Source organism: Rhinopithecus roxellana, chromosome 7, assembly GCF_007565055.1.
Source record: "Rhinopithecus roxellana isolate Shanxi Qingling chromosome 7, ASM756505v1, whole genome shotgun sequence".
Lineage (NCBI taxonomy): Eukaryota > Metazoa > Chordata > Mammalia > Primates > Cercopithecidae > Rhinopithecus > Rhinopithecus roxellana.
The window spans coordinates 123,861,332-124,005,510 of record NC_044555.1 but is presented as its reverse complement, the minus strand read 5'-3'; positions in this window follow the sequence as shown (position 1 = coordinate 124,005,510).

The window sequence follows — 144,179 nt, the reverse complement described above, 5'->3', positions numbered from 1 at the left end:
CCTTTATTCTTAAGCTACCATAAGGTTTGGTCCTTTTGTGATAACACCCTAACTTTACCCTAATTAATATACTCCATACAGTCTGTTCTCTACACAGCATTCAGAATAAACCATTTAAAAGCATGTCATATAATTTTGCTTCTTTACTTAAACCCCTCTAGTGGCTCCCTGTTTCTTATAATGTAAAAACCAAAGTCCATAGAATGGCATGTCCAAGCTCCTACACTTACATTACCTCTCTGACTCTTCCCCAGTCACTTTCCTGCTGGTCTGTTTTCTATCTTTGAACATGTCAAACACATTCTCACCAAAGGGACTATGCCTGTATTGTTCCTTCTGCCTGGGAAAATATTCCACAGATAGCTGCATGGCTCATTCCCTCCCTTCATTCAAGTCTTGCCTCAGTTACTGCCTTTGTAGAGAGGCTTTTCTGGACCATCCTATGTGAAATAGGACCCCCATCACTAGCCGTTTACCAGCCTTAGTTTTTCTCATAGCACTTATCACTAGTTGACATATGTGTTTGTTTGTTACCTGCCTCCTCCATTTGGAATATATACTCCATAAAAATACAGAATTTGGTTCACTGCTATTTCCCCAGTGCCTAAAAGAATGCCTAGCATGGCTGGGCACAGTGACTCATGCCTGTAATCCCAGCTACTCAGGAGGCTGAGGCAGAAGAATCACTGGAACCCAGGAGGCAGAGGTTGCAGTGAGCCGAGACTGTGCCACTGCCCTCCAGCCTGGGCGACAGAGCGGGACTCCATCTCAAAAAAAAAAAAAAAAAAAAAAAAAAAGAATGCCTAACGCATAGTAGGGGTTTGATAAATATTTGTTGAATAAATGACTTCATTTATTAATCTTCCATAATCCTTAAAGTCAGTGATTCTCAAACTTCATTGTGCCTAACAGTCACCTGAATGATGTTTCCTGGGACTATATCTATTCAGATTCTGATTCAACTAATCTTGGGTGGGTCCCAGGAATTTACTTTTTTAAAACATGCACCCATCCATCGTAATCTTGATGCAAATGGTAAGGTGACACCTCTTTGAGAAACACTGCACTAGGCTGTAAGCTTCACGAGGGTTTTCTCAATAATGTAGTTGCAATGCCTTGCATAGTGCTTCACCCATAGTAGATATTCATCAACAATTTTTTAAATGAATCAATGAACAAATAGTCATTGCAGTTTCTTAGTTTCCAGGCACTCTGTGAGATGATATCACCCTAGTGGAAGCACCTTAAACTTTACACTTATTTGTCCAACAATAGTCCCTGAGGCCTGGGAGTCTACTCAGTGCTGCTATAATGTGAACTAAGTCATCCTTTAAGACAGCACTTCTCAAATTTTAATAGGTACTGGAATCACCTGGGTATCTTGTTAAAATGCAAATTCTGATTCATCGGCCTGGGATATGCTTGGGATTCTGCATTTCTTACAAAATCCTAGGTGATGCCGTTGCTGCTAGCCCATCAACTGCACTTTGAACAGCAAGGATTTAAGCTAAAAAAGTATAGTGGGCTTAGCTAGCCAGATGATTACTGCTTTCCTGGGGCTACTTGCTCCTCTGCTGCAGAGAAATTTTTTTTTTTTTGCCTAAGGCTCAATGGAAGCTGCCTAATTTTCAAACTCTACCAACAACTATACATGTTTTAATTTAAAAGACCCTCAAACAATTAAGATAGAGCATCTAGGGTGACTGTAACATTCATGGATGTAAATTATGTTGTTGTTTTTCTGAGGGAGATGGAATAATGTTTGTGTCTTAGTTTAATTAAAAAATGAAATAAAGGAGGCTTCATAGGTGACAGACAGATGCCTGAAAGTGCTACAGAGACTTTGGATGAAATAATTTTTGTTTACTGAGCAAGAGTTAGGCACAGTACAACTCTTAATTTAGGCTACCTGTGTGGGATAACTTGATTGGGAGGATAATGCCTTCTTCACCTTTTCCAACCTTTCAGGAATCCTAAATTTCCCACTGTCTTCTGCTTATTTCGGCAAGACAAAAATAATTTTCACTGTCACTTAATTCTTTTGCCTTAATGCATTTAGATTCCAGAAGTTCGCTCAGACAATGTAAATGGCCCCACATTAGGAAAACATCAATTACTTTACAGTCATGAACACCTTAGGGCAGGGGCTTTTACCTCTAGGGCTTATTGTTCAGGCTTCAGGGAAACTTTGAACTCCCCCAAATTTCATAAAAATTGTTTGTATGTACGTGTGTGTTGTCTTTTTTTTTTTTTTTTTCCCAGGGAGGGAGTCCATAGCTTTTAGAAGATTCTCAGATGGGGTCTGTGATTCCTCATAGGTTAAAAATCTTCTTAGATACGCAGATAACAGAGATTAGGACAGGAGGTTTTGAATGGTGGGGTAGAGAAATATACAACACTTTATTTCAGTTTGTTTTGTTTTGCTTTACATTTCTTTCTGTCCATTAGATTATGTCCTCCTCGAGAGAAAGCCGTATTCATCTGTTAATCTCTGATGCCCAGAATGGTGTCTAGCACAGAAGAAACATTCAATACGTGGTTTCAAAATAAGCAATGAAACTAGGTTAGGAAGGGACCTGGGAAATAGGATGAAAAGGGAACTCAAGAAGGAGGGATCATTGAAACACTGGGCTCTGGATAGCTAAGTGAGGGTGAGATGAACATGGACAGAGAAGACAGGACTGGAAAGGTACCCAGAGAATACTTCAGTGGGTTGATAATTTTTATAGGCCTCAACTGCATATACACATATTATTTTTTGGGGATCATTCTCAATGGGAGGTAAAATCCAAGTCTAACATCTCAGCTTTTTCCTTCTTGTTTCCTAGTTAAGATGTGCTGTTCAATCAATAAAACTGAATAATTTAAATTCAATATCCCTCTGTCACTATCAATAATATTTTTGTGAGTGATGTAGTACTATGGTAATTCAATTTGTTAGTCACTGCCACACTTTCACATGACAGTCTGCTGAAGCTGTAAACTTAATTTACTCTAGGCACTTGACACAAGTAACATTGATGGGTTTTATCTTTAAAAATATTGATTTCCTCCCGAAAAGATCTCCTCTATATTTGTGCTTATTGAATAAACAAGCACCTGTCTGGTTAAGAAAAACTTTTTTTAAGCTAAGGAAGTTTCCTCCTTGGTTTTAAGCAGCTCTTTGCTGAACAACTTAAAACTCAGAACCTTAGGGCTAGGAGAGACCTGGAAATTTGTGTTGCCTTGTCTGTTTGACCATTTCTAGGGGCAGCTTTTTATCATCTAGGGTAGCAGAGTCCACTGCTAGATAGCTCTCATGGTTAGAAAGTTCTCCACAGTGAGAGATAGCCTACTCTTCTGCAACTTTGACTCATTATTGGTTTTCCTGAGTGACATATTGTAAATCTGTTCACCAACTGCTTGCCGGGATTTTCATATATTTAAACACTGTTTGCATCTATATCCAACATTTTTCTGGTCCAGGTTAAACATTCCTAGTACTTTCAACTTGTTTTTATTTTACAGGGTTTCTAGATCACCTCACAGTCATGATCATTCTCTGGCTGTACCACAGTAGTTGACCTGTCTTTTAAAATGTACAATCCAGGCCAAACACAGTACTCCTGATGAGTTCTAAATGGATTGAACTTCACATAGACTTTTTTTTTTTTAAATGATGCTATCAAACCACTGTTCAACTTCTAAAAGTAAAATTAATGAACTATATATTGTCATTATTTGTCTCTCTTTGTTATTTGACTCCCTTTATTACATTAAATTATACATTTGACTCATTTTTCCATAATGAATAGTTTGCATGTGAATAAAATGACCAACTTAAAAGAAACAAATAAAAGTATGTATTCACTAACAGTTATAAATAAGTACATTTATAATCTCTCATTATACATATTCCTCTCTTTCATAGAAAGCACTTATATTATAAGTGTAATCGATTATATCTTTAAGCATCTTGGCATTCTCAGGTTTATAGATTAATTGGGGAAAACTGTCCATTTTAATAAGCTTTGGTTTTTTGTCTCATTCTTTAGAATGTTTTTTATTATGGAAAACTTCAAACATTTACCAAAGTAGAAAACATGAACCCCCACGAACTCATCACCTAGGTTCAACAGATATCAGTTAATGACCAATCTTGTTTCATTTATATAACCTCACTCCCATACCCAGAATTACTTTGAAGCAAGTCCAAGGCATAGTTTCATCTTACATATTTCAGTATATATTTCTAAATGATATAAGCTCATTACAAAAATAATATTCACAATACCATTATCATGCCTAAAAAATTAACAGTTATCATCAAATAATATAGGCAGCATGTAAATTATCTTGACTTTCTCATAAATTTTCTTTTAAGTTTGTTTGAATAAAGATCCAAATAAGGTTCCTACATTGCAATATTGCAGTTAGAGAAGAGAGAGGAACCTAAAAATTAAATGAGACTTAAGAGGCATATAAACTCTCTCTCTCTCTATCTCTATCTCTCTATCTCTAACTCTCTCTATCTCTATCTATCTCTAACTCTCTCTATTTCTATTTATCTCTCTATCTATCTTTATTTCTATCTCTCTCTCTTAGTCTGGATTTTGCTGATTGCATCCTAGTAGAATCACTTAAAATATGCCTTTACTCTCTATTTGCTAGAAATTGATAATTGGAGTTAGGCACTTGAATTCAGCTTTCATCTTTTCACAAGAATCCTTGATAGGTGAGGTTATGTACTTCTATCAGAAAGCGTGTAATGTCTATTTGTCGCTCTTTTTGTGATGTCAGCAGCCACTGAAGTTCATTGCCTAGATCCACAGGGATTATGAGATGGTGAATCCTAGTACTATCAAAACTTCTTCAGTTATTAGTTGGAATACCTTTATAAAGACAAACGTGCCCTTATCAGCTGTTTGGTTTTAGTGGAGTACACATCATACAAGAATGGCAGGATGAATTCTTCATTCTTTCTCTTTATAGTTTTTAAAATAGCGAGTTGGTTCACTAGCATCTCCAACAGTGACCAGTGAGTTTTGTTTTACTGTCATCAGTAACTCATACCTTTAATGAACTTTATGTGTTTCAATCCATTGCAGTTATTATTTCTACTGATGATAAAATTGTTTCAACTTTGGTCACTTGGAGCCCCTTCATGTTGACTCTGTTTTGATAGCTTCCTTGCTACTGGGATTGTCAGTGTTTCTAGGTTTTTTCAGTGGACAGAACTAGGATTTTTTTTTTTTTTTTTTTTTTTTTTTTTTTTTTTGCAGGATCCTGCTCCCCTCGCCCAGGCTGAAATATAGTGACTGGATCACAGCTCACTGAAGCCTCAACTTCCCAGGTTCAGGTGATTCTCCCACCTCAGCCTCCTGAGTAGCTGGCACTACAGGTGTGTGCCACCACGCCCAGCTAATTTTTTGTACTTTTAGTAGAGACAGGGGGAAACTTTTTTGGTTTGTTTTGTTTTTTTGAGATGGAGTCTTGCTGTGTCACCCAGGCTGGAGTGCAGTGGCGCAATCTCGGTTCACTGCAACGTCTGCCTCCCGGGTTCAAGCAATTCTCCTGCCTTAGCTTCTGGAGTATATGGGATTACAAGTGCCCGCCATAATGCCTGGCTAATTTTTATATTTTTAGTAGAGGTGGGGTTTCACCATGTTGGCGAGGCTGATCTTGAACTCCTGACCTCAAGTGATATGCCCACCTTGGCCTCTCAAATTTCTGGGATTACAGGTGTGAGTCACCATGTCTGGCCAGAAATATTTTTAAAATGTAAAACACATCATGGGTTTTCAGGAGCGTCCTATCTCAAATTTAGGACTTCAGGGTTTTTACTTGATGCCATTGATCCAATGTCTGTATATCCCTTTTTCTATGCTAAAAATCAATTAGAAGCCTAATGAAAACAGTTTAAGATTTTAAAAATTAATCCTGTCCTTAAGATGTATCCCACTAGAAACGGAGAGTCAAATTGCTGTATTTAAAAATCACTAGAAACAGTTACTCTCTGGGTTGTTATGGCATCAATTCTGTAAGCAGGTTCATTTCTTTTAATTTAATTTTGCTTTATAGTGATCATTTTTAAAAATTTAATTTACTCCTCTACCTATATAAAATGTTACAAAGAACCAGACTCACAATTCTAAAAAGTAAGGTATATTTAGAGAAATCTAACTTCTATCCCTGTCCCCTCTGGTATGTCCCTCCCTTCCCTATAGATAACCATTTCAAAAGTAATTAAAAAATAAATATTTCTTATAGTCTAATATACACGTATGAAAGAGAACACATCATAGACATATAGTGCAATGAGTTATCACGAAGTGAAAACATCACAATATCACCACATACTTGCTTAAGAACTAAAACATCACTAGAACACCCAGAAGTTCCTCTCATGTATTCTTGATCACCATTCCTTTCTTCCTCCCCAAAGCAAATACTATCTTTACTTCTAAAATTATTGATTCGTTTGCCTTAATATTTGTCCTTCATATAAGTGGAATCATATGGTATATATTCTTTAGGGTCTAGTTTTTTTCATTCAATATTATGCTTGTGAGATTCATCCATAGTGTTTCATGGAGCAGTCATTTATTCATTTTTATCATTGTAATGTTCATAATTTATCCTTAATAATGTTGATTGGGTTGTTTGCAGGTTTTGCCTATTAAAATTTATACTTCTCTGAACATTCTTGTAAATTTATTTTGTTTCTGTTAGGTATACACATAGGAGTGGAATTGCTAAGTGATAAGAATATGTATATATTCAAATTTAGCACATACTGTCAGTTTTCCAAATAAATCATGCCAATTTAAAGTCCCACTAGTAGGTATGAGCATTCTCTTGCTTCGCATCTCATTTAGGAACAAAGTATATCACTCAAATTATTTAGGTATCACAATTAAGTTCCTAGTCATTATTTCTTGTGTTTTGTAATTACGTGGGCTGATAATTTGCAAATAATAATGATTTAAATTTCCTTTTAGGGAGGGTGTGGAGTAAGATGCAATAGAAAGCTCCACTGATCATCTTCCCACAAGGACACCAATTTAACAACTATCTACACACAAAAAGCAACTTCGTAAGAACCAAAAATGAGGTGAACACTCATAGTACCTGGTTTTTACTTCATATTGCTTCATATTGCACTGAAGAGCCACTGAAGAGGTAGAAAAAAACAGCCTTGAATTGCAAATGCTACTGCTCCCACATCCCTCTGGCTGTGATAGTGTGGTGCAGAGAGAGTTTCTGTGCCCTGGAAAGAGGGAGAGCTAGCAATTGTGAGGTATGGAGCTCAGTGTTGCCCCTGTTGTACAAGAAAGCAAAACTGGACCAAACACAGCTGACACTTGCCCACAGAGGATACATTAAACTAGCCCTAGCCAGAGGAGAATCACTGATCCCAGCAGTTGGAAACTGAGTTCTTGCAAGCCTTGCCACCATGGATTAAAGTGCTCTGGGGCCCCAAATAAACTTGGAAGGCAGTCTAGGCCACAAGGACTGCAACACCTAGGCAAGTCCTAGGGCTGCACTGGGCCCAGAGACAGTGGACTGTGGGGAGGCATACAACCAGCCAGTGTGGCTAAGGGGATTCTGGCATTGTCCATTTCCTCCCTTAACCCCAGGCTGCTCAGCTCATAGATCCAAAAGGGAGCCCCTCCTTCTGCTGGAGGAGAGGAGACAGAAAAGTGGGGAAGACTTTGTCTTACATCTTAGATACTGGCCCAGCCACAACAGGATAGGGTACTGGTCAGAGTTGTGAGACCCCTTTCTAGGCCTCAGCTTCCAGATATTTCTAGATACACCCTGGAATGGAAGGGAACCTGCTGCCTTGAAGGAAAGTATCCAGTCATGGCAGGATTCATCACCTGCTAACCGAAGAGCCTTTGGACCCTGAATAACCAGCAGTGATACCCAGGCACTATACCAAGGGCCTTGGGTAAGACACTGAGACTTGCTGACTTCAGGCGAGACTCTGCACATTCCCAGCTATGGTGGCTACAAGGCGAGACTCCTTCTGCTTGAGAAAAGCAGAGAAAAAAGTAAGGAAGACTTAGTTTTGCATTTTTGGTACAAGCTCAGTCAGAGGGGGATACAGTACCAGGCAGACTCTTGGGTTTGCCGATTCCGATACTTGGTTCTTGAACAGCATTTCTGGACCTGCCCTGGGCTAGAGGGGAGCCAACTCCCTTGAAAGGTGAGATCCAGGCCAGGCTGCATTCACCACAAGCTGACTAAAGAGTTTTTGGGCCTTAAAGGGAGTATCCATGGTAATCTGGTGGTATACCCTGTAGGCCTGAAGTGATGGTGGCCACAGGGTGAAGTGCTGCCTTTGGAAAGGGGAGGGAAGAGTGGGAAGGACTGCATCTTATGGTTTGATTACAAGCTCAGACACAGTTCAATAGAACACCAGGTGAACTTCTAAGGTTTTTGATTCTAGTCCTGAGCTCCCAGACAGCACCTCTGGACCCACCCAGGGCCTGAAGGAACTCACCTCCCTGAGGGGAAAGACATAGGCCTGGCTGTCTTTGCCACCTGCTGATTGTAAAGCCCAAGGGCTTTGAGCAAACATAGGTGGTAGCTAGCAAGTGGTTATTGCAGGAATTGGGCAAGACCCAAGTGGTGTGCTGGCTTCAAGTCCGACCCAGTAATGTTCTAGGGGTGGTGGCAACAGGAGTACTTGCTGCACCCCACCCCCAGCTCCAGGTGGCTCAGAGCAGAGAGAGAGATTCTATTTGTTTCAAAGAAAGTAAGGAAAGAGAACAAGAGTCTCTGCCTTGCAATCCAGAGAATTTTCCATATCTTGTCTAAGTCCATCAAGGCGGTACTTCTTTGAGTTTGCAAGAACCACAGTGCCACTGAACTTGGATTCCCCCCTAAAGCAGATATAGATTAGAACACAACACCCAAGTCCTTTCAAATATCTGGAAAGCCTTCTTAAGAAGCCCAGACTACAATGACTACAATAAATACCTAACTCCTCAATGTCTAACACTGAAGAACATTTACTAGCATCAACACCCTCCAGGAAAACACGACCTCACCAAATGAACTAAATAAGGCACCAAGGACCAATGTGGGAGAAACAGAGATATATCACCTTTCAGACAGAGAATTCACAATACCTGTTTTGAAGAAACTCAGTGAAATCCAAGATAACACAGAGAAACAATTAAGAATTCTATCAGATAAATTGAACAAAGATTAAAATTCTTAAAAAGAATCAAACAAAAATTAGAGAGTTGAAAAATGCAAGTGACATACTGAACAATGCATTGAGTCTTTTAATAGCAGAATTGATCAGGCAGAAGAAAGAATTAGGGAGCTTGAAGATAGGCTATTTGAAAGTGCACAGAAAAGACAAAAGAAAAAATAATAAAAACAATGAAGCATGCCACAGGATCTAGAGAATAGCCTTGAATGGCTAAATCTAAGAGTTATTGACCTTAAATATGAGATACAGAAAAAGATAAGGGTAGAAAGTTCATTTAAAAGGATACTAACAGAGAACTTCCCAAACTTAGAGAAAGATATCAATATCCAAGTATAAGAAAGCTGTAGAACACCAAACAGATTTAACCTAAATAAGACTACCTCAATACACTAAATAATCAAACTCCCTAAAACCAAAATCTTAAAAGCAACAAGAGAAAAGAAACAAATAGCATACAATGGAGTTCCAATATGTCTGGCAGCAGAATTTTCAGTGGAAATCTTACAGGCCAGGAGAGAGTGGCATGTCAAATTTAAAGTGCTGAAGGAAATAAACTTTTACCCTAGAATTGTATATCCAGCAAAATTATCATTCAGAAATGAAGGAGAAATAAAGACTTTCCCAGACAAACAAAAGATGACAAATTTCATTAATACCAGATCTGTCATACAAGAAATGCTAAAGAGAGTACATTAACCAGAAAGAAAAAGAGCATTAATGAGCAGGAAGAAATCATCTGAATGTACAAAACTGACCAGTAATAGAAAGTACAGAGAAAACACAGAATATTATAACATTGTAACTGTGGTGTATAAATTACTCTTAAATAGAAGACTAAATGATGAAGCAATCAAAGATAATAACTACAACAACTTGTCAAGACATAGACAGTATGGTAAGATGTAAGTAGTAACAACAAAAAGTTAAAAAAGCAGGGATTGAAGTTAAGGTGTAGTCTTTATTGGCTTTCTTTTTGCTTGTTTGCTTATGCAAGAAGTATTAAGTTGTTATAAGCTTAAAATAATGGATTATAAGATAATATTTGTAAGCCTCATGGTAGCCTCAAACCAAAAAAAATACAACAGCTACACAAAAAATAAAAAGGAAGAAACTAAACCACGTCATCAGAGAAAATCACCTTCATTAAAAGGAAGACAGGAAGGAAAGAAAGAAGGAAGATAAGACCACAAAACAACCTGAAAAGAAATAATAAAATGGCAGAGTAAGTTCTTACTTATCAAAGAAATCAAGGGTATCCAGTTAGGAAAAGAAGAAGTCAAATTGTCCCTGTTTGCAGATGACATGATTGTATATTTAGAAAACCCCATCGTCTCAGCCCAAAATCTCCTTAAGCTGATAAGCAACTTCAGCAAAGTCTCAGGATACAAAATTAATGTGCAAAAATCACAAGCATTCTTATACACCAGCAACAGACAAGCAGAGAGCCAAATCAGGAATGAACTTCCATTCACAATTGCTTCAAAGAGAATAAAATACCTAGGAATCCAGCTTACAAGGGATGTAAAGGACCTCTTCAAGGAGAACTACAAACCACTGCTCAGTGAAATCAAAGAGGACACAAACAAATGGAAGAACATACCATGCTCATGGATAGGAAGAATCAATATCGTGAAAATGGCCATACTCCCCAAGGTTATTTATAGATTCAATGCCATCCCCATCAAGCTACCAATGACTTTCTTCACGGAATTGGAAAAAACTGCTTTAAAGTTCATATGGAACCAAAAAAGAGCCCGCATTGCCAAGACAATCCTAAGTCAAAAGGACAAAGCTGGAGGCGTCACGCTACCTGACTTCAAACTATACTACAAGGCTACAGTAACCAAAACAGCATGGTACTGGTACCAAAACAGAGATATAGACCAATGGAACAGAACAGAGTCCTCAGAAATAATACCGCACATCTACAGCCATCTGATCTTTGACAAACCTGAGAGAAACAAGAAATGGGGAAAGGATTCCCTATTTAATAAATGGTGCTGGGAAAATTGGCTAGCCATAAGTAGAAAGCTGAAACTGGATCCTTTCCTTACCCCTTATACGAAGATTAATTCAAGATGGATTAGAGACTTAAATGTTAGACCTAATACCATAAAAACCCTAGAAGAAAATCTAGGTAGTACCATTCAGGACATAGGCATGGGCAAGGACTTCATGTCTAAAACACCAAAAGCAACGGCAGCAAAAGCCATAATTGACAAATGGGATCTAATTAAACTAAAGAGCTTTTGCACAGCAAAAGAAACTACCATCAGAGTGAACAGGCAACCTACAGAATGGGAGAAAATTTTTGCAACCTACTCATCTGACAAAGGGCTAATATCCAGAATCTACAAAGAACTCAAACAAATATACGAGAAAAAAAACAAACAACCCCATCAAAAAGTGGGGAAAGGATATGAACAGACATTTCTCAAAAGAAGATATTCATACAGCCAACAGACACATGAAAAAATGCTCATCATCACTGGCCATCAGAGAAATGCAAATCAAAACCACAATGAGATACCATCTCACACCAGTTAGAATGGCAACCATTAAGAAGTCAGGAAACAACAGGTGTTGGAGAGGATGTGGAGAAATAGGAACACTTTTACACTGTTGGTGGGATTGTAAACTAGTTCAACCATTATGGAAAACAGTATGGCAATTCCTCAAGGATCTAGAACTAGATGTACCATATGACCCAGCCATCCCACTACTGGGTATATACCCAAAGGATTATAAATTAGTCTACTACAAAGACACATGTACACGTATGTTTATTGCGGCACTATTCACAATAGCAAAGACTTGGAATCAACCCAAATGTCCATCTGTGACAGACTGGATTAAGAAAATGTGGCACATATACACCATGGAATACTATGCAGCCATAAAAAAGGATGAGTTTGCGTCCTTTGTAGGGACATGGATGCAGCTGGAAACCATCATTCTTAGCAAACTATCACAAGAAGAGAAAACCAAACACCGCATGTTCTCACTCATAGGTGGGAACTGAACAATGAGATCACTTGGACTCGGGAAGGGGAACATCACACACTGGGGTCTATCATGGGGAGGGGGGAGGGGGGAGGAGGGAGGGATTGCATTGGGGAGTTATACATGATATAAATGATGAATTGATGGGTGCTGACGAGTTGATGGGTGCAGCACACCAACATGGCATAAGTATACATATGTAACAAACCTGCACGTTATGCACATGTACCCTAGAACTTAAAGTATAATAAAAAAAAAAAAAAAAAAAAAAAAAAAAAAAAAAAAAAAAAAAGAATAACATAAATGTAAAACGGACTAAACTGTCCAACCAAAAGACATAGTGTGGCTGAATAGATTTTAAAAACCCATTGACTTGTTGCTTACTGGAAACACACTTCACCTATAAAGACACACAGACTGAAAATAAAGAGATGGGAAAAGATATTCCATGCTAATGGAAACAAGCAAACAAACAAAAGCAAGAGTAGTTATACCTACATCAGATAAAAATAGATTTCAAGACAAACTATAAGAAGAGACAAAAAGGTCACTTTATACTGATAAAAGGGTCAATTCAGCAAGAGAATAGAACAATTTTAAATTTATATTCACTCATCACTGGAGCACCTAGATATATAAAGCAAATATGATTAGAGCTATAGAGAGAACCAGGCCCCAATACAATAAAAGCTAGACACTTTAACACCCCATTTTCAGCATTGGACAGATCTTCCAGACAGAAAATTGACAAAAAATATCAGACTAAATCTGTACTATAAACCAAATCGATCCAATAGATATTTGCAGAACATTTCATCCAATGGCTACAGAATACACATTCTTTTCCTCAGCACACGGATCATTCTCAAGCACAGACCATATGTGGATCACAAAACAAATCTTAAAATATTCCAAAAAACTGAAAAAAATATCAAGCATCCTTTCTGACCACAATGGAATAAAATTAAAAATCAGTACCAAGAGAATTTTTGGAAACTATAAAAATACATGGAAATTAAGCAATATGCTCCTGAATGACCAGTGGGTCAATGAAGAAATTACTAAGGAAATTGAAACATTTCTTAAAACAAATGATAGTGGAAACGGAACATACCAAAACCCATTGCATTCAACAAAAGCAGTACTTAAAGGGAAGTTTATAGATATAAGTGTCGTCTTTTTCAGAAAAGATGAAAAACTCCAAGTAAGCAACCTAACAATGCATCTTAAAGAAATAGCAAAGCAAGAGCAAACTAAGCTCAAAATAGTAGGAGAAAAGAAATAATAAAGATAAGAGCAGAAATGAATGCAATTGAATGAAGAAAACAATACAAAAGATCAATGAAACAAAACGTTGTTTTTTAAAAGTTAAACAAAATAGACAAATTTTAGCCAGAGTAACTAAGAAAAAAAGAATATCCAAATAAAGAAAATCAGATTTAAAAAGAGACATTACAACTGATATCACAGAAATCAAAGGATCATTAGTGGCTAGCATGAACAACTATATGCCAATAAATTGGAAAATTTAGAAGAATTGGACAAATTCCTAGACACACACAACTTACCAAGATTGAATCAGGAAGAAATCCAAAACCTAAACAGACTAATAGCAAGTAACAAGATTGAAATAATAATAAAAATTCTCCCAGTAAAGAAAAGCCTGGGACTTGATGGCTTCACTGCTGAATTCTACCAAACATTTAAAGAAAAATTAATATCGATCCTACACAAACTGTTCCAACATATAAAGGAGGAGGGAATACTTACAAACTCATTCTATGAGGCCAATGTTACCCTGATACCAAAAACAGACAAAAACACTTTAAAAGAAAAGGAAACTACAGGTCAATATCTTTGGTGACTATTGATGCAACAATCCTCAACAAAATATTAGCAAACTGACTTTGACAAGATATTAAAGAGATCATTCATCATGACCAAGTGGGATTTATCCCTGGGATGCAAGAATGGTTCAACATGTGATACATCATATCAACAGAATGAAGGACAAAAATCATATGATCACTTCAATTGATGCTGAAAAAGCATTTGGTAAAATTCAATACCCCTTCATGACAAAAACTCTCAGCAACTGGATTTAGAAGGACCATACCTCAACATAATAAAAGCCATATCTGACAGACCCACAGATAGTATCATACTGAATGGGGAAAAACTGAAAGCCTTTCTTCTAAGATCTGGAACATGACAAGGATGCCCAGTGTCACTACTGTTATTAAACAAAGTACTGGAAGTCACAGCTAGAGCAATCAGACAAGAGAAAGATAAAAAGGACATCCAAATTGGAAAGGATGACATCAAATTATCCATGTTAGCAGACGATATGATTTTATATTGGGGAAAACCTAAAAATGCCACAAAAAGCTTATGAGAACTAATGAACAAATTCAGAAAACTTGCAGGATACAAAGTTAACGTAAGAATTTGAGTAGCATTTCTATATGCCAACAATTAACTAACTGAAACAGAAATTTAAAAAATCATCCCATTTACAATAACTACAAGTAAAATTAAATACCTAGGAAATAACTAAGGAAGTGAAAGATCTCTACAGTGAAAACTATAAAATATAGAGGAAAGAAATTGAAGAGAATACAAAAATGGAAAGATACTCCATGCTCATGAACTGGAAGAATCAATATTGTTAAATTATCCATACTACCCATAGCAATCTACAGATTCAATGCAATCCCTGTCAAAATACCAATGACATTCTTCACAGAAATAGAAAAAAAATACTAAAATTTATATGGAATTACAAGATCCAAAATAGTCAAAGTTATCCTAAGCAAAAACAACAAAACTAGAGGAATAACATTACCTGACTTCAAATTATATACTACAGAGCTATAGTTACCAAAACAGCATAGTACTGGCATAAACAGTCACATAGGCCAATGGAATAGAATAGAGATCTCAGAAACCAATTCAGACACCTATATTGAACCCATTTTCTACAAAGGTGTCAAGAACATACACTAGGGAAAAGACAGTCTCTTCAATAAAGGGTGCTGGGAAAACTGGATATCCATATGCAGAAAAATGAAACTAGATTCCTATATCTCACCATATACAAAAATCAAATCAAAATTGATTGAAAACTTAAATCTAAGACTTCAAACTACGAAACTACTACAAGAAAACATTGGGGAAAATCTCCAGGACATTGGTCTGGGCAAAAATTTCTTGAGTAATACCCCATAAGCACAGGCATCCAAAGCAAAAATGGACAAATGGGATCATATCAAGTTTAAAAGCTCCTGCAAAGAAAAGTAAACAATCCACAAAGTGAAGAGACAACCCACAAAATGGGAGAAAATATTTCCAAACTACCCGTCTGACAAGGGATTAATAACCAGAATACATAAGCAGCCCAAACAATTCTGTAGGGAAAAAAATCTAATAATCTGATTAAAAAGTGGGGAAAATATTTGAATAGACATTTCTCCAAAGAAGACATACAAATGGCAAACAGACATAGGAAAATGTGATCAATATTACTGATCATCAGATAAATGCAAATCAAAACTACAGTAAGATATCATCCAGTTTAAATGGCTTATATCCAAAAAGATATAAAAAATGCTGATGAGGATGTGGAGAAAAGAGAACCCTCGTACACTGTTGGTGGGAATGTAAATTAGTACAACCACTATGGGGAACAGTTTGGAGGTTCCTTAAAAACCTAAAAATAGAGCTACCATGTGATCCAGCAATCCCTCTGTTGGGTATATAGTCCCCAAAAAGGAAATCCATATATCAAAGAGATATCTGCACACCGTGTTTGTTGCAGCTCTGTTCATAATAGCTAAGATTTGGAAGCAACCTAGGTGTCTATCAACAGATGAATGAGTAAATAAAATGTGGTACATATACATAATGGAGTACTATTCAGCCATAAAAAGGAATGAGATCCAGTCATTTGCAACATGGATGGAACTGGAGATCATTGTGTCAAGTGAAATAGAAGCCAGGTACAGAAATACAGGCATCATATGTTCTTACTTATTTGTGGGATCTAAAAATTGAAATAATTGAACTTAAGGACATAAAGAGTAGAAAGATGATTACCAGAGGCTGGGAAGCATTGTAGTGGGGTGGGGAGTGGTGTGAGGGGGAGGTGGGGAATGTTAATGGGTACAAAATAATAGAATGAATGAATAAGGCCTAGTATTTACTAGTGCAACAGCATGGCAATCGTCAATAATAATTTAATTGTATATTTTAAAATAACTAAAAGAGTGTATTCGGATTGTTTGTAACACAAAGGACAAATGCTTGAAGGGATGAATACCCCATCTTCTATGATGTGATTATTATGCATTGCATGCCTGTATCAAAATATCTCATGTACTTCATAAATATATACACCTGCTTTCTACCCACCAAAATTAAAAATTAAAGAGTTAAAAAAGTAAAAAAAAAAAAAAAATGTAAACATGTCAACCTATTAGATATATACCCAAGAAAATTAAAAACATATGTCCACACAAAAGCTTATACATGAATGTTAACAACAGCAACATTCATAATGGCCAAGAAATGGAAACAACACAAATGTCCATCAACTGATTATTAAATAAATTGTGGTATATTCATACAATGCAATATTATTTGGCAATAAGAAGGAATGAAATATTGATATGAATCTAAAAACTTTATGTTAAGTGAAAGAAGCTAGTCGCAAAAAGAAACATATTGTATGATTCAATTTATACGGAATTTTCATAATAGGCAAATCCGTAAAAATAGAAAGCACATTAGTGGTTGTCCTGGGCTGGAGGGAGGAAAGAATGGGCATGACTGATGATGGACATGTAATTTTTTTTTCTGTGACTAAAATATTCTGAATTTAAATAGCAACGATGGTTGTGCAACTCTGGGAATATATTAAAAATTACTGAATTTTATACTTAAAAAGGGTGAATTTTATGGTGTGTGAAGTATTTTATGATATGGTACAGAACCTCATAAAACTGTGTTTTTAAACAAGCTGATTATTTAGACACTCATATAATATTCTCAATAGTTGCCAAAGAAGCATGTTTAAAAGTTTGTACCAATTTGTGGCCAAAAACTCTCAAAGCATTCTAGAAACAGAAGAGAACGTCCTTAACTTGAAGATTATGTATTAAAAACCAACAGTTAACATATTAATGTTAAAACACTAAAAAAATCCCATCAAAGGTAAGGATGCATATTAATGCCTTTAATGTTCAAATTGTTCTAGAAGTCCTAGCTAAGGCAACAGGAAAAGGAAAAAGATAAGGTTGACATGTTTAAATTTTTTTTTTTTTTTACTTTTTTAATTCTTTAATTTTAAAGTCATTGTTTTTCAAATATTCTTTCTGCTGTTTTCTATCTCCCAAAGTCCCCTATGAATGTATCATTCTTCATCTTTCCCTTTAAGTTTTTTGGTCATTTTGTTTACCCTAACTCTTCTTGCCATGTTAAGCAGTTGTGGTGTTAAACAGTTGCCTCTGATTGTTGATGACAAATGCTCAGGGGGAAACACTGTTCACACTGTGCAATCTTTAAGTCAGAACAAATAAAGACAAGCCCCGCAAGTAGAGGTTTCCAGGGTTCTGCCAGACAGGTCAGAGAGTGACCTTTCTCAGGGAATGGGGCTTTTGGCAGCCCCAAAGCCATTTTGTTCCTCTCCAGTTGCTGTTAGGCTGCTACCTTTCAGGGCTACCATGATTTCAAGGCTATTGGTTTTAAAGGCTACTGCAGAGTTAGGGAATGGAATATAGGAATAGGACATGTTAAAATGTCACAAAGCCCACTATCCTTACTGACATTCAGCCATTTTTTTTAGTAAGAGATCCTTCTGTTGCAAGCATTTACTTACTTTTCAGATTTCCAAAAAAGTTCATTTTGACACTTTTTTCTTTGCCAAGGTTTACATTGCTTTTAAGGAGGAGAGGATTTTCAGATTCCTACTCCAACATTCCTATAGCATTATCCAATGTATAAGTTTTACATGTTTCTAATATTATTCCTAGGGTCAATCTCATCCCATCATTTGTAGGACCTAGGGCAGAAGAAATATAAATGAAGGCCAACATACTACATATCTAAATATTTTTAATTTATGAGTCAAGCTAAAAGACTTAAATATAATTAGTTATCTCCTCCTACCTTAACAATTATACATTTTATGCTTTTCTGGAAGTCTAGGTTTGAATTTAGAATTCTAAGACTCCTCACAGCCGGGCGCAGTGGCTCATGCCTGTAATCTCAGCACTTTGGGAGGCCAAGGCGGGCAGGTCATGAGGTCAGGAGATCAAGACCATCCTGGCTAACACAGTGAAATCCCGTCTCTATAAAAATACAAAAAATTAGCCAGGCATGGTGGCAGGTGCCTGTAGTCCCAGCTACTTGGGAGACTGAGGCAGGAGAATGGCGTGAACCCAGGAGGCGAAGCTTGCAGTGAGCTGAGATCACGCCACTGCACTCCAGCCTGGGCAACAGAGCAAAACACCGTCTCAAAAAAAAAAAAAAAAAAAAAAAAAAAGAAAAAAAAAAAAAAGACTCCTCACATTTAAATGCCAGAAAATGGAGAGACTTGAGGAGAACTGGTTTCCAACTACAGAATGATCCCTTTATGTCCTACTTCTAGCACAGAACTACACATGAAGGGCCTCCTGCATGAGCATGTGGGGTCTTCAATTCACACATCCAAGCTATGTCTGTTTTCCTTGAAAATAGCTTTCTCTGGGAAACCCCTGAGCCTAGGGATATATACATCAGTGTACGGCTTACCCTCAGGAGGAAAGACTCAGGAAAAAATAACTGTGCAGGCCCTGAAAGCAGAATAGACCTAGGGAAAGAACCCACTGTCATTGGATCTGTTTGGACAGGGAATTCTGTGGTCCTGAGTATTCAGGCAATTTTGGAGGCCTCCAAGTGGGCATGCTTATTTGCCCCTATGGATTTTCTGCATTGTAAGAAGGCATATGGTTGGAGGAGGGTCAGAGCAGGACCTTTTAGTGCTCATGCCCAGGACAAGCATTCCCCTTGCCTGGGTTACAAGAGTCATATTGTCTGAGATAGAATCCATTTGTTAGATTTAATTTGCTTTTTTTTTTTTTTTTTTTTTTTGAGACAGGGTCTCACTCAGTTACCCAGACTGGAGTTCAGTGGCTCGTTCATGGGTCACTGCAGCCTCAACATCCCAGGCTCAAGCAATCCTCCCACCTCAGCCTTCTGAGTAGCTGGGACTACAAGCACACGCCATTATACCTGGCTAATTTTTGTACTTTTTGTAGAGACAGGGTTTTGCTCTGTTACCCAGGCTCATCTAAAATTCCTGGACTCAAGCAATCTGCCCATTTTGGCCTCCCAAATTGTTGGGATTAGAGGCATAAGCCAGCATGTCTGGCCTGACTTACTAGTATTTTATTGAGAATTTTTCCAATAGTATGTGGCAAAATCATGGAATATTCCTTTATACATAACTTCTTGATAATCAGTGTTTGCTTTTACTTTTGTTTGTGATTCTTGTTTTAACCATTTTGATGAAAATATTTTTATAATGAAGTATACAATTTTTCTTTCATAAGCCAAGTCCAGTAAACCTAGTGTGATATTTTTCTTTTTTATTGTAATTTTTAAAAACTCTGTGCCATCATTATGAAAACTCACTCTTGATAGTGATCTCACAGGCCATGAAGGCAAATAGCATAAGATGAATAAAATAATTTTTAGCAAAATATTTTCTAGTCTGAAAATTATCCTGGAGGGTAAGTTTACTTGAGAGGCTGAGGTGGGAGCCTTCCTTGAGTTCAGGAGTTCAAGGCAACATGGTGAGATCTCATATCAAAAGAAAAAGAAAAAGAAAATTACACAAACATTATTTTCATGTTAACATTCATTATTAAGATATTGATTTGGAATGTTAATGGCATTCAGTGCCATGAAATGCTACTGTGCATGGTCAGGTAAAGTGCTGTGTTGTGATGTGTATGTATTGTGAGTTATTGTGTGGTTTCTTGTTGACAAGAGGTAAAGAAAGCCTAGCCTTCTGTAGCTTTGTGGACATGTGTCTTTGCTTAAATCAAGATTAAGTTGGACTATGCCAGATATTGAAAGCAATTAAATAGTATGCATAATTCGGTTTCACTTTCATTTTTAAACATGATGAATCACAAATAAGAAGAGTATATGAGCAAGGAGAATATAATCATTTGATAATTCATTAAATATATTCAAGAAGAAATTATGAAGAAAATATTTTTGAATAAAAATGTATTTATGAATAACATGTTCTTGAATAAATTTTAAATACATTCATATATTTTTACTGTATTCTTGAATGTACTTTTGAATATTTTGTTAAATGTACTTTTGAATATATTCTTAACTATTCTCTTAAATATAGTGAATATACTTAAAATATGTTCTTAAATATATCCTTGAATAAATTCTTCACTATATTGCACATGAAGGATTCTGGTGAATGTAATCATATTAAAATAATATTCTCAGAAAAATCTTGGCTGGGTGTGGTGGCTCACGCCTGCAATCCTAGCACTTTGGGAGGCTGAGGCAGGTGGATCACGAGGTCAGGAGATCGAGACCATCCTGACCAACATGGTGAAACCCCGTCTCTACTAAAAATACAAAAATTAGCTAGGCGTGGTGGCGCGTGCCTGTAGTCCCAGCTACTCAGGAGGCTGAGGCAGGAGAATCGCTTGAACCCACGAGGCAGAGATTGCAGTGAGCTGAGATCGCATCACTGCACTCCAGCCTGGCAACAGAGTGAGACTCTGCCTCAAAAAAAAAAAAAAAAAATTATATATATATATATATTTGTGAGACTTCTTTATATGCAATAGCATATTACTATGAATGCACTTTCCCTATCCCTTCAGTCTCGTTCTCTTTTTCTGCCTCTAATTCTTCAGTTGTTGTAGTAGTAGGAAGCTGAGACAGAAATAAACTGAACGTTTCTCAAAATGCTATTATGAAGACAAAATGAAAAATTCACTAAAACTAAATAGGTTAAAAAAAAAACAAAGAATGTAAGTGAACTGCTCAGTTAGCAAGTTGATCATGAAGACGATCGGCAAATTTTGGTGATTTGACTTAGATTTGTATGGAAAAGAACTGTATGTGTGGTAGAGGGACATGACATGTCTTTGTGCTGACATTGTGGAGTTTATCTCCTCTTTCTTGGCCATCTCTGTCCCCCAAGTATAAATTTCTTGCTGTTGTAATGGGCAATCCCTAAACAATTTATCCACCCCTTCTTAGCTGTGGGCTGAGAAAAATCACTAAATCATGATTGTTAGAACTATGTCTAGAATAAAAATTGTATCTGAACGTCAGCTTAAGAAATTACTGTATGAGTAAGTTAAATCAGATTAGAGGATAGACATTGTAACATCCAGTTGTGCTTCTTGGAAACTTGTGTTTTATTTTATTTTATTTAGCTTTATTTTTGTTCATTTTCCCTTTTTCCCTGTTATTGCAGTTAGATGAAGTTTATGGAAAAGTGATCTCTGGTTGAATGAAACATTATCTTATTATATTTCTGTGGTCTTCATGTATAGAATAATTTGTTTGACAGTTATTTCACTCTAAAGAAATCCCAAAATTTGTTATACTACTGCTAGAATCATTTACACTATTTGATCTCCAGCTATACGTTTATCTTCAAAACATATCAATAAATTTTTAAATTTGGATTTACTATCCCAAGTAATTCTGGAGGCTTGATATGTGTGAAGTATAGAGTGGGCTTTGGAAATTTGTTTTAGAATAGGGTTATGCCTCTTTTTCCTGTGCTTTAGGAAGCATTCTGGAAGACGAGTAGGGATTGAAAGGCCAAACGTGTTTGAACATCTAGGTAACCTGGGTCTCCAGCTCAGGAGAAAGATATCAAGACCTGGATCCCAGTAATGGATACATGAGACAAAGATTAGGGGTATTACTAAGCCAGTGGACCTCGAATGTTAGGGTGCATCAGAATCCCCTGGAGGGCTTGTTGAAACACAGATTGCCAGGTTCTAGCCCCAGAATTTCTGGTTGACTAAGGAGTTGTTAGCGGTGGAAGTTTTCTGAGTTACCGGTGGTGAATCCATATGAGTCTGCAGCAACCTCAGTTCTTGCCTCCTAAGAAGAAACTATTCAACTAAAGAGACCCAGGGCAAGCTTTAGAGCCAGAGTGAAAGTTCATTAAAAAGCTTCAGAGCAGGAATGAAAAGAAAGTAAAGTACACTCAGAAGAGGGCCAAGCAGGCATCTTGGAGGACAAGTGCCCTGTTTGACCTTGGACTTAGGGTTTTATATGCAGGCATGCTTCCTATGTCTTGTGACCCTATTCCCTTCATTCTTCCCTTGGGGTGAGCTATCTGCATGTGCGATGGCCTGCTAGCACTTGGGAGGCGAGTATGCGCACCTACTCTAGTATGTTTACTAGAGTTTTAGGCATGATCACTGGAGGGATTCCTCCCTTTTCCAGTGGAATGCCCCCAGAAGGTCATATACCAGCTAAACTCTGCCAGTTTGCCTCTTAATGTGTATGCTTGAGCCTACTTGCCCAGCTTCTGACATTTTATTGAGAAGCTGCTGATCACCAGTTTCAGGTGTTTCTATCTATTGGGAAACTACCTTTCCCTGGTGCTGGATGCAACCAATTATTATTTTAGAGAGGCAGTGTGACGATTGCCTGAACATCGCCTGATGGTCTCCACATTCCCGTTGGGGTTGGGGGAGCCCTCTCTTGTCCCACTCATGCCTGGCTAGTTACCTACTGTAACAGAATGGGCTCTAAAATTTTTCATTTCTAACAAGTTCAAGTGATATAGATGCTGCTTGTTGGGAACCACACTTTGAAGGCCTTGTACTAGATTACTATGTCCATCATTGGCTCTAGCCAAAATTAAACAGTAAGAGAATTTTTCTTTGGAACCCTTCCTTTAGGAACTCACTTCAAGGACACTGAATCATATCTATATGTACACATACATATGTACAGACACACATGTATACTCCACTAATTTGGCTATTTGTACCTTAAAGTCAATGATTGAGCCTTGTTTTTGATTTTCAGACCCCTAGATAAACAAAGATTTGATAAATTATGCTGTTAATTTTTTTTCAAAGTGATTCATCCAAATAATTCTTAGAGTTTAGTGCTAGGACAGTTAGTTTTTCTGATTCTCCTTGTTATTAGATAATAAATATTGCATAATTCTTTCCATATTTCTTTTGCATTTGGCTGCCAGATGCTCAGAATTGTGCACAGCTACTTTACCTATTACTAGCATGTATTTTCTTCTGCAAATAGCTCTATCTTCTCTTTCTTTACTACAAAACGTCAGTTCCATTACTCTGATTTTCAACAGTTCATGTTCGTTCTATCTATATATCATTTTAATTATAATAGGTCTCAATATTTTACCAAATATAACAATAAATCAGTAGAAAAAATATTTCACTAGTATCTATAATGGGGAAAAGAGCAGTGATGAATATTTTGGCAAAGTGTCCTTCTGTATACCTGTATGCAGGTACCAATTCCACAACTCATATTCCACCTTCATTGGGGAAGAATAAATATCATCTTAGCACTGTCCATCTGCTAGAGTGGGTTTAATGTGTCTGCTTGTACAGTAAATGGTACTTATTATATATGACTTCTTCAGCCCTTTGCTTAGGGAGGAAAGAGAGCATGAAATAGCTTTCCTGATTGTGAATGCTTAAAAATTCTTAGATCATAACTGGACCTGATTATTCTAGATACATACTATCTTTTTTCTACATATGCAGCTTAGGTTTAAGAGTCCAGGCTGAGGGTGGCTAAGAAGAACAAATATTCAGAAAATATGATATCCTATTTTCCATGGAAGAGCTGTACATAATCAAGGACAATAAAAAAAACTGCATTACTCAAAGAGGGCTTTCCATAATACCCTGTAAAGCATTGGATGCTCTTTAAAATTGACTTATTGATGTCAAGAGAGGGAGCATAATGAACACTGCACAGACGTGATCAAGAAATGTGGTGTATGTAAAAAAAAAATCTAATTGTTACTTGCTGAACCCATCAAACAAGATACGTTGTCCCACTAGGCAGCCTTATGGAAAGAGCATTGCAACAAGCCACCCTATGCTGCTTATAACAGAAGCTGAAATGAGGCTCTCAGCATCTAGCACATGACATACAGTCTCTATATGTTCACTCAAATTTCCTATACCTTTATCATCATTATCTATGTCTGCACACTGAGAGTTGGTGCTCAGGTAATGACCATTCAAGGTTCTCAATAAACGAAGGTTCATGAAGTTAGTTAGACTTGGCAAAGTATCGTAGTTTATGTGATACTCTTCCAACTCAATTTTTTTTTTTTTTTTTTTTTTGAGACGGAGTCTTGCTCTGCCGCCCGGGCTGGAGTGCAGTGGCCGGAACTCAGCTCACTGCAAGCTCCACCTCCCAGGTTCACGCCATTCTCCTGCCTCAGCCTCCCGAGTAGCTGGGACTACAGGCGCCCGCCACCTCGCCTGGCTAATTTTTTGTATTTTTTAGTAGAGACGAGGTTTCACCGTGTTGGCCAGGATGGTCTCGATCTCCTGACCTCGTGATCCGCCCGTCTCGGCCTCCCAAAGTGCTGGGATTACAGGCTTGAGCCACCGCGCCCGGCCCCAACTCAATATTTATTAAGCACCTATTGTGTATAAAGTACCACGCTGGCACCTCAAGGTATACAACCTCTGATGAAAGGAATAGGTCTGGTGTAAACATAACTACAGCTGATATCAGAATATGACAAAGGCATTAAGAGGAGTAGAAAATGTTACCGGATTTCAGAGGACAACAAGATCAGAACTGATTGAGGTAATCAGAAAAGGCTTTAAGAGGGAAGAACAGACATGGCTTTAAATAAGCATAAAACGGGGTTTGATAGAGTAGAGAGGGGTGGTGGTAGTGGACTTATTAATAAAAAAGTAAAAGACTAAGGAGGACTTCAGGTCTTTCACTAAAAGGATGTTTTTGAAATTTTGATTTTATAGATTATGTACTTTCTTCCTCCCTTATTTTCTTATGAAATCCAGTTTGTTTAATACATATTATTTAATATAGTGTTTCAAAAATGTGGTATGTGTAGTGTCACCTCAAGTATGTAGATGATATTTATATGCAGTACACAGACTAATAGGCCAATATTTTATATTTTTAGGATTCATGTGTTTAGTTTGATACAAAGTTGAAAAGCATTGCAACCCATATATCAACCCATGATTTAATGGATATTATGTCTTGGGAAGTATAAAAAGTAACCAAGTGGCTTGATTTAAAGAAAAGATTGATTAAATAATAATACAGTCCTAGGGAACTCCTTTTCCTAATCACAAGCGTATGTTTAAATATATGAAAATGTTGGGGAAATCTATGAAGTCTATGATCACAAAAACTAATGCAAAATTAAGCTGTAAATAAAAGATATTATTTCTGCTCATAAAATGCTCATAAGATTTTGTTTTAAAGAATTGTATGGTATGGGAAATATAGTGATGAAGAAAAATACAATTTTTAGTCACATTGTGCCTAAACTCCCCTAGTGCCAGACTCATTATTTGGAAGGAACAATGCTACCTGATAATGAACTATTTTCTATTCAAGGCAGCAAGTCAAATATTCGTTCTCATTAATAATTGAATGTGACAAATTTATTACCTTGAAGGTGCTGCAAGTCAATTAGACAATGGGAAATTGTGTCTTCCTTTCAACCCACTTAGTTGGCTTCCAAGTGTGACATTTATCAAAACTTTGACTTTTAGCGTAAACTTTATTATATGAGTTGGGGTTTGAGTTGACACTGGACACGCTTAACCAACCCTCAGTGTGTGGGGCTCTAGAGCCTTCAGAGATGTCTAGCTAATCGTTGCTGATATTTTGCCATGGAATATCAGAGCCTGGTTATACAGTGCCATTGTTTCTAATGCTGGGCATGGAGAAACTATCCTTAAGATCTTTTTGAATTGTATACATTTTTTAGTATTTGCATATTTTTTATCTTTGATGAATCTCATGATCTTCAAAATGATGGGACTGGACTAGTGTGTGTTTGCCAAAGTGTGATCTGTGTGCCACTAGTAGCACATTGAATTCTTTTAGGTAACACACAGATGAACATATTTATTTCAATATTTATAGATTTATTTTAATGTATATTATAATAATATAGATAGCACAAATATCCATCATTTTATATATATTATGGCGTATAACTAGGCTAAAGTCGATATTTAAATAAAAGTTAAAAGTTAATTTAAATAAAATATTGAATAAATAGTAGTACTGCTGAAATGTAATATAGATTAAAAATCCCTAATCCAAAAATGTAAAATCTGAAATGCTCCAAAATCTGAAACTTTTTGAGTGCTGGCATGATGCCACAAGTGTAAAATTCCACATCTGATCTCATGTACACAAACTATGTTTCATGCATGAAATTTTAAAAAATATTGTATAAAATTACTTTCAGGCTTTGTATATAAGGCATATGGGAAACATAAATAAATTTTGTGTTTAGATTTGGGTTTTATTCCCAAGATATCTCATTGTGCATCCTTAAATATTCCAAAACCTGAAAAAAATAAAAAATCTGAAACCCAAGCATTTTGGATAAGGGATACTCAATCTGCACAGGGAAACTTACAGTACTGGTAATACTGTAAGTTCCCAAGCATTCTGGATAAGGGATACTCAATCTGCACATGGAAACTTACAGTACTGGTAACAGGGTTTGGCTGTGTCCTCACCCAAATCTCATCTTGAATTGTAGTTTGCATAATCCCCATGTGTTGTGGGAGAGAATAGGTGGAAATAATTGATTCATGGGGGCAGTTTCCCTCATCCTGCTCTTGTGATAGTGAGTTAGTTCTCACGAGATCTGATGATTGTATAAGGGGCTTCCCCCTTCGCTGCACACTCATTCTTTCTCCTTCCTGCCACCAAGTGAAGAAGGATGTGTTTGCTTTCCTTCCACCACAATTGTGAGTGGAATTCCTGAGGCCTCCCTAGCCATGTTGAACTGTGAGTCAATTAAACCTCTTTCCTTTATAAATTACCCAGTCTTTGTTATGTCTTTAGCAGTGTGAGAATGGACTAATACAACTGGCAATTCATGAATATGGAAAAAATTGTGGAGGTGGAGATGGATGCCTAACTTTGGGAAAACACTACAATCTGTGAGCAGGATTTGCTTTATAAATTAGGTAGAATTCATGTGTAATGTGAAGGGCATCAGAAGTCCTCTTCAATCTAAAGGGTGTTCCCTGATCAGCCTTCCTGAGACTGGCATTATCAGTATATCGCCGTAAGGCCCTTCTCAAAGAAATATGCATTTAAACTGGGTGAAAACATTATGGTATATATAATAATCTACCAATACATCATTAAGGGTTGGTTTAATCTGATTATCAAATCCATTGTTTCCCATGTACTGCAACAAAGAGTAGAATCCTGAGCAACAGTGACATTGGATCAGCAAGGTCTTAATGTTGGGGCAGGGATGGAAAAGTCTGGTCCATGGATTTCTACCTCTGTGTTCGGTTAGGGTGCCTCAAAAAGAGACTGCTTTCAGGACCCCATGCTATCGCTTTGGTTATTACACTCACTCAGATAGGTACTCCTTTAAGAAATTATACTATACTAATCCAACCAGAGGGGATGCATAAATTAGGGATAGATTATTCCCATGATAAAATGATGATCTGGTTTACCAAAGGATTCAGTGCTGGGCTATTTAAAGTGTAGAGCTTCCTTAATATACTTAAGTGTTTGTTGTAAGACCATAAATACTTGAGAAAATGACCAAAGAAGATACCAAACTTTAGAACAAAAATGTTGGGATTGGCCAGGCATGGTGTCTCACACCTGTAATACCAGCACTTTGGGAGGCAGAGGCAAGCAGACCACCTGAGGTCAGAAGTTCAAGACCAGCCTGGCCAACATGGTGAAACCCTGTCTCTACTAAAAATACAAAAATTAGCCAGGTGTGGTGGGGTGTGCCTGTAATCCCAGCTACTCAGGAGGCTGAGACAGAAGAATCGCTTGAACCCAGGAGGCAGAGGTTACAGTGAGCCGAGATCATGCCACTGTACTTTAGCGTGGGCAACAAAGAGCGAAACTCCATCTAAAAAAAAAGTTAGAATTAAATGTCCACAGAAGTTCCCTCCAAAATGAAGATAAAATGTCTTGAAGAGTTAAGTGAAGAAAGTAGAGTTTGTTTTTCAGTTCAGTTTACTTGCAACATATTAAAAAATTCATTTTGTTAAATGAACTCATGCTTTTGGTATTTTATTAATATTTTATTATATCACATTTTTTCCCTTAGTTTTCCCAGTGCTTCCTAGGCAACAAAATGACCTTTAAATGATTTCTTCCAGTCCTTTGCATATCAGGAAATGCTTTACTTCTGTGGTTCCATTTGTACCTTTGCAGAGTGTGTTTGGCCATGGAGATTAATAATACTTTCTATTGTAGTATATACTTGGTTCTATTCTGGATCTGCTGATCGTCTTGATCTTTTCAAAATATTCTTATATATTGATTCTTTAACACTAGAGTTCTTTCTCAAACCTGTGAAAGAAATGAGACTACCATGTCAATATAGGATATATTTAAGTAGTGAGAGTTCCATTAGGGTGGAACCCAATCACCAACAGCAACCCAGAAGGCCCCTTGGCCCTCTGTTGGTGCAATGGTTCACTTTACTGAATAGGTTTTTACTTGTCAGCAAGGCTCAAACCCCTTTTTCCCCTCAATTTGACAGCTGTTAGGCATATGAATGTGAGGTGGGTGTTGGAGTAGAGTATATATTATTTAGGTTGAGAATTGAGCGTGGGAGGTAATCAAGAGATATGAGCAGAAGGGAGATGTGCCTAATAAGGCAAAGAGGAATATTTGGATATCTGGAAACATTTATTGAAAGCCCTGGAGCCAGGAGAAACTATTTTCTCAATGACAATTTCTTTGAAATATGTAAAGATTATTAGCCACTTTTCTCTGTCTCTCCCAGATCTCCCTAGTTGGGTATATGGTTTTATCATGATTGCTATAGTCCTGAGTAAATTCTGTCAAAGTCAAGGTATTTATTAATGGTGTCTTCCTGCACCTCCTGAACACCCCTAAAAAGTTTTGTGAAGCTTGGAATTAGGTTAGTCATCATTCACAAAATTCTGGTTATACTGTCTAATACTACTGTCTAGTTCTCACTTTCCCTAGAATTAGAATTACAACCTGAATCCTGGCTCAAGAGATGTTTTCATTGAACATCAAGACCATTATCCTGTGATTGCTTTGTTGTCTGTCATAAAGGTATGCTCTCTGAACCCAGATTCTAAAGTTAGGCTCTATATTGGGTCAGAATCCTTGAGGATTGTGTCTGCTTGGTATCAGTTTATTCCTGCTTCAAAGGACCTGGTGTAGTTTCTATCTAGTGTTGTCCACCTGAGCTATAACAAAGATAAGCGCAGGCAGGGGCTGTAAAATCATCCTGTTTCAGAAAGAGAAACCGTATTTGGAATCAAGTTCATTTTATCTTTGCTTATTTAATTTTGTGTGTGTGTGTGTGTGTGTGTGTGTGTGTGTGTATCATCTATCTATCTATCTATCTAGCTATCTATCTATCTATCTATCTAGATATTTGGTCCACAGTTTGCTGTATTCAACTCAACTCCCAAAAATGTATATCTCAATCTGTTCTTAAAGCAGGAGACAGGGACAGAAAAAAGTGAGAAGACAGTGTGTATTACCAGAAAGCACATCCTGATTTCTACTTTGTCTTCAATATACTTTCTGCCAAACTAGAAGTAGAAGGGAACTTCCTCAACCTGATAAAGATCATCTTTGAAAAATCCACGACTAACATTTAATATTATGCTTAATGGTGAAAATAGGATGATTTACCCTTAAGATCAGGAATAAGACAAGGTAGTCCAATGTCAGAATTTCTATTCGACACTGTATTGGTGGCTCTAGCCAGTGTAATTAGGCAAGGCAAAGAAATAAATAGCATACAGATTGGAAGGAAGGAGTAAAACTATCTCGCCTTGCAGATGATGTAATTTTCTGTATAGAAAATTCTGAGGCATCCACAAAGTCTGTTGGAAATATTAAACAAATTCAGCAAGGTTGCAGGATACAAGGTTAATATAAAAAATTAATTATATTTCTAAGTACCAACAGTAAATAATACAAAAATGAAATTAAGAAAACAGTTCAATTTGCAATAGAATGAAAGAGAATACAACACTTACCAGTAAATCTAACAAAAGTGAAAAATTTGCACACTAAAAACTACAAACCATCATTAAAAGAAATTAAAGTAGACCTAAATAAATGGATAAACATCCTATGTTCATGGATCAGAAGACTTAATATTGTTAATATGGCAATACCATCCAAACTGATTGATAGATATGATGTGATCCCTAAAAAATCCCAGATGGCTTCTTTGCAGTAATTGACAAGCTGATCATTAACTTCATATAAAAATTCAAGAGACCCACAATAGCAAACATAACCTTGAAGAAGAACAAAGTTGAAGGACTCACATTTTCTGATATCAAAACTAAGCACAAGGCTATAGTAATCAAGACAGTGTGATATTGGCAAAGGGATAGACATATGCGTTAGTGGAATAGAATTGAGAGTCCAGAAATAAACCCACACATTTATGGTCAATTGATATTCAACAAGGATGCCAAGATAATTTAATAGGGAAAATAACATTATTTTTAAAATTCAAGAGACCCACAATAGCAAAAATAACCTTGAAAAAGAAGAAAGTTGAAGGACTCACATTTTCTGATATCAAAACTCAGCACAAGGCTATAGTAATCAAGACAGTGTGATATTGGCAAAGGGATAGACATATGGGTTAGTGGAATAGAATTGAGAGTCCAGAAATAAACCCACACATTTATGGTCAATTGATATTCAACAAGGATGCCAAGATAATTTAATAGGGAAAATAACATTATTTTTAAAAATGGTGCTGACACAACTGGATATCCTCATGCAAAAGAGTGAAGTTGTTTCCCTCCCAAACACCATATGCAAATATTAACTCAAAATGAATTAAATACCTAAACTTAACACTTAAAACTATAAGTATTTATGAGAAAACATAAAGGCAAATCTTCATGACCTTGGGTTAGGCAGTGGTTTTTTAGATATGACAACAAAAGCAAAGGCAACTGAGAGAGAGAGAGAAAGAGAAGGAGAGAGAGAAATTGTACTTCATTGAAATTAAAAAAAAAATTTTTGTGCTTCAAGAGCACCATCAAGAAAGTGAAAGAACAACCCATGGAATGGAAGAAGATATTTGCAAATCATATATTCAATAAGGGATTTGTATACTGAATACATAAGTACTCTTACTGTTCAACAATAAAAAAATGAATAATCCAGTTTAAAAATTGGCAATGAATTTGAATAAACATTTCCCCAAAGAAGATATATAAATGTCTAAGAAGCACATGAAAAGATGCTCAACATCATTAGCAAAGTAATGCAATGTAAGACCACAATGAGAAATTGCTTCATGTCCACTAGGTGGCTATAGTGGAAGAGGCAGATACTAACAAGTGTTGGCGAGGATTTGAAGACGTTAGAATTCTCAATCATTCCAGGGTAGGAATGTGAAATGGTGCAGCTGTTTTGGAAAACAGTTTGAAAGTTCCTCAAAAAGTTAAACATAGCGTTACCCTACGACCCAGAAATTCCACTCCTAGGTGTATGCCCAAGATAAATGCAAGTCCATGTCCACACAAAAACATGTACATGAATGTTTGTAGCAGCATTAGTCGTAATAGCCACAAAACTGGAAACAATTCAAATGTCCAACAATGAATGGATAGATAAAATGTGCTATGTGTATACAGTGGAATATTGTTTGGCCATAGAAAAACATGATGAATGTTAAAACATGGATGAACCTTGAAAACTTATGCAAAATGAAAGAAGCTAAACACAAAAGCCTACATATTGTATGATTACATGTTGTGCGGAGCGTAAATTTACAGAAAGAGAGGTTATTGTTTTCTAGGGTCCGGGAGGAGTAAAGAGGTGGGGAGTAACTGCTAATGAGTATGGAATTCTTTTGTAGGGGGTAATAAAAATGTTCTGGAATTAGACAGCAGTAATGCTTTTACAGTCTTGTGCAAAAACACTAATGTATACACTTAAAATGGTGAATTTGGCCAAGTGTGGTGGCTCACGCCTGTAATCCCAGCACTTTGGGAGGCTGAGGTGGGCAGATCACTTGAACCCAGGAGTTTGAGATCAGCGCGGCCAACATGGCAAAACCCCGTCTCTACTAAAAATACAAAAAATTAGCCAGGCATTGTGGTGGGATCCTGTAGTCCCAGATACTCAGGATGCTGAGGCAGGGGTATCACTTGAACCCTGGAGATGGAGGTTGCAGTGAGCCGAGATCATGCCACTGCACTCCAGCCTGGGAGACAGAGACTATGTCTCAAAAAAAATAAAAATTAAAAGGTGAATTTTATGGTAGTGAATTATATGTCAATAAAAGTGATTTAAAAGTATATCGCCTTATCTGTGAGATCTTAGGCAAGTCAGTCAAGCTTTCTTTATCTTGGTTTCTTCTTTTGTTAAATAAAGGAGAAAACAATTCCTGCCCTTTCTACCATGCAAGGGTAGGATGAAGATCAACTGTGATAAAATTTGTAAAGCATAAAAGGCTTTACAAATTCAAAGGCTTATTTATTGTATGTTTCTAATTTGTCTCCATTGCTTGTGAGTGAGTACGTGTCTGTCACCTGCCACTACTGAATCTGGAAGATCTGTGTGTAGTTAGGGTTGAGATTATGAGGCTTAAAAAGCCAACCATTTCATTTTCTTATTATGCTTTGTTCCCTCACCCCTCCACCCCCAAGTTTTTACACATACACATTTCCAGCTCAGTAATAAGGAAAGTCCTGTTTTCTTCCTTCCCAAAGGGGAAATGCAAGAAATTGCATTAAAATGCATGGCAAGCTTTTAAGAAACTTGATTTTAGGATGGAAAAAATAAATGCAGCCCACAGTTGAAAGCACAACAGGGGGGCCAGCAAAGTGGCTACGTGACTAATCTCCCTTTTTGTGTTAGAGCCTCACTTTTTCATACTATTCAAGTTGTTTTAGACCATATAATGGGCAATAAACCCTTCCAAATTGTTGTGTTGTTAATTCTGCCTTTCTGATTGAAGCCAGTAGGCTGGGATGTGGGTGGAACCTGGCACTCCTAACAGAAGCACAGTCAAATGTAGTTGAAAGATGTGTCTATAAACACATATAGACACATGCAAACTTGTGCACATGTGTCTTCCTTTATTTCATTTGATTGTGCCATTTGTGTATAACTCCTCACGGTATAAATCAGTTTAACATTAATTAAAATGTATGAAGCCTCATAAAATGGTATTAAAATGCCAGGCTTCAGTTGCCACCCCTTTAGAAAAGGTCTATAAAAACGATAAATCTTGCCCTGCTCAACTTTTTCACCCTGTCTTTTTTATATTCATTCATACATACACAGATCTCACAAACCCCTTTTCTGCTGCACTTTGCTTGAGTCTCTACAATAGCTCCCTGTTGCCCTCTGGGTCACTCTGAGTGCTTCAGACTGGTTTTTATAGCCTGCAATAAACTGATCCTACCTCGGCTTCCCAAGCCTGCCTCCTTTTGCTCCCCAGCAAAGATTCTCCACTTCGGGTCTGCATCCTCACTGCTTCCTGCCCACTCTATGCTTATTCTTCCCTTCCTACTCCTCATGGCTTATCTGTAGCTTTCCAATTTTTTTCTAAATTTTTCTTCCTTTGCCTTTATGAAGGCCCTTGGTAATACTTTAGCTCATAATAATCTCTTTTCACTGAACTCTCATAGCACCTAAAGTCTCTGACAAGTCTTCTTAACCACGGTGTTGCAATACTAGTTATGAAATGTGTTTTAATTTGGTACAGATAATTATATATATTATTTAAGTGACTATCACATGTATATATATACACACGTGTATATGTGTGTGTATATATATCGCATATATACACATGTGTATATATACACACGTGTATACACTCATATATACACACACACATAAAGTGCTGGAATACACACGTATGTGTGTATATATATGTGTGATAGCCACTTAAATTATATATATTCAAATTGATTAGTCCTATAATAGACAAGTCTTTCAGTCACCCATATTCAGATAGGTGTGATATCTTGGGTGGGGGAGAAAGGCTGAGATTATTAGAATCCTGGATACTATTGTATGATTATCTTAAGCATGTGAAGATTCATTCATACATTTATTCAATAAATATTTACTGAGCACCTACACTGTTTCAAGTATAGGAAACATTATTCATTATATGTGTTGTAGTGGGGAACAAGGTTGAGAACTGCCATCTTATACCACACAATTTAACTCCTGACTATATATTGTCGGATATTTCTCCCTAATTTTTCCTTGGGGTTAAGTTTTGTTTCACCAGCCCCAGCTGAGGATTTTTGAAGTCAGCGAAGACTACTTTAACCCTCTGTAGCAACTAGTACAACAATGGCACATTGTGGATGCTTAATAAGAATCAGTGATTGGGCCGGGCGCGGTGGCTCAAGCCTGTAATGCCAGCACTTTGGGAGGCCGAGACGGGCGGATCACGAGGTCAGGAGATCGAGACCATCCTGGCTAACACGGTGAAACCCCGTCTCTACTAAAAAAAATACAAAAAACTAGCCGAGCGAGGTGGCGGGCACCTGTAGTCCCAGCTACTCGGGAGACTGAGGCAGGAGAATGGCGTAAACCCGGGAGGCGGAGCTTGCAGTGAGCTGAGATCCGGCCACTGCGCTCCAGCCTGGGCGACAGAGCGAGACTCCGTCTCAAAAAAAAAAAAAAAAAGAATCAGTGATTGATGAAAATATTGTTCATGAGAAACAAAGATTTTGGGAAAATTGAAGCACACATGAGAAGTCAGAGAAGCTCATATTCATATCTGTCCACTTAACATTATATGCTATTAGGTTGTCATCATCTCAGGCTTTGTTTATTTCATTTTTTCATCCTCTACCTGAAATTACACTAATTAATGAATGGATTGTAAGTCTGGATGTTCTAGAGTGTTTGATTATTTATCTTTTTATGCATCTAAAATTTGATAGCTTAAGAATTTAAAAGATATATTTAGAAAATAGAATGAATGTAGGCAGGAAAGGGATTTTAAAATAAAGTGTATAGTTTGCTAGTAATTGGAATTGGATTACAAAATAGAATCAGAGAATTTCAGAGCTACAAGGGACTTTAACAAAAATCTAGTCCAAACCACTTATTTTACAGATGAGGAAATTGAGGTCCAGTCAGGGTAAGGACTTTCTCAAGGTCACACAATCTGAGAAAACAAATGAATGTTCTCAGTTATCTGGATGCACATGTACTGCTCCAGTACCCTGGTTTTATTTGTTAAGAATGGCAGAAGCATAGAAAGGTAAAATGAATGTATGTCTATTACCTGGGAAATAACCTGCAAAATGACAAAGCTGACACACTCATTGACATAGTAAATTATAAGTGGCTTAAAGAAATTTGTTAACAATTTTTCCAGCCAAATGGTGCAAAATGAGGAAAGACAATAAATAATCCTGAAATGATCAATGTCGTGATGGTCTCCTGAAAAGGACAAGGACTAACTAATCCCATGCTCCTCACTTAATTACACTTAATCATAATTGTTTCCTAAACTTCTGGCATGATTTCAGAATACACGAACAAGGAAGTGTTTAAAGTAAGAAAGTATGCCATTCTAGGCCAGGCATGGTGGCTCACACCTGTAATCCCAGCACTTTGGGAGGCCCAGGCGGGCTGATTACTTGGGTCCAGGAGTTTTAAGACCAGACTGGCCAACATGGCAAAACCCTATCTCTACTAAAAATAAAAAAATTAGCCGGGCATGGTGGTGGGGGGCTGTAATCCTAGCTACTTGGGAGGCTGAGGCAGGGAGGATTGCTTGAACCCAGGAGGTGGAGGTTGCAGTGATTGCAGTGAGTCAAGATTCTGCCACTGTGCTCCAGCCTGGGCGACCAGAGCAAGACTCTGTAAGTATGCCATTCTTATGGTTTTCAGCATCGTTCTATTTCAGCTCTTTTTTTTTTTTTTTTTTTTTTTTTTTTTTTTTTTTTTTACATCATCCCTTCAAACTTTAGCACAAAAGTATTCTTGTCGTCATTATCTGGTTGATAATTGTTTATCTTTTTACTTATAGCCTATCTTCCACATACATATTGTACTGTACAATTTCGCTACAACAATGTTTACTAAAGAGTAGCTTTTAGTGTTAAGTGAACTAGAATTGTACCTTATTTTAATTTTTTTTTTTTTTTTTTTTTTTTTTTTTTTTTGAGACAGAGTCTCTCTCTGTCACCCAGGCTGGAGTGCAGTGGCATGATCTCGGCTCACTGCAACCTCTGCCTCCCAGGTTCAAGCAATTCTCCTGCCTCAGTCTCCCGAGTAGCTGGGACTACAGGTGTGCATCACCACGGCTGGGTAATTTTTGTATTTTTAGTAGAGACAGGGTTTCACCATGTTGGCCATGCTGATCTCGAGCTCCTGACCTCATGAGCCACCCGCCTCGGCCTCCCAAAGTGCTGGAATTACAGGCATGAGCCACCGCACCCGGCCTTCCGTATTTTAATATTTTGTGATTATATACATGAATCATATTATTTAGTAGAAAATCTATTACCAACGGGCTCTCCCTTTGAGGTGCTTATGCTCATCAGAGAAACTTTCAGAGCTGGAATGGACCTTAGAGAACCCCCAGTGCACCATTTCCTTGAGCGTCAGGGTGTGCTCCTTGGAATACTATCTCTGGACTATGACCAGTGAAAAGGAGTTACTTGATCAATTAAGTTTTGGAGACACATAGCATAGTCTGTTTCCTTCAGAGAGGTTTCCAATCTAAGTGAGTACACTTTAGGGCTCTGAGAAGCATTGTAGTAAGAAACCTGCTTACTTCCATCCAATGTTAACCCTCATCTTTGCATAACACTAACATTCTAGCAAACAAGATTTTTGATGAATACACTTTGGGAGATAAACTGATTTAGGCAATCTCCCTTTTTACTGATTAGGAAACCAAGGATTTGTGAGGGAAAGTGGCTTACCTAGGGTTGCTAGCTCCTTTGTAGCAGAGCTGCGATTATATGTCAATTTTTGTTGCTGGGTGCAATACACTTTGGAGTGTATAATTAGTGAAGTGTATGATATTGAGGATAACAACAGGACAAAGTGTCAGTGCATTTCTATTCTACCCCCTTTACTTCCCTTTTTATTTGCCACAGATTGCTTTCTCATGACATTTTTCTCTAAAGCAGTTACAATGAAATCTATCATATAATGCCTTTTGGTTCTTCAACTTTTCTCATCAATGTTATAGGTAATAAACTCTGATATGCCTCATGGTTATGTAATTTCCCTAATTCTTCATGTGGCTAGATACTTCTCACCCTTCAGATCCCAGCCTAAATGCTACCTCTTCAGTGAGACCTCCTCTAACCACTATAAGTTATCCTTTCCCCTCCCATACCAGTATGCTCAATTGCAGCCTTATGTTCCTTTCTTTTATGGCATTGCACAGTTGTATCTCAGCTGTTTTACTCACCATGTGCCCTCAACACAATGCCTGACCCATAGTTGATGCTCAATAAAAGTATTTAGTGAATAAATGAATGAGTAAAACAAGGAAACAAAACTCCCTGTTGACAGTTTCCAATAGATAAAAATGCCTCCCTTTACCTTCCTAGAACCCCTGAATTCTTTATAACTTTTCATTGGTTGGAGGATTCACTGGGTAATTTGTGGGATTCTTGATCCATCAATGTGACAAAAATTGCCTGCATATTCTACCCCTGGACCCATTTCTCTGCAAGTCAAATAATACCATTTATCCCCTCCATTAAATGAAGGATATGATACAATATCCCCAAAGAGAGCGTTTTAGGATTTCCAGAAATTTAGTGGGGAGATTTAGTGGAAACATTTGCCACGAAGGTAACAGACAAAAGACAGGCCCCCAGCACAGAATTAAGAGATACTTTGATCGATACGGTAGATTAGGTTATTATTCAAAAACATCCTCTTCCTCCTCTCAACCCCGGAGGATAAGTACATCTTCCAGTCCCTTGACTTTGAATGCAACCATGTGACTTACCTTGGCCAATGGGATAATAACAGATGTGATGTAAGCAGAGACATGAAATACGCTTGTGTAGTTGAGCTTGGTCTCTTGTGTCTCTGCTATCTCCACAAGAAGAGCTGCATCTTCAGCCTGGGATCCAGAATAAATATATGTAAGCAGATTTCAGCTTGTCCTTTAACAAGGAGCTAAGCCCAGATGGACATGCAGCCTGAAGTAGAACTGCTGGCCAAGCCAAACTCAGCCTAGATCAGCCAACCTCTTGCCAATCTGCAGATTAATGAATGACAATGAAAGATGTTCTTTAAAACACTGAGTCTGAGGTGGTTTTGTTTAATTTTTTTTTTCTTTACTAGCAATAGCTGACTGATACAATTGACTTCTGTTCAATCACCCTAATTTTACCAGGGTGTTTCAGGTATTTTGGGGTACTTCATTATGATCTGTTTGAGAAAACACTTGCCAATGTCTTTCTAATCTATGGAGAGACCCACTTTTGCTGTATGTTTTGATAAGACAGCTTATCAATTTAGTTGATGCCCAGGATTAGAGAGGTGGGATGGAGCTAAACTGATCTTTTTTTTTTTTTTTTTGACAGAGTCTCACTCTGTTGCCCAGGTTGGAGTATAGTGGCACGATCTTGGCTCACAGCAACCTCCGCCTCCTGGGTTCAAGCAATTCTCATGCCTCAGCCTCCTGAGTAGCTGGGATTACAGGCGCGTGCCACTATGTCCAGCTAAGTTTTATATTTTTAGTAGAGACGGGGTTTCACCATGTTGGCCAGGCTGGTATTGAACTCTTGAGCTCAAGAGACCCTCCTGCCTTGGCCTCCCAAAGTGCTGGGATTACAGGCATGAGTCACCGTGCCCGGCCTAAATTGATCTTGATAAGAAAGGGGAAGAAAGTTGAATGAAGATGGGAACAAGAAAGGAAGAAACTGGCAAATTGGCAGCTAGTTGTTGAAGAGGAACTTTGGGAGATAAATGCCTTCTGAGGATTTTGATTAGTTGTTTGCTGTTTGATGTTAACTTTTTCCTCCTCCTCACTACACAATCGTTAGTACTATTTACATTGTCCACTGCTGCTTTATAGAGTGTTTATCTTTTAATGTCATGTAGTTTGGATTTGTGGTTGACATGGGCAGTTCCATAGGCTATCCAAAGGCCTAGGTTTTTAACACCTAGGTTATAACTGTCAAACTATGAAAGCATTGGGGTGTATCTATACAATCTAGGAAGGGGGACCACTCGAGCATAGAAAATGGTTCTTCACAAACTAACAACAACATCGTAAGTGCTAGGTGCTCACAGGTGTTCATTGTTTTCCTTCCACTGACCACTTTTCCTCTCTTTTCTCTCTTCTGCCCAGATTTGAGTTAGTATTTGAGAGACACCATGAAGACTCCTCCTGCTCTTAACTAAATCTTAACCACTGGTCTGTCCTTGTACCTGAAACTCCAATATTAGCGGTTTATTCATTTGGATTCAGGCATAATGTGCTCTAAAATACAATTAATTAGTATATAGTGGGCACTTGATAAACATTTGCTCACTGAGTAAACACTTTAGTAGGAATTTGCTTATAAGAGTAGTGCATTAGATGGGCATTTTTTAATGGGGATAGAACACAATAGAATTATTTTATTTTGCTTTATTTCGTTTTGGATTATGAAATTAGTTGGGCATGGTAGCTCCTGCCTATAGTCCCAGCACTTTGGGAGACTGAGGCAGGAAGATCGCTTGAGCTCAGAAGTTTGAGACCAGCCTGGGCAACATAGTGAGACCCTGTCTCTACAAAATTATTTTAAACATTAGCTGGGCATGGTGGTACACACCTGTAGTTCCAGCTGCTGGGGAGGCTAAGGCAAGAGGATCGCTTGAACCCAGGAGGTTAAGGCCGCAGTAAGCCATGATCTCACCACTGTACTCCAGCCTGAGTGACGGAATGAGACCCTGTCTCAAAAAACAAAACAAAACAAAAAAGGGATTATAAACTATTTCAACCAGGTGCGGTGGCTCGAACCTGTAATCCCAGCACTTTGGGAGGCCAAGGCGGGAGGATCACTTGAGCTCAGCAGTTTAAGACCAGCCTGGGTAACATAGTGAGACCCTCTCTCTACAAAAAATAAAAAAAATAGCTGGGCTGAGGTGGGAGGAGTGCTTAAGCCAGGGATGTCAAGGCTACAGTGAGCCGTGGTTGTGTCACTGCACTCTAGCCTGGGTGACAGAGTGAGACCTCGTCTCAAAATAAAAAGAAAAAAAGAAAGAAAGAAAATGAAACATTTCAAACAGAAAAGTATAAAGAGTAACTTAATGAGCACCCATGATCCATAACCCAAAGTTAATAAAGCTAATGTCTTGCATTTTTGTGAAAAAATAAACCGTTATAGAGTTGTAGCCCCCCTTGTACTCTACCCTTCACTGATTGCATTGTTCTCCTCTTTCTCCTTAGGGGTAACCTATATCTTGTAGTTGATGTGTATGCTTCCTATGCATGTTAGTGTATTTAAAACCACATATTAACATATACTATATAATATTACAACATAATATGTGTAAATATATATGCAGATAATATATAATGTTGTTGTTGTTTTTGAAGTTTATGTATCATTGTTGATTCCCACATATCTAGATCTTTCATTTTACTTGCTGTCTTGTCTTACACTATATGACTATTAAACAATGTACTTAGTTCTCTTTTCATGAATGCTTAGATTGTCTCCTATTACAATACTGTGCAACATCCTTGAATATGCTACTTATTCATGTGTGCAAAAGTTTTCTAATATAAATGACTACAAGTGGAACTACTGGGCCTTAGGGAAGGTACCTCTTCAAATACACTAAATACTGCCAAATTGCACTCCCATGTCATGTCCCTAAGTATATTTCCACAGCTAGTGTATGAAATTCCTCTTTTCTCTGTTTTCTTGACAGTGTTCTGCATTATCAGTCTTCGCATTTTGCCAGAGGTGGAAATGGTACCTTGCTGTTTTAATGTGTATTATCTTGATAAGTATTGATATTGACCATATTTTCATATTTGTATTGGGAATTGGTATTTCCTCTTTTGTGAAATGCCTGTTGAAGTCTTTTACCCATTTTCCTGTTATTTCTCTTATAGATTTGTAGAAATTCATATATATTCTGGATCTCTACTTTTTGTCAGTCATATACAATGTAAATCCAATCAGAAGTTTGTTTTTTAATGTGTTTATGATGTATTTTGTAGTACAGAAGTTTTAAGTTTTCATGTAGTGAAAACTATCGACTTTTAAAGTTATAGCTTATGTGTTTGAGTTTTAAGGAAGCCTAAGCGTACTGAATACCTGAGAGAAAAGAGGACTAAATGGGCAAATGATGGAGAATGGAGACAAACTTCCCCTTCATTCTCCTTTTTCTCTCTTTCTTCTCCCATTATCTCTCCCCTTTTCTCCATCCTGAAATTAATGCCTCTATCAAAAAAATGAGGCTGCTTTCTGCTGTGATTTGTTCAATTTTACATCAAGATGTCTTTGTCTCTGGTCTGCTGGGCTGCTTTCTTCAATATCTTCTCATCTATTTCATATCACTAATAAATGGCAGTGGAGACAAGTGGTTTGTAACTTTAGGGATAAAAATGAATAAATACACCTCAGAAGTGAAATAATTGTGCCCAATGAGTTACTTCATATAATAAATAAGTAACAAGCAACATAGCTCATTTGGCGAATCTCTATTGTTTTTTAGTGAAGGAAGACTTTTTAAACAAACATTTTCTAAACCTTTATTACTTTAAATCACTACTGCAGCAACACAGTGCCATCTCCATCAACCTCCTCACAATCTAATCAAAATAATTGTAACCTGGGCAGGGGATCAGTGGAGGACTACGAAAACAGAAGAGCAATGTTGCAGCAAGCTTTTTCAGACTCCCACTAATTCTTCCTCATTGCCTCCACCCTCCACCACACATTGCAGCCTGAATTATTTAGTTACTGAAATCAATCCATTTTTCTCTGTTCAGTGGTTGGACAATAAAAGTAAGATTTACTGCAGCAAGTGAATAATAAAAAACGAATTAGCTGAAAACAAACAAAAAGCTGCTTACGTGGCAATCTTCTGTGTTAATCAAAACCTCGAGGACAGGTTGAGTGGATCAATAGTTGACTACAAGATGAAAAGAAGCAAAGCTTCCATGAGGGTGGGAGAAGAGGGAGATCTGGGGGTAAAAAAAGAAAGGCCTGAGGGCTGGGTTCATCAAAAGTGGCCAATGGCAGTTTCATCAGTCCTTTGGTGGGCCCTGGATGTTTGAGAAATGACAGTGTTTTCTATGCACACATCAAAGTTCAGCTTGATTGTCTCATATGGGGAAGAAGGCCATCTGTCAGTATTCTCCAAATAATCTACATAATTGACTTTCAAACAAGCCTGAAAGAAACGAGCATTTATCACCCTAATTGTGGCAGGCGTTGTGCGTGTCACTGCCATTTTATCAAGATAATGGTAAAAGGTGCCCGGGTTTCTTCTCTCCTGTCTTCTTCCAGATTTCTTTCAATTTGTATATTTAGTTACATGCTCCTTTGAGACCAAATTCAGAAAAATGCAAGATAGGCTGACTGGACCTAGAGCAGGGGGAAATTTTGCTTGCCTTTTGACAAACCCTGGATTCAGCCACCAGCCACCTGCCACCCTCCACCCTGCTCCTAGGGACTCAGCACTGTCATAGTTAGTAGAAGAGAAACACCAAAAATTTCTGTACAAGGATGGACTCCTGAGAAGCTCAATTCTGTAAACCTGGATCTCTTAAGTAGAAAAAGCAGGGCTTGAACTTCTCTTCAGGTTTTGGTGATGGGACAAGGAAGAGACATCCTCAGAACTAGCTTCTCTTGAGCTTCCAGCCCAAGCAAAATGGGCTAACTGGACCCCAGCACAAAGTGGAATACGTTAAGCGATGATGTCCTCATTCCTGTAGATCCAGGGTGGGACTGAGGGGGGTGCTGAGATTATCATGAAGTCCTCTCTTCTTCTTCTTCTTCTTTTTTTTTTTTTTTTTAACACAATTACGGTCAAAACTAGAAGAGATCCTCTCTTCTACAAATGAATCTAGCAACTCATATCTGTAGGAAATTGCTGCTCTACAAAACATATGTTTAAAAACGCATGTTGACTCTAGGATCTTCCCACAAATTCAAGATCCGGGACAATTCTGCCTTGAACAGACTTTTGTAATTTTCAAGGCAAAGGCCACTTTTTTCCTTTACCTTTCCAGATTCTGTGAACTGCGCTTCTTCATCAGGCTAGCTTTAGACATCCCCATCTTTCCTGTGTGTACATTGGGACAATAAAGACCTAGCATTGCCCAATATGTGGCAGGTAGGAGCAGAGAGCAAATTGCTAAACTGGGGTTAAGTCGAAACTATTTTTTTTAGAGGATTGTAGCCACAGAAGAAACAGAAGTATGTTTAGGTTTCCCAAGAATGTTTGAAAATGTGTGTTTGTCTGTCAGTAGCCAGATTTCTCTATAGATAGGTAAGTTAATCAGTAATCCTTTAAAGGGGTGGTAGAAAGTGAGGCAAGGCTCTTGTTAACGAATAAGCCATTGAGAACAAAAATACGAATGAAAACAGTAGTCACATATCTGAGAATCATTCTCCTTCCTTGTAATCTTGAACCAGTTTTTGGTCGTAGGTATGGTGTACATATTTGAGCATATACACATAATAGCTCTCTATAAACATGACAATTTTCTAGTATTGAAAGAGGGAAATATATAAGCTTGAGTCATGGGTATAAGACATTCTTTTTTACTTGTCCAGTTAAACTCCACTATTGAACTGTCTTTTCTGCTCTGTTTTCTCTCTGGTGCACACAGCATGTGGCGTTCTGTATTCTGATTAAAGAGTGGGATACAACAGCAGCATCTGGGCTGAATGGGGCAGGGAAAGTCCAACTGGTGCAACCAGTTATGATAGGCAGTGGAATTCAGCGACCTAGTAAGGAATTGAAGGTAAAACAAAAGCTGGGATAGGGAGGCAGATACATTTGTTTCCCTTGGTGTGGCTGTCTCTATGCTGTAGTTCTCACCCAGTATGTTACGGTACAGTGGTATCCTTGAAGCCTTCCCAGTTCCATGATGAAATTTTAATCATTATGTAGATTGTATTTATGCCACAATTGAGAGATCCTACTTTGAGAGTGATGTGTGCTGCATGAAAGTAGAGCCACGTATAGCCTGCTTGAGGAAGACATAATAGGCATAACATGTCAGCCTGGCATCAAGGAAAAATTGTGTGTGTGTGTTTTGAAACATAGGAAAATTTTTCTTGTGGAAAAAACAGTTTGACTCAAATTACTTAGGGTTGAAGGGCAGTCAAAGGAATATGTAACTATATGTATTTTTATAAACACAGTGTGATACTGAAATACTGTAGTGGGGATTGTATTGTATTTATTGATCACTTGTTTAATGCTGTTGTGAGTCCTTTAATCTCTTCAAGTGTGCTGCCCTGAATGAATGCTAGTTTGTCAGCCCAGATGCAAAAGAGTAAATACTATATGATTCCTTACATATGATGTTCAAGAATGGGCAAAAACCAATCCATAGTGATAGAGGAATTCACAACAGTGATTGTATGTGTACCTGGAAAGGACTGAAAAGAGACAATAGGAACTTTCTGGAGTGGTAGGAGCAGACTACAACTTGTTCCGAGCGGTAGTTACAGGGGTGTGTACATTTGTCATAACTCACCTAACTGAAAACCTAAAATCTGTGCATGCTATAGTATGTTAATGATCTCTCAATAAAAACTGGCAAATGCATTAAAAAAGAAATTCCCAGGTCACAGAAATGCTAAGAGGCACTCTTACTCTGGTTAATCCAAAGTTTGGCTACTTCAGTTTGGTGCTATTTGTGATGGGTTTGTTAGGAGTTCCACGAACAACTTTCTTTACATACAAAATTCACTTCAAACAGAAGGACATCTCCTTTCATTTCACAGTTGGCAGCATAACTTTTTGTTGTTGCTTTAAGTGATATATTTCCCAAAGTCAGGGTGATTCTGTCTTAAATGTTACCCCATGTGGAACTCACTTCCTCTACAAACCTTTGCTTCTAGTGCTTCTCAGCTGAATGCAGTGCCCTCAGGTCTAGTGAGTGTCTGCTTCATTAATTGTTTCTCCCTCCAGAAGGTCCACCTGTTTCTAATTTGTTGCTGTAAATCATCCAGCACCCAATACAGCCTGGTCCACAGGGCAAGGAGATCAGCCAATGTTTGTTAAATGAAGTGATCATTATATGAATAAAAAGCTATATGTTTAAATAACTAATTAATTAGGTCACATGTTGGTCTCTGCTTTCTAGGAGCTCACAAAAAGGACGTGGACTAGGTGGCTACTTACATGGTGTAATTTGACGTAGCTTGTAAGAGGCTACATCTTATCCTATGTATTACTCTTATTACCCTATTGCCTGTCTCTCTAACCTGTCTTGAGCTTCTCTATCATAAGTAAACTAGGCAACAAAAGTGGGGACACTTACTCCAGAAGGTCCCAGAAGAAGTACATCTATGCTAGTTTCCCGTAGTCTCTTTCATTCCTCTTCCATTACTGTTCCAGTATGGGTTGACAGTATGAACTACAGGAAATGAAAGAAGTTCTGGACTTCACATATATCCATTCAGTGTCTTAGCATGAAGTGGTGTTAAGGTGCTGAGCTAGAGACAGCAGGCCAAGGGAATAATTGGTCCCTTTGGGGTGGTGGAGTAGAGAACGTGCTTCAATGACAGGGACCCCATTTTGAACATTTGCAAGAGGCAAATTTAGAACAAAGAGAATACCTCAAAAGGTGTGGTGTGGATTTCTCAACATAGTTTTTTGGAAAAGTTCAAAGCCATGGCTAAGAAACGACATTGAGTTAATGAGGAGCATTTTCATGCTTAAAGAGCCTCAAATATCTCTAACCTGGGAGATTGACAAGTTACAAGTTGAAGGAAACCAGGTTCTTCTACATACCCCTCCAGTACACAAAGCTCTGAATACAATAAGTACTTGTTTTTGAGCTGGGTTGGTGAATGTTGAAGTGTTTTCTAATGTTGTTGTTGTTGTTGTTGTTTTTTAAAGTATGGCTACAGATTGCTGGAGCAGCCACTCTGTGGAAACCTAGGACCTTGAAGAATAGTTTACTCTTTAAGGCTATTATGAACTTATCCTCCTCATGAGTATCCGGGCTTTCAGCTCCATAAAACCTGCAATAACTGCCATTTTAAGACTTACACCTGGTCATAACACAAAAGATTGATTGGGGCTTCCATCCTATAGGGAGGGAAGACAGCACTTTAAGATGTATGGCCTCCCAATAGATTTTTCATGAGAAAAGCCAAAAATACTTCTTCCAGATTCATGCAGGCATATGTGGTCAGTGCCCAAGTCTGTAAATAACATACGCATTATTTAAAGCTTATATTCTGACCCTTTGAGTCTGCAGTATCCTTATTACAGCCAATACTGTGTTAGAAGGATGAACTATGCTTTTAAAAAATTAGATTGAAATGTTTTAGGGAAAAAAGTACTGCTCCCTTCCCTATATTCTTCCATTTGCTTATCTCTTCGCCCCACTCTCCACCCAGTTCAGGAAAGTTTCTCTTAAATCAGCCTGATACTTTCAAGACTAGCATGGCTGTTGACAGTTTTATGCAACTAATAAAGAAGATTAAAAAATAAACAAACTCTGCAACTTTCTGTATTCTGAAGTCCAATGCAGAGGAAAAAAAAAATCCTCTTGTGTGGGAAATGTAAAATGCCGCCTCGTTGGAGGGTGCTGGAAATATGATAGGAAAAAAAATGACTTCCATATATCTAAATGACATTTGAAAGAACAAAAATCAAGGGCTGTTAATGTAGCTAGATGTTGGGATTCAGGTAATATGTCCTGTAATTCATTCTGACTGACAATTGTGAGGAGAAATCAGAGTACGGCTGACCAAAATACCATCCTTTGAAAAAAAAATAATCAGCAATGGGACTTCAAAACTGATTCCTCACATATCAACCTGATCTCCCCGAAGGGACTCCTTTCCAGCTAAATGCTGAATTGAATTCCGTACATCACATTTCTTGGTAGAGATTTAGTGCTTTAATTATATTTTTTATGTGTCACAGAACTGTAAATATAAATTATCCTTTTGTTTTCTCTATCTTTAAGGAAGAGCTTAGAAAAATAATAATAATTAAAGGTGTATGTGATTCTTCTTTAAGTCTTCTCATTACTCATGTGGAGGGTACAATGCAAACTGTATTTGTGGCTGCAGAACATTCTGGCCATACCTCCAGGACATCTTAGCAATGACTGGCAAGTCTAAAAGTCATTTGATCAGCTATTTGTTTTGCTTACAGAGATGATGATTGTTTTGATATTTTTCTGTTTCTTCCTGAAATGCTTTGAACTGAGCATTCATTTCTGTATCACACAGATAGATGTTGCTCAGCTGCAGCATGGGTTGAAGGAAAATCACTGTGAATATTTTTTTAATTTCTAAAATATTTCAGTTGGAACATTGTGGCTCAGACTCCAAAAATCTTTTTGACCCAAAAGTTGAAATCAATAATATAGGATAATATAGGCAGAGTTAATAATCTAACAGAACTATCTGGACATGTCTTTGCATATTAATGCCTCATGGAGTGGAGTGAGATATTTTTAAATCCATTGGCCATTTTAAAGAATCCTCCAATTATATCATGTCAACAGTTGTTTCTCCTACCTATATACAGAGCTACTGGTAATGATGAAGCTTGCTAGAAAGCTGTGCTACCAAAAGACCAACATCCCAGCTTGCATCTGGCTTTGTAGAACATGCCAACAATGCTTAATGTAATGGGTCACATCTGTCAAGTAGGAGTACAAATTGTACCTGTAATGCCCTGTAATTAGTAACCCTCAAATGGCTCCAGCTGCTATTTCCCTGAACATTTGCCTTGGTAACATCTCATAGGAAATATGACTTAGAATGAAGAGTATTTAGGTCCAAAGGACACTGTAGTGAAATAGGAACATTTTCTTCTAATCGAAAAAAATCCCTTTTTTTTCTGTCACTCTCACCAAGTTTACTAGAAGGTCTTTCATCCAGAGACCAGTATGGGATATGCTTCAGCTTGCTGAGGAGAGATTTGGCTGTTGACTTTGTTTCAGAGCAAAATTCTCCCACGAATCATGAGAAAAGTAAATATGTCTGTTTTCTGTGTGTTAGGGTGATTTGAGAATGAATGTGAGTCTGTAACTGGAGACTTCCTACTGAGAAGTTGACCTTTTGCTTGTAAAGGAGACTTGCTATTTGGTTGGCTCATGGGTAAATCTGCAAATGCTGGCATGCTGGGTTGTGTTTGCAGATCAGAATCCATTACTTGCTGAGACCTAAGATGCAATATGGAAAATGTAGGTTTAAAAAATTATTTCACTAGTTTGACTTTCAGTACACTCTTTTCTGAATTTATTCAAGTGAGTTTCCAGTGAAAATTCACCATCTCATAAATGACTATCTAATAAAAATGAACTAAAACCAGACCCTTAACTTATACCATTCAATAAAAATTTGCTAGGAGGATTAAAATTAAAATATGAAAATGAAACTATAAAATGATGAAAAGAAAATATAGGTATTTATTTTATTTATATGCTCTTATAGTAGCAACATATTTGTAAGCATAACTGCAAAGGTATAAATCAGGGAGGAAAAGATTGAGTTGATGCTGCAGAAAGAAACAAACGTATTAAACACTTATTGTATGTTAAAAATTCATGATAAATAGAAATGAAAGGAAAATAGCAAATGAGAAAATGTTTGCAGCAGATATTAAGTATAATTGGTCTACTTAAACAGTTCTTACAAGTTAATTTTAAAAAGATGGAAACTCGAATAGGAAAATGGACAAAGAACATAAATATGTAAATCACAAAGGAAGAAACAAAAATGGCCAATAAATAAATGAAGAAATATTTATTTTCATTAGCAATCAAACAAATACAAACTAAATCCATCCATCACATTGGCAAATTTACAAAAGATTGATAATAACCTATGTTAACAAAGGTTTGAGGAAACAGAACTTTCATATACTGGAGTCAGAATGCAAATAGGTAAATCTCTTTATGGAGTAATATGAAAATATGTATCTACACCTACCAAAATATGCAATTCTACTTGTAGGAAGTTACCTTCAGGAAATAATTAGAAATGTGTGGAAAGCAGTGGTCATAAAAATGTTCATTGTACCGCTGTTTTTAATGGTTTAGAAAAATTTATAAGAAAAAGACAGTAATAGATTGGTTAAATAAAGTATCTATACTTGTAGATTGAAAGATTATGGAGTCTTGTAAAATCATGTTGTAATAGAATATTTTTGACCTGAAAAAGCAACCACAATCTGCACTGTGTTTAAAAAAATGGAAACACCATGCACAGTGGTTCACACCTGTAATCCCAGCACTTTGGGAGGCCAAGGTAGGAGAACTGCTTGAGCTCAGGCATTCCAGGGCAGCTTGGGCAACAAAATGAGGCCCTGTCTCTACAAAGAATAAAAAATTAGCCAGTTGTGCTGGTGCATACCTGTCATCCCAGCTACTTGGGAGGCTGAGGTAGGAGGATCACTGGAGCCAGTGAGGTTGAGGCTGCAGTGAGCTGTCATCATGCTACTGCACTCCAGCCTGGGCAACAGAGCAAGACTCTTTCTAAAAAATAAGTAAATAAATAAAATTAAAAAATAAAAGCAATTTACAAAATGGTAAATAGAATAAGATACTGTATTTTATACACATACACACACACTAAGAGAGAGTGATTGAGACACAGACATGGACAATTATAGACAAAGATGTAGAGAAGACTAGAAGTAAATATTTCAAAATAGTGTCTTGGGGTGAGAGATAACAGGTATGTGACTTTTTTTTCTTTTCCCTTGAGATGTATTACTTTTGAGATTGTGAAATAGAAACAATAAGAATTACCTATTAAAAAGACACATCAGGCTGGGCACCGTGGCTCACGCCTATAATCCCAGCACTTTGGGAGGCTGAGGTGGGTGGATCACTTGAGGTCAAGAGTTCGAGACCAGCTCAACATGGTGAAACCCCCTCTCTACTAAAAATACAAAAATTAGCTGGGCATGGTGGCACGTGCCTGTAATCCCAGCTACTCAGGAGGCTGAGGTGGGAGGATCACTTGAACCCAGGAGGTGGAGGTTTCAGTGAGCCAAGATCGTGCCGTTGCATTCCAACCTGGGTGACAGAGTGGGACTCCATCTCAAAAAAAGAAGACACATCAGCCCAGTTAGGGATAAGTATTGGCACTGATGGCCTTGCCTTTGGAGCCTCACTGCCAACTTTTTCCGTCCTTCTTTCCTTTTCTTTCTTTATTTAGATAGAGCCTTGCTCTGTTGCCAGGTTGGAGTGCAGTTGCACAATCCTAGCTCACTGCAACCTCCGCCTTCTGGGTTCAAGCGATTCTCATGCCTCAGCCTCCCGAGTAGCTGGGATTACAGGCATGCGCCACCATGCCCAGCTATTATTTTTTGTATTTTTAGTAGAGACGGGGTTTCACCATGTTGGCCAGGATGGTCTCGGTCTCCTGACCTCATGATCCGCCCGCCTCGGCCTCCCAAAGTGCTGGGATTTACAGGCATGAGCCACCGCGCCCGGCCTCCTTTCTTTAAGTCATCATGTCCTACAGACTTCCAGAGTCCTTAGTGTTTTCATTCACTCATCCATTCATTCCTCCATTCAGCAAACATTTCTTGCTTTGTACCATGTGCCAGGCTGAGTACTTGACCCCGGCCAATGCTCCATTCTGTAAACATTTCCTAGTTGTTTCTTGTCTATACTTATTTATCAGTCTGGGGGTCTTTCCCTCAGACCCTGTTAGGTGAATGACTAGTACATTTTTCTAACAAGTTCTCTCTGTGTTAAGTAGATGATCTTAGTATGCTACTTGAAGTTTAAGGGGGACTTTAACTGTCTTAACTTAAAATAGTAAGTGTGTGAAAATTGTAGGCAACTTTATGTAGATATATGCCTGCCAGATAATATCACTCTTTCCTTCTCACACATATTCTAACTGGGCAGCATGCCTCCAACTGTGTTCCACCCTACAAGGCCTGGGCTCCCCATGTTAAGATTAGTTCTCTAATTTGGCAGCTTAAAACAACACAAATGTATTATCTTACAGTTCTGGAGGTTAGAGTTCCAGAATGAATTTCACTGGGCTAAAATCAAGGTGCGGGTAGGGCTGTTTTGTTTTTTTGTTGTTTGTTTGTTTTTGTTTTTTTTTTTTTTTTTTTTTTTTGAGGCTTTAGAAGATAATCCACTTATTTGCCTCTTTCAGCTTCTGAAGGATCCTTCATCGCTTGGCTTATGGCCCTCTTCATCCATCTTCAAAGCCAGGAACATTGCATTTACCTGAACATTCTTCCATAGTCTCATCTTCCTCTAGCCATAGCCGGGAAATGTTCTTCACTTTGAAGAAACCATATGGGTTGAATTGTGGCCCCTCAAAAGGTATGTCCACATCCTAATTCCCAGGCCTTATGAATGTTACATTGCTTGGAAAAAGGTTCTTTGCAGATGTAATTATACATATTGAGGTGAGAAGATTATCTCAGATTATCGGGGTGGACTCTATATCCAATAAAATGTGTGCTTATAAAAGAAAAGCCGATAGAGTTTTGAGATGGGAGAGGAAAAGACGCAGAGAAGAGGAGGCAATGTGATCATAGAGGCAGAGATTGGAGTAATGCAGCTACAAATCAAGGGACACCCGCAGCCACCAGAAGCTGGAAAAGGCAAGGACAGAGGTCCTCGGGAGCCTCCAGAGGAAGTGCAGCCCTGCTGACACCTTGATTACAGACTTGTAGCCACCACAAACATAGCCTCAGGCTGTCTTTAATATTTTGCTTCCATCCTTACTTAATTATCTTGGATCTGTATCCTGGATGTCAATGTGGAATAATAGAAAGCACACACACGTAGAGTCAGGCAGACCTCTGCTTAATCTCTTGCTCTTTATTTATTCCCTGTGTATTCCTGGGCAGTTAATTTAACCTCTATGAGCTTATTTTCTCATCTTTAAGATGTGGGTAATCATATGCACTCCACAGAGTCATTGTGAAGATTAAACTAGATAACATATATAACATGCCTGGTACATAGGAGGCATTTGATGAATGTTGCCTTCCTTTTCCTATCACCCTATAATCTGTGAACCAGTAGTACTCTATAGTCTTGAAGTAGATGGTCTGGTAGAGCAGATATTTTTGTATAGGGACTTTCTAATTTTCCTTCAAATCTCAATGTGTAGGTAGCTTTCTTTTGTTTTTTAAATTTCCCTTTATCTATATGAAGGCATGGATGACACATAAAAATTGTATATAACCACTGTGTAGATAACTTTCTAACCTGATTATACATAAGATTTCCCCTGATAACATTGCATTTTATTTTGAACTATGATTATACCTACACAACATTAAAGTTTCTGGTTGAAAAGGGGAAAGTCCTACCAAAATGGCTGTTTAGGAAAACACACTATAACAAATGAACAAATATTTGTACATACTATATGTTAAGTGTTGTAGACATTAGGGAATGAGATTAACATAGTACTTATGCTTATGGAGTGAGGAAGACTGACCAGTAACTAAACAACTCTAGCACAGTTGTCTCTTGGTATCTATGGGGTATTGACTCCAGGACCCTTGTGGATACCAAAATCCAAGGATGCTCAAGCTCCTGATACAAAATGATGCAGCATTTGCATATAACCTATGTATATCCTCCAGTATACTTTAAATCATTTTTAGATTACTTATACCAAATGCAATGTAAGTCATCACTAGATTACTTATAATATACCTAATGCAACTTAATTTGAAGGCTCATTTCCATCAGGCTTCAAATGTACTGTAATCATTTGTATTATTTTAAAAAGTCAATTTTCCTGTCTCCTGTTACAGCAAAAACTTGTTAAAAGAATTGTCTCTACTTGCTGTCACTATTGTCTCTTCTCTTATTGTTTCTTGAATCCACTCCAGTCACACGTACACCCCTACCACTTCACTGAAATGAAGCAAGGTAAAAACTATATAAATAGTCATTATACTCATTGTTTAAGGAATAATGACAAGAAAAAAAAAAAAGTCTGTACATGTGCAGTACAGATGCGACTATCATAGACCTAACTACATTTTCAATTTGTGGTTGGTTGAATCCATGGATACAGAGGGTATAGTGTGATTGGTGCCATGGTGTGCACAAACACAAGGGGTGCTTAACAGGAAATAAGGACTCCCTGGAGTAAGTAAAGTCTAAGTTGAGATTTAAATGGGGAATGGAAGTTAGCTATGTAGAGTCCCTCTTACCTTCCACAAATAAAGAAAGGGAGAAAAATATAAAGGAAAAATTGTTTTAACAAATTTAATTAGTGTAAACATTAAGTTTAAAATTCTGGGTATTTAAACAGAGCCGTTCTTGTTTTCGTTTCCATTGAAAAAAATGTTTGGATATAGTTGCACTACTGAGATGGGAATGAATGGCCCATTGATAAAATTCTTTCAAGTCACTTGGAGGAAAAAAATTCTTTCAAGTCACTTGGAGGAAAAGAGGGCTTTTATTACATTTTGCACAGATGTCCCCAGCCAGCAGGTAGGGCCATTAGTCAAGATGTAAATACTATATCACAAATGTTCCTGAATACAAACCCCTGATTGAGGAAAGAGGGTAGATTTGGACCAAGTTGTGTTCATGGTAGGATGTTGGGTAGGGAATGGTGTCAAATAGAAGATGTAGTTGCTGGTTTCTAGGAATAATAATAATCCCAAAAATATGTTGTGCATTAATTTATGTGCCAAATACTGTTCTAAGCACTTTTTTTGCATTAACTAATTTAATTCTTCCAATGATTCTGTGAGGTAGGTAATACTACTATTCTTACTTTACAGATAGTAAAGACAGACTTACAGACAGACTTTACTACAGTCAGCAAGTGATAGAGCTGGGATCCAAGTCAAGACAAGTTGACTTGAAAACCTGTGCTGTTAACTCCTACAGTCAGTACTTTCCCCCTTGGGGAAATAAGGGCTTTGTGGAAATGTAGACACAGAAATGACATATGAGAAGAGAAAACAGAAGCAAATATCAGCATGACTATATGGCCATATATCCATTAAGTGCCAAGAGATAGGTTGAGTGATTAGAGTTACTGAACCTGGGGTTGTGATGGGGTGGGGATTACTTCGTCAGGAAGGTCTACAGAAAAATAAATCTTAGGCCGGGTGCAGTGGCTCACGCCTGTAAGCCCAGCACTTTGGGAGGCCGAGGAGGGCAGATTACCTGAAGTTGGGAGTTCGAGACCAGCCTGACCAACATGGAGAAACCCCGCCTCTACTGAAAATACAAAATTAGCCAGGCATGGTGGTGTATGCCTGTAATCCCAGCTACTCTGGAGGCTGAGGCAGAAGAATCGCTTGAACCCAGGAGGTGAAGGTTGCGGTAAGCCGAGATTGCGCCATTGCACTCCAGCCTGGCCAACAAGAGCGAAACTCCATCTCAAAAAATAAATAAATAAAATAAATAAATCTTAATCCGTGTTTTGTTAAGAGAGGAATGTAATTATAATACTACTAGTTAACATTTTTTGAGCCCCTACTATGTGCCAATAAATGTTTTAGATAATATCTAACTCAATAGTCAAAACAACCTGAGGCAGGTACTATTATATTTCTATTTTTAGATGCGGAAACTAAGACACAGAGAAGATAATTTTCCCAAAGTGTCTGAGCTCAAAAGGGGTGGGGCCAGGTTTTGAACCAAGGCAGCCTGACTCTTTCTTAAATATATTGACTTGCTCCGGTAATTCTTCCCTCTCTCTTGTGTCAACAATTTTTCTGTCTTCATGGAATCATTCCTATCCGCCTTCAAATGTGCTGTAATCATTTATGTTATTTTAAAAAGTCAATTTTCCTGTCTCCCTTTACAGCAAAAACTCATTAAAAGAATTATCTCTACTTATTATCTTTCTTCCCATTGTTTCTTGAATCCACTCCAGTCAGACTCACACTCCTACCACTTCGCTGAAACTGCTCTTGTCAAGGTCACCAGTGACCTCACCATAGCTAAATGTCACAGTCAATTCTCAGCTCTCATCTTACTTGACCTTTTAGCATCATTTTCTATAACAGATCCTTCCTTTGTCTTCCAGGACATTATCCCTGCTTTTTTTGTTTTTTTGTTTTTCCTATTTCCCTAGCTGCTCCAGTTTCCTTCTGTGGGTTCTTCGTATTTCCAACTTCTTAATGTCAGAGTCCTAGACTGCTTCTCACTTCTATTCATAATCACTCCCTCAGTGATATCATTCTGTCTTGTGACGTTAAATACCACCTACGTGCTGTTGAATTCCCAAATTTATATCTGCAGTCCAGATCTCTCTTCCAAACTCCAGATTTGTATATCCAACTGACTACTTGTCATTCCATTTGGATGTCTAATAGGAATCTGAAATTTAATATGTCCAAAACCAAACTGCTGATATTTTCCCCACAATCTGATCTTTTCATTGTCTGGCTCATTTCAATTAATGGTCATGCAATATTATAGCTGCTTAGGTCAAAAACTTTGGCATCACCTTTGACTCTTCCCTTTTTCTCATTCCCTCACCTCAGTCTAAATTCAATCTTAATGATTTCATCTTCAAAATATATTTGGACTCTAACCACTTTTTACCAACTTTACTGCAATCATTGTGGCATGCTTGGATTATTGCAACAGCCTCTTAATGGGTCTCCCTGATTTCACCCTTAACCTTCTAACCCACAACAGCCTGAGTGATCTTGTTAAAGCCTAAGTCAGAGCATGCCACCTTTCTTATCATAATTCTGCAATGGCTCCTCATCTCATTTGAAGCAAAAGCTAACATCTGTACGATGGCCTATGGCCCTACCCCAGTGGTTTTTAATCATTACTATATATTAGAATCAGCTGGAGAACTTTTCAAAAAAATCTGGTCCTCACTCCCAAATAAAATGAAGCCATATCTCCAGGAGTGATAATATGTGGTATGGCCCAGATATCTGCAGTTTTTCATAGTTCCTCAGGTAATTCTGAGAATCAGAAAGGGTTGAGAGTTCCTGACTTCATTATGCCTTGATCTTCTACTACTCACTATCCCTGGCTTATTTCTATTCCAATCACATTGGCCTGCTTGCTGGAGGATGCCAGGCATGCTCTTTCCTCAGAGTCTTGGCACTAGCTGCTCCCTCTGCCTAGTATGTCCATCCCCAGTTCCCATGATGGCTCACTCCCTCACCTTCAAGTCTTTGCACAAAAGTGGCTTCTCTATGAAGCCTTTCCCGGTTGCCATTTCAAAGTGCATTAATCTTTTCTGCTTTATGTTCATCTATAGCCTTATCATCCTTATCATCTTAAATATTACGGTTTTACTTCTTTTAGTGCATATCTCCCCTAGCTAGAATGTAAACGAGCTCTCTGTGGGCAGGGATTGATCTGTTTTACTTACTGCCATATCTCCAGTGCCTGGTGCATAGTATCCATTCAGTAAATAAATGTTGAGCAAATGAATTATTTGACAAAATAACACATAATAAAGCAAGATTAGGGTAACAAGTCATCCAAGTAAAATGAAGAGCAGAGGAAAATCCAGGTAAGTAGTTAAGTCTATTTGCCTTTAGTTCAAGGGCAAAGAGGTGTCCACAAACTAAGTCTATATGCTCACTAATGAAATTTGAGATTGATTTTCAAGCTAGTTGAGAGGTCATCGCATTTTTTAAGTCCATTAACCTCTTTGTTAGTGAGGCTTATGGAAGTCTTTTCAGAATAATATTTTTAAATAAATAAAATGAAATCCATAGAATTAAAAGGAGACCAATTATTTTGAAATATAGTTAGAATAATTTTTAAAGGTTGTAACATAATAATATATGTGCCTCTATATTAGTATGTTAAAATCAGAGGTCAACAAACTTTTTCTCTAAAGGGTTAGATAATCAATGTTTTTAGCTTTGTGGGCAATATAGTCTCTTGGAACTACTCAACTCTGCCATTGTAGCATGAAAGCAGCCAAAGATAAAATATATACGTGAATTAGTATGACTGTCTTCCGATAAAACTTGAGCTACAAAAGCAGGCAGCGGGCAGTTTTCCAAATAATAAGGTCTACTGATTAGTCTAATAACTATGATGATTTTGAAGTGGCAGTGATCCTAAACGATATTTTGAGATACCTATTAATACAACACCTGTAATGTGATATAAAAAATTTTGTGATTTTTGTTGGTGACAGTCACAGGTGCTGCTAATATTCACTATAATTTATACACTCATAGTTGAAGGAAACACTAAGTTATAGTTAAAAGTCAGTAAAATAAAGATGTAATTTTTCCCATCCAAATTCACAGACCCCCTAAATTCTATTCATGGACCCCAGTGTAAGAACCCCTGAGCTAGGAGTCTTGATTAACAGTTCAAAATACACATATTAACAACAGAATAAGATTTAACTCAGAATGAATGAAAATCCCTTCTTAGTTGAGTAAGTTTAGAATAGACCCAGATCCTGGTCACATATAGCTTTGTGGTGGTTGTATCAGCTGATGGCAAGAATTGATCTCCACAATATCTCACAGCCCCTAGTAAAGGGTGTCAGGAGCAGCTACTAAATAGAAACAAGCCTAGAAGGAAGTGAAGAGGACTGAATTTGATTGTTTGAAGTGCAGAGAAGGAATGAGCAGGCAGGGATCTTCCATCAGTTTTAAAATTCTGAGGAAGTTGCACAAACTTATCGAATTGTCAAGATTTGCAGGCATTGATGAGCCTGGCTCTGTACATACATACAATGAAAAGGAGTATTATTAAGGGAAGCAGTGGAAGGCCCATGAACTTTTCTGGAAAATGGCAGATCCCTTCTCTATAATTCCAACATTACCCAGAAGCCTCCAACTTCTTAGAATTCCTAGTTTAAAACTGCAAATATGCCAGCAATAACTTTCAAACACCACAATTTCCGCTAATATTGCTTCATACCCAATTCGGCTTTATAGTGCAGTTCCAATGTAATTGTAGCTACTACATTGATTGGGTCAGAGAATCTATGTGGATTTCTAACCAGATCCAAGCAAGAACTTTTTCAGGACCCAGAAACTTATTGCCCTTTAGAGTGGTAGTTAAGCGAAAAAGAAAAAACCTAGTATTTTGAATTTATGGCAATAATAGAAAAATTGCTAGCTGCTTTTGATGAAGGAGTTTAAAGTGAATACAACACTGCATATATTGACTTCATATTTCAGTGCACATTCAGATTTATTGATTAGAGAAGGACGGACTCAAACCAAGATTGATTTGATAGAAATCACAGTCTGCTTATTTATCATGTGGAGAAAATTTACACATCTACCTAAGCATAGGGGTATTAGTTATTGACTCTGAATTAAGACTTGGCTGAGTGTCAAGTTTCCACTGGCAGTCCATAGACCCCTTTCGAGAAAATTCTTGTTTGCATTTGAGCAAGAAACCATGAAAGGAACATTTTGGTTGTTTAAACACCCAAAAGTACTTTGAAAAATCAAAATATAGTACAATGTTGTTAACTGGTATTTGTGGTGATACTAAGATTGTTGGCTGAATGAAGTTTTCTTTTATTCTATTTATAAAGAAAGCAAATGAAGAATAATGTTAACAAGAGGACAACATTTCAAGCACTTTAGTTATACTCATTTATAAGTAAATATTAGTATACCAATTAGAAATCATTCTCTAATAAGGCAGGATGTTAAATAGTCTCGGAACAGCCATTCAAAAGTAGTCTCTTAAGTAACTGTACTTAGAAGTACTTGGTTAAATTAGCAGTAACTTAGCTAATATTTGTGAAGTATTAGATTATGCCAGAATGTGCTATATATTTTTCACAGATAGTCTTTTAAAACCTTTAAAAAATCCCTAATAGGTAGGTATTGGTATTGTTCTCATTTTACGTTTGAGAAAACTGAGTTTCAGAGAGGCTAAGTGACTTGCCAGCAGTCTCACAGACAATACATAGAGATGGAATAAAACTGGTTCCACTGGGTTCTTCAATTTGCGAGTTCTTGAGTCAATTATTCCCCCCTCACAGTGAGGAGGGAGTAGGGAAATCGGAAAGAGAAAGAGTAGATTAATAATATTTAACTGAAAATCCTAAATTTCGCATCTTTCAGGAATTAATCACTCAGGGCACTGGTTCCTAACTACAAACCAAGTGGCATTAGATTTTGGAAGAAAAGGCTTAACCCAGTTTGCTACTGGTTATTTTCCTTCAGTACAACTGCATTGCAAGGGAAATAGCTGCTCACAAGTGTTAAGGGCCTTATTACTGTTCAAATGCCCTTTTAATACTCTTTATGCTGGCAAGGGTACATTACAGATGAAATACAGGAGAGGAATAATTCAAACTCCTTGGATGGTGGCATTTTGTAAACCTCAAAGCCATAGTACAAATCTCTCTCAAACCTCTGGAAATCCATCTTCATAGCATAGAGTAGGTGGGAAGGGGCTTGCAAATCCTCTTCAACCTGACAGCTCAAAAACCTAACTTGTTTTCTGATTCCTCAGCTGTGACAGTCGGTGGTGGTGTATTTTTCACTTCAGAAGCCAAGAACTTTTGCTAAAATATGAAGGCCAGAGCAGCTGGGCTTTAATGCTAGATTCTGCACAGGGAAGACAAAGGAAAAAACAGGATGAAGTATTATGTCAGGTCTGTTCTGGTGTTTTTGCATAAAATGCATTTGATAATAAACATTAGATTTTGAAAGTTCCTGTGCCTTTAGACACAATGTCTTGGCAAATTCTCAGCATCTTGCCTACCATCTGCATACACCCATTTGCTCCACTTAGTTAACCTATTCCTAACTCTTACTCCTCAAGGAAGTGTATCTCCACACAATTTGAGGTGGCAAATAACCTGTCTGCCCCCAAATATTACTCTAGCACCTGGCTACTGAGCCCAAAATTTCCACTATGGTTCATTTATTCTAATTTTATCTACTTACTACATCTGTTTATCCTTCCAGCTACCCACCAATCTATCAAAAAAATATTGTCTGCTCTATGCCAATCATTCTGTTGCATTCTGGAAATTCATTGATAATTAAAGCAGACGTGGCTTTTGCCTTTGAGTGTATGGCCTATTGGGTGAGACACAATAGACATGTAAAGGGACACAGAAGTGATTCACTTTAAATTGTGCTATGTGCTATGATGAATATGAATGCAATGGGTGTTATGAGAGAAGATAACAGGAAGGAATCTACATAGCATGCTCAGGTGTCAGTTCAGTTGAAACTTTTTTTTTTTTTTTTTTTTTTTTGAGACAGGGTCTTTTTCTGTTGCCCATACTGCAGTGCAGTGGTGTGATCATAACTCACTGGAGCTTTGACCTCCTGAGTTCAAGCAATCCTCCTGCCTCAGCCTCCCAAGTAACTGGGACTACATGCATGTGCCACCACACTTGGCTAATTTTTAAATGTTTGCAGAGATGGGGTCTCACTATTTTGCCTAGGCTATTCTTGAACTCCTGGCCTCAAGTGATCCTCCTGCCTTGGCCTCCCAAAGTTTTGGAATTATAGGCATGAGCCACCATGCCTGGCCTCAGTTGAAACTTACATTCTACTAGAGGGAACTCCATTTAAAGTACACATACAGCTGGGTGTGGTGTCTCATGCCTGTAACCGCAGCACTGTGAGAGGCCAAGGCAGGAGGGTCCCTTGAGCCCAGGAGTTTGTGATCAGCCTGGGCAACATACCTAGATCCCATCTCAAAAAAATTAAAAATAAAAATATAAATAAAATACACATATACCATGTAGCAGGGGTATGCACTAACTTACTAGAGTGGTCACATTCACAGAGGATAGGATTCTGAGGGCATGGGTCTCAGAATAGATCGGTGTTTTTGGTAGACTGTGGGTCAGAGAGAAGAGAAGTAGACCAACTGAATACTAAGTGTTGTTTAAAAGGTTATCTTTCCTCATTCCAACCTTAGCACCAAGAGGTAGGTAGGTGTCAACTCTATTCTAGGGATAGAGAAAGCAGTTTCTGAGAGGTTAAGCAATTTGACCAAGGTCACAAGGTTAGTTGGTGGCAAACCCTAGGAGTAGGAAAGCTAGAGTGTTATGTGTGGGGAGGAGTAGGGGGTTGGATAAAATCTAAGGCCTACCAAAAGGAAAACAGAGGCAAAAAAAAAAAAAAAAAAAAAAAAAGGATATAATGTCATTAAACAAATATGAATTAAAAGACCTGGTCCTGTCTTTAAATTGGTTACAATTCACCTGCAGAAAGATGAGGAACTCATGATAAAGGGCAGAATAGTATAAGCAATACTAATAGTCAAGTCAAAACTGTGCGTTATGACTGAGGAAGATAAACAAGAAACATGCAAGGGAGGAGTCAGGAAACTTTGAAAAGGCTACTGGGAGGAGGTTGTCAAAGCCATTGAAAATGGAGACTTCCTTTAAATACAGTGCTTGCTTCCTCCTGTTTGGATGAAGTAGTTTTAGATTTCAAGCAAGTTAGGTACAAAACAATGATTACTGAACTGTCTGGAAGGTCAACAGACACATTATGATCATTGAGTTATGAATCACTGAAGGCTGTATGGGTCCAGGCAACATCCCATCTGCGGGTGCTATTTCAGGTCGAAATACATAATATCAGTTGTTGTCCCCAGCTCCACTTCCCGTCACTAAAATGTGACAGTGATTAAACGCAAAATGCAAATATTACAGTATGTAAGTACAAATTTAAAACAATAATGGCCTCTTGTCAGACAATATGGAAAGGCAAAGTTGCATGGAATTTGTTATTATACTTGCAAATGCAGCAATATTTACAATGGGTTGACACAGAGCTACATAACCCAATACAAGGCGAGGGAAGAATTATGGAGAGCAGGAAAGCAAAATTGTGAACACGGAACACTGCCTTTAAGGAATCACAAAGGAAGGCATGAAGAGGGAGGAAAACAGTTTCAAGGTCGGTGTTCCTCAGACATTTTGGAATAGCCCCCATGCTCCTAATTTCTTTTATGAATCAAAGCAAAGGCCAAAGGATCAGTTTTTTGAAGTCTGCTTATGGCCTAACGTCCTCTGTGTCAACTCTAATTTCTTAACTGTCTTATACTTCTTAAATCTCTCATTTTTCTATGAACCATGAGATCTGCGAGGCCGGAAACCATGTCTGTCTTGTTCACCATTCTATTTCTAGCATCTAACAGTGCCTGGCATGTAATGCCTGCTCAATAAATATTTGGTATTTGAATGAATAATTGTTCTCCTGGCTGCCTTGAAAGCTCTCGTGGCTTTTCTCTCCTACTAAGAAATTGCCTCCAGGCTCTGTATCTCTCCTTACCCAATTATTTTCACTAAAACCTGCTTATTTTATATCCTATTCCCCCAGAGACTCTCTAAAGAGAGAAGATTTTAACAATAAGATTAATAGTTTCAGGCACTGCATTAATCTGGGTCCAACCAGAAAAATAGAAAACCACTGTAAGTGTTTAAAATAGAGGAAATTTAATGCCAGGAACCAGTTACACAGATGGTGGGGATACACATAAGGGCAGTCTTGCCTCCCAGATCAAGAGTATGTTGAAAGCAGTTCTCTTGATGCTTAATTCTGTTATGAGCTCATGCAATCTAAGGGTTGGAAAGAATCTTAAACTTCGTTAAGCTCCAACTCATCAGATGGCTGTTGTGCCACAGATGGCTATTGCCTACTCCAACATCTTTTCTTCTCTTTCTCCTCAGGCACAGAATGCCTATTTTTAGATGAACACATTTCTACCCAGAATCAAAGAGATTCTGTTTTTCTGACCTTCCTTGCAGCTAGCCAAGGCCATGAGACTAACTTTTAGGCAGTAATATGTAAGCAAAGGTGTCATGTGGGACTTCCAGGGAGGTTTCTGAAAAGGAGTGGACACATTTAAGAGGGGCTTCTTTTGGTTTTTCTTCCCTCCTTTTTGAGGCCTATAGTGAAGACATGTTGTGGGAACTCCATGGGCCCATGAAGTATCCTTGCGGGTAGAAGACATGGGATAAGATTATACAACAGGAAGACAGGACCCTAGGTCTGTGATGACACTAGAGAATTACCCTGTAGCTTTGGACTGCCCACTTCCAAACCACTTTCACATGAAAGAAAAATAAACTTCTATACTATTTAGCCACTGTTGTTGAGTTTTCTGATCTTTTGCTTTCTTTCTATTATATACAACTGAATCTAATCCTAACTAATCCAGTTATATCGTTTTTATTGCATCTGAGACAAACAGCCATTTAACCTTGGCTTGGATACTTCCTGTGGTGGGAAACTTACTAATTCTTTGGGTGGCCTTTGTATCTTTGAACAACCATTACTAATGAAAACTTTTCTTAACTGACTGCAAATTTATATTTGTTAAGATTTTACTTAAGGGTGTTTAAATGGTTTGGGGTCACAAAGAACCTTCAAACTATTTTTTCACGTCACATATTTGAAGATATGTCATGTTCCTCGGAGTCAGCTCATCTCCAGTTTAAATATCTCCAATTCTTTCAACTACTCCCTACAAGACATCGTTTCTTCATTTCAATAAGTTTGACCTAGCTTCATGTATTAGTTCACACAGCAAGCCCTATGGAAAAGAGCTCCAGGCTATGAGATTCAGCTATGTTGCCTGCAGCCCTATTTATTTAATTTATTCAATTGAATTAAGGAAAAGGTACTTTCTACTTGCTCTTGTGTAAATTAGCAGCCTGAAGTTTACATAATGGACCTCACTATTTTGGGTGGTCTAAAGTTGAGGTTAAAACAAACAGGATTATTTAATTCTATACTATATTATTATCAGTGTGTTCAGCAGGAGACTTAAAGTTTTAATTCATTATTAACCACATTGTACACAAACCAGCTTCTCCTTTTACACAGTAAGAGGCAACATTCCCAGAGTCATTAGCTATTGCTTAATCTTTTCAAACAAAGCTCCCTTCTTAAATGTTTCTGTGGATGTAGCCAATTCAGACTGTTGGGCTCTCATCTCCAGGGCCGTCTGCTTAGCACCTGTCGATCACTTCTAATGGCAACATATTCTTGGAGTCTACTGAGAAACGGCTTTCCATATGTGTTAGAAGAAATTTATAGTCTTTCAAAATGTGCGTCTAAGAGTTATGCTTCTCCCCCACCACCCTACTAGAAGAGTGGCAAATGCCATTGGCTCCTACCTGTCAGATTCAATAAACTAATTTTTTTGTCATCTCAGCTGACACTTCTATGGCATTTCACACAGTTGACCACCTCATTTTCAAAATTATCTATTCCTTTGGTTACCAACATGGCATCCCTACTGGTTCTTCTTCTGTATGTGGCCATTTCTCAATTTCCCATGCTGGGCCCTCTTCCTCTAATCACCACTTAATTGTTGCTGTTCTTCAGAGCCCTGACCATGGCCATCTGTGCTTCTCATTTTGCGCCTTTACCCCATACAATCCCATCTACTTCTGTATAATCAGCATAGGCTGATGACCTTCTAGTCTGTATCTCCAGCTCTGACCTCTCTCTTCTGAGCTCCAAATCAGCATTTTCAACTGACACAGGGGCGGAGCTCTTGATGATACACAGGCACCACAAACCATGAATCTTCAAAACTCATTATCTCCCCACCCACAACTCAGATACTCAAGCTAAAATCAGAGAATCAGGCACTTTCTTACCTTTCTGTAGTTATTTCTGTCAATAAACATGTCATTTAGAGATGTGAAAACTGAGGCTGAGTGCTCAAGTAGCTTGTCTATAAATCTCTCAGCTACTATAAGATGATTTTTTAAAATTTATTTTTAAATTTCCTTTTTATTTATTTTTTCCTTTTTTCTAAGCCCATACCTGACAAGGATACTACAAGACAAATTCTAACACATTTCAGTCTAACTCTGGAGCTGGAACTCTTAACTATTATGCTAAATTCCCCTTACTACGTAGTTCCATTATAGAATATTTTGTCTTCATCTTGAAAATCAGAGAGCAAGACCCTGAGGGAAGAGAACACTTAAGAGGAAAGGGTTGTTGAAACATTAGGTTAGGAGGGAGGTGAGGTACCTGAACAACTGGGAGAAGTAAAAGCTCAAAAAGTGCAGGGAACAAAAGGCAGTTGAAGGAAAAAGTGTGACGGGCCAGGGCAGGCAGGAAGGGCCAAATAGTCTCTCTTAGGGTCTTATTGAGAAACAAGTGACCTCACTAGGATTCAATCAAGATTGTAGGTAAGTGGTTTCCAGGTGGGAAAGGAAAAAACCTTTTGGTAATCCCAAACTTTGATTTCCACATAACTTGTACTGAAATCAAAAGGGCCTATTGACTGATACATGTGAATGGTAAACATGATGAATAGCTGCAAAACATAATAATTGGCATTACTTTGGAACAGAAGCAAAGGTACAATTATCATAGCCCATTCAGCCATGAAAATTATAAGCAAATTGACAGTAAAATAATTATTCTCAAAATATTTTTTCAACAGTTTTATTAAGCATCTTTCTATCGTAGTAATTTCTATTTCTTCTGCTCCAAATTCTGTCAGCCACTTTTTTTTTCTTTTCTGGCTTTACACTTAGCAACCCATTAGGAATGGAACTCATTTTCAGTACACAAAAGGCTTTGGGACAGCAAATTTCTTTAATTTTAACACTCTCTCAGTGTCCGCTGCTTGACCAAATAGATATATTCCAACAATGTTGGCTATAAGATAAATTCTATTTTGCTCTTGCTTACATTAGAACGCTGAGGATGTGTTCCCATGAGTTTCTCCCTCCTTGTACCCCACCGAGTGGAATGTTAAAAATACGGAGAAAGGTCAGTATCAAGAAGACATTTCTTAGATGGCATTGATGCCATGATTATTTGGGGGTAGGGGAAAGGTATTTTGTTTGGGTTCTTTCTTCTGTCATAGGTCCACTGTTCCTCTTACCCTTTTTCAGGAAAATAATTTATTCTAAACCTGTTATTCTAAACCTGTTTGTCTTCACTCTTCATATGGATCTAAATAGTATCTAGAAAGTATAGGTGTGATGCTGTATCTCACCACTAAGTGCTACGTTTTAATACAAGTTACTCCAGCATGAAAATTCCTTACATTATATTCTTAGCTACTTTAAAAAGTAAAGTAAATGAACTTCTTTATCAATATCTAAATTAGAACTCAGGTAACGTGAATTTGCTTAAAGCAAGGAGCAAGGTAAATTTATTTAAAACATGGGAACATTTCAGTTAAAACTCACATTTCTATCACCTCCTTCTAAATGACATTGTCAAAATGCTTTCACATGGCTTATGGTTTCATTTATAAAGTAGTTAGAAAAAAGCCCAATACTTAACCCTAAATAGCTACTGATTTGTTTTTGAGGTAACTGAGGCCATACAGCCTTTATAAATTGATTAAAAGGCAGGAATGATAATTTCTTTCATGTGTCTCAGTTTCTAAATGCCAAGTTTGTTATCCTTAGACTAGGCATATAACCTCTGGGTTGTTATATTTAAAATAATAACTTATCACTGTCCTGTTTTCTTATAGTATTATTTGAATTTATGGATTAATAATCAGAAAATTCCTTCTGGATGAATCTGGCTTTTGTTTCAAGGTGTCTAGCAGGCACACAGTGATATAACTAGCTTATGAATTCTGAATTTTTAATTCAGTATTCAGATTATATTCAGAATTCAGAAAGTAATTCCTTTCTCTGAATTACCTTGTCCTTTTCTCATGTTTTTATAAGAATTTAAGGCCTGCCAGATTGGATCATGCCAGTATTTCCTATAGTGTAAGATTCTACCTTCATCTGTGGCATTAAGAGAAATTTTGTGGCAAGATGGATATATTTGCTTTTCATGACAGCAACCTTAAAAGCTTAGGAACAATCCCTAATAATCTTTTTTGCCCATATTTAAAAATTATTCTTATTATTTTTAAATTGACAAATTAAAATTATATACATATATGGTATACAGCATAATTCAAATATGTATACATTGTGGGATGGCTAGATCAAGCTAATTAACACATGCATTACCTCATAGACTTATCATTTTTTTGTGATGAGAACACTTAGAATCTACTTTCTGAGTAATTTTCAAGTATACAATACATCGTTATTAACCACAGTCACCATGTTCTACAATAAATCTCTTGAAATTATTCTTCCTGTCTAAATAAAATTTTGTGTCCTTTGATTCCTGATAACCTTAACTACTCTCCACTCATTAAGGATCTGTCATACATAATTTTTTCTTAACATCATTGTAACCTTCTTATATTTTTCATTTGGATTACTATGTTTTTCTACATGCTGATAAACAACTGATTTGACTAAAATTTATCCACTGAATTGCCTGATTTATTGACAGAGTAAGCTGAATGTTTTGGCATTTTATAGATGTAGCCAAAGGCACATACCAAACCAGCAAATTGAATGGGAAAACGCTTATGATAGTTTGGCCTGGGGGTACTGTCAAGCTCCCCTGGCATTCCAGAAGATCCCTTTCCAGGGAAACCAAAGCGCATGGCCAAATTATCAGATCAGGTCAGCATCAAATTTCAATAGCCATGGAAAAAAATGTAGGAACGGGTGGCAGACCCGAATCAGGAGCTAAGCACCAGGTGGTATCAAACATATATGAGGATGTGACTTATCTAACGTTTTTATGACATTTGACCTTGATGGTCACTTGATTTCAAGATAAGAGTTGGGAAAACTCCTGTGGCTTGGGCCATATGCTTCCAGATGATTCAGTTACTGACAAAATCACTAATGGGGGAAGATATTTATAGAAGTGTAGAATCCCAAACTAACAAGGATTGGGCCTGCTCTAATAGTTACTGACCACATTTCACTTGCACTGTTAGATTCCTTTTTGAAAACTGTCTCTTAAAGGGATGGTTTCAGACTGTAGTCTGAAATATGAGTCTTTTCAGAAGAGGATTACTAGTGAGATGAAGGGACTCCAAGTCATGACATAAGGAACCCAGGATGTTTAATTAGGAGTAAAAAATACTTAGGGAGGGTTATCTTTTAGAGGAGGGATCAAATTTGTCCCGTGTGGCTACATATAACAAATCTAGGAACAGATTTCAGCTTGATATAAGGAAGAATTTTCTGTGACTTGGATCAGCGCTAACAAAAATGGGCAGCCTTAACAGCATTGCCTGTTATCATAGGTCTTTGGATACATTGAGGTAGGGTACACAATGGGCAGGAAGAGGGTAGAGGGGAGTTCTGAAGTGTATGAATGCTTGGGCCAAGTCAATCATTAGTAGACTACTGGATCTGTATGACCAGTTAGTGAAGATTCAAGAAAAAACGAAAACACTGATATAGATTTCCAACTTTTAATTTTTTTAACCAAGTAAAGCCTGATAAGGTTTTAGAGGGGCAATGGATAACATTTCCCTTGTCTTCCTGAGTCTGAAATTCATCAGAATTTGGGGCCAGAATGCCTGTGTTTGAATATAGACTGTCATTTACTAGCTGAGTGACCTCAGGAAAATTCTTTAAACCTTCTGTGCCTCAGTTTCTTCATTTGTAAAATGGGGATAATAATACCTACCTCAAGTATAAAGCATGTGAGTGGCATGTTGTTCATAATAAATGCCTTCAAAGTGTTAGCTATTAGCTCTTAATTGGCATACAGATACAGAAGTTAGCTGAAAGATCAAATGTCACCTTTAACACAGATACAACTGAAGTGGAGATTGTGGATTTAGATCTTCAGCCAAATGGGTGTACTAATACGTCACCCCTGATCAGTTTACCCATCCAGTCATTGACCCATGTGTACAACTATAGGTCTTCTCCATAGAAGTTGGTTTCTTTCCTGTTTGGCATAGAATGTGGGCATTTTGTGGATAAGATGATTCCAGAAAGTGAGAAACTCAGAAGGGACCAAGTCGAAGACACTCACTTTTTTCTTTGAAACTTACTAAATAAAATAATTCACTTTTCCTACCATGGTAAGGAGTAAGTGAAGAGTAGGGAAGGTAGGAGTATTTTTCTAGTGGAGCTCTCTTTCCATGTATATATGAGGCAAAAAATGAAGGTTCACCCTCTAAGGAGAACACTAGAGAAAGAAGAAAAAACAAACTATCATTTAAAACACCATCATTTCATACCCCAAAAGTAGAAAGGACATAGTCTCAGAGTGAAGCAAAGTCCTTTAATACATTTAGCTTTCTACCACATTGCCCTTATTGTTTTACAGACCTGAAAGATTTCATTAGGATTTTGCACAAGTTCCTGAAACTGGCCTTTGGGAGCCACTGAACTAGACGACTTTTCAGATCCTTCTAACCATGAGATGTTTTAATTCTATAATAGAATTTCATTTGTACCTGGACCACAGAAGAGAACCAAGGGACTGGACCTAGGTCAAGGGACAGGCAGATCCTGAAAATGTGTTTGTGAAAGGGTTGGCAGTCAGACCCAGAGCAGAGTACTTTTTCTCCTTGGAATTCTTAATCATATTTCCCAACTGTCAGTATGGAGAAAAATTTATCTAAAAAGACCAGAGGGTTGTCGTGAGGAGAACTCAATGTTGAACCTCTGTGCCCAGTCTTGAGCTTTGGGCTCTCTATTGCCAGCCTGTGCACCATAATAGTTGGAAGAAAAGACAGAAATGCCAGTTTTGGCATCTCTCTCAGTAATAACATTTCAAATGTCTTCGCTTTTTTTGTCTTAACATTTTATTACCAGCTTGTAGTTCTTCTCATCCCACGTGTGGTCCCACATTCCCCCTTGTGAACTGATGAAGCTACGTTGCAGCAAATTGAAATAGAAAACCACATATCCAGGGTGATTTATCATTAATGTGAAATTCTATCCTAACTTGAAAGTCAAGGAACAGGAATCCCAAGCTGTTCAAAATTCCTATTACAAGACAGACAATCGGATGCCCCAAACCACAACATCTTGTACTCTATTAATCGTACACTGACAGAGCCCTTTGGTTGCATTTGTATTTCCAAATAAATACAAACATATGTCACCATTTTTTATTGATTTTGGAATTTCCTAGGAAGGAAATGCTGTTAAATTATAATAAATGGTGTCAACTAAAACAAATAGTGCAAAACCCATTAAGAAGGCATTTGTTGCAGAACTTGGTTTGATTTGTTGGCGTCAGTTGAAATCATGTCAAAATCATGTCTCTGGAAACCAAATAAAAATTTGTTTGCAAATTTGTCTGCGGCAAGCATTTCTAGCACATAAAAATCCTTAAGAATCAATATGGTTTTATTCAGTATGCAAATGTATTGAAAAGCATTACGGCAAAAATTCCATTGCTGAATTACATGATAGTGTTAGTGAATTAATAAATAATAATAGATGATAAATAATATAGGGACTGAACTAGATAATACATTTATGAAGAAGTAGAGGGAGAAAAAGATTAAAGGGATAGTCTTGGGAGAAGATCAATTTTCAGATAAGCTAAAATAACATTTTATATTCAGAAAATTAATGGAGTTAAGTCCTGTAACTCACAAAGTCCAGTTGAAGTAAATTTCACTGCAGACTGTAAAAAGGAAAGGAGATGGAAATTGCCTAGTTCTGAAGTGATAACCATTGGAGTTCTAATATGAATCAGTCTGCATCTATGATTTGCATGACTGTGTTTGCCTTCCAGGTAATTGGGAATTTAATTGCTATCAGGATAAAATTTGAGTATTATTTGCAAATTATATCAATGCAATGTATCCCAATGTGCGTTCTTGAGAGTGATTGTAATTAGGCAAATGGGAGGGCTGCAGTTGGTGCTGGACTTCAGTATAGAACTTAAAAAGAGCTTATCTTCAGCATACTCCAGATTCTCTTCTGCTACTACCCTCTTGTTCCTCACCTTACAGTGGTGTTCGAACTGCATCTGACCTTTTTGTCCCTCTCTCTGTTTCCTCCTCACACTGAAACAGACCCCTACTAATCTCATTCCTGATATGTTTACAGGAGCTCGTTAATGTCTTTATCCCTTATCTCTCCCAGATACTTTCTTTCTCTTTTTGCAAAGTAAAAAAATACAAAACCCAAGCTGAATCTCAACCACCATCTACTATCACCATAGTTTTATAAAAAGAAGGGCGCTTTAATGCCTCCCAGCCCCCAGGACATCATCTCAGGAAGGACATCATCTCAGAAAAACAGACAGCTTTTAACTGAATACATTTAGCTTTTTGACAAACTCTCATTACATTGACCTTATTTTTCTAATTTTTTTTTTTAAGCCAAATTTTATCACAGCCCAGCACTATTTTGTAAACTGATGTCTGAAAACTGCTGTGATGTTGCAAAGGGAAGGGGTACTGATTTTTTGTGGTGGGGTAAAGTATAGTTATGGAACAAAGCAGGATGAAGCTAGGAGGTTCATCTTAGGATCAGACAGTAGCAACAGGCGCTGGGGTAAAGTAGAAAGAATACATGGAATATAGGCACGACAAGTAAGGCTATATGGGTGGGGAAGCATGTTGGAGAGGATTACAAGGACAAACATGGCTACTCAAGGGGAAATGACTATAGGTTCTTCCCATGGCTCTTACAACTTCCTTGACATGAATGGTTAGAATTGTAGGACTTTGTACGGTGTGGCTGGCCTTTTGCTGGCCATGTCACACTGTGCAGCCAGCTTCCTTGCTGCAGTGATTGGATATTGCAATTCCCCTTCCTCTGTAAGCACCACTGATATAAGCCCATTTTGGGTTGGCAAGACAGCATTTTTTATTGATTTGAATTTTGCAAAGTGTTCTATAAGCAAAGTCTTCTAGAATCAGGGAGAGTAAAGTTGCTGAATTATGCATATGTTATATGTACATGGTATATTTGTACGCGTGTGTGTATTCCAACTTCTAAAACAGATTATACCAGTTTCTTTTTTTTTCCGTTGCAAAAAAAAAAAAAAGACCAAAAGAGCTCAATCAAAGCTTCAATTAAGTGGTGTCAGGGTTCCAGCTTTGGGGGTCGTTAGAAGCATCCTGAGGAAAAATTCAACAGAACAATGCCCTGTTGTTACTTGTGAGTGAAATCTACAGACCATCAGAGGGAGTACTTTAGCTGCTGTGAAAGGGCTCAGAGGGAGCCAGATAATAAATGTACAACAATCCAATGTCAGAAATGATCACTATTGCAAAATGAGACTGAAAGCCTATATATATATATATATATATATATATATATATATATATATATATATAATTTTTTTTTTTTTTTTAGCAATTTATACAGATGAAGTCCCAACTCTGGCCATGGCCAATATTAGCTGGATAATTCTTTGAATCTGGCTAATGTGGAATCTTGCAAGGACAAAGAGGATTTGCTCATGAACTGGTAAGAGAGGTACTGGTCATGCATGCTTAAATGTGCTAATAGTTCTGGTCTTTAATGGTACCGACTTAATGAAGATGATGTTATGCATTTTTAATTGTTCGCCTATGATTCGACATTAGCCATGCCTTTCTAATATGAAGATTTGTTGGCCAGAACTGACATGAGCTGAAAATGGATCTTTAACTTGTCAGTTCCTCCCACATCTTCCTTGCCTTTGTTTTCCCTGGTACCTTTCAACCGAATTGATGAGCCCTATTTGCAGACCCAGATCACCCCCTAACCCTTTCTTAAATCAATGTTTAAAATGGCAGAAAATATATCAACAACCTCAGACTAATTTAACAGGGCTTGAAACACTGAGCCGGGAGTGAGCTTTGTGCGTTCATTACACCCCTGAATTGCAGTGCTCCTCGCTCCCTTTCTAGGTTACTTTTGCTCTGATCTCCTACTGTACAGTTTGTCTGGTAATTTGGCCTTGTTTCCCTCTAGGACTAAGTCCCCATGCGGAACCTTGCCTAACTCCTGCCAAACTTTTCTTCCTAGACTCTGCCCTAGCCCATTTCTTTGATACCTTATCAGCTGGCAAGATATGGACATATCATGATGATGATGCACACTGTGCTTCACTTCTGGGTTGAAACCTTTCTAGAAGTTCTTGTTACTGAGTTGGCTCTCCTCCCTCTGACTATTGTTTGAGGCTATAAACACTGCTCTAGGTATTCCCAACTGTCTTGGCTGAGATCCCGCTCTGCAAACTGTGGTCAGATTCCCTCAAAACCTATTCTAGTTAATGGGTCTTTGCTTGGTCCAACTTCCTCTCCCCTCATGCATTGTGGCTGAATCCATCTATGATTTGTCTTTGTAGTTGATGTGAGGGTTTCTGCAAAAAGCTCTATCTCCAAAGTCTCCATCTGTGATACCTGAAATTTCTTGATATTAGAGATTCAGTACTTTGACATAGGATATTGTCTATAGGTAATGTCTGTAAGAATGCATATATTCCAGGTGTCTCAGGGTATTCTAGGTTAAGCTGTGGTAATGAGTAAACCCAAATATGTAATAGCTCAATATAATAGTTTATTTCTTGCTCACATAGCAATCTTGTGTGGGTTCTCAAGTCAGCAGGGTGGTTCTCCTCCCCACAGTCATTTTGAGATTCAGGTTTTCCCCATTTTGTGGCCCCTCAATTCCCTAGGGCCTCATTGGCATCTATACACAGCTGGTGGAAGAAAAGAGCTAGACTTGAGTAAGACCCTTTTCTTAAAAGCTTTGACCTAAAGGTGGCGCCCTGTACGTATTCTCACATGCCATTGGTCAAAATTCAATCACATGCTCACATCTAATTGCAAGGGAGGCTGGGGAATGTAGTCTAGTCATTTTGCCAGGAAAAATATGGGAGAATAGATTTAGGAGGACAGCTAACAGTTGCTGCCATACCAAATAAGGATAACATGCTAACTCGTTTTCAGTCTTTAATGCCCTAACACAGTTTGGCTAATTAAATTGCTAATATCTTGGAAAACAGATGACGAAATAACAGGATATGAGCTAGGTCAGGGGAACAAAGTAGAGGAGTGTAGAGAATACATAGCCAAACATAGTTCATTGAATGGAAAGGTCAGATTTCCTTGAGGTGAAAAATTTGCAGAGATAGTGAGAGGTGACAACGTGCTAGCAGCCCTAGCTCGCTCTTGGCGCCTCCTCAGCCTCCTGTCTGCTCCGGCCGCACTTGAAGAGCCCTTCAGCCTGCCGCTGCGCTGTGGGGGCCCCTCTCTGGGGCTAGCCAAGGCTGGAACCGGCTCCCTCTGCTCACAGGGAGGTGTGGAGAGGGAGGCGCAGAAGGGAGCCGGGGCTGTGCACGGCACTTGCAGGCCAGCGCGGGTTCCCGGTGGGCACGGGCTCTACGGCTCCGCAGCCGGAGCCTGCTGGGCTTGATCAGGGAAGAGCTCCCTCTGGGCTGCCGGACTGCCCGGGCTAGGAGCTGCAAAGTCCCGCAGAGAGTGCCAGTGAGAAGTAAAGCCGGCTGAGCTTCTGGGACGGGTGGTTACTTGGAGAACTTTTCTATCTGGCTAAAGGATTGTAAATGCACCAATCAGTGCTCTGTGTCTAACTAATCTGATGGGGACTTGGAGAACTTTTGTGTCTAGCTAAGGGATTGTAAACACACCAATCAGCACTCTGTGTCTAGCTAAAGGATTGTAAACACACCAATCAGCATTCTGTGTCTAGCTAAAGGATTGTAAACACACCAATCAGCACTCTGTCAAAACAGACCAATCAGCTCTCTGTAAAATGGACCAATCAGCAGGATGTGGGTGGGGCCAGATAAGGGAATAAAAGCGGGCCACCTGAGCCAGCAGGGGCAACCTGCTCCAGTCCCTTTCCACTCTGTGGTGGCTTTGTTCTTTCCCTCTTCCCAATAAATCTTGCTGTTGCTCACTCTTCGGGACTGCACTGTTTTTATGAACTATAACACTGCGAAGGTCTGCAGCTTCACTCCTGAAGCCAGCAAGACAACGAACCCACCAGGAGGGACGAACAACTCTGGATGGGAAGAACGAACAACTCTGGATGTGCCACCTTTATGAACTATAACACTCACTGTGAAGGTCTGCAGCTTCACTCCTGAGGGCCAGTGAGACCACGAACCCACTGGAACGAATGAACAACTCCAGACGTGCCACCTTTAAAAGCTGTAACACTCACCGCGAAGCTGTGCAGCTTCACTCCTGAAGTCAGCGAGACCATGAACCCACCAGAAGGAAGAAACTCCAGACACATCTGAACATCTGAAGGAACAAACTCCGGACACACCATCTTTTTATTTTTTTTTATTTTTATTTTTTATTATACTTTAAGTTCTAGGGTACATGTGCATAACGTGCAGGTTTGTTACATATGTATATTTGTGCCATGTTGGTGTGCTGCACCCATCAACTCGTCAGCACCCATCAATTCATCATTTATATCATGTATAACTCCCCAATGCAATCCCTCCCCCCTCCCCCCTCCCCATGATAGGCCCCAGTGTGTGATGTTCCCCTTCCCGAGTCCAAGTGATCTCATTGTTCAGTTCCCACCTATGAGTGAGAACATGCGGTGTTTGGTTTTCTCTTCTTGTGATAGTTTGCTAAGAATGATGGTTTCCAGCTGCATCCATGTCCCTACAAAGGACGCAAACTCATTCTTTTTTATGGCTGCATAGTATTCCATGGTGTATATGTGCCACATTTTCTTAATCCAGTCTGTCACAGATGGACATTTGGGTTGATTCCAAGTCTTTGCTATTGTGAATAGTGCCGCAATAAACATACGTGTGCATGTGTCTTTGTAGTAGAATAATTTATAATCCTTTGGGTATATACCCAGTAGTGGGATGGCTGGGTCATATGGTACATCTAGTTCTAGATCCTTGAGGAATTGCCATACTGTTTTCCATAATGGTTGAACTAGTTTACAATCCCACCAACACTGTAAACGTGTTCCTATTTCTCCACATCCTCTCCAACACCTGTTGTTTCCTGATTTTTTAATGATTGCCGTTCTAACTGGTGTGAGATGGTATCTCATTGTGGTTTTGATTTGCATTTCTCTGATGGCGAGTGATGATGAGCATTTTTTCATGTGTCTGTTGGCTGTAAGAATGTCTTCTTTTGAGAAATGTCTGTTCATATCCTTTCCCCACTTTTTGATGGGGTTGTTTGTTTTTTTCTTGTATATTTGTTTGAGTTCTTTGTAGATTCTGGATATTAGCCCTTTGTCAGATGAGTAGATTGCAAAAATTTTCTCCCATTCTGTAGGTTGCCTGTTCACTCTGATGGTAGTTTCTTTTGCTGTGCAGAAGCTCTTTAGTTTAATGAGATCCCATTTGTCAATTTTGGCTTTTGCTGCCGTTGCTTTTGGTGTTTTAGACATGAAGTCCTTGCCCATGCCTATGTCCTGAATGGTACTACCTAGATTTTCTTCTAGGGTTTTTATGGTATTAGGTCTAACATTTAAGTCTCTAATCCATCTTGAATTAATCTTCGTATAAGGAGTAAGGAAAGGATCCAGTTTCAGCTTTCTACTTATGGCTAGCCAATTTTCCCAACACCATTTATTAAATAGGGAATCCTTTCCCCATTTCTTGTTTCTCTCAGGTTTGTCAAAGATCAGATGGCTGTAGATGTGTGGTATTATTTCTGAGGACTCTGTTCTGTTCCATTGGTCTATATCTCTGTTTTGGTACCAGTACCATGCTGTTTTCGTTACTGTAGCCTTGTAGTATAGTTTGAAGTCAGGTAGCGTGACGCCTCCAGCTTTGTCCTTTTGACTTAGGATTGTCTTGGCAATGCGGGCTCTGTTTTGGTTCCATATGAACTTTAAAGCAGTTTTTTCCAATTCTGTGAAGAAACTCATTGGTAGCTTGATGGGGATGGCATTGAATCTATAAATAACCTTGGGCAGTATGGCCATTTTCACGATATTGATTCTTCCTATCCATGAGCATGGTATGTTTTTCCATTTCTTTGTGTCCTCTTTGATTTCACTGAGCAGTGGTTTGTAGTTCTCCTTGAAGAGGTCCTTTACATCCCTTGGAAGTTGGATTCCTAGGTATTTTATTCTCTTTGAAGCAATTGTGAATGGAAGTTCATTCCTGATTTGGCTCTCTGCTTGTCTGTTACTGGTGTATAAGAATGCTTGTGATTTTTGCACATTAATTTTGTATCCTGAGACTTTGCTGAAGTTGCTTATCAGCTTAAGGAGATTTTGGGCTGAGACGATGGGGTTTTCTAAATATACAATCATGTCATCTGCAAAGAGGGACAATTTGACTTCTTCTTTTCCTAACTGAATAGGCTTTATTTCTTTCTCTTGCCTGATTGCCCTAGCCAGAACTTCCAACACTATGTTGAATAGGAGTGGTGAGAGAGGGCATCCCTGTCTTGTGCCAGTTCTCAAAGGGAATTTTTCCAGTTTTTGCCCATTCAGTATGATATTAGCTGTGGGTTTGTCATAAAGAGCTCTTATTATTTTGAGGTACGTTGATCAATACCGAATTTATTGAGCGTTTTTAGCATGAAAGGCTGTTGAATTTTGTCAAAAGCCTTTTCTGCATCTATTGAGATAATCATGTGGTTCTTGACTTTGGTTCTGTTTATATGCTGGATTATGTTTATTGATTTGCGAATGTTGAACCAGCCTTGCATCCCAGGGATGAAGCCCACTTGATCATGGTGGATAAGTTTTTTGATGTGCTGCTGAATCCGGTTTGCCAGTATTTTATTGAGGATTTTTGCATCGATGTTCATCAGGGATATTGGTCTAAAATTCTCTTTTTTTGTTGTGTCTCTGCCAGGCTTTGGTATCAGGATGATGTTGGCCTCATAAAATGAGTTAGGGAGGATTCCCTCTTTTTCTATTGATTGGAATAGTTTCAGAAGGAATGGTACTAGCTCCTCCTTGTACCTCTGGTAGAATTCAGCTGTGAATCCATCTGGTCCTGGACTTTTTTTGGTGGGTAGGCTATCAATTGTTGCCTCAATTTCAGAGCCTGCTATTGGTCTATTCAGGGATTCAACTTCTTCCTGGTTTAGTCTTGGGAGAGTGTAAGTGTCCAGGAAATTATCCATTTCTTCTAGATTTTCTAGTTGATTTGCATAGAGGTGTTTATAGTATTCTCTGATGGTAGTTTGTATTTCTGTGGGGTCCATGGTGATATCCCCTTTATCATTTTTTATTGCACCTATTTGATTCCTCTCTCTTTTGTTCTTTATTAGTCTTGCTAGCGGTCTGTCAATTTTGTTGATCTTTTCAAAAAACCAACTCCTGGATTCATTGATTTTTTGGAGGGTTTTTTGTGTCTCTATCTCCTTCAGTTCTGCTCTGATCTTAGTTATTTCTTGCCTTCTGCTAGCTTTTGAATGTGTTTGCTCTTGCCTCTCTAGTTCTTTTAATTGTGATGTTAGAGTGCCAATTTTAGATCTTTACTGCTTTCTCTTATGGGCATTTAGTGCTATAAATTTCCCTCTACACACTGCTTTAAATGTGTCCCAGAGATTCTGGTATGTTGTATCTTTGTTCTCATTGGTTTCAAAGAACATCTTTATTTCTGCCTTCATTTCATTATGTACCCAGTAGTCATTCAGGAGCAGGTTGTTCAGTTTCCATGTAGTTGAGCGGTTTTGATTGAGTTTCTTAGTCCTGAGTTCTAGTTTGATTGCACCGTGGTCTGAGAGACAGTTCGTTATAATTTCTGTTCTTTTACATTTGCTGAGGAGTGCTTTACTTCCAATTATGTGGTCAATTTTGGAATAAGTGCGATGTGGTGCTGAGAAGAATGTATATTCTGTTCATTTGGGGTGGAGAGTTCTATAGATGTCTATTAGGTCTGCTTGGTGCAGAGATGAGTTCAATTCCTGGATATCCTTGTTAACTTTCTGTCTCGTTGATCTGTCTAATGTTGACAGTGGAGTGTTGAAGTCTCCCATTATTATTGTATGGGAGTCTAAGTCTCTTTGTAAGTCTCTAAGGACTTGCTTTATGAATCTGGGTGCTCCTGTATTGGGTCTATATATATTTAGGATAGTTAGCTCTTCCTGTTGAATTGATCCCTTTACCATTATGTAATGGCCTTCTTTGTCTCTTTTGATCTTTGATGGTTTAAAGTCTGCTTTATCGGAGACTAGGATTGCAACCCCTGCTTTTTTTTGTTCTCCATTTGCTTGGTAGATCTTCCTCCATCCCTTTATTTTGAGCCTATGTATGTCTCTGCATGTGAGATGGGTCTCCTGAATACAGCAGACTGATGGGTCTTGACTCTTTATCCAGTTTGCCAGTCTGTGTCTTTTAATTGGAGCATTTAGTCCATTTACATTTAAGGTTAATATTGTTATGTGTGAACTTGATCCTGCCATTATGATATTAACTGGTTATTTTGCTTGGTAGTTGATGCAGTTTCTTCCTAGCCTCGATGGTCTTTACATTTTGGCATGTTTTTGCAATGGCTGGTACCAGTTGTTCCTTTCCATGTTTAGGGCTTCCTTCAGGGTCTCTTTTACGGCAGGCCTGGTGGTGACAAAATCTCTAAGCATTTGATTATCTGTAAAGGATTTTATTTCTCCTTCACTTATGAAACTTAGTTTGGCTGGATATGAAATTCTGGGTTGAAAATTCTTTTCTTTAAGAACGTTGAATATTGGCCCCCACTCTCTTCTGGCTTGTAGAGTTTCTGCTGAGAGATCTGCTGTTAGTCTGATGGGCTTCCCTTTGTGGGTAACCCGACCTTTCTCTCTGACTGCCCTTAAGATTTTTTCCTTCATTTCAACTTTGCTGAATCTGGCAATTATGTGTCTTGGAGTTGCTCTTCTGGAGGAGTATCTTTGTGGCGTTCTCTGTATTTCCTGAATTTGAATGTTGTCCTGCCCTACTAGGTTGGGGAAGTTCTCCTGGATGATATCCTGAAGAGTGTTTTCCAACTTGGTTCCATTTTCCCCCTCACTTTCAGGCACCCCAATGAGACGTAGATTTGGTCTTTTTACATAATCCCATACTTCTTGCAGGCTTTGTTCATTTCTTTTTCTTCTTTTTTCTTTTGGTTTCTCTTCTCGCTTCATTTCATTCATTTGATCCTCAATCGCTGATACTCTTTCTTCCAGTTGATCGAGTCGGTTACTGAAGCTTGTGCATTTGTCACGTATTTCTCGTGTCATGGTTTTCATCTCTGTCATTTCATTTATGACCTTCTCTGCATTAATTAGTCTAGCTGTCAATTCTTCCACTCTTTTTTCAAGATTTTTAGTTTCTTTGCGCTGGGTATGTAATTCCTCCTGTAGCTCTGAGAAGTTTGATGGACTGAAGCCTTCTTCTCTCATCTCGTCAAAGTCATTCTCTGACCAGCTTTGATCCGTTGCTGGCGATGGGCTGCGCTCCTTTGCAGGGGGAGATGCGCTCTTATTTTTTGAATTTCCAGCTTTTCTGCCCTGCTTTTTCCCCATCTTTGTGGTTTTATCTGTCTCTGGTCTTTGATGATGGTGACGTACTCATGGGGTTTTGGTATGGGTGTCCTTCCTGTTTGATAGTTTTCCTTCTGACAGTCAGGACCCTCAGCTATAGGTCTGTTGGAGATTGCTTGAGGTCCACTCCAGACCCTGTTTGCCTGGGTACCGGCAGCAGAGGTTGCAGAAGATAGAATATTGCTGAACAGCGAGTGTACCTGTCTGATTCTTCCTTTGGAAGCTTCCTCTCAGGGGTGTACTCCACCCTGTGAGGTGTGGGGTGTCAGACTGCCCCTAGTGGGGGATGTCTCCCAGTTAGGCTACTCAGGGGTCAGGGACCCACTTGAGCAGGCCGTCTGTCCATTCTCAGATCTCAACCTCCGTGTTGGGAGATCTACTGCTCTCTTCAAAGCTGTCAGACAGAGTCGTTCGCGTCTGCTCAGGCCTCTGTTGCTTTCCCTGTTGTTTTTTTAGCTGAGCTCTGCCCCCAGAGGTGGAGTCTATAGAGACAGGCAGGTTTCCTTGAGCTGCTGTGAGCTCCACCCAGTTCGAGTTTCCCAGCGGCTTTGTTTACCTACTTAAGCCTCAGCAATGGCGGGCGCCCCTCCCCCAGCCTCGCTGCTGCCTTGCGGTTAGATCGTCGCAGACTGCTGTGTTAACAATGAGGGAGGCTCCGTGGGCGTGGGACCCTCCCGGACCGTGAGGGATATATTCTTCTGGTGTGCCCGTTTGCTTAGAGCGTGGTATTGGGGTGGGAGTTACCCGATGTTCCAGGTGTTGTGTGTCTCAGTTCCCCTGGCTAGGAAAAGGGATACCCTTCCCCCTTGTGCTTCCCAGGTGAGGCGATGCCTCGCTCTGCTTCAGCTCTCGCTGGTCAGGCTGCAGCAACTGACCAGCACCGATTGTCTGGCACTCCCTAGTGAGATGACCCCAGTACCTCAGTTGAAGATGCAGAAATCACCTGTCTTCTGTGTCACTCGTGCTGGGAGTTGGAGACCGGAGCTGTTCCTATTCGGCCATCTTGCTCCGCCCCCCTCACACCATCTTTAAGAACTGTGTAACACTCACCACGAGCGTCTGTGGCTTTATTCTCAAAGTCAGCGAGACCAAGAACCCACCAATTCTGGACACAATAGGACTCTTAGAAAGTCAGGGGTCAGGCTGGGCATAGTGGCTCATGCCTGTAATCCCAGCATTTTTGGAGGCCGAGGCTGGTGGATCACCTGAGCCCAAGAGTTTGGGACCAACCTTGGTGACATGGTGAAACCGCATCTCTACTAAAAATACAAAAATCAGTCAGGCATGGTGGCACCTGCTTGTAGTCCCAGCTACTATAGGGGCTAAGGTGGGAGGATTGTTTGAGCCTGGGAGGTGGAGGCTGCAGTGAGCCATGATTGTACCACTGCACTCCAGCCTGGATGACAGAGCGAGACTCTGTTGGAAGAGAGAGAGAGAGAGAGGGAGAGAGAGAGAGAGAGAGAGAGAGAGAGAGACAGAGAGACAGAGAGAAAGAGAGAAAAAGAAAAAAGAAAAGAAAAGAAAAGAAAGAAAGAAGAAGGAAAGAAAGAAAGAGAGAGAAAGGAAGGAAGGAAGGAAGAAGGAAAGAGAAAGAAAGAAAGAAAGAAAGAAAGAAAGAAAGAAAGAAAGAAAGAAAGAAAGAAGAAAGAAAGAAAGAAAGAAAGAAAGAAAGAAAGAAAGAAAGAAAGAAAGAAAGAAAGAAAGAAAGATCGGTCAATATGAGGGTACTGAGAACAGGAGAGACAAGGGGATGGAAACAAAGTAAAGATGAAAAGGATGCCTCAGTTTGTTTCAGGTTAGCCCTGCTTCTACACCCAAAATGCTTCCCTGGTGAGGATCTTCAAAATGTGAATAACCCAGCGTTGTATTTAGCTCTGTGTCATCTGTCTTCGTGAAAGAGAGGGAGCCAAATACTCCCAGAGCCTAGGTTCTTAGTGTATTCTACCAGGTTCCTGATCTCACAAGATTTTTCAACTTAGTACAAAACCAGAAGAATTAAAATCCCATCAATTTCACCATTCTTTGGTCTTTGCTTAGGTCACAATGAAAGGATAGTTTTCTTACAGCTATTCGTTTGGTGTCAGGCTACCCACTGGGAGCCTTTTTATATATGAGGCAAAATCTCTTCATATAGGAATGGGTTCTGTTTCCTGTTAGACATGCCACTTTACACAAACAAGGACTGACCCCTAGTTCATTTATGTCCTCTTTTCCTCCACAGCCCTACAGACTGTGAGAGATTGACCTATACTGGTGACCGACCAACACATCCTTAGCTAGCTGGGTCAGAGCACGAGTTGGTTCAGAAGGGGACAGGGAGGTGAATGGGAAGCTGGAGGTTGCCAAGCAATGAACCTCAGATGTTATCTGCAGAGCTGTTAACGAGGCTGAATCTGATTTGTGTTTAGCCTGTAAGCACTTTGCAAAGGTAGATGGGAGGCAAAGGTCTGGAGATGCAGAGGCATAGAAACCATGGATTTTGCTTTTTAGCTTGTGTCCTGGATATGTTCACTGGGCAGCAAAAAAGAATCATTGAAGGTGGAGAGTCACGGGCAGTCAATCCATTCTGGATGAATAGATTTCTAAGGGTCTAAGGGCCTCATTAGTATAGACAGTTATCCATGTAATGTGATGTGAGGCATGCTCCAAAATATCATTTTCTGGCAGTGCCTGAAGTCCCACCATTAAAGATCACCCTTTGAAAACCTTTCAAAGCAATTATAATAAACTAAGTTTATTTAATAAGAAATTATGTAGCACTTACTATACACTAGACACTATTCTAAAGGCTTTATAGATATTAACACACTTATTCCTTGTAACAACCCTATGAGGAAGGTACTATGTTTAGTATCCTCATTTTACAGATGAGGGGAGAGAGAGAGAGAGAGACCCAAGAACACACAGCTAGTGAATGGCAGAGCCAATATTACAAACCCAGGCAGACTGGCTCCAGAGTCTGTACTTTTAACCATTATTCTACACTGCCTTTTTATATCATAGTATGTTACCTTGATTTGGGGGAAGTGTAACCCATTCTAGCAGAAATTTATTAACCTAACCATACTATTACTCCTTCCACCTAGTAAAGAGCAGCAAGACTCTGAATGGTTTGCAGGGAAGAGGCATAAGGGGTCCTGATGAGACTACTGGGGGAAGGAGGGTATCAGGATGAGGGTATTGCTAAAGCGCTAGATCCCCCAGCACTTAGTCTCCCTAAACATACATCACTCAAGGAAAAGTGCTTTTATCTCTATCTTCTACTTTGTATGAATTGGAGACAGGGTCTCACTCTGTTGCCCAGGCTGGAGTGCAGTAGCATGATCATAGACCACTGCAGCCTCAACCTCCCAGGCCCAACTGATCCTCCTACCTCAGCTGCTCAAGTAGCTGGGACCACAGGGACACGCCATCATGCTCAAATATTTTTTTTTTTTTTTTTTTTGTAGAGACAGGGTCTCCCTATGTTCCCCAGGCTGGTCTTGAACTCCTGGGTTCAAGTGATCCTCCTGCCTCGGTCTCCCAAAGTGCTGGGATTACAGGCATAAGCCACTATGCCTCGCGTCATTTCTTTTCTAAAAGACTGTATTTAGTATGCTCAGAGGTGGTATAGGCTGAACATGACACTAGGTAGACTCCCATCTACTCAGAGAAGAAAGAATGGTTTGGGCTGATTGGGAATCCATGGGCAACCATCTGAAAACCATTTTCTGTTCTGTAGTTGAAGTTAGTGCATCTTGCTGTCCCAGGACAGCTCCATGGAGGCTGCTCTGACAGGATTACTTCCTCTTGCCTGACTTTTCCATGGATAATTTGGTACTGGACACTGCTCTCTGATCACTCAGAGCTCCTGTTAGCTTTTTTCCATCTAACTTCTTCCTTACACCATTGAAAAAGGGCCACTGTTGTCTCTGCAGAATGTTTTCACCTGATGTCACATAGCCCATGGCTTTCAGTCTATAGCTGGCTCTTTTACACTCCCTATCTGTGCCTCTTCAAATCTTCAATTCTTGTGTTAGACCAAGCTTGTCCAACCTGTGGTTCAACACAAATTCGTAAACTTTCTTAAAACATTATGAGATTTTATTGTGATTTTTTTTTAGCTTATCAGCTATGGTTAGTGTTAGTGTATTTTATGTGTGGCCCAAGACAATGCTTATTTTTCCAATGTGGCCCAGGGAAGCCAGATGTTTGGACACCCTTGTATTAGACTATATGTCTCACTAGGTGTTCCAGAGGAATATCTGGTGGAAAAGGGGAGGGGCATGATGATTTTGGTGGGTATTACCTCACCAGTCTTTGTCCCTGGAGCAACTTTCATGGCTAGATACTATAAGTTGGTCAGTTAGCAGAAATCTAAGCACCTACAACGTGCAGAATGCTGGATAAACCACTGCATGCCCTAGGCAATCTGAGCTGACCTAACTTGGTCATTAAGTTCTCTTCTAGAAAAAGAACAAATAGCGTTATCTTGACTGACAGACTTTTCATTCCCTGTGCATAACTGAGGATCCAGCTTCTACACTTTGGCGCTGAGCTCGTTGTCTTCATAATTAATGCTAAAAAGAGCAGATTTGGAAAGAACACAGGAACAAGAGGCTTTGTCTCCAGAGGGAGCCTTAGAAGTGGACTTGGTGCTTCTCCCCCCACACCATTAATCCCCCATGGTCACGTGCAGGGAATATAAATGCCCTCCTCAGGCCCTCAGGTTCATTTTCACCATAAGACAATTGACCTATCGCCACGGTGAGGAGCAAAGCCTCAAACAAAGCAGCTGCCGAAAGGACTTTGTCAAGCTGGAAATGAATTATTAATATGGCTCTGAAAAGGAACAGCATTGGAAACCAGGCTCTTTATTATTTACATTAATGAGCTGGAAGACGATGCAGTGAGCAAAATCCCAAGTTTGGAGAATGCTACATTCTGAAGGGCAACAATGAGTGAAGAAACAATGAAATCCAACAAATGTAAATTCAGACTACTGTCTCTGAACAAAAAGCGCAAAGAGGGAGTGTTTTCAGAGCAGGAAAGGGCTAACACAGGGCGGCAAGTCATTACTGAAATTCCCTACCGTCAGTTTGTTTGAGAATGAAGCTCAGACTTAGGAAGGCAAGAAAAAAAAAAAAAAGCCTCAGATTGCCTGCTGGACAGACACAATGCTATACACCTATCAAAGGCGGCGGCATTATCTCTATAGAGATGTGTGCCCCAGTACAATATGCCATTCGTTTCTTATCTAGGTTGAACGGGAAAGTCAATTATTCTAATACAATATCATATTCTGCTCCTCAGAGAGATTCCGAGTCTTCACAGCTTGATTGGCAGAGGAGTGTGTGTGTGTGAAGGCTTTCTGTATACTTCCTCTAACGCTAATTGCTTTCTTTTTGCTACATACAGAGCCCTGTTTCCCACCAATACCCTGCCCCACTCCGCATCATCATAAATGATCTTTTGATTAACCTTCTCTTTTTTTCACTCCAGCCATATCGTCTAAATATTCTCCCTGTTAGCCCCATCCTGGCAATGCCAGAATTGATGTCTGCCTTCACAGGAAGCATAACAATCTCCTAAGATGAGAGATGCAACAACATTTTGCGCCATTAAATTAGATCCTTCCCCAGATGGGTATTTCTGTTTTATCTGAATTGTACTTTGTCCTATTATATCTCTTGGTTGCTGGAAATTTGGTCACTTACCTTCCTCTGCATTTCTGCCTTTTAGAGAGCTCCCAACTTCCACCTCTTTTTGTCTTCAAGCATTTGTGGCCTTTTGGTTACTGGTTGTTTATCAGGCCTTGGACCCACTAGTTGCCTTCATTTTTCCTGCCCTCCTTTGCTCTGACTCTAGCTTGCCTACTTGGCCTAGTCCCATTACCAGCTCTGATTTCTAGAACCTGCATAATCTCTATCATATTTCCTTAGTTATCTGGGCTGCCTTCTCTCCTAGGTACTACTTTGACCTGCTACAATCAATACTTTGGAATGATGCTATTATGGGGACTTTTCCTTGTACAACGCCGTACCATTTCTTGCTAGTAAGGCTTTGGGTCAATTTGGGGAGAGAGAGGAGGATGGCTGAGGGGTGTGTGTGTATGTAGCCATTTTGGAAATTACTTTGAATACTTTTTGTTAAACTATTGCAGCAAGACAGGACATTTTAAAATAATCTTAAACAGTGTCAATAATATTGGTTTACAGTAATAGACTTGGACTGCAGCTATCCTAATCCTGAATCTTGCATCAGAAAGGCCTTTGGCAATATTGAAAAGAGATGTGATTTGATTTAGCTGCTCCTATTAGTGAAGCATAATATAGTGCATATGCATATGTTTTTCTTGAAGTAGCAACAGTTATGGATGATCATAAATGATCTTTGGCATTTTAGACTTTAAACATTGCTTTCAAATATATTATCCTGTTTAATCCTTTTATTAGGTTGAACCATGTGAAGCTGCTGATATTTGAGCATTTTGACCTACAAAAATGAAATGGCAATTTCATACAGCTCACTCTAATAGTTTACAGATGAGCAAATTGAGGCTTAGCAAGATGAAGTGGGTTCTCCAAGGTCATTCATTTCCACACTAAGTAGTAGAGCTGGGGCTCCAATTCTCCTGTCTCACTCTCATTTCCTCCCTTGCTCTGTACCTTTGTTGCAAGTTCAAGATTCTCTAAAAAGCACTGGCCACAAATTCCAGAGTTCAAGTACAAGTTTTTACGTAGAGTGGCCCACTGGAATAAATGATTTTGAAATGCTGCTGGATGTTTTAAGAATAGCCTTAAAAACCTCAAACTGGCAAAGAAAAAAATAATAAATCATCACACAAATAGTAATATCCTAGCTGTGTGTTCTCTGGTTTGGAATATGACAGTATCTGCATATCTGTCTCGCTCTTATTTATCCCTTGATCCCTATCTTTTAAAACAATTTATTTGCTATGTCTTTTTTTCTCATCTTCTCTCCTTACTGCCTCCCACCATCCTGGCCCCTGTCATTTATTTGTTTTGAGCTTAAGCTCTTGAGCTTCCTTCTTTCTTTAGTGGTTTCTTTCTTGGCCAAGACCCGATTGTACCACTGACCGCAATTCAATTCAATTCATTTCACCAAATAACATTGTAGAACAGGAAAACTGGAGTGTGGAATTAGACATCCCAGTGGCAGCCACAGTCACTTGTTCTCTGAGAGCTTCCTGTTTTCTCACCTGTCTGCAAGGTTCAGGAAGAAGCTGACAGGTGCCCAGTCTTGCACTGCAGCTAATGCTGTCCCAAGGGAACACCCTTCAGACTTGAACAGCCTCCTCTCTTTGCTGGGCCATAATACTGTTGTGAAGTGGTGCTTTACTTAAGTCAAACTGGAGAGTACCGTGCATATTAACAAGCACCCTAATGAGCATTAATTTTTGATGTTCTTCATTAACAAGCATTATAAACTATGACAAATTTTGGTTTGACTTTGTGCCAAATGAGGGCGAGTTGTTTAAAGCTGGAAATCCAAAAGCTTCCCCTGGGACTTGGAAGGCTGCTCATTAATACTTCTGGAGCTCCCAAAGTCAGATGAGACAAATATATGGCTGGATCTGGTTTCTGCTGCCTCTTCTCCTGCCTGCCTTCATTACATCTTTCTTTTCTAAGCGGACTGTCTACCTAACTGCACCCCCCGCCGCCCACACACACACACACACACACACACACACACACACACACTCAAAATCACTTTTCACTTCAGACTGTTGGAAAAAATGCTCACATCTTGGGAGTTACTAGACCTAGTAATTGCCTGCAAATTTCAGATAATGAAACTTCCAGCTTCAAAACACAAATGCTTGGCAGGGATAAATAGATGGATGGAAAGATGTTTCCTTTAATTGAGAATTGGAAACTTCATTAGAATTTTTTTTAAAGAAGCCACATTCTGTTCTACTGCTTGTTGTTAAATAAGAAAAGTGCAAGCAATGATGTGTTTTAGGCACCCATCAAACCCAAAGGAAGAAGAGGCATGCTAGGAGGGGCATGAAAAGGTTTTTTTTTTGGCTCCAAACTTGCTTTCTGTTGGGCCTGGCAAAGTGCCCAAATTCCTGTTGTTAGATTACCTCTTTAGGGTGTTCTGTTTTAATAGAGCTAATGCTTTGTATTACCTGGGAGGGGTAATCCATTAGTTACCTGGTAACAGAATTTAATTATTTAATTACACTAATTGCCACCCTGCAGGCTTTGGAATTAAGGGCTTAAAATACAAAATGAACAGCCGGGCAAGGTGGCTCATGCCTGTAATCCCAGCACTTTGGGAAGCTGAGGTGGGCAGATCACTTGAGGTCAGGTGATTGAGACCATCCTGTCCAACATGGTGAAACCTTGTCTCTACTAAAAATACAAAAATTAGCTGCATGTGGTGGCATGTGCCTGTAATCTCAGCTACTTGGGAGGCTGAGGCACAAGAATCGCTTGAACCCAGGAGGCGGAGGTTGCAGTGAGCCGAGATTGCACCACTGCACTGCACTCCAGCCTGGTGACAGAGTGAGACTCCATCTCAAAAAATAAATAAATAAATATATATATATATACACACACACACACACATACACATATACACACATATATATACACACACACACACACATATATATGTATATAGAATGAGCATACCTCCTTGGAAGCATAATGCTAGGATTCCTTCCCCACGTGATGAGATGCCCTGGATAGCCTAGGGCAGTCAAAGGGCAGGAGGTTATGAGGTATCTAGGTGTGGATAGGAACTGAAGAGTAACTTTCTCCTGCTTTCTAAATTTCCATGAATCTGTCATAGATATTTCCATGCATTATTTACCAAAATGAGGATGAGGGCTAGACCTAGAATATAGAGATTGAGAATAAGGGCTTTAGCTTCAGATAGTACTGGGTTCAAGTCCCAGCTCAACCAATTTCTAGCTGTTTGATCATGGAGAAGTCACTTAACCTTTCTGAGCCTCAGCTTCCTTATCAGGGAAATGGAACTACCCTTAGCATCTAACTTACAGAATTGTGGTATGGATTAAAATGAGTTGATTTGTGCAAAGTGAACAGTACAACGTCTGACAGATAGTAAACATTCAAAATATAGTGGATGTTGTTCTTTTGTAAAATGGTCTTTATGGTCTGATGTGTGGAATATGCAAGGCCTCAGGATCATGTCTGTCTTGGTCTGTCTTCACCTCTGTGTTACTTGTTTTGTTCATTACCTTCAATGTGTGTTATCTGTCGTTGGGTATTTATCTTTCTCAGATGGTCTTCCTTCATCAGCCACTGTGTTCTCAGGTCTATCTCCCTTGGCTGCCTTCTCAATGTGTTCTTGTGGATGATTCACACTGCTTAGGGAAACCCTAATGAGTTCACAGCACATCTGCCTTCCTGATCAAAGAAGGGATTTCAGATCCAAAATGAAATGGCTTTTGGATTAGCCGTGACATTATTTCCCCTTCTATTGCTGCCCATAATAAAAGCTGTCTTCTCAATATGTTACCTTGTTACTTGCCAGTGATGTGGAAAGAATAAATAAGACAGTAACTTGGTATGGAGGAAGGTGGCAGGGAAGAGGGGAGTGGATTTTTTCAGGGATTCTCTCTATTGTTGTAAAACCTGGGAGTAAATTTTGGCAGTGCTGGTAGGCATGCGGCCACATTGAATGTGACAGGCAGATTCAGCCAATTGACACTTACTTACTTTGTATGTGTCCAACCCTCTGCTGGGTGCCCCAGAGCTATTAAGACTTATGAGATATATTCCTGACCTAAAATTGCTTAAAATTAAGCTTGGAAGTTGAGATTGTGATTCATAAAACTGTTAGGTAAAAATAAAGTGGGGAAAATTTTATGGGGGAAATAAGACCTGAGCTAGGCCTTGGAGGTTGAATTTGGATAGCAGAGGAGGGTGCAAGACATGTTAGTTATATGTATACTGGTGATGGTAGGAAATAAGTGGACACAGTGATAATAGAAAGCCCAGGAAAAGGAATAAATGTGATGTGTGCAGAAGGTTGGGAGGAGATCAGGTTGACAGGAGCAGAAAGTGCCTGGTGGTAAGCAGTAAGAAATATTACTAAAAGCATAAATATGGCCAGCTGCCAAAGGATTTTGACAGACAGGGTGAGGACTTTGACTTTATACAATAGGTGACAGGGAATCATTGTAGGCTGTGAAATAGGAACGTAATAGGATTGGAGCAGAGAGATACTTGGGGTAGGGATTGGGTGGGAGGCTGCTGTAATGGTGTAGGGCTTGCTACTCAAGCAAGGTCCAGCAACATTAACATCAGTATCCTCTGGGAGCTTATTAGGAATGCAGAATTTTTTCAGGCTCCATCCCAGATATACTGTCTGGGATGACCAGTACTAATCTGTGGCCTGTTAGGAACTTGGCCACACAGCAGAAAGTGAGCAGCAGGCAATTGAGCATCACCACCTGAGCTCTGCCTCCTGTCACATCAGCAGTGGCATTAGATTCTCATAGGAGCACGAACCCTATTGCGAGGGAACTGCACATGCGAGGGATCTAGGTTGCACACTCCTTATGAGAATCTAATGTCTGATGTTCTGTCATTGTATATATTACATGTAATAATATATACATGTATATATGTTATATATTACAATGTAATGATAATAGAGATAAAGTGCACAATAAAGGTAATGCACTTGAATCATCCTGAAACCAGCCCTCCTTCCCCCTAGTCCATGGAAAAATTGTCTTCCATGAAACGGGTCCCTGGTATCAAAAAGGTTGGGGACCACTGGTCTAAGTTTTCTGCAGCTGCATAACAAAACCACCTTAAAACTTGATAGTTTAAAACCACAGACATGTATATCTCATAGTTTCTGTGGTCAGGAATCAGGGGTAATTTAGCTGGGTGGTTCTGGCTCAGAGATGGTTCTCTCATGAGGTTGTACTCGAGAGTTTGGTTAGAGCTGTAGTCATCTGAAGGCTTGATTGGGGGCTGAAGGACCTACTTCCAAACTTGCTCATGTGGCCATTGGCAAGAGGCTTCAGTTTTCATTAGTTGTTGGCTGGAGGCTTTAGGTCGTTACTATGTTGGCCTCTCCATAGCCTGTCTGTGTGAATTCTCAACAAGGTAACTGTCTTCACTCAGAGTGAGTAATCAGAGAGAGAGAAAGAGACAGAGGGAAACCAAGACAAAAGCAACATTGTCTTCTATAATCTAATCTCCCAAATAGTCTACTATCACTTTCTAACCTTATGTTCTCCATCACCCAGGCCAACCCTGATACAATGTGCAAGAGGACTACACAGGAAGAGATAACAGGACATGAGGTCATTGGAGGCTATTTTGTAGGCTGGCTACCATACCTACTGATTCAGAATCTGTATTTAACAAGCTCTTCAGCTGATACATATGCACATTATGCCCATTAAAGTTTGAGAAGTGCTGGTATAAGCCAATATACCTGTTAATAGCAAATAGTCAAGAAGAGACATGTGAAAGGGTACAATGATGGATTTGGTGGGTGTAGGGGATGAAGTAGACAGAAAAGTCAAAGTTAACTGTCAAGTTTCTAGCTTGGGAGATAAAAATAGAGAGATTGAAATGAGAGGGGGGTGACATGCTCACTTTGATGTGCTGAGTTTGAGGCGACGGGATATCTAGATTTGAAACTTTGAGAATGTGGTGTTGGCATCAGTGAAAGGTGGATTAGGGAGTGAGCAGCAGAAAGAAGGCTGTGAAGGCTGTGAAGTCATGAAACAGCGTAGAAAGTTAGACAGGTAAAGGAACTGGGGTAAAGAAAGGAACGGGATAGTAAACTTAATAAGAAGCAATAGCAGAAGGCATGGAAAGTGGAAATGATGGGCCAAAAAAGAGAATGGATAGAGAGGGGATGAGTCCAGGTAAGTTGAGGGTGCTAGGGAATAGAACTCACTTACATTTTAAATATCATGTAAGTTAAAAAAAAAAAAATTGGTATTATGTAAGCATTTGTTAGAATATTCAATAGGTATAAATTTCCTTTCATTTTTGCCCTTGAGCTAGATGCAACTTTTTATATGTAACCTCCCAGGCACACTCTCTGCTGTTTATTTATTTAACAAATGCTTAAATAGTCCTTACTATGTGTCTGAGGTACTATTCTAAGACTTTGAGAATATTAACTCATTTAATCCTCAAAACAGCTCAAAGAGGTAGGTACTGTTATTAATTCCACTTTATAGATGAGGAGACCGAGGCACAAAGAAGTCCAGTTATTACACGGTAGAGCCAAGATTCAAATCCAGGCTAGTTGCTTCAGAATCCATGCTCTTAACCATTATGCTCTGCTGCCTTTCGCATGCAGATATACATTATTTTGTCCCAGCTTTTAGACAAATGGTAGCATACTATATACTATAAACATGGTTATATTCCTTGCTTTTCCACTTAAGTATAAAATTTGGAAAAGATTTTCTACCAGTAACATACAGATGTCCATTTGGATCTACCATAATTTATAAAAATGTGTCCTACTGATAAACACTTGAGGTTTTTTTTCTAGTAAATACTCCAATTAATACCTTTATATATTTGTCATTTATTATTCATGAACACATCTATAGAATAAATTCCTAAAAGTGGAATTGCTAGGTCCAAAGGTAAGTGCCTTTCAAATTTTGGTAGGTATGGCAAACATGCTGTCCATACAGGTTGTGCCAATGTACACTCCCCTCAACAACTCGTAAGAGTGACTGTTACCCCACAGCCCTACCAGCGTAAGTTGTTAGAAAACTTGCTTTTAATAATCACCAGTCTGACAGGTGAAAAATCATCTCAATGAGGTTTTTAATTTACATTTCTCTTATTATGGATGAAGTTGAGCAACTGTACTATTTTTAATTTAGTATTTCATTTCCTACAAATAATCTGTTTATTATCCTTGACCATTTGCAATTTGCCTGTTGATCTTTTAAAATTGATTTACAGGAGATCTTTTTGATTTGGTTTTTCTAAAGACCACCAGAGCACAAGAATGTTTAGTATGCGGTGGTTTAAGAGGGTCTGGTAGTAAAGTGGCTGGATTTAGAGAGGAGCAAACTTCTAAAGTAACAGTGGGGTCTTCTATGAATAAGAGATGGAAAAGTTGGAGCCGGGATGGAGTTAAGTGGCTAATACTTTTATGAGAGATGAGATCCTGAAGACGGTGTGTGGAGGGGACTGTTAGATTACTGTGTCTAATGAGCTTTTTTGCTTCCTGGGTCAGGCAGGCTGCTGCTGCTAACGCACGCAGACAGGGTTGCCAGCCTTGTACAGTTGGGTCTAGTTGTTTGGATATATAGGCCACAGGGCGGTCGGTGCTGCCAACAGGCTGGGCTAAAAGACCAACTGCCACTTTCTGCCTTTCATCTGTAAATAGTTGGAAGGGACGCTGGAAATCAGGCAGTGAGAGAGTGGGTTGTGAGAGAAGGCAAGCTTTTAAGCGGGTGAAATGAGTCGAGATTAACTTGGGGTTGGACAAAGGCCCATGTGGGGTTTCTTTAACTGCAGCATATAAAGGTTTGGCTAGGATTCCAAAATTGGGGATCCAATGTCTGAAGAAACCTATTAGACCTAGGAAAGATTGAATTTCTTTTGCATCTTGAGGGGGAAGAAGGTTACGTATTAGGGCCATGCGGTCGGTAGTTACTGACCGGGTTGTTGGGGTGATTTCAATTCCTAAGTATATGACGGTTTGGGAAGAAATTTGGGCCTTGTGTTTAGATACTCTATAACCTAATGAGCCTAAATGGTTGAGGAGAGTTGCAGTGTCTAGAAGAGAGTCTTATTTGGTAGGGCTACAGATTAGGAGATCATCTACATACTGCAGAACTTTGCTATTAGTGAGAGGGCAGGAGGCAAGGTCTTTTGCTAAGGCCTGACCAAAGAAATGGGGGCTGTCCCGGAACCCTTGTGGGAGGACTGTCCACGTCAGTTGAGTGGAGGTATGTGTGTCTGGGTCCTCCCATGTGAAAGCAAAAAGGAACTGGCAGTCTGTGTGTAGGGGTATGGTAAAGAAAGCATCCTTAAGGTCTAGCACAGTAAAATAAGTAGAATTGGTGGGGATATGGGACAGAAGGGTGTAAGGGTTGGGAACTACAGGGTGCGTGGGATGGATAGCTTCATTGACTAGCCAAAGATCCTGTACTAACCTATATGTTCCATCTGCCTTTTTAACTGGAAGTATTGGAGTGTTACAGGGGGAATGTGTGCGGACAAGAATATGTTGGCTAAGTAGTCGCGTGATAATTGGCTTTAAACCTTGTAGATGTGTCGGAGAGAGAGAGAATTGGGGGCGGTTTGGGAAACGAGTGGGATCTTTGAGCTTGACAAGAACTGGTGGGTGGTGGGCAGCTATGACTGGGGTGGAAGTGTCCCACACTTGAGGGTGTACAGAAATAGGGAAGATGGGGGGTGGGGGCGACATAGGAGGAGCCTGTGCACTTGCACAAAGCATGAGCAACAGGTCGTGAGGGGGTTGAAGGGGAGTGGATGTGTTGGTGGGAATGTATATGGAGGCCTTTAAGGTGCTCAGGATGTCTCAGCCTAGTAAGGGGGTAGGGCATGGGGGTATAATGAGGAACGAGTGCGCAAAGTAGTTGTTGGCCAGGCAGCAATTAAGGAGTGGAGTTTTTCGTGGAGTGGATGGCTTTCCGTCTACTCCTACTACAGAGATATTGGATGGAAGGCTAGGTCCAGAGAAGGACGGCAAAACAGAATAGGTAGACCTGCTATCTATTAAAAAATTAATTGTCTTACCTGCTGCCAGGAGAGTTACCCGCGGCTCAGCAAGGGTGATGGGAATCCCCGAGTCTCGGCACCTTCAATTGTCATCATCCAGATGTAGGAGCTGGAAGGAGCTCCCAGGATCCTGGGAAAGGGAGTCACATGGAGGCGCGGCACCTGTTCTCAGGGTGGGGCAATCAGACTTCCAGTGTCCTCCCTGCTGGCAAGCAGGGCAGGGGGTTGCTGGTGGATGAGGGTTAGGACATTCACTGGCCCAATGTCCCGATGCCTTGCACTTATAGCAAGGCTGCGTTGGGGCTCGGGGACCTTGTGGACACCTGTTGGCATAGTGTCCTGCCTTGCCGCACTTATAGCAGGCTCCTTTTGTAGCCTTGGAGTCTGCGGGGTGTGTGCTCTCCGGCCTGGGGTTACGACTGGGCTGTAAAGCCGCTGCTAGGAGCTGTGCTTTCTGTTTAAGGCGAGCTTGTCGCTGTGCTTCAGCCGTCTCCTCTCTGGAGTTATAGACCTTAAAGGCTAATTTAACCAGGTCTTGTATTGGTGCCTGAGGACCATCCTCTACCTTTTGAAGTTTTTTACGAATGTCAGGAGCTGATTGAGAAATGAAATAAGACGCCAAAATGGTGGCCCCTGTGGGGAAGGCCAGATCTAACCGGGTATACTGGGTTAGAACCTCAGTCAGCCTATTTAAGAATGTGGCTGGATTTTCTTCTGGATTTTGAACCATTTCTTTTAATTTGTTAAAATTTACAGTTTTGTTTGAGGCTGCTTGCATACCAGCCAACAAACACTGGACCATTATGTCTCGCCTACGGCGCCCAGGCTGGCTTGCTTGGTAGTTCCAGTCTGGGTCTGCTGAGGGGACTGCTTGCTCCCCTAGTGGGATGGCGGCGTCAGTTAAATGTAGTTGGTTGGCGTGCTGCCTGGCGGCCGCTAGGATGCGCTCTTGCTCCTCAGGGTTTAGGGTGGAGGTTAGGATAACCTGGAGGTCATGCCAAGTTAAGTCATAGGCCTGACAAAGGTATCTAAATTCCTTTATGTATATGGTAGGATTAGCTGAGAAATCACCTAAACACTTCTCAATTTTGGAAAGATCGGCCAGTGAAAAAGGGACATGTACTCTGACTACCCCCTCCACCCCAGCTACCTCTCGCAAAGGTGCTAACACTGTAGGAGGGTGTGGGGCAGGAGTGGAGGCATCAGCAGGGCACTTAGAGCGGGTGTGGGCAGAGACAGGAGACTCAAGACAGCCAGTTGGGGGCCCCGAAGGAGGCATGGGACAGAGTGGATTACTAGTAGATAAGGAAGAGGAAGGAGGAGTCTGGACGGAGGGAGGAGGAGAAGTGTAGGGTGGAAGTGAGGGAAACCCTAGGTCCTCCAGCTGAACAGAAAGGAATGAAGACTCCTCTTTTTCGGGTTCCTGTGAGCCGGCATCCTTGGCTAGCATAACTTGGGCCAAAGAGCACCAGCTACACAGGTCGGGACGAGAGCGTAAGACCCAAAAGCCTTGTATGTAAGTAATTTCGGACCACTTGCCTAGCCGCTGGCAGAAATTGCTGAGGTCGGTCAGAACATTGCGGTCTAGGGTGCCCTCTGGTGGCCACTGAGACTGATTGTCTAGTTTGTATCGGGGCCACGCCACAGTGGAAAGGAAAATTAACCGCTTCCTCCTAAGGTCTTGTTCGAGCTATAAGGTTTTTAAATTGGCTAGGAGGCACCCTAAGGGGGTGCTCTTTGGAAATTTGGACTGGGGGTTTCCCATTTGCTTCCTCTTTACCTACACAATGGACACAATGGAAATGGAAGTGGATCTCTGCCTGACTTCAAAGCATCCTTTGGAACCAGCAGAGACAGACTGGAGGCTCTTGGAGCCAAGGTGGAGATTACCTTCAGGCGGACGTCTCTGTCCTGAACGGGTCTCCCGAGCCACTTGGTGGCTCAAAAGTGGGCCTCGGACCTGTGCAGGATTTTTGGCCGAGGGAGGTAAAGAGGAGACAAGGGCACTTACCCCAGAGAGGCTGTGAGAGTGAGGGAAGCGGGTCTCAGGTCCTGGTCCGTCCGCGTTGTGGAAGGAGGAGGAGGAGGCTCCCCGGACCCTGGGGGCCCTGAGGAGGGGTCTCCTCCCGGGTTTGGCACCACCTGATTTGTTTTTTCTAAAGACCACCAGAGCGGGCACAAAAGAACCAGCGAGCAGGCAAGGGTAGGAGCAAAACTGCAAATTTATTTTTGGTCACCTAGCTTCACGGGAAGAAGGTGGGTAGGGAGAGGTCTGTCGGCCTCCAGCAAAGGAGGCCAAGAGAGTCCCCCGGTGAGCTCTCGGACGGAGTTTCTGCAGTCCCGACAGGAGTGGGGGGCTGGGAAGTCCGTGTGTGGTGTCCGTCCGGAGCAGCTTTTCTAGGAGTGGGAGGGCAATAGGCAGGGCACGGGCGTGTCAGGGGGCGTTCCGCAGGTGCGACCAGGTAAATCTTAGTCTCTTCGGATTGACGTCACCTGGCGCATGCCCGGTTGGTCTGCACCTTCCCGGGCGCCGGCTGCATTTTCGCGCGCGCGGGAAAAGTTGGTGATGAAGAACCTGGAAGTGCACCATCTTGCCTCCGTTCATCCAAACACTTTTTATATTAAGAAAGTTAATTCATTTTCTGTAATATAAATTGCCAATGTTTCTGCCTGTGAATTTTTTTAACATCATAGAATTTTTGCCCTGAAAAAAATATTTATTTTCTTTTTTGGCTTATGGATTTTGTGTCATACTTAGAAAGCACTTCTCTCCACTCTAAGATTATTTTAAAATGACCTTTCTTCTACTCTTTTTCATAGTTTTATTTTTTATGCTAAAACACTGACCCATCTGGAATTTGTTTTGGGTCAGATGTGAGTTGTGGATTCAACTTTACTCTTCTTCTAGATTTCTGCCCAATTGTCTCAATACTATTTAATCAACTACATCTTCCCCATAAATGTAAATACCACCTTTAGCATATACTAAGCTCCTGTGTGTGTTTGGGTTTAGTTCTGGACTTTCTAGGCTGTTCCATTGAGGAATCACTCATATTTTGAAAGGACTCTTTAGCTTATAAAATGATTCCTAAAGGAATCCTATATATATCAGAATTGTTGTTTGTATTTTTAAGTATTTGTTTATACATCATTTAGTACTTTGGCAAGGAAGATTGGGGGAAGGGGGAGGAGGCAGTGAAGCTTAAGACTAATTTGTTAGGAACAAACATATATTGACAGTCCGTCTAAAATTTTCATGTGAATCACCGAGAAAATAGGAGTTAACTTACAGGAAAAGCAAGGAATACCCTGTTTATCTAAAATGTGAGATGCCTCTACAAAGCCACTCACAAAGTGCTATTTCAGAATATGCACAGTGGGTGAGAACATTGACTTTGGAGTTGGTCTGCCAGGGTTCAAATCCTAGCTATAAATAATGTCAATAGTAATACCTTGAAGAAATGCTGTGGATATTCTCCAAGGGTCCCAATGTACTTCCTTGCCTATACATTCTGCCACAGCTCTTTTGGAACATAGCTTAATAGATTTACTTGGTCTGAGTCTATTGGACTTTGACTATTTGACCTGGTAGATTTGAGCCCACACTACCACTGTTACTTGCTTGCTTAATTTGGTGCAGGAGTAGCCAAACTACTGACAGCAGGTCGAATCCACCCTATGGCCTGTTTTTGTACTCATGATTTTTTTTTTTTTTTTTTGCTTTGAAATAGGGTCTCCCTCTGTGGCACAGGCTGGAGTGCAATGGCATGATTTTGGTTCACTATACCATCCACCTCCTGGGCTCAAGTGATCCTCCCACCTCAGCCTTCTGAGTAGCTGGGACTGTAGGTGTGTGCCACCATGCCTGGCTAATTTTTTAATTTTTTGTAGAGACAGGGTCTCCCTATGTTGCTCAGGCTGGTCTTGAACTCCTGGGCTCAAGCAATCCTTCCACCTCAGACTCCCAAGGTGCTGGGATTGCAGGAATGAGCCACTGTGCCCAGCCTGTACTCACAATTTTAAAGGATTGTAAAAAAAAATCAAAACAAAAATAAACAAACAAAAGAAGAATATATGACAGAGGCAGTATGTGACCTGCAAAGCCTAAAATCTTTACTATTTGGCTTTTTGTGCAAAATGTTTGCCAGCCCCTCTTCTGAGTCTGGATTTGTTGTTTATCTTGTAAAAATAATACTCAGCTTGCTAATAACAAAGTAAGCTGTCTGTTGCACTCCAAGAACAGTTACAAGGCATTTGTATGGCATAAAAGTAGGGTCATGTTGGTTTATTCCCCACCGTGTAGCTGGTCCTACCCTCGTTTTCATGTATCAGCTGATGGAGATTTAAAGACTCACAAGAGAATTTCCTTTGCATGACTTTGAGACAGGATTTGTGGTTAAAAATCTGAGGGAGCTTTCCAAACAGACTTTTCAGGCTGCAACATATCCCTGTTGCAGGCTTGTTTAGAGTAAGTCAAAATAACTAGACATCAATTTATTTTTAAACCATCTATTTTCTTCTTGTTGGTTTTATTGTGCACTCATAATGAATCATTTCCCTCTGCCCCTCTCCTCCTCTCTTCTGTGCATGCACACGCATGCACATACTCTCTGTAGCTAAATCTCTGGGGGCTACAATTTTTCTTGGGTAGATGAAATCATTGAATTATAGACTATTAAAGCTTTTGTGATACTATATAATTTTAAAATAATATTTAGGGACTTCAGAGATAATTTTACACAAGTGCATTGTATACAAAATTACACAATTAAACCCAGGCTCACACTGTATACACCAATTAACTGGAGGCATGAGAGGTTTAATGACATGCCTAAGGTCACACAACCAGGAAAGGACAGAGCTGGACTAGAGGATAGCTCTCCTGACTTTCAGTGCACAACTTTACCTATTAGATTATGCTGTTTCATTATTAAAAAACTAAAGCATTTTCCCTGCTGTGTATGTCTCCTCTGTTTTCTAAGGCACTAAAAGCAGGTGGGGTTGGAAAATAAATGCAAAGTCAGAGACTGTCCTTTTAGCTTGTTCTCTCTTCCTCTGAGTTCCAATTGGGCCTGTCAATGTTACCAGTTTCTCTCCCCATACTTCAGGGTAAGGAGAAAAATAGTCTACTAATTTTTATTCTTTGCTAATTATACCAGTATTTCTGGGACTGCTTATCTTATAGTTTGTTTTGCTAGCCAAAGCTATTGTTGGTTCTTTGGAGATGGACTCTGTTCTGTTTTTCTTCCCAAATATTTCATTAATTCCAATCTTATCTGAACTCTAATGAGTTGGATTACCTTTATTAAACTAGAGACCCTCCCCACCACGTGATTCTGCTAATCTCAGCCTAGGTGTACTTTAGCAAGTAGGAGCTGCAATTTCCAGTTTTCATATGTGGGTTTTCACTCCCAGATCTTCTTTGAGCTCAAACTCAATCTGCCTCTCTCGTTCTTCTCCCCTAGAAATATGTTTTAAATACTTTTGAGCAAGCTCTTAAGAAAGGCTTCTTTGTCTGTAAATGGGAAGATAAACAGTATAGAGTGTAAACACTTCACTTTAAAAGATACTTGGTTCATTCTTTCACATCTCTAGAGACTTAAAAGAATTTTTTTTTCCCCAAGGTAGAGCATACTCTAGTGGTATTTTACAAGTGGAAACTGTCTGCAGAATGACAGAATGTAATTGAAGTGGACAAAAATTCTCCCTTTTTCGAATTCATAAGAATATCCTTGACTGAATTCAGAGAACCCTCCACATTTTGAGCAGCCCTCTTAGGGCTTTCAGTGTCTCAGTTCAAACCCCAAGCTTTTCAGGGAGCATTTAACATTAGCTATACCTTCACAGTCAAATAATTTTCCATATTTCTTAAACTGTGGTATAACATTGATGACTTGGAATAACCGATTGAGATGGTGAGCAGAGACCAGTCTGAATTAATGAAGCATTTTAGTGTTATATTGCCTCGGATATAGGTCTCTAGAGGAATCACTTAAAAATATTAATAAGGGCCGGGCACGGTGGCTCAAGCCTGTAATCCCAGCACTTTGGGAGGCCGAGACGGGTGGATCACGAGGTCAGGAGATCGAGACCATCCTGGCTAACACAGTGAAACCCCGTCTCTACTAAAAAATACAAAAAACTAGCCGCGTGAGGTGGCGGGCGCCTGTAGTCCCAGCTACTCGGGAGGCTGAGGCAGGAGAATGGCGTAAACCCGGGAGGCGGAGCTTGCAGTGAGCTGAGATCCGGCCACTGCACTCCAGCCTGGGCGACAGAGCCAGACTCCATCTCAAAAAAAAAAAAATATTAATAAGAATTATTCCTGTGTTTGACATAAGTGGTTACTTGAATATTTCCTTGAATAGGTGAAGCATCTCCCTTATTATCTTGTTTATAACACCCACTGGTTAAGTCATCACCAATTCCATGTGTGTAGAGTTCAAATTAGTGGGTCTCTCATGTGAACCAGGCTCATTCCGTGGATTACAATTATGCTACAGTCATTTACATGTACACCCACACACCCAGATCCCATGCAAAGGGATGCATCTTGTATCTATAAAGGCACAAAAGAGAGATGGCTTTATGCATTTTAGAAGAAAAAAATGGATGCCACAATACGTAGAGGGAGGCAGGATTTTTTTCTTAAAAAAAGCAAATATCTACCTCTGGGCACTGGGCACCTCTACCTGGCCTCATGCTACTTTTCTGACTTTTTCATTCAACATTCATTGATCCAGTACCCACTCTACCCAGGCACTGCCTTTTGTCCTATGCCTCACAAGGCCCTTTTCTTTACCAACCCTTTAGTTAAAGTGAGAGGCGTGAAGGTTGGTTGAAGCCTTCTTTGTAGCTCCTGCTGCTGATGATCATTGGCTTCACTTCGCTTCACTTCCCCGGTTCATTACTTTGACACTTGGTGAGTTGAGATCCACCTTCTCCCACCCTACTCACTGCTTTGAAAAGCAGCAGTGTCTTTAACCAAGTAGTAGGAATTCACTGAGTAAAGTGACATATAGGCACCAGATGCTAAATGGGAGCCCACTGTGGTGACTCAGTCAGTACTGTATTTTGAGAGAGAATGGAGGGCCCTGAAAGAGGATATCTTTGAGATTGTATGCAGAGGATGGTGAGGTGTCCCAGGCTGGGAACCTCCGTTGTGATACTGACATTTTTAAGTTCCAGAGCTTTGGCTTATTGCAGATACAATTTAATAAAGCCAGTGATTCTTATCCTTTTGAACTTTCCACAGTTCAGCAATTTGATGACAGGAAAATCTTTGAAGCAGGTATCCTGCTGCTATTGCCTTTTGGTGGCTCATTCTCCCATTCATTCACACCCTTAAACAACTGACTTAGGCTCATACATGCCCATCAGTTGGAACTCGGCCTAGGCCTATTTTCTGTTTCAGATCTTCTTAATATCCCCACCACCCATCCTCAGTTAACTATAGATCTTCTTACTATCTCTATCACCCATCCTCAGTTAACTATGTCATGAGACCTCTTCTTTTGAGGTTCCCATTCTACTCAATGAATGAAGGGTAATTGAGGCATGAGACACATGAATCCATGTGAATCTCTTGTTTCTCTCAAGCAAGAATTCTCAATTAATTTCAATGCACATGATTTCAGAAGGGCCTAAATATTGAATCTTTGACTCTGAACTCTCCCATCGAATGGTGAAACTTTCAGGCATTTGATAAGCCAGTAGAAGAAATTTAGATGGTGGTGGTGGTAGTATTGCTCCTTGGTATTTTCTTTTGTTTTGTTTTTTTTTTCTTGGAAAGAACCACCTTTTCAGCCATGTGTAAAAATTCTGGTGAGCATTTTTCATACTCTTGGATGCCATGGCCCAAGTTGTTGCGATTCCTCTGATACTGTATAGAAACACAGAGGTTCAAATAGGCGCAACCACTCTAGACTGGAGGGTGGAGGGCTATGCTCTAGCAAAGGCAATGGAAAATGTCCCAATTCTTCAAAAGGAAGGCCTGATTCTGTATGGGTACTGCTGCCAATATTCATTTTGTTGTTGTTGTTGCTACTGGAAGATGTATATATGCTATTCCAAGCAGAAAAGAGATTAGCACCCTTCCCACGGCCACCTTAAGTCACCAAGGCTCTTAATTCTATCTCCTCAATAAATTTTCTATCTTTCAATTACTTTCCACAGTCTTAGTTAAGATATTTATTAATGGCAGCAGATAACTCATTATTTTTCCTACTTCTCAGCACAGTCTTTAGTTTCTCCCTCCTACAATCCTTTCTGTGAACCACATAGTAGACACTGCAAAATGTTTATTCAACCAAATGAAATGCCACAAATACAGTTTTTTTATAGGTCCATTATTGGGTTCATCTTGCTGAAACCCATTTGGGAGCTCTTTGTTGCCTGATGAAATAGTTACAAGTTCCATAAACTGCTCTCCCTAGTCTTTTCAGCTTTGCTTCCCAATGTGCTCCAAGACAGACCTGAGGTTCCTACCACACTTAGTCCTTGTTCTTTCACACTGATCAATGTTATCTTTGTGTCCACCCATACCTTATTTGAAGTTCTTCTACTTACTTGCTTTAGGTTGAACCTTAGTCATTCTTTAAGATCTATCTTAAATAAATGCTTTGCCTGCTTTATATAAAATAGCCACCTCCTTTCAGCCTTCCCTATTCCCCATCTTCCCTGTATTATTTTACCCAATGGCACTTATCACCATCTGAGAGGCATTTTACTAGTTTGTTTATTGTGTCCCCTCACCCCATTAGAATTTATGTTTCATGACCAGCCTGGGTTATATGGCGATACCCTGTCTTTAGAAATAACATTTTAAAAATTAGCCAAGTGTGGTGGTGTACACCTGTAGTCCTAGCTACTTGGGAGGCTGAGGCAGGAGGATCACTTGAGCCTGGGAGGTCGAGGCTGCAGTGAGCTATGATTGTGCCACTACACTACAGCCTGGGCAACAGAGTGAGACCCTGTGTCAACAACAACAGCAGCAAAAGAATTAATGTTCTATGATGGCAGGGACCTTTGTAGTTTTGTTTACTGTTATATCCCCACTACCTAATAGGTTCTTCATAAATATTTTTGAATGAATGAAAAAAATGAATATATGACATCATATTGTGTATCTCAGCTGGAAGTTCTATCTCTCTATGATGTTTTGGCACTTTATTTATATTGTGCTTCTCATGTTGTGCCTTGTACTATGAGTTTCTAGTTATTTTTATATACCTACATACATTTGTAATGTGATCAGGATGAAAAAGCCATTAATTCTGAAACTCAAAAAGTCTGAGTTAGACAGTGAGATGCTATCACATACCCATCACTGTGACTAAAATGTAAAAGATCAACAAAAACAGGTGTTGATGAGAATGTGGAGGAATTGGAACTATTGAACTTTGCTGATGGGAGTGTTAAAATGGTACGACCACTTTTGGAAACATGTATAGCAATTTCTTATAAAACTAAGCATACATATCGTATGACCTAGCAATTCCATTCTCAGGTATGTACTCAAGAGACATGAAAGTATACATCCACACAAAGACTTGTACAGAAATTTTCATAGCAGCAGTGCTCATAATAACCAGAAAGTAGAAATATTATCCATCAATAGGAGAATAAGTAAACAAACTGGGGTATCTCCATATAATGGAGCACAATTCAATAATGGAATAGAATACAATACTGATTTGTAAAACCACACTGGTAAATGCTTACACAAAAGAGTACATACCTTGTGATGCCATTTTTATACACTCTAGAGCAGAATAAACTAAACTATGATGGAGGAATTCCAGAACAGTGGTTGCCTCTGGATATGGTGGTGGCATTAACTGAAAAGGACATGAGAGAACTTTTTAGGGGAATTATGTTCTAAATCTTTATAGGGGTTTGGGTAGCTGAGGTATATGCATTTATCAAAGTCCAGCAAATGTACATGTAAGATTTGTGCATTTCATCGTAAGTTTTACATCAAAAGAAAATACCCTGCAAACAAATATTAAATCCTAGTTGATGATATGCATGCTATAATCATATAGCATATAGTTAAAGTGTATTGATGTCTGCAATTACTTTGAAATGCATCAAAATTAAGATAAATTGATCAATGAGTAGAGAGACAAGTAGATGGTGAATAAGTGATAAAACAAACAAGAGTAAAATATTAATGGCAGAATTTAGGTGGTAGTTATATGATTTTCAACCCCTTTAAACTTTCCTGTATTTTAAACATTTTCAAAATACAATTTTGGAAAAAAACAAAAAATAAAAAACAAAAAACAGATTTGGCTTTGAATGTTGGCTCCAGCGCTTAGAGTAAGTGACTAGGAAAATCACATAAACTGTCAAACCTTCAGTTTATCTCTCCATAAAATGGTCATAGAATAGTAGCTACCTCACTGGGTATTCCTCACTCCTTAGCCTTTCTCCAACTAATATTTGGGAGCGAAAGGGTTAATTTTGGAATCTAAACTATGTTTCTGATTGGGTTGGCTAGTGGCAGTGTTTTATATTTAACTATTCATCCAGGACCGTGAGCACAATGAATTAGAACTGCATATCCCAAACTTCCTTGGTCATAACAATTACTCTACCCCAGACCTACTTTTGTCATTGTCAACAAACTCACAGTCTATCAGAGAAGGTAGATAGGTAAAGGGAAAATGACAATAAAACATAAAAAGTTCCAATAAAAGAAGAAATCATGGTCTCTATGGAAGTATATAGTATAGTCACAGAATCCACCTTGGGGATGGTGGTCAGTGAAGACATCCTAGAGGTAGTGACATCTGAGTTGAGCCTTAAACAACTAATAAAGTAATCCTGACAAGCATGGACAGTCATGAGTAGAGGGTAGTATGTTTTAGGTCTCAGAGACACAGGGAGGCTAGGTGAGAGAGTATGGCTCACTTATTACTGAAATCAGAACTCAAAGTGCTCATCTTTCTTCCCTAGTGCATTTGATGAGTATGGCCTTTGGATGAAGCACCATCTTTACCTTCTAGGAACCTCCAATCCAAAGGAGCGACTCTCCGTTGTAAATTCAGATGATGATTTTATTTTTTATTCAAAAGGGCTTTGCTTTGTTGCATATGCAACTGAATAAGCCAGGGTTAGGTTACTGATGAACAAACTTTAGGTGCTTATATTACCCCGGCAGACTGATTTGTTACTATCCACATCTGTCTCTTGGCTCATAGGTAATATTTTTGCAAAGGCATTTTATCTGTTAAAATTTTTGGAGTGAATTATATGCATTTATTCCAGGAAATTTTTGCAGATTTTTATGGTGGAATTGCTGACCCACTGAGTTGTCGTCAAACCATGTTTGGGAATGCTAGAGATAGGCCCTTTACATTCCTTCATTCAGTCACCTAAGGTTTACAGAGCTCTTGCTATGTGTCTATACTGTGTGAGTTGCCAAGGTTACAGAATTAAGTAAGATACAATACTTATGTTAAGCCAATATAAGTTCTCAAAGAGCTCACAGTTTGGTGGGAGAAAACAAATAGGCAAGCAGACAAAGACAATAGAGAGTAATAAGATATGTCAGAGTGGGAAGCACAGATGGCAGGAGGACTCCAGGAGATCATTAAACAGTACTTGATACCCTGAGGAGTTCCTGGGCTGCCCCTCACACATCAAGGTGACACTTGGAAACATGCTCTGTTAAATTTTCACTGAGACAACCACACACTCTCTTGCTGACCCCAGTGACCAATGGCATAGATCTGTGAGGTGAGTGGCTAGAGTTCAGGGGTTAGTTGATGGCGGTGGAAGAAAGCAGAGCTAATGGACCCACATGGGCTTCAAATTGGCAAGCATGGCCTCATTAGCACTGTGATCCTCCCTTCTGTGTGCTCTGGTTACCAACTTGGCTTCCCAAAGGGACCTTTAGAATCCAGGTATCTTTGGTCAACGTTTTGATCTCTGGGATCTTATAAGCATGTCCAAGAGTATTCTTCGCCCTTGATTTTCAGAAGAGGAAATCAAGGCACTAAAAAAATCAGATTGAAATGAAATTGCTGACAATTTCATGAGGAGTTTTCCAGCTTCTTTGATGACTTTACATCTTCATATGGTCTGTGCACCCCTACGGTGGGTAACAGATTTGCTTTTCCTACCAATACTTGACCTGCTAAGCTGTGGAGGGCTGTTCATCACAAATTGTAAGGTTAGCTCTGAAAATGAGTCTTTCAAACACAGATAGGGGAAAAGCCCCCCCTTCATCCCTTTCTCTGTTTCATCTTCATGCCTCCTCCAAGTTCAAAACACTCAGTTCCTCCAAAATTTCAAATTTTCTCCCCTGCACTCCTCAGTCCTTAACAAGCTGTTGATGTTCCAGGAAATGTCTTTTCCTATGAAAGACATATCACGGCAGCTAAACAGCTGGAGTCCTCTGACAGCCAATCAGCCAGGCCTTAGGGTATCAGTGTGATGCGCAACTCAGCTAGAAAGTGTCTATTCTCTAGCTGAGCAAATGTCATCTCCACCAGGAAGCTGCAAAAGGATGGTGAGAGACTGCACTGAAGTGTCTGTGAGGCTGAGTTCCAAGGGAAAAAAAGTCTATAAATACAAATATGCTGCAATATGGGAGTGCCTGATTCAAGGGTAAATATATGAATGTATCTCTCTATAGACTGTTCAGGAGCACTATTTACACACTCTATACATTATGTGGAATGATTATAAATGGTGTTGCTTAATAGACTTCTTACCTTAATAAATACATAGATTTTCCTTAGGTAGACTCTTGGAAGAAATTCATACCATTGTGTAACTGAACTAAATAAAACATACTGGCTTTTATACTTGAAGAAAATGGCAGCCCACCACCAGCAGAATAAGACCATTAATTGGAATTGGTTTGCTGTAATCCTTGCATGCACTCATTAAGGTTATCAGCATCCTTCTGAGCAGAGGTTCCCAGGTCAGTTAAAAAAAAAGAGAAGAAAGTGTTTGTGTGTGTTTAAATAGATAAATGTAGATAAATACCTGGAAAACTAATATTAGATTGCCAGCGTTTTATTTTGACACATAAGAACACATACACACACACACACACACACACACAACAACCAACAACTAATTATCACTGTAATACCATAAAAGTGAATTTAAAAACAAGCAGGAAGGCCAGAGTGTTAATATAAAAACAACTCTTTCAGTTGAAGACATTGCATTATAAGATTAACTTAGTCTCTGTAAAAAAAGATAAATATAAATTAAGAGAAATAGACAAACAGAAAACATTACAAAAATATAATTAAATTTCATCCCCAGCGGGAGTAAACTCCATCACAGACTGACACTGATTCATGAGCTGGCATATGGAAGCCATACTGATTGAGAATTTGGGCTGAACCCAGCTACAGGAAATGGGGTAGGAACCATGTGGCATAAGAACATGCCACGAGGAAAACCACAAGGTTATAAAGAGGACAGCATATAGCTGGTAATATTCCTATCACAGGGTCAAGAGAACAGTGGAAATCCAATATGATAGTTAACATAATAAAATAATTTAGATTGGTGGTAAATGGCAGAACATAAGGTCAAGAAGATTCAATTAATAGCAAGAGAAGAGTCAGATCCATACAGAAAGCTTAACTATCTAATGCTGTATAATAAATGGTCAGCTGGATTAGTGTCAAATTATTTTAGCAGAAATTTGGGAGAAGTATATAATTTTGGAAGACTGAACATTACTGACTCTGTCTTCCAAGATAGGAGAGCGGTAGCTTCGTTTTGTGAAACACTAACAGTTTTTCTGATCAAATAGATTTTCACATGGTTCCTAGCTTCCACACTCTTCCTAGCTTCCCTTGCCATGCAGACTTTGGGTACTTGTACATATTTCCTTCTGGCTGATTTCTTAAGCTCTTTACAATTCTAACCTTTCTTCTTCTTTGCATTTTTTTCACCATCTCTCGCTGTTCTTTGTCATGGCAACGTGTACACAGAGTTCTGAACTGAAAATTCAGTAAACATATATTCCACACCCACTATTTGCAACGCACTATGTTAGGCCCTGCAGATGATCCAAAGAGGAGTATGTCTTAATTTCTGCCCCTAGGGAACTTATGAGTAGAAGGTGAGGATAAAATAATCACCCTAATATATACTAAAAGCTAGACCATAACAGTTTCCCAACAGAGAAATATGAGGGATAAGAGATCGTATCTAGCTAGATGACTAGGAAAGTTTCAGAAAGAAGAGAGTATTTGAGATGGACCTTGAAGGCATGTAGGATTTTGATAGGTACAGATGGGGTTGAGAGAAGAGCAGGAGCAGAGACTTGGAATGATTCTTGGCCACTGGCCATGCCTAGGGAGCAGAGCCAACTGTAAGTGCTATGATGAAGATATAAAAACAAAAAAACAAAATGATAGTGATTACAAGGCTCTTGATTTAAAAATCAACAAATTATAATAATCTGTTTAACATAAGTATTTTTAATTGTGTTAAGGGGAGTGAGTTAATGAATAAATTAATTTGAAAAACCACATAGAGTTAATTGAGTTCACATCTGTTAGCTGTGCAATCTTGCACAGGTTACTTAGCATATATGTGCCACAGTTCCCTTACCTGTGAAAAACAGGATAATGGTTTTAAAACAGTGCCTGGCATATAGTGAGCAAAAAATAAATTGTTGCTATTATTACTTGAAAATCAGAGTCTGGCAATGAGTTGAGTTTCAGTTTCTCTCTAGAGGTCTCTCTGCACTTAGAGAGGTCCTATGTGCTAATTTTCAGCCTGACCATTGTAATCTGTTCCTTGGAGCTCAGCATAAAGCCATGATCTGAAAGTCCTGTACCAGGCAGAGCTTAGAGATGAAAGATTACCAGGAAGAAGGAACAATATGTGCATTCCAAATCACATGTGTAGCTGGAAAAGAGGTTAGAAGCTTACCCGAAACACTGAAAGTCACTTTGCTTGAAGTAGACAATTTTCCAGATTAGTCACAAGATGCTCAGTGCTTCTGCCACTTTTGCAAGCACAGGTGCGAGGCAGTTAGGCGTGGATGTGCGATTTCCTTGTTTTTCAGCTAATACAAAGAAAGCCTGATTGCTTGAGCTGGTGCATAACAATAGGCAGCAGCTGTGGGTTCACTCAATTGCTGGGAGGGAACATTTTTTCCTCTGGGGTTATATTTAAATCAGGGAGCTTGCTTGATGGGAGAGGGGCTGAAAGAAATTGCTGCTGCAGGTAGGTGGTCCTGCTTAAGAAGCCCAGGCATATCAAACTCACCTAAAACATCAACTACATTATTGGGGTGGTTATATTTAGAGTACAAAGGGGTTCCTTAAATCTGAAAGTGCTTCCCTAGTTCTTTTATGCTTTGTTAACATATCATAGAGCATTGATTGAGAGGACTAAACACTAAAGTGTTTGCAACTAGCGATCATTGAAGATCCATTAGGAAAATACATCAGTCTCTGGAGTCGGTGAAAAAATAGAATTCACTTTATTCATAATTCTTCTTTTTTGCCTCCTGTATTGAGTTTCTACAATGCTCCAGACATTGTAATAGGCACTGGAGAGATAAGGATGCTCCTCTTTTGATTTGAGAGGAAGTGGTGGGTCAAAGAATAGAGATATGTATAAGGTAGGGAATAGGCACCAAAGTGTTTTCTTCACCTCTATGGTCTCATGTCTCTCTCAGTGTCTGCTTGGCAAATAGTAAAAGGTCATAAAAGGTTTTTGAATTTACAACAGTAAGAGGGAACTTTTACATAACTCTACTGAGTCCACAGAGTGTATAAGATCCAGCCACTCAGGTAAGTCATAACAGCCATAGAGTTTTTTCTGTATCACTGCGTAAAGTCTCTGCTCTCTCTTTGATGAATGAGATGATTGTTTTGATGTTGCCCCCTTCCCTCTCATCCTCTTTCTAGCGTGTGCACACACACTTCTTTTCTGGTTATTTCTCTACCCTGCGGGGGTTGTGCTTAGCTGAGGTTTAAGAAACGTCTCTTATGCTGTCAGAGTCTGGATGCACTGAACAGGTGAGGCAGCTCTAGGGCCCTTATATCCCTCTTTTACTTAGGCCCAGAAGTAATCACTATCTTTCTAACGAAAGGCACAACATCAGGAAACAAGCTACATACAGTTGCCCCTAGTCTGTTCAGAAGTTGCTGAAGATGGGATATATGAGGCAGGAGTGAGGTCTAGGAGAAGAAATGTCAAAAGAGAAGCTGCAAATGCCATAAGCGGGGGCAATACTATTTAGATATCCATCTTCTTGGCCAGTTGAGCCAAAACATTTATTATTTATCTTGGTAATATCCAATGTCCTCCTTTTAGCTATTTGAAACTGTATATTATTAACTACAGCAATTCCACAGTGCAGTAGTACACTAAAACTTATTCTCCTTATCTAGCTGTAATTTTATCTTTTAACAAATCTCTCTTCTCCACCCTTCCCAGACTCTAGTATCCTCTGTTTTACTTCTTCTGTGAGACCAACCTTTTTTCAGCTTCCACTTATGAGTGAGAGCACATGGTGATTAACTTTCTGTTCCTGGCTTATTTCACTTAACATAATGTCCTCCATTTCCATCGGTGGTGCTGTGAATGACAGGATTTCATTCTTTCTATGGCTGAATGGTATTCAATTGTGTATATATACCACATTTTCTCTATCTATTTATCTATTGTTCAACACCTAGGTTGATTCTGTATCTTGGCTATTGTGGACAGTGCTGCAATAAACATTTTTGTAGCTATGGTAAATTGGCTTGCCTTCTTGATTTCTTTTTCAGCCAGTTTGTTATTTGTGTATATAAATGCTACTGATTTTTGTATGTTGATGTATTCTGCAGCTTTTCTGAATTCATTTATCAGTTCTAAGAGATTTTTGTTAGAGTCTTTTGGTTTTTCTCTGTGTAAGATCATGTCATCCACAAACAGGGACAATTTGACTTCTTTCTTTCCAATTTGGATGCCTTAGATGCCCTTTATTTCTCTTGCCTAATTTATCTGGCTAGGACTTCTAGTACTATGTGGAATAGGAGTGAAGCAAGTGGGCATCCTTGTCTTTTTTCAGTTCTTAGAGGAAAAGCTTTTAGCTATTCTCCATTCAGTAGGATGTTAGCTGTGGGTTTGTCATATATGGCCTTTATTGTGTTGAAGTGCTTTTCCTTTGATACCTAATTTATTGTGAGTTTTTATCATGAAGGGATGCTGAACTTTATCAAATGCTTTTTCTGCTTCTTTTGAGATGATCATATGGTTTTTGTTCTTTATTCTGTTGATGCAATGTATCATGTTTTTTGCTTTGCATATGCTGAAACATCCTTGCATTTCTGGGATAAATCCCACTTTATCATGCTGTATTATCTTTCTGATGTATTGTTGGATTCATTATGCTGGTATGTTGTTGAGGATTTTTGCATCTATGATCAGGAATACTGGCCTGTAGTTATTTTTTATGTTTTGTCCTTGTCTGGTTTTGGTATCGGCATTAAGCTGGCTTTGCAAAATGACTTAGGAAGAGTTTTCTCCACTTTAGTTTTTTGGAATAATTTGAGAAGATTTGGTATTAATTTTTCTTTAAAGATTTGGTAGAATTCAGCAGTGAAGACATCCAGTCCTGAACTTTTCTTTGTTGGGAGATTTTTTACTGATGATTCAATCTTGTTACTTGTTATAGGTCTGTTCACATGTCCTACATCTTCTTTGTTCCATTTTGTTAGGTTGTATGTGTCCAGAAATTTGTCCATTTCCTCTAGGTTTTCAAATCTAGTGATGTATCGTTGATTATAAGAGTTTCTAATGATCCTTTGTATTTCTGTGGGATCCATTGTGACATCGCCACGTTTCTGATTTTGTTTGGGCCTTCTGTGACTTTTACTTAGTCTAATGGTTTGTTAATTTTATATTTGAAGAAAAACAACTTTTTGTTTCATTGATCTTTTAAAACTTTTTTTAGTTTCAATTCCATTTATTTCTGCTCTGTGATTTATTATTTCTTTCTTTCTACTAATTTGGGGTTGGTTTGGTTTGTCCTTCCTTTTCTAATTACTTGAGATATATCATTAAGTTATTGATTTGAAATCTTTCTAGTTTTCTTTTTTTATGTAAGGATCTGTCAAGTATTCATTTTTTTATTAGTTCCTTAAAACTCATTCATCCTGTAAGTTTGCCTCTCCATACTGCTCTTGCTGTGCCCTATAGATTTTGGTATGTTTTGTTTCTATTTTCAATTGTTTCAAGGAATTTTTAAATTTCATTTTTAATTCCTTCCTTCACCCATTGGTCATTCTGGAGCATGTTGTTTAATATCCATGCATTTGTATAGTTTAAAATGTTCCTCTTGTTATTGATTTCTAGGTTCATTCCATTATGACCAGGTAAGATACTTGATAGGATTTCCACTTTTATTTTAATTTTTTTTTTTTGAGACTTGTTTTGTGTCTTAACACATGATCAATCCTGGAGAATATTCCATGTGTAATCCATGCTAGTGACATTTTGAGTGTCTCAGGGCCTAGACAGAGAAGAGTTTGTGATTGTGGGGCTGTGGCTTTGCTGGGGGTAGACTTGAGAGGCATTTCTCAGGTTGAGGGAAAGTGTGTGCCATGGCGAGTCAACCAACCTGGGGCTGGGGTCGGGTCTATGAAGGCTGTTACGCTCTGGCTGGGAGCACGCTCACACAGTTGCTCGGCTGGCCTGGGGGTGTGCCTGCCAGGAAACAGGGGCTATTTCTCAGGCCTGGGATGTGGTTGTATGACTTCTTGCCTGGCCTGGGTATGTGTCTGCTGGGGTGGCTCATGGGGCTGTTTCTCAGGCCTGGGATGCAGGTGCACAGCTGCTCAGCTGACCAGGAGTGTGTCTGCCAGGGACAGCCCACAGGGCTATTTCTCAGACCCAGGACACAGTCCCATGGCTTCTCAGCCAACTGGCATGGGTAAATGACTGCTAGGGGTCGCCATTGGGCTGCTTCTTAGGCCCAGGATGGGAGTACAAGGCTGTTCAGCTGGCCTGGAGGCTTGTCCACCAGGGTGGCCTGCAGGGCTGTTTCTCAGTCTCAAGGCATGGGCACACTGCTGATTGGATGGGGGTATATCTGCCAGTGGTAGCCCTGAAGCTTTTCTCAGGCCCTGATTAGGGGCTGCAGGGCTATTGGGCAGACCAGGGGCTTGTCTGTAAGGGGTGGGGCTGTTTCTCAGGCCTTGAGAGTGGGTGTGTAGCTGCTCTACCTGCTGGGAGTGTGTCAGCTGTTCAGAGGCTTGAGGGCCTTTCCTGCTTGAGGGAGGGAGTGCAGCAGTTTGGCTGGCTCAAGGGGGGGTTTGCACTGGGTGGAAATGCCAGACTGTTCCTCTGGCTGGAAGTGTCTGTGGTAAGAGTTGGTTTCCCTGTTGTGCAGGAGCAAGGTCATAGCTGATCCTGGGTCCAAGCTCTGCACAGCTGGGGTTGTAGTGTTTAGCTACCAGTGTGGGCTTAGTGGAATGAAGATGGAGCCCTAGTGTTGGGGAGGTATAGTAGACTTCATCAGTGGGTCTGGTCTCAAGTTCACAGGGGGTGGGATATGAAAAATATGTGGAATTTTCCTGTAGTAAGGACGTAGGTGTTTGTGGGGCAATGGAGGCTGGTGGGGTTGGGCTTGCCTTTGCCTCATGATGGGAAGTCCCTTCTGACTCCAGGCAGATCTGATCTAGGTGGGGAAGAAGAGGCTATGGAGGCTGGGTGCTTCCATGCTGCTCTTCTGGATTTCTAGTCAACATAGGTACATCTGCACTCCAGCACTCTTCTTTTGACACTCCAGTTAAATATTATTTGTTTTTTCATTGCCTTGGTCCTTTCTTGTGGGGGGTGGGGGACAAGCACCTAGTGTCTCTACTGGATCATCTTGCTGATGTCTCTTTCCAGCACACAAACTTATTCACATGGGGAATAACCACAGAGTGATAACCCCAACACCCCAATGGGGTACAGAAGGTTATATATCATCTTGAGGTTAAAGAAAGAATGGGGACTTGGATTGTGGCAAAATCGGTTATGGGAGTGGGAGAAGAGGCGTCCTGGCTAGCAAGGTGGTCTTGTTATGTAGATGAAACCTCACAGGTAGCAGCCCTCAGAAAGAATAGATGGTAAATATTTCTTTCGGACCTTTAAGGGTGTCAGACTTTCAGTTAATCATTCCTAGATCTGGACAAGGGAAGGCTTCAAAGAAAACCTGGCTTCATCAATGCAGATTCTCTACAGGTACAAATCTTCCACACAAAAGACAGCTTTGCAGGGCTACTTCTGTTTCCAGGTCCTCTGAACAACCATGTCAAAATATGGCAAAGAAATATTTTGATTTTTTCCAACATAGAGTGATAATTTAACTATTTAGTATTACAAACACAGCACAACCTTATTTGTCACTCCTTTGCTCAGAAAACTTCTATGATTCTCTGTTGTCCTAGAGAATCAAGTTCCAAAGTCTTATCTTGGCATTTACAACTCTATAAGATTGAACCTTAAATTAAAATACTCTAAGAATACTTCTAACATTCTTATTTCATTCATTTTTCAAACTATAGAGTCAGGTTCAATTAAGGAAAGGAGAGGGCCTCTTCTGGAGAGCAGTGAACTGTGTATAAACACAAGTAGAGTCAGTCCTGTTTTGTAGAAAAACCTACAGAATTCTAAAATAAGTCCTCTTCACTTTGGGGTAGGCAGGGATAGATTGTGGAGGCATGCAGGGGAGTACTGGTAATCCACAAATGGATTACCATTTGTGGTAATGAATTCTGATTACAATTAAGAAAGTGACACCCAAAGAGAATAAATCCCACAGCCCAGTTGTAGAAACCTTGAACTAGAATTCTGTTGTCCTGTCTTTCAGTCTGGTAGATTTTTAGGCCAGCTTTGATTTGCTGTACCTGCTGCCTTCCCACCTAGAGTGGGATAGGTGTGGGGCTAAATAACAAAATTTATTTTCAGCCATTAACAAATTAGTACTAATTAATTTTTCAGAGCCACTTGCAATCCCACATGATATCTGAAGGAAAGGGGTCACGCAGATTACTTGAATAGATAAGTGTAGGTGAGAGACATGAGATAACTGCCGTAAGGGCATCACCAGATGGTACACAGCAATGGGAGGCAGCATGAGGTCACTGGGTGTCTGGAGAGCAGAGAGCCAGGAAGAGAATGAAAGCATGCCACAAGCAAGAGTCTCTTATTTCTCAGCCTTATATGTGTACTTCATTTGCCTTTGAGAGAAAGTGGGGGTGGCGATGGGAAATGCACTGATGGCTGAGTTTCAGGGTTGACTTGAAATCTGCTGAAAAGAAGTCACCTAATCTTGACCTTCATTCATTGACTGATACTGAATTCTGCATTCAAACAAATTACTCTTTGCAGTTAAAAGCTCCACAGATGAGTCCTTTTGTAAGCTGTGCTTAGTATACTAATGAATCATACTTGTCAATAGATTTACCATTGAAGGGCTTATGAGGTACGGTTTATCAAAAATGGCTTAGATCTTCAACCTGTTTCTAGGATTGTCAGTTAGCAAATGCATTTGGATGCTTAGAGCCCCTATCCTGGCACCTCACTAGAACTTGACCTAGGCTCTAATCTTTAGCTATGGTTGTCTTGTGCTCTTACACCTCAGGAGCCATGCTATTCCTAAATTCCATGGATCTTTATCAGAATAATGTATATATATACAAACATATGTATATAAACACACATATATAAACACACACACATATATGTATATACATACACACACACACACACACACACACACACACACACACACACACTGAGATGAAGAAGTCTTGAAGCTCTCTCTGACCTTCCCTCTTCCCTGACTGTCTCTCCCAAAGAAGCTGAAATTCCTTTATCTGCCTAAGATCCAGACCCACCAAGGAGAACAATTTTTTTTTCTTCCATTTCCTGTTATCTCTTTATCTATTGCAGAAAAGAAGACCAACATGTAAATACACCTGCACAGACACTTTTACAAGTATAATGTCTATCTCCAAAGATCGTTTAAATTCCAAAGAGAAGTATTTACAAGTTCCCATATCCATTCATTCTCCTTGGTAATCCCCTCAACAAAATTCCTCTTCTCCCCCATCCCATAACCTGTTTTACCAGGATTCAAATCCCCATTCTTTCCATAACCTTGAGGTGTACTGCAACCACCTTTGTAAAGATTATTGACAGTGAGGGAAATCTAGCATGGCTGACTGTGTCTTGCTTTTAGCCTCACAGGCCAACTATGCTCACTCATTCCTGGGTGTAGGTCAAGCTAACCATGGGAGGAGCTTATAGTTTAACTTCAAAGCAAGGATGATAATAGTCCATTCTTAAAATTGCCTTCTTGTTCAGGGGCTTAAATTGCCTTTGACTAATGAAAGGCCATAAGATTAGGATTATAGGAGGGGCCTGAATTATGCTAAAATGTTAAAATGTAGGTATCGTTTTTATAATGCCTTACTGCTCAAGGGTCATGTTGCCAGATGTCACAAGATTTGTGATGTCCCCAGTTGCTCCTATAGATAACATAACTATTGTAGAGCTAAGATTGGTCTTTTGAGATGTGTTTCAAATTTTTGCATTCTGGTAACTGACTGACTCCACTGGGAGTTGTGACTCATGACTCAGCTTGTCCTGTGCTCAGCCCCCTCAACCCAGAGGCTGACTCAGTGCTTTCATTTCTGTAAAAGAATGTGAAGACCATTTTCTACACCCCTATGATTGCATCTGCAACCAGTCAGCAGTACCCATTCCCTAGTCTCCTCTCTACCAAAGTATCCTTGAAGAACCCTAACCTCTGAGTCTTCGAAGAGACTGATTTGAGTAATAACTACATCTTCCACATGGCTAGCCTGTATTAATTAACTCTTTCTTTACTGCAGTACCATAATCTCAGTGAATTGGTTTTGTCTCTGCACTGAGCAGGAAGAACCTGTTGGGTATTTATAGTATATAAGCTTCTGTCCCTTACTGGGAAGTTGGGTCTTCATTCTGAAAGTTCTTGTGTGCACACATTAAATAAATTTGTGTGCCTTTTCTCCTATTAATAATAAAAAAAAACTGTATGTGTGTATATATATATTTGTATATATACACACAGAAACATATATTTTCCCCAGAGAATAGAATTCTTATGCCAGCTAACCAAGAGAACATTTTCTGATCCCCATGTACTTAGGAAAACAGTACAAACAGGTAAAGCAGCTTTTGCATATTGGGAATAACACTTAACACTAGCTGTTCAGCCTTGGTTAAGTAATTCCCTCTGAATCTGGTTTCCTCTCCATGCAATTGGAGATAATTTCCCTACCTCACAGGATTGGGATATTGATTGAATGAGTAGGTATATGAAAGTACACTGTAACCTGTAAATTATAGATATTAACATGTCAGATATTAATGTCAGGAGTCAGTAGAGTGCTGTGGTATAGAATGTGGGCTCTGAAATCAAACTGCTTGGCCTCATATTGTAGCTTTGCCATTTACTAGCTCTGTGACCATGGGCATGTTAAACTCTGTGAGACTCAGTTTACTTACCTGTACAATGGGATAATAATAGAACCCATTTCCATAGAGTAGTTGTGAAGAGTAAATAATTAATGAAGATAAAATGCTTAGCACTGTGCCTGGAACATAGTAAGCTGTCACTATGAACAAGGGAGTAAAACAGTAAAAATTCATTATATTCTGCAGGCATGATCACCTTTGACATATGCAGTCATATTTGATTATAAACAACTTTGTGAGGTTGGCAGAACAAAGTATTATCATCAACATTTTACAGAATAAAGTATTGTCATCAACGTTTTACAGAAAGGTTGATGATTCCCTCAAGAAACCTCAGCAAATAGGTGGTAGGCCTTTGATTAGAACTCTGAATTCATTTCTTAAGGCCTAAAATGAATTCTGAGACTGTTTGTACAACAGCAGCCCAGCAGGGGAGAGCTTTCTGGCTAGGGATCTCCTGACAGGCAGCTGCCTTCTTCCTCTCCTATGTTTAGGCCCTGACTTATTACATGTCATATTATTACTATGGTCTGAATGTTTGTGTTCCCCCTTAGAATTCATAAGTTGAAACACTAACTTCCAATGTAGTGGTATTAGAAAGTGGGGGCTTTGGGAGGTGTTTAGGTCATGAAGGCAGAGCCCTCATGAGTAAGTTTCATGCCTAAACAAAAGAGACCCCAGAGAGCTGCCTTGCGTCTTCTACTATGTGAGGATATAATAAGAGGCACCATCTATGAGCCAGAAAGTGGGCCCTCACCAGATACAAAATCTGCCTTGATCTTGTACTCCTCAGCCTCCGGAATTGTGAGAAATAAATTTCTGTTATTTATAAGCCACTCAGTCTGTGGTATTTTGTTATAGCAGCTTGAATGGACCAAGACAATTACCAAGTTATCAAATAGGCCATGGGCAGGAGCAAAAAAAATCTTCTTCATTTTCTGTGTTTGGTAGCACACCTGAATTGAATGTCCTCATTCTACTTCTATTACTAATAAATACATTTCATCATGAATTAGATTGCTACTTCTTTCTAATATAAGTATGTTACTGTCCATTGTGCACTGGAAACCTTTCCCACGTCTGTTTCTTTTATGAGGCTGTCTTTTTTTTAAAACCTCTTTGTTAATCACAGCAGCTATCTCTGTCATTTGGGGACCCACTCTGTATTAATGAATATGGATTGGAGTCTTCCTAATTGTTCTCTGAACACCTCCCAATTTTCAGAAGGGTAATTGATTTCAATCAACTTCATTAGTACACTCTCTACACTCTCGAAAGCCTGTAATTTTCAAGTTCAATATTTGTGTGCTCACACCCTCAGGAGTGCTTCATTTGTATCCCATTATAATCCTGGAATTCTAACCAGTCACCAGCTTTATCATGAAGCTTATTTATTTTCTAGTATGGCTGAGTCATGCTTTAGGGCATACCCCATATGCAAATATATACATTTTTGTAAAAGCAAAATTACACACGTATTTTTAAATTTAAAAAGTTAACAACTCTAACTTTGGCTCTAATGAAGACTGTATTGAAGTGGTTCCCATGCCTCTAGGGGTATAATAGAGTCTGAAGTAAAGAAACTAAGGTCAGATGTTAGGTGTTTACTGTAGACAATTAGTCAAAGAGAAAACTTTAGCTTGGAAGTGAGAGGAGCTCGTTGGGAAGACAATATTTCATAAAAAAGTCACTTTTAGTTTAACTTCTAGAAAAATAAATGAAGGGAAATATATTTAGATACATTGTCACATAATAATTAGCTTTTTATTGTTATGAAACTTTTCCCATATTCATGTATATTTTTTCTTTTGTTGCCTAAGTCTACGTTCAAAGATCTATAGTGGTTTACTGTATTTCTGTGGAACTAGAGTAACTAATTATAGTCTACAATAGATACCCAGTGTTGGTTCTGCCTCTGAAAGCTCAAAACTCCTTATTAGATTTTATTGGAGAAGTACCTAAATTGAAAATATGAACACTTTTATCACTGTATTTCTACCAGAATTACCCTCATTGAGGTTCTTCTTGCCATTCTTCAGCTGGACTATTGCAAAAGCTTAAATGGACTTTCTACATCTCTTCTCTCCCTGCTTCAACACATTACACACACTATTGCCAGAATGTTTTCCCCCAAACATTGTGTCATTCCCTTGTTAGATCTTCAGTAGCTCCTTGTCACCAGTGGCCTGGAGTGCAACATCACCCATAATCTAATTTTTCAACTTACCTTTTTAATTCTATTTGCTGTTACAACTTCATATACCATATGTTTCAGTCAAATGACTGTGATTCCTCAAATGCTCCATAAGCATTGGCACCTACCTGTGTCTGCATATGCTGCTCCCTTAATGAGCAACACCTTTCTCACCATCTCTTTGTATGGACATTTTATATATCTGCATTTGTTAGGGTAGCCATAGGCCCTTATAAAAAAGAGACCGTAGAGTAGAGTGGCTAAAAATTCAGAACTTCATTTCTTTTTCTCTCATGTAACAGCTCTGTTGTGTTTCAGAATGCAATGACTCTGCTTCGTGTGGTCATTCAGGATTGTAGGCTCCTTATATGTTGTCAGGTCAAAAAGTTATTGCTCTACCATCCCATAGAGTGTCATCCTAATCTGAATGATGAAGGGTGGCCCACTTCATTCACATTCCAGCTAGAGGAAAAGGAAAGGGTGAATAAGACATGTACACTCTCTTAGGGTCTGGGTCTGGAAGTAGGCACATTCACACATAACTGTGAGGGGAGGCTAGGAAATGTAGTCTAGCTATATGTATGGAAGAAGCAGAGAAAAAATTTTGGTGGTCAACCAAGTTTATGATATGTTGAAATCTAGCTCACATGCCATCTTCCTTCTTTAGGCTATTCTGAGCCCCTCAGCTGGAAGCAATTTCTCCTTCCTCTGATCTGCTCTAGTTGAGGGCTTCTGAAACTAATGTGTACAAGAATCACCTGTGAATCTTGTTAAACTACAGAGGCTGAATTAGTCAGTCAGGGTTGGGAGTTGAGATTCTCCATTTCTAATGAGCTCTGAAGTGATACTTATGCACTAGTCTGAAGAATGCACTTTGAGTGTTCTAGCCCATTGTCTGTTTCTCTCTTGTGGAATGTAACTGTTTCTACTTCATATTAGCTATTCGTGTGCATAACTTAGCCTCCTTACTAGACAGTTAATTCCCATAGCAGAACCTGGATCTCGTTGGCATCTGTCACTCTCACCCTGCCTCCCTACAGCACTAAGAATAGAACATGCACACTTAGATGTAGTTAATAAATATTTGAATAATTGATGAGTGGCTTCAACTAATTTAGAATGTTGAACATAAACTTTTGAAGGGCAACACTACTTATATTAGCTTCTGGACTATGCTTAGTGCAATTACTTATTTGAAAATTGTCTGTTGAAAACTCCACTCTTACATAGCCCAACCAAACTAAGGGAATACCGGCCAGAGAGCTGAGCTAAGTGGAATTCAGCAAATGGAAACCACATTTTATTGAGGACTTTCCCCCTCTGTGTGCTGTAACTATTTCAAAGGAAATGCTAATCCCTATGTTTGGAATTCATTTCCAGAGAGCTTCTCTGCTTAACAAGCGTGACTTTGTGCCCACAGAGCTTCATAAGCCAATTTTATCAGTTTTGTTGAAGAGGTGGCTTTTTTTTTTTCCCACCTGGAAACACTCAATGATCTTCTATCTGGAAAGTCTCAAGTTGAGTACCAATTAAAGCTGGATAAGAATGAATCCTCTCAAGTTGGCACCATTTTAGCCTGTTCTTTTCTCAGTCCTAACATATTTAGTCACATGTTGGCCTTGGAGATTAGGGTGGAAGAAGGAAGAGAAGATAAAGTGGGTTAGGGTTTAAAACAGAGGCTAACTTTGTAATCTATTCTAAGTCTTATGAAGCAAAGTAAGAAGACCTGAGGTCTCCTGCCTCACACCTGCCTGCATGATGGAACTCCTAACTAGAACTATTTTGTACTTCGACTTTGTCATAAATGAGACAGAGCTGAGGTTTCCCTTTTGGACTCTGTATGTAAAAGGTATCACAAGCAAATTAATCACGTTATTAAGATTTTACAGATTCTTAGCCTAGTTGAAGAAATGAGTTTTAGTTTCTATTAGCCCCACTGGTAGAATCAATTAATGTACCAATCACAAACCACATAACTTCACAGTGGGATCCTTTACTTTTTACCTGTAGGCGCTTTACTTGGCAGTATCTTTTTAGCCCTTAGTTCCATTACTAGGCTTTGGAATTGAGAAATGGATATTCAGACATGCCATTAATGTATACTGACCCCTCTCTTTCCTTACTGTTGACTAGATAGAAGGGTTTATGGTATTATCTGCACAATGTGTCCGGATAAGTTGTTATTGCACATGGCTGCATTTGATTTTGTAGGTATTCCACATTTTTCGGCTTCCTATTCCCTCAATGAGACCTTTAGCATGGCAATTCAAGAATGAAAATATTCTCAACAGAGCTAGGACTCGGGTGAGGCAACCCAGGCCCCTAGGGAGCAAAATTTAAGGAGGCACCAACTTGCATATGCATGCCCTGGAAGTGAGCACCTCCTTGAATGTTGCACCCTAGGCACCTAGCTTGCCATATTCTAGTCCGGGTCCTGAGTTCCAAATCAGAGAGCTCAAAGTACTAGTTGCTGAGATCATTTGGACGATTGAGTCAGCCCCAGTCCTTTACCCTAACTTGTAGGCATGTGTATGCGTGACTGTAGAGATCCTACAAATGTATATATGAGACAATAAAAATGGAATGCTGCAATCATGATTTTATTAATCATATGAAGGTAAGACTGACATTCAATGTTTATTTGCCCTCTGTGCTGCAGTAAAACAGTCTTGACATAGATTTTTTAATGAGCATGCATTAATTATTGGCTTTGAGAATCTCCTTGAATTTAACTCTTGCTGTTGCTCCATGGTCTCAAAGTCCCCTGATTTTTCAGACCACCAATGGCACATCTAAATGTAGACAAATGCAACACTCTTATCCAAGTGCCTAACTATACCCACTTGCAAGGCATATGTGAATGCCTCCTAATTAGTTGTGAAGTGCATTTTGGCATATGTCGGAAGTTAAAGCCACTTCCTTAGAGGAACTCAAACTCCGAATTTATCTTTATTAAGGCCTTGTCCAAATGATAAATATACACTGCCTCCTTGCTATCTACTGCTTGGAAATAAATCACTTTAGGATTGATTTGCTAACGGCTTTCTTCACTCTAAGGGTCCTCCTGCCCGAGAGGTCATACTGTCCTTCTTCACAAACAAACATTGATAACCAAACAGAAGACACCACACTGACCATACAGTGAATGAAGAAGGAAGTCTGGAGTGAGGGGAAGCATGATCCTTTGCACAGCCTAGAAAAAATGAACCTTATCAAAGTGCAATATTATATTCTGGACAAAGCCCCCAAACCACTTTTTAAGAATATGAGTGAACAAATGGGATATATTCATCTTTTTTTTCAGCAAAGTGCCATGGACGTTGGTACTTTAGTCAGGAATTACAAACCCCTCCAGGAGTCTGCCAAGTAATAGAAGTCAGTGAAACTGGCTGGGTATGAGACAATCAGGAGTGGTAGGGACTCCAGGGAAACAGAGAATGCACTTATCATCCACTGCAGCTGCTTTTTGTGACATGGGAATATGGGCCAAATCTTGTTAGATCTTCTGATTCTTCAAGAGAAGCAGGTAACTTGATTTTTTTAATAACATGATGGCTCCCATTTTTTAACTGTTGGAAAGTTAGCTTAAGAACATTTTAAGATCACTGCGTGGGATAAATAAAATATCCCTAAAGGACAGAGTTGCCTCACTAAGTCTTGAAACCCGACTTCTTTCCAGTTGTGATTCCTTGCTCAGGACCATAACTCTGGATTCACATGGTGACTTTTAATGGCTCAGCCAATCATGCTAAAGTTGTATATTCTTAAGATGCCAAGATATTAAATTGTATTTTAGACAGTTAAGTTTACAGTTATCTTTGTCTCACTGCACATGGGTGGCACCACCTGCCTGCAGTCTTAGCTCACTCTCTACATTATCGGCATAACACAACAGTAGACACTTGATTTCCATTAGCCAGATGTAACTGATTGTCCTACCTTCACCTTTAGAGTGGGGCCACAGGGGCCCCATGGAACCACCTGCTTCTTGAGGAAGAAGTACGTACATGGAAATAGTGCTGTCTTAACCAGCTTGGCTTTCTTACATTTTTAATATCTTGTTTGTCTCAACTGCTTATTCCATGGTCACTGTCACTTCTGTTTGCCTGTTTCTGAATCTGTCAGTTGTTGACTAATAGAGGTAGAACTTGAATCCAGGTGTCCATTTCTTGAGGGAATTTGTTCTGCAAATTTATTCTCTGCAGGTTGAACTGAGACGTCTTTGATTTGCCCTGTGTCATATATGTTTTAAATTAGCTTGACGTTTTCCTGCTCTTGTGATCTATGATGTGAAATTACTTCATGGCCTGTGGAAGTTCAAACACATTCCAAAAACTTCTGTTAACTTCCAGAGGAGCCTCATACTTCCTGGGCACTCATGCTGTCCCTGTCCCACACTATATTTGTGTGAAACATAGCCTTTGTCTCTCTGTCTGGTTCTCTCTCTCGTTCATTCTTTCTTTTTCTCTCTCTCTCACTCCTACTTCTGCTCTCACTCGAAATCCATCCATGAGCTCAGTAGACTTTCCCCAGTCACATTACCCCTCCCCTTGCCACCAGGCTTCATGCATCTCACTCTGACTGTACCCTTCCCATCACAGCTCCTCACCCCCTGCCTCTCACCTTGCCCTGAGAATGCTAACTTCTTTTCCTTTTACAGTGATAGAGCAGCCTCCTTACTTTTATGTGGCCTTGCTGCCACTTAACACTAAAGTCATTAGAGTTAGGGGATGACCTTTTTGAACCTGTAAAAATAAACTCGGATTCTTTTTGTTAATTAACAAATGAACATAGAGCCAAAAAGCCTTGCTCTCTAGTATCTTTAGGCTGGGTCTACTTCTGAGCCAAGGCCTGATGCTGATGCCTTTATGAACATCCCTGCTCTACCTTGAGACTATCAAAATGCTGCTTCATTTAAATTTTACCTCCCCTCTTCTCTTCTTCCCAATCTCAAATAACCTTTATCACTTCATTTGGTTTGTGAGTTGCCCCACGTTTTCTCTGATGTGCGGTCTCCCTTGATTTAGGAAGTTAATAAACTTAACTTTGTCAGACTATAGGGGTGTCCCTGTTGGTTATCATCAGAGGGGCTTTACTACCCTCTGCTGCAAGCATTTATTAAAGTATTTGTTCCAATATATGCAGTTTTCTCCCTAAAAGGACTTATCTTTCATTACAGTATAACCTCCGTGAAGACAGGGAATTTAATCTGTTTTCTTCACTATTCTAAAACAATGCTTGGGTCATGTTGAAAGAATGAATGAATAAATTCTGTTAATAGCCCTTAAATTAATACAATGATCTCCACATCCTTATAAGAGTATGGTACCTCATTTCAGCTTCTGCTGAACTGTGCCTTTGGTTCTGAAATAAGAAAGACTCGGATAGACCCTGTCTTAGTCTCTTCAGGTTAATATAACAAAATATCACACACTGGGTAACTTATAAAGAACAGACATTTATTTCTCACGGTTCTGCACATTGAAAAGTCCAAGGCCAAGATGCTGACAGGTTTGGTGTCTACTGAGGGCCTGTTTTCTGGTTTTTGATGGTGCCTTTTTCAGTGTCCTCATGTGGCGGGAAAAGGGCAAACAAGCTCCCGTGGGCCTCTATTATAAAGGCGCCAATCCTAATCATGAGAAATCCATCCATACAACTTTATCACCTCCCAAAGGTCCCATCTGTTAATATCAACACCTTAGGGATTAGATTTCAACATATAAATTTTGGGGGAATATAAATATTCAACCATAGTAGACCCCCATTCCAACATTTAGCTGTATAATTTGGGATAAATTATTTAATCTCTTTATACCTCTATCTTTTTAGCTGTGAAGTGGGGATGATGCTACGTATTGTATTTGGTTGGGAAGATTAAATGAAGTGATTTATATGAAAGGTTTATTGTGGAGTATGACACATGGTAAATGTTCAGTAAACATCAGCTAGTATTTTTCATTATAACTCTCCCCGGCCTTAATTTTTCCAGATTCCAGGCACTTGCACATCACTGTGCTCCTGCTTCTATTCAGCACTGCATTTCATTTTGCCTCATGATATGGTAAGGTATGTATGTCTTCTTTGTTTAGTTGTAAACTCTTTGAGGGCAAGGTCCATGTCTTACTTACCCGTGTATCACTGTAGATAAATACATCTATGTATCACTGGTACATAGCAGTCACTCTAAATATCTGTGGTTGAAAAGTCTGCCTGGAAAAGAAGATGACAGTAAGAGTGCAGAGCTGAGCCTGATTGGTAAATGCAGTGACTGCAGTGACTGTTAGCTGATTATGATAGAGCATTAATAGCTTCTTTACTGAGTGGTTTTATTTTTTATTTTTATTTATCTATTATTATTTTTGAGATTGAGTCTTTCTCTGTTGCCCCGGCTGGAGTATAGTGGCATGATCTCTGCTCACTGCAACCTCCAACTCCCGGGTTCAAGCAATTCTTTTGCCTCAGCCTCCCGAGTAGCTGGGACTACAGGCATGCGCCACCACATCTGGCTGATTTTATATATATATATTTTTTATTAGAGACAGGGTTTTGCCATATTGGCCAGGCTGGTCTCAAACTCCTGACCTCAGGTGATCTGCCCACCTCGGCCTCCCAAAGTGCTGGGATTTCAGGCTTGAGCCACTGCGTCCAATCTTGAGTGGTTTTAGAATATAACAACTAAATAGGAGGAGCAGGGGCAATGAAGGAGCTTTTTTGAGTGTCGTCTGCCCCTGCTGAGTGGTATTTGAATGACCCAGGGAAAATGAGAAGGGCCAAGGAAGTGGGTATGGACCAACCTGGTCATTTAATTCCTCTAATTCTCAAGAATTGCCACTCTAGTCTAGCCTAGCAATTTGGAGCAGTGAGTAAATTATTTGTAGCTAATCTGTAAGCAAAGATCATTGTGCTGACCTGTACTGGGGTTTTGCTCTCCTGGCTACCAGGTGGGGACCTGTGACTGCTTTGTCTTTTAGTTGCTCTAGAGACTGGAAATAAAGGCATAAAATGCCCTATGTTCACTTAGGGGGGCTTAACTCTGTGAGTGGCTCTCTACTTGTGAAAGTATTTATGACAATTGCTCTCCTGCTGCACGCGCGCGCTCACACACACACACACACACACACACACTCTGCATGGCCCAGAATAAAGAACAATTCTTAAAACCTAGGAGAAGGTAAGAGGGCAAGGTTTTCTCAACATCCCTTTCCTGCACATCCTGCACAAATTCGCACCTTTTGGCTTTTCGCTCATTTCCCAGTGTCCCAACCCCACTTGCCCTCTTTAGTATTCTCCAAGGGGTTACATTTGATGATCACTAAGATCCTCGAGCCTATGGTGTGCTGGTAAATTGGCTCTCTAGGGGAAAAAAGCCCTGATTTGTAGCTTTGTAGTGTTTCCGGATTCCTTTCCTCCTTCTTTTCCCCCTCCCTCCCTCCATTTCTCCCCACTCTTTTCTCTTTTTCCTGCATTCCAGGCATAATTAGTCCCACCCCTCCAGTTCATTCTGCCTAGTTTTTCTTGTTTTCATCTTAGTACACATAACTTGAATTTCTCAGCTGTGTGTGGCAAAAGTATATACCATGTTATTTTTAAAAATCTTTTCTTGATCTGTATAGCTAATTGAAATGATTAGTGGTAGCAGTTTTTATCCAATCATTGCTTTAAACCACACTCATGACATCCACAACAGAAGTAGGATGTTTTTGTCATTTTCTTGGAAACCATAGCCAGATAAATCAGGCAAGAGAAAGAAATAAAGGGCATTCAAATTGGAAAGGAAGAATTCAAATTATCTTTGTTCACAGATGACATGATCTTATATTTAGAAAACCCTAAAGATTCTATCAAAAACACTGTTAAAATTGATAAATGAATTCAGTAAAGTTGCAGAACACCAAATCAATGTACAAAAATCAGTAGTATTTATATATGCCAACAGTGAACAATTTGAAAAAGAAATCAAGAAATCAATACCATTTACAATAGCTACAAAATATATAAAGTACCTAGGAAAATTTAACAAAAGAAGTGAAAGATCCCTGCAAGGTAAACTATAAAACACTGAAGAAAGAAATTGAAGAGGATACAAAACATGGAAAGATATTCTATGGTCATGGATTGGAAGAATTAATATTATGAAAATGACAATACTACCCAAAGCAATCTACAGAGTCAATGCCATCCCTATCAAAAGACCAATGACATTCTTCACAGAAATAGAAAAAGCAATTTTAAAATGTATATGGAACCACAAAAGATCCTGAATAGCCAAAGCAATCCTGTCCAAAAATCTGGAGGTATCATACTACCTGACTTTAATAGACTTTATTTTTTATGGTAGTTTTAGGTTCACAACAAAAGTGAAAGAAAGGTACAGAGATATTCCATATACGCTCTGCCCCCACATGTGTTGAGCCTCTCCGTTATCAACATCTTCCATCAGAGTGGTACATTTGTTCAATTGATGAACCTACATTGACACATCATTATCACCAAACACTCATAGTTTACATTAGGGTTCATTCTTGGTATTGTATATTTTATGGGTTTTGATAGATGCTTAATGATGTATATCCACTACTATAGTATCATAGAGAGTAGTTTTATTTCCCTTAAAAATCCTCTGTGCCCCACCTATTCATCCCTTCCCCCACTCCCTGGCAACCACTGATCTTTTTACTGTCTCCATAGTTTTGCCTTTTCTAGAATGTTATATAATTAGTATCATATAATATGTGGCCTTTTCAGATTGGCTTCTTTCACTTAGTAATGTGGACTTAAGTTTACTCCATATCTTTTAATTGCTTGATAGCTCATTTCTTTTTAGCACTAAATAATATTCAATTGTTTAGATGTACCACAGTTTATCCATTCACCTACTGAAGGACATCTTGATTGCTTCCAAGTTTTGGCAATTATAAATAAAGCTGCTATAAACATTCATGCTCAGCTGTCTGTGTGGATGTAAGTTTTCAACTTCACTGGGTAAATACCAAGGAGTGCAATTGCTCTATCTTATGGTAAGAGTATGTTTAGTTTTGTAAGAAACTGCCACACTGTCTTCCAAGGTGTCTGTACCATTTCGCTTTTCCATCAGCAATGAATGAGAGTTCCTATTGCTCCACATCCTTGCCAGCATTTGGTGTTGGGTTTTGGATTTTGGACATTCTAATAGATGTGTAGTATCTCATTTTTGTTTTAATTTGCATTTCCCTGGTGACTTATGACATGGAACATTTTTTTTCATATGCCTATTTGCTATCTATATATCTTCTTTGGTGACATGTCTATTCAGGTATTTGGACCATATTTTAATTGGGTGGTTTCCTTACTGTTGAATTTTAACAGTATTTTGTACATTTTGGATAATAGTCCTTTATCACATATGTTCTTTGCAAATAATTTTTTATGTCTTTTTTAAAAAAAATATAAAGTAGGTTTTCAGGTTTCTTTTTTTTTCATTTTTCGGTGGAAGAAAGGTCTATATTTCAATGATACGGGGCTTACATTGTACTTCACATTTTCCTTTTATCCTCTCTCCCTTCCCCCATCTTGTTAAGCAGCACAATTCTTTTCTGAGCTAATGCATCTCTTGGCTTATTCTGACAATAGCAGCAAAGAACAGATGAGTCCAGCTACTGTTAGTCTATTTCCCTTCCTTCAAGGCATAAAGGAGTATGCCCTATTTTCTGCCTTTCAAGTTTTGTCAGCTGACATAGCTTTACCATACTTTGTATAATAGTTGCATAAGATGAGTTGCTGTCTGTCCAGGATTCAACGCAGTTTGGCATTATCCATGACTTGATGCCAAAGAAGAATTCACCTATGTAATTTTTTTCTATCATCTCATTGCCCTAAAATAAATGATTTGATGGTGAAATAAAATGTGTTCTAGGAGAAGCTGAGGAAAATATGCAAAGTGCATAAGAGAAAAAAGGTTCTCTGTGTTTTCAATAAATGACCATTCATGATAATGATGATACAAGAGCACTTGAACATAACAGAGACCAAAATGTTTTTATATATAAAAACTAAGAAGCCCAGAATCAGTGTCATATTTTGAAAAGTATTATGTTATGGTAGATGCAAAACTACCTGGTAGTATCTATACTTCCACTTAAAATTCAACTTCTGCTTGGTTCATCTGATTCTTTCAAGGTCTTAAATGTTAAATGAAGGGGTAAAATAGGAAGGTATTTAAGTAATTAGTAGGCCTCCTGGGTCTTGATAACTTCAGTGCTTCTGGGAGCTGCCCAGTTGGCCACCAGTCTCTGTGGAATCCAGGGGCCTCTTCCCAATATGGATTTGACCAGCACTTTAATTGGTGAGTTTCCATTAGCATCTTAGCATTACTCTTTAATACAGATGCCTTATTTTCCAGGGTTTATGAAAGTTTAAGCGATAACCATGATTGCAGGAACAGATTGTTGAGGAGCTGTTTTTCAGTGAAAAATCGGGTCAGGAGATTGATGGAGGCTTTGAAATTAGATCCTTGGATTGAAAAATAAAGTTGGCGGTCATGAGTCCCATCAGTGGCTTCTCTATTAAAAGTCTCTTTTTAATTGCGATAAAAATATTTTACTTGAGATCTACCATCTTAACAAATTTTAGGTTCACAATACAGTATCGTTAAGTATAGCAATATTGTACAATTATAGTAATTAGTTAAGTAATACAATATTGTACAGCATAGCTTTAGAACTTATTCATCTTACGTAACTGAAACTTTATACCAAATGAACATCAACCTCCCATTTCCCCCTTCCCCCAGCCTCTGGCAACTATCATTTTATTCTGTTTTTCCATGAGTTTGACTGTTTTGGATACCTCAGGTAAGTGGAATCATGCAGTATTTGTCCTTATGAGGCTTATCTCACTTAGTGTAATGTCCTTCAGGTTCATCTGTGTTGTCTCAAATGGCAGGATTTCCTTCTTTTTTAAGGCTGAATAATACTCCATTTTATTTATATACTACGTTTTACTTATTCATGTAGCCATACATGGACACTTACATTGTTTCCAGATCTTGCCTATTGTGAATAATGCTTCAATGAACATGGGAGTGCAGGCTATTTCTTTGAGATCCTGATTTTAGTTCCTTTGAATGTATACCCAGAAGTGGAATTGCTGGATCATGTGGTAGTCCAATTTTTAGTTTTTTGAGGTACTGCCATACTGTTCTCTGCAGTGGTTACATCAATTTACATTCCCATCAAGAGGGTATAAGGGTTCCAATTTCTCTTCATCATTACTGACACTTACTTTTTGTCTTTCTGATAATAGCCATCTTAACAGTTGTGATGTAGCCTTATTGTGGTTTTGATTTGTGTTTCCTTGATGATTGGTGATGTTCAGCATCTTTTCATATACCTGTTGGTCATTTTAATGTCTTCTTTGTAGAAATGTCTATTCAATTCCTTTGCCCATTTGCCCTTTTTTTTTTTTTTTTTTTTTTTTTTTTTTGACAGAGTCTTGCTCTGTCACCCAGGCTGGAGTGCAGTGGCACGATCTCAGCTCATTGCAACCTCTCCCTCCCGGGTTCAAGCAATTCTCCTGCCTCAGCCTCCTGAGTAGCTGGGATTACAGGCATCTGCCACCACGCCTGGCTAATTTTTGTATTTTTAGTAGAGAGGGGGTTTCTCCATGTTGGCCAGGCTGATCTTGAACTCCTGACCTCAAATGATTCACCTGCCTCGGCCTCCCAAAGTGCTGGGATTACAGGCGTGAGCCACCACGCCTGGCCCCTTTGCCCATTCTTAAGTTGGGTTATTTGGTTTCTTTTGCTATTGAATTGTAAGGGTTCTTTGTATATTTTGGATATTATTTCTGTGATGTAAATACTCCCATCAAGGCCAACTTCAAGCTACCAGCTTGAGGCCATTGAATTCTGTGTTCAGAAGAGACGTGCACAATTGGCTCTTGTAAAACAATTTGTCAGTTTGTGCTAGCTCCAGCATCCTATTGCCTTGAGCTCTGACATTTTTTTTTTTTACTTTTGTTCCTGATCCTTTTTCTTTCCATTTCCCATTATAACACACATACAATAATAGTTAAAATACCCAAATTAAACTACAAAGCTGCTTCTTAATAACCAAACATGGCAAGAAAGGTTTAAGTATTTCTTGCACACTTAACATATACACTCGGAAATCAAGGTTGTGTCAAGGATGTGTGCTAGCTGCTAATTTTTAGTACAGTAAGTCCTCAATGTCATCGACAGGTTCTTGGATATTGCAACTTTAAGTTAAATGATGTATAAAAACAACAATTATTTTTCTCATCAAGGATGTTAAATGAAGACTTAATGTAGTAATTAGGGAAGGAACAGCAAGAAAGACTATGTTTTGTGGTTCTGTAATACTCTCTGAATTGACAAGAGCCTCTCTAAAGTCAAGCTTCAGTTCTGATGATAGTAGGTCCCCTGAGACACCTTTTGTAATAGTCCTCTCTCCATCAGCTATGGCAAAGTCAACAGGGAGCAGTAATATCAAAATGTAAACAAGTACTCCATTATACTCATTTTATTTATTGATTTACTTTTTTAAAAATGGAGTCTGTCCTGTTGCCTAGGCTGTAGTGCAGTGGTGCAATCAGAGTCCCACTGCAGCCTCAACCTCCTGGCCTCAAGTGATCTTCCTGTCTCAGCCTTCTGAGTAGCTAGGACTACAGGTGCATGCCCCCATGCCCAGCTAATTTTTGTACATATATATATATATATATATATATATATATTTTTTTTTTTTTTTTTTTTTTTTTTTTTTCTTTTGAGACAGAGATTTGCTCTTATTGCCCAGGCTGGAGTGCAATGATGTGATTCCGGCTCACTGCACCTCTGCCTCCAGTATTCAAGGAATTATCCTGACTCAGCCTCCTGAGCAGCTGGGATTACAGGTGTGTACCACCACGCCTGGCTAAATTTTGTATTTTTTTTTTTTTTTAGTAGAGATGAGGTTTCACTGTGTTGGCCAGGCTGCTCTAGAACTCCTGACCTCAGGTGATCCTGCAGAGACAGGGTCTCTCTAGGTTGCCCAGGCTGGTTTCAAACTCCTGGCCTCAAGCTATCCTCCCTCCTAGGTCTCCCAACATGCTGGAATTACAGGCATGAGCCACCATGTCCAGCTCATTATTTACTTTTGTATTTCAGCTTTTTCTCATGTCCTCACATGTGCTAAACAATGCTTCTTCCTAATTTAATACATCCATTTCTGCTGCCATTGGAAGCTTCTGCAAATTGAATGTGTTTACTCTAGCTTGGAAGACATGGATGAATGAAAAGCGTTATGCTTTCTTGCAAATAGTCCAGGAGTGGGAAACAGAGAGACAGCTAGAGCTAAGTTTGGCCCAAACTGCTTAACATGTGTGAGATTTGGTCTTAATTCCCTCAGTTTCCCTAGGTATTACATGCTCATTCCTCAGCCTCTGCCCAGCTGCCTCACATAGTCCCTCCTTTCTTGACTTCGTTTCTCAGGCTAGATCCCAACAAATCTCACCTGGAGAAACTTGGAAAAATCTAAGCAATAAACTAGGAGTCTAGTGACTGCTGATATCTATTTATATATATTATATAGTCTCCCTCAGAACAAAGGGACAAGGAACCTGTGGTGTGCTGGTAAACCGTGAACCACCAACTTTCCAGAACAAAAAAATCTGTGTGTGTGCATGTGTGTGTGTGCATGTGTGTGTGTGCATGCACATTTTTACATTGTATTGATATAAAGGATGAGTAGTACACAATTAAAAAATAGTATACATTACTCCTGATTTTAAATTCCACAAACCAGTTTATTATTGCAGAATGCTTTTGTTAATTTTTACAAGTTCTTTTATCCATAGTCAATCTATGATTGTGATTGATGAATGAATGTAGTCCCTACATAAACGTGGCTGATATACTCATTTATGTTAATGAGTAATGAAAGTGAAACAACAAAGATGCATGTCAGAACTTCACTTATTCATCAGTGATGTGGGGAATTCCTTTGTTGAATCAAATAACAGGTTTTGAAGATTGGAAGAACATGTTCTTTTCTTGGTTAGTCAAAATGTAATGCCTATGGATATAACAGTTTTAAGTTTAATCTGCAGTATTAATGCTTTCTCTATCACTTTTTAAAGTTTGGACTATCAGCAAAACAATAAATCAAGCCTTGATCTTAAGCATTTCACAATTTTCATACTGTAAATAATCCCTACCATGGCTGATGTCAAGCTACAATTGTGATGTCACTGGGTAAAGAGTGGGAGGAGATGCACAGAAGCACACCATTATAGGGTGTTTCCACCATACGGATACTATAGATATAAATAACCGCAAGGGCATAGATAAACAAAATGTAATTCAAGAATTAGAAGGTGATGTGTTTTGACTATTACTTTTGGTTTTAATATAATTTCATTGTAGGTAGACATAATTGAATTTTTAATAATGGCTGTGTTTAAAAACCAGCTTACAGAATTTTTGAAGATATAACAACTGGCTCTTGTGAGCTAGAATATATCAACTCCCAGCACACTGGCAAGCAACCAAACTTGTGAAGGACCTATTACGGGCTAGACATTGCATGTGTAACCTGTGAGATTCTTTAGCTCTCAACAGTCTTAATAATAATAATATATAATCCAATGTCATTGGCTCTTGCTCCTTCTGCTTCTTGCAGCATCCCAGTACCGTGTTGTGTCTCTCAAACTCTTGACAGTCTCTAGTGGGTATCCCCTATGTGATCATGAACATATTTGCTTGCCATGTGCTGTTGCTGCTTTGTTGGACATTAACCACACATTCATCTGGAACTACTGTCTCCCACTGAGGCACTGTTGTTTCTTGGGTGCTGCTGCTACTCTGTTGGAATCTGATTTCTCCTTCTCACCCTGTTGCCTTTCTGCTGAGAGCTGACGACAAAGCACAGGTGTGTTCATGGCCCCAGAACACCTGGATAATTTTTCTCAAAGTAGGAAAAGCATACATCTTTTTCATTTGAATTACATTTTATTGGAAAGTGTCTGAAAGCAGGACTGCTGATAACCTTACAATGTTTTTGAATAATCCTTTTACTTTAGAGTAGTTATCTTTTTAGATTTACAGAAAAGTTAAGATTTACTTCAGGAATCTTTAAACTCATGTTTAAAGATTGGGTAGTATCTTGAGAGTAGAATATCTATATAAATTTTTTGGAATCTTCTGCATGGGAGATTTGTCTGTTTCCTCCCATTTATTTATTCAATAATTTATATCAGTATAGATTCATGGATATTTACTTTCAACTTCAAGTTATACTCTAATGTAGTCGATCCTTATTATTCATGGATTTCCTATTTGTGAATTTGCCTGCTTACTAAAATTTATTTGTAAACTACAAATCAATACTTATGGTGCCTTCATGTTCATTTGCAGACATGTGCAGAGTGGCAAAAACTTTGAGTAGTCTGATGTACGCCTTCTCAGTTGAGGTGGAACAAGGTGATGTTCTACCTTCTTGTTTGCAGTTCTCATCCTGTAAACAAGTATTCTTTTTTTTTTTCGTGTATTGATTTTCATGTTTTTCCGATTTTTGTACTTTTTGTTGGTAAATCTATATTAAGGTACACATGAATTTAAACTGATGTTTCCAGCTCTATTCTAGCCTCTCCACTTGCTCATCTGTGACTGTCCATTTCAACAGCAAGAAACTTGGCTCTTACCATCTGCTATTCATTTACTTAATTGTTCAATTCTAGTATACTGTACGTGTACAGCAGTATCAGAATTGTTAACCCATACCCCATGGGAAACAACTAATAGAGTATGGTGCTTCTGTGCAGTTCCTTTTGCCTTAACTCTTACAGTCCCCACTCACCTCCAAAGTTACTTATCTCAGCACCCTTTTCCCCTTCACAGCTTTCACTAATACTCTTGAACATCCTTGACTGTTCCATTACTCCCTATTCTGTCATAGGCCATGTGGGATTGGGCTAGGAAATAGAGCCAAATGGCAGATACTTCACAGTGCTTAGGATCCCTGATGACTTAAGCTGTTTTAACACTCCCATTCCATCCCTTGATCAAGGCCAATATACCTTATTCCTTCCCTTACCATGATTCTCCTCCAGGAGCCTTCCCAGACCACACAAAAATAGGCTCTTTAGGAATTTTTAAAGTTCGTACCAGATTTACCCAAATGTGTCTGAGTCCTAATTAGAAATAAGCTGTGGCCCCTGCTCTATATTTTCTACCTCATTTAATTATATTTAATTGTCTTAGAAATAATTCCTAAAATGTATTAAGTGCTTACTATTGTCAGGCATGTTTCCTAAGTATAAGTGTTAACTTGACTAGGTCTCAAACTCTAATGAGGTAGGGTCTACTGGTATTCTGCTTTTTTTTTTCTTTAATTTTTTATTTTTGAAACAGAGTCTCACTCAGTCACCCAGGCTGGTGTGCAGTGACACGATCTTGGCTTACTGCAACCTCCACCTCCTGGGCTCAAGTAATTCTCCTGCCTCAGTCTTCCAATTAGCTAGGATTACGGGTGCATGCCACCATACCCAGCTAATTTGTATATGTTTTTAGTAGAGACAGGATTTTGTTTTTTGGCCAGGCTGGTCTTGAACTCCTGACCTCAAGTGATCCGCCCACCTCAGCCTCCCAAAGTGCTGGGATTACAAGCGTGAACCACTGTGCCCAGCCTATTCTGCCATTTTACAAATGGAAAATAGAGACTCAGAGAGGCACTTCTCCCATCCTTATCCATTTTTGACATACAGACATATTTCAATTCAATAAACCTGTACTGGGGCCAGGTGCAGTGGTTCATACCTGCACTCCTAGCACTTTGGGAGGCCAAGGTAAGAGGACTGCTTGAGGCCAGGGGTTTCGGACCAGCCTAGGCAATATAGCCAGACCTTGTCTCTAAAAAACAAACAAAAAGAAAACAACAGCAACAAAAGCCCCTATTGAACACTTACTTTCTGCAGGCATTGTGCTAGACACTAGTGAAAAAAAGGGAAATGAATAAGAAATGGTTCCACAACTCAAGGAGATTTCAATATGTATCAAAATATAATTTCAAATAATATGGAAAGGGAATAAATTGCTTTGTACCTGCCTGGTGCATTAGCCCATTTTGCATTTCTATGAAGGAATACTTGAGGCTGGGTAATTTATAAAGAAAAGAGGTTTATTTGGCTCATAGTTCTACAGGCTGTACAAGCATGGCACCAACATCTGCTTGGCTTCTGGTGAGGTCTCAGGAAGCTTTTACTCATTACAGAAGGGAAGGGGAGCCATCATGTCATGTGGTAAGAGAGGGAGCAAGGGAGACGCCAGGCTCTTTTAAACAATCAGCTCTCCCATGAACTCATTACCATGGAGAGGGCACTAAGCTCTTCATGAGGGATCCTCTCCCATGACCCAAACACCTCCCCCACTACCAACACTGGAGATCACATTTCAAAATGAGATCTGGAGGGGACAAATATCCAAACTATAACACCTGGTTCCTGCTTAACACTCACTGAGGAATACCCTGAGCTTTACCTTATTTCCTTTTGGTTCCCAGACCTCCCAGCCATTTTCAGGTTGGCATTTCCTGGCTTCCTCATCATCCGTTCTTTGTGTCCCCAGTCTAATTAGTAGATTGGTGGGAGGTAGCATGAGAAAGGCAAGGCTTTTCCCCGTGTACCCATTCTTTGCAGCAATCCAGCCATTTGGGCTTTAATTGGCTTCATAGGGCCCCTCAGTGCTTTGTCCTTTGTGCATCAGGAAGTTAATTACTTAATAAACCAAATGGAGTCTTTCAAAAGTGTAGTGTTAGCTCTTCTTTTTCTTAGAGTAAAACTTGGACCAAACTGAAGTACTCCAGTCACTGTGAGAACCAGCTGCCCTGTAATTTTTATTTCTCATTTTATGATAGATAGCCATATTAGAGTACCTTCTCCAGAGATAGCAATGTATGCATTGCCCCAAATTGGCTGTCACCCAGTAAAAGTCAACAGTTAAACATTCTTCCCATTAGCGCATGTATCTCTGTTCTCAAAAAGAATTTAAAGTTCTAAGAAACAGCAATTACCCCAACCCCAAAAAAAGCCCCAAACCCCGAAGCGATCTCTCTTCCCTTGTTTGTACAGAAATAGGCTTTAGTTAGCAGGCAGCAGGTGGCATGATAAGTTTTTATGCGGGGGAACAGCATGATAAAAGTGGTATTACAGTAGGACTGATCTGGCAATACCGTACCTAGTATTTCTCACACTGTGCTACAATTGCCTGTTTATTTGCCTTTGCCTTTCTCCCTCAAAAGAATGTAAATTCCTTGTAGGACAATTACTTACTCATCTCTACCTCCAGTGCCTACTACAGAGCTAGTTGATTGAGGAAAGGCTACAGGCAGAAAGATCAATTAAGGATGTAGGAGTAGGGGTGGGAAGAGGCTACTGAGGTAGTCCAGGTACGTGTGGTGATAAAAGCTGGGATGAGAACAAGATCTGAGGGATATTTTGTAGGGACACGTGCCAGGATAACATGGATGAAAGGGCGAAGAATATAAGAGGACGTCAGGATTTTGAACTTGAAAAATCAGAAAATAGGCAGTATTGTTGGGTTTTAGGGAGAAATAAGTAATACTTCTTTGTTCCTCTCCTGAGTTCTGAAACAAGTAAGAATTGAGACAGTAAGTAAATGAAGTTCAAGATGTGATTATTAGTGTCCTGTGAATTATGCAGATTTCCCCATATAGTAATCGGCACACCAGGACAACTGTAGCCTCCCCTTCCAGGAGCACAGGTCATCCTGTAAGATTCCCATATGGCTGAGAGCAACCTAAAACACTCTTTCAGGGCAGGCAGAGGTGAAAGAGAAAGCCGCAGAACAGGGATCAGCCAACTTTTAGTGCAAAAAGCCAGATAGTACATATTTTAGGCTTTGCAAGCTATATGGTTGATCTCTGTCACAACTACTTGCCCCCGATGCTGCGGTGTGAAAGCAACCATAGACAGTTGGTAATGGAACAAGCATGGCTGTGTTCTAGTAAAACTTTATTTACAAAAACAGGTGATGAGCTAGAATTGATTCACAGACTGAAGTTTTCTGACCTCTGGACAGATGGAACAGAGTTGTATAGTTTCTTCATCAGCCTCACTAGTAAGCTAAGTCACACCTTGAGGAAAAGGGAATGAGGTGCCCCAGAAAAGCCAGGCATGTTATCCTAGTGGTGACTCCATCAGGAAAACAGGAGGCCTGGGGAATGCAATGGCCTTCTAACAGATACCATGGACAGAGAGAAAGTAATTTGGAAGAGAAGGTTTGTGGAGAGATGCTAATCTTGGAAGGTGTGGAGTTTGAGGTGGCAGCAGGACATCCAAGTGGAGGTTACCTATAGCCACAGTGATGTGGGGATCTGGCTTGTTCTGACTTGTGAGAGCCAATTGTGCACATTGTGCAATTTTCAACTCTGTGTTCAGTGACCTCATATTGGTAGCTTGAAATTGGCCGTGGTTGGAATATTGATAGCATGGAAATTGGCAAAAGCTAGAAATCAGAGTCTGCCTTGCACCCACTGTCATGAGCCAATTGTTAAACACTTACCAGCACATTATTGCATGTAGAAGATGTGAATGCAGATCTGAAACACAGTGCAGGTAGGACCCAATAGGAGAGTCATCTGCATGATGGAGAGAGCTAAAACTTTGGGAGCGGCTAAGCTTACTGAGCACAAAGCAGAAAATAGCCAAGTAAATGAAACCAAATACTTGAGAAATATTCACAGTTTGGGGTCAGTAGAATAAGTGGATGGCAAAGGCTGGGAAGAGAGATGGGAGAGGTAGAAGAACAAGAAAGAAGCAGTGCTAGAGTAACTGGCCATCACTCACTACCTATGATAGTAGGGCTCTTGGAGAACATATCAAAAAAAGACCATTTATCTTTGTTAATTACAAAACAAGAAGCCCTCATCCTCCTGAATAGGCAATTTGAATGGAGGGTGGAAAAAGAGACTCCTGGGATTCTGTGGACCTTCCAAACAGACCCAAAATTTGTCCCTCTAAGCTTCCCTGGTACTACATGCTGTTTCAGTCAAGATCAAGGGGGATAGAATTTGGCACGTGATATAAAGCCACCCAACACTAACTATTTAAAGCCCCCAAATTTTACATTATTTCTGTTTAACTCATAAGAAATCTAGCTGCTATTGTGGTTTAAAGCCTTAGACTATATTCCTAGCTGAGAAATATAACAAGGGGTTTTCCCCCTAACAAGAAAAAAAGAAGAATCTGTTGCCTAATCTTGTATACTAGAGATCAGCTAATGCTTACACTAGCTTCAGTGGTGTTCTGGTTTCCAGGTAAGCTACACCTAACTCTAGTAAAGACTTTGCCGGCCAGCGCGGTGGCTCAAGCCTGTAATCCCAGCACTTTGGGAGGCCGAGACGGGTGGATCAGGAGGTTAGGAGATCAAGACCATCCTGGCTAACACAGTGAAACCCCGCCTCTACTAAAAAAAACACAAAAAACTAGCCGGGTGAGGTGGTGGGTGCCTGTAGTCCCAGCTACTCGGGAGGCTGAGGCAGGAGAATGGCGTGATCCCAGGAGGTGGAGCTTACAGTGAGCTGAGATCTGGCCACTGCACTCCAGCCTGGGCAACAGAGCGAGACTCTGTCTCAAAAAAAAAAAAAAAAAAAAAAAAAAAGACTTTGCCCTCTTCCCATGGGATTCTTCAACCCGTAAAAATTCTACTTCTTTTGTAGTCTAAATACCCTAGGGTGCTTCTCCTGACTCTGGAGCTCGCTTTTATCTCTGTTCAAAGCTAAATCCCTGTAAGGCCCCAGACACCCCAAAGAAAGGTCTTTTCTTGCATATCTTGGACCCATACCCAAGCCTGAGAAACCAGATGAAGCCATATTTAAACCCCAGTGCTAGTGAGGCTCACCACAAACTTTGGTGTCTTAACATAATGCTTTGGTCCACAAATAACACTCTTTGTGTTTACTTACTAAGTTTTCTGGGCCATATTGAAGATTTTTGAGGCTAGTCTGTCTACCTGTCTACCCTGCTTGGCTCTAACCAATTGAGAACAAACACAAGGAATTAGATGTAGATCAATGTCTCCTCTTTAGTATTTTTTTATTAGTAACAATAACTAAAATTTATTAATGGTTTTCCAGATATTTATTTGTATCATATTACCTAATCTTTATACCTATGAGGTAAATATGATTAATATTTTCAATATAGAGAGGAGGAAATTAAGGGACAGAAATCTTGAACAACTTATCCACAGTCACACAGTAGGTGTCAAAGCCAGAATGAAAACCCTAGTGGTCTAAGTCCACACACTCCACCATCTCTCTGCTTACATCTAAAAGACAAGATTCTCTGTTAAAGATTGACCAGAGGATAAGGTTTAGGCACGAGATAAAGTGAGACTTCTGACTACCCCAAGTTAAAATTAGCTGTAGTCTTAGAAGCTGGAGAATGGGAGACCTCTTTTGCAATTTAGAGTCCTCACTCAGTCTTACAAAATGGAGACCAGGAGCTGAAAAATGCTAGAAAGAAAAGAGACAGACCCACATTATTCTTTCAATGAAGTGACTCTACTTTCTGGTTAAGTTTGCCCATTCTATGGTGGAGAGGAGCAAATGCAGAATTCTAGCTCAGTTCCCTCCTAGGTATTGGAGCAGTTGTCCCTCTCCTCCATGGACATAAGGAAACAGGGAATTAGTATTCCTTGGAGCCATCAGCATGGTGTTCAATCTTTTGCAAACCTGTGATGATAATATATGAAAAGTGGCTGTTATATAGTAGGTATTTGATGCAGGTTACATCCTGTTGACCCCAGTCCATTTAAATTGATCCAGTCTGCTTATACACATGCACAAGACAAGACATTTCTTCCCTGGCTTTCAGCATTTGTCTCTCCTTACAGTCTATTAAAAGCTCTGACTTACAATTCCTTAATCTCACCTATTGTGGTTCCTTGTTCTATCTCTCATTGAAGGAGATCAGATAATAAACAAAAAAAAGTGCTATAATGTCAGGTAAGTGACATTAAGAAAAGAAAACATGGCAATGGGACAGAGAGTGGCTGATGGAATGGGCAACATTAGTAGAAAGGTCATCAAAGAAAGTCTCTCTGAGGAGGTGACATTTGAGCTGAAACCTGAGTGATGGGAAGGACTCATTCAGGCAAGGATATGGGAGAAGAGAACCCCAGATGGAAGTAATGGCAGGTACAGAGTCTCTAAGCCTGGAATGAGTGGGCAGGTCTGTGGAACAGAAAGAAATGCAGTGTGAATGGAGCAGGCGTTGAGTACATAATTTGAAGATGAAGAAGCAGGCAGAGTTCGGATCACTCAGGGTCTCATGGACCATGATCGGAAGCTTAAATTTGATTCCAAGGAAAGTGGGAAGTCCCTGTTGGGTTTATCACTCTGACTTCTGATATTTGCCTCAGGGTCTTCTTGTTTCCTGGCGTCCTGCTTCTTCCTGTAGCAAATCCTGTCCGGGTTTCACTGGCCCAGAGAAGTGATTAGCTCCCCAGTGATCTAGAACCATCCTTTCTGTATGGTCACTGCCACTCTCCAATTTCACCTCTCCCTCTTCTGACTCTGAGGGAGAATTCCTTGTTGCTCTCAACAGAGGGACACGTACAGAATTTGTGGATCTGGTAAGAAAAAGAATTCCCCTTAAATGAAAAAGAATTCCCCTTAAATGAAAGGCCACATGAATCTTCCCAGTGTAGGTAAGTGCAATTTTTGCAGCAGCACCCCTTAGACAGATGCATGAAGGCGTAAGCTGCCAAGGTTGGGAAAAGTCCCCAGGAAGGCCTCCATCTCAGAGGAAATTCATAGGAGATATCTGAAATATCACTGATTTCCACATGCTTATGAGATATCAGAATGATGGAAGCTGTTGGTGTCTAATAAGAAATTTTGAAAAAGACAAGCTAGATACAAATCTGAG